The 113599-nt window shown below is 45.6% G+C and overlaps 2 protein-coding genes across 3 annotated transcripts; one reads left to right on the top strand and one right to left on the bottom strand.

The window, feature by feature from the left end:
- Positions 1-61310: 61310 nt before the first annotated feature.
- On the bottom strand, positions 61311-103103 carry CDC42 (cell division cycle 42). 2 transcript variants are annotated; one of them, XM_040428615.1, is made up of 6 exons: positions 102969-103103; positions 75833-75984; positions 74801-74873; positions 72471-72580; positions 71612-71809; positions 61311-61780 (listed from the first exon to the last, which is right to left on the bottom strand). In XM_040428615.1, the coding sequence occupies exons 2-6, from the start codon at positions 75935-75937 to the stop codon at positions 61691-61693; spliced, it is 576 nt and encodes a 191-aa protein (XP_040284549.1). In that variant the 5' UTR covers positions 75938-75984; positions 102969-103103; the 3' UTR covers positions 61311-61690. The 2 variants fall into 2 exon arrangements, with proteins under 2 accessions (XP_040284549.1, XP_040284557.1); XM_040428623.1 differs by lacking the exon at positions 102969-103103 and adding an exon at positions 80967-80991.
- Positions 103104-103356: 253 nt separating this feature from the next.
- On the top strand, positions 103357-110943 carry AP5B1 (adaptor related protein complex 5 subunit beta 1). The gene is made up of 3 exons (XM_040428633.1): positions 103357-103473; positions 103566-103761; positions 108126-110943. The coding sequence occupies exons 2-3, from the start codon at positions 103612-103614 to the stop codon at positions 110739-110741; spliced, it is 2766 nt and encodes a 921-aa protein (XP_040284567.1). The 5' UTR covers positions 103357-103473; positions 103566-103611; the 3' UTR covers positions 110742-110943.
- Positions 110944-113599: the final 2656 nt, after the last annotated feature.

Consider the following 113599-nt stretch of genomic DNA (forward strand, 5'->3'; position numbering starts at 1 on the left):
CAGCTCTCCTGTGTGGTGTAGTATAGAGGATCTGTCCTGTGTAGTGTAGTATAGAGGATCTGTCAGCTCTCCTGTGTTGTGTAGTATAGAGGATCTGTCAGCTCTCCTGTGTGGTGTAGTATAGAGGATCTGTTAGCTCTTCTGTGTGGTGTAGTAGAGAGGATCTATCAGCTCTCCTGTGTGGTATAGTATAGAGGATCTGTCAGCTCCCCTGTGTTGTATAGTATAGAGGATCTGTCCACTGTCCTGTGTAGTGTAGTATAGAGGATCTGTCAGCTCTCCTGTGTAGTGTAGTATAGAGGATCTGTCAGCTCTCCTGTGTGGTGTAGTATAGAGGATCTGTCGGCTCTCCTGTGTAGTGTAGTATAGAGGATCTGTCAGCTCTCCTGTGTGGTGTAGTATAGAGGATCTGTCGGTTCTCCTGTGTGGTGTAGTATAGAGGATATGTTGGCTCTCCTGTGTAGTTTAGTATAGAGGATCTGTCAGCTGTACTGTGTGTTGTAGTATAGAGGATCTGTCAGCTCTCCTGTGTAGTGTAGTATAGAGGATCTGTCAGCTGTACTGTGTGGTGTAGTATAGAGGATCTGTCCACTGTCCTGTGTAGTGTAGTATAGAGGATCTGTCAGCTCTCCTGTGTTGTGTAGTATAGAGGATCTGTCAGCTCTCCTGTGTTGTGTAGTATAGAGGATCTGTCAGCTCTCCTGTGTGGTGTAGTATAGAGGATCTGTCAGCTCCCCTGTGTTGTATAGTATAGAGGATCTGTCCACTGTCCTGTGTAGTGTAGTATAGAGGATCTGTCAGCTCTCCTGTGTAGTGTAGTATAGAGGATCTGTCAGCTCTCCTGTGTGGTGTAGTATAGAGGATATGTTGGCTCTCCTGTGTAGTTTAGTATAGAGGATCTGTCAGCTCTCCTGTGTGGTGTAGTATAGAGGATCTGGCAGCTCTCCTGTGTGGTGTAGTATAGAGGATCTGTCAGCTATCCTGTGTGGTGTAGTATAGAGGATCTGGCAGCTCTCCTGTGTGGTGTAGTATAGAGGATCTGTCAGCTCTCCTGTGTGGTGTAGTATAGAGGATCTGTTAGCTCTTCTGTGTGGTGTAGTAGAGAGGATCTATCAGCTCTCCTGTGTGGTATAGTATAGAGGATCTGTCAGCTCCCCTGTGTTGTATAGTATAGAGGATCTGTCCACTGTCCTGTGTAGTGTAGTATAGAGGATCTGTCAGCTCTCCTGTGTGGTGTAGTATAGAGGATCTGTCCACTGTCCTGTGTAGTATAGAGGATCTGTCAGCTCTCCTGTGTTGTGTAGTATAGAGGATCTGTCAGCTGTACTGTGTGGTGTAGTATCGAGGATCTGTCCACTGTCCAGTGTAGTGTAGTGTAGTATAGAGGATCTGTCAGCTGTACTGTGTGGTGTAGTATAGAGGATCTGTCAGCTCCCCTGTGTTGTATAGTATAGAGGATCTGTCCACTGTCCTGTGTAGTGTAGTATAGAGGATCTGTCAGCTCTCCTGTGTAGTGTAGTATAGAGGATCTGTCAGCTCTCCTGTGTGGTGTAGTATAGAGGATCTGTCAGCTCTCCTGTGTTGTGTAGTATAGAGGATCTGTCGGCTCTCCTGTGTAGTGTAGTATAGAGGATCTGTCAGCTCTCCTGTGTGGTGTAGTATAGAGGATCTGTCGGTTCTCCTGTGTGGTGTAGTATAGAGGATATGTTGGCTCTCCTGTGTAGTTTAGTATAGAGGATCTGTCAGCTGTACTGTGTGTTGTAGTATAGAGGATCTGTCAGCTCTCCTGTGTAGTGTAGTATAGAGGATCTGTCAGCTGTACTGTGTGGTGTAGTATAGAGGATCTGTCCACTGTCCTGTGTAGTGTAGTATAGAGGATCTGTCAGCTCTCCAGTGTGGTGTAGTATAGAGGATCTGTCAGCTCTCCTGTGTTGTGTAGTATAGAGGATCTGTCAGCTCCCTTGTGTGGTGTAGTATAGAGGATCTGTCGGCTCTCCTGTGTGGTGTAGTATAGAGGATCTGTCAGCTCTCCTGTGTTGTGTAGTATAGAGGATCTGTCAGCTCTCCTGTGTGGTGTAGTATAGAGGATCTGTCAGCTCCCCTGTGTTGTATAGTATAGAGGATCTGTCAGCTCCCCTGTGTTGTATAGTATAGAGGATCTGTCAGCTCCCCTGTGTTGTATAGTATAGAGGATCTGTCCACTGTCCTGTGTAGTGTAGTATAGAGGATCTGTCAGCTCTGTGTAGTGTAGTATAGAGGATCTGTCGGCTCTCCTGTGTGGTGTAGTATAGAGGATCTGTCAGCTCTCCTGTGTAGTGTAGTATAGAGGATCTGTCAGCTCTCCTGTGTGGTGTAGTATAGAGGATATGTTGGCTCTCCTGTGTAGTTTAGTATAGAGGATCTGTCAGCTCTCCTGTGTGGTGTAGTATAGAGGATATGTTGGCTCTCCTGTGTAGTTTAGTATAGAGGATCTGTCAGCTCTCCTGTGTGGTGTAGTATAGAGGATATGTTGGCTCTCCTGTGTAGTTTAGTATAGAGGATATGTCGGCTCTCCTGTGTGGTGTAGTATAGAGGATCTGTCGGCTCTCCTGTGTGGTGTAGTATAGAGGATCTGTCAGCTCTCCTGTGTGGTGTAGTATAGAGGATCTGTCAGCTCTCCTGTGTGGTGTAGTATAGAGGATCTGTCAGCTCTCCTGTGTGGTGTAGTATAGAGGATCTGTCAGCTCTCCTGTGTAGTGTAGTATAGAGGATCTGTCAGCTCTCCTGTGTAGTGTAGTATAGAGGATCTGTCAGCTCTTCTGTGTGGTGTAGTATAGAGGATCTGTCAGCTGTACTGTATGGTGTAGTATAGAGGATCTGTCAGCTGTACTGTGTGGTGTAGTACAGAAAATGTGTCAGCTGGAAGGCCTGCAATTCCATTCCATTTCAAGTAATCAATCAGGTATATGTATAGGTTATTCTTGATTGTAATAGATTGCATCAAGTTTATTACTCCGTCTCACATAAGAACTAACAATATTTCAAATTTCAACATTTATTGGAATGAATATAAAATTGTAGTTCAAGAAATTATTGGGAACAAACCATTTGTTCCCGGTAATTTCCTGCTCATCATAGGAGGTGAAATCTGAATTAACATGCAGCAATCACCTGTGCTGTAAGAGAACAAGTAATTGCTTCTGAGGTCACTAATTCCGAAAGAAAATCATTGTTTCTGGGAAAAAGTTCACTGTTTATACAACATGATCTGCTGCCCAGAGAAGATGATTTTGGCGTCAACATGATGCTTTCATCGGGTGATTGGTGGGACCTTCACTCAGGGCAATTATCAGGAACAAATGTTTCTTGGAACATTACTTCCCAATAACTGCCCAGATCATCGGCCCACGGTAAACAGGTCTTAACATTTTAGCAGATAACAAGTTTGCTAAGTAGGACTGCTCAGTTAAAGGGATTCAATGTCCAATCATGGTGTCAACCTCTGTATAATAATTGATAATTTGAGCTACATAGAATTAATGGTCAATATTAATAATCCCTATCATTATTCGGAAGTATTAGATTTAAAAATAGCTCACATCCCTCCATATTTACAGGACACAGCTATATACTTGCTTATATGCTTATTATTCTCCCAAAATTAACAATAGGGTCAAGTAGGGGCACCTAAAGGACACCGTACAGATCTCATCACTGGAGAAAGGTTTCTCAATTATTCTTAAAGCCTCCGAATCCTTAGAAAATGAAAAATTTGATTTGAAAAATTTTGGAAAAGCCTTTTATAAACGGTACGCCCGCAGCACTGCTGAGCCTGCTGCATAAAACATGAGTGTCTTCATTTCATGTGCATGCAGCTGCCACAGCAAAATGCTTGCAAGCTCATCGTTGTGGGAAGATTTCAGGAAGTCTTCAAGGCGCTAGACAAGGTTCATCAAGGAGTTGGATAATGACCGAGAGCAGAAATGGCTATATTTTTAAACCAGAACAAAGCAGAGAGACAGTTATCAAGTATACAGCCATCATTATATTACTTACAATTGCCTGTATAAACCTTGGCATTTGCAAATTTGCACCCATACCTCCCAAAGGCCAGGGGTGCAGAATTCATGTGCCAAGGTGGGAACTCTGCCTTTTAGGGGTATTCCAATCCAAGATTTTAATATCCTCAGGATAGATCATCAATATCCAACCGGCAGGGGCTTGACACCCTGAACCCCCCCGCCAAGCGGCTGTTCGGGAGTGGCCTAGCGATGGAAATAGTACACAGCCTCATCCACTGTATAGTTTATGGAGCTGGTTACTCTAGCACTGCTCCCATTGAAGTGAATGGGAGCGGGACTGCTAGTTACCAGCTCTGACCACTACACATTGGACGGAGGTGAGGAAGTACCAGCTCATCTGAGGGGAAGGGGGGGCAGATCCACTCAGGTCAGATATTGATGACATTTCCTGAGGATAGGCCATTAATATTAAAATCCTGAACAACCCCTTTTAGGTCCCATACACATTATACTATTATGGACTGAACACGAATGAACAGGACATGTTGGGTGTTATAGTTTCTCAAAAGCTAGAGAGCCACAAGTTAAAGACCACTGACTACCACATTAGTGAATGAGCTACTGGAGCTGAGCATGTTATAGGCCCCTTTACATATTCAAGCTATGGAGGGGTCCTCCTTATATGCCATTATATTGAGTATTTGTCCACCAATCTACAAGATGGCTGCCCCTTCTCTCCTCATGTTTCTGCCCCCCCCCCCCCCCCCATAATGCAGTTCTCTGTTTTTTATTGGTGCTGTGTGTATAGGGTCTTGTGTGGCGATGAAAGGGTTAAATCGAGGGGCTCATCTGCTGTGTTTTTCTTAGTATCCTTAAATCCCCTCTTTCTCCTTAAATAGATCTCGCTGTCCTTTGAACTTATTTATGGCATTTCCTTCATTAAACAGCTAACGTTTTCAATCTGCTTTCCACTCGGCCTGGTCTTTGCTCCCAGCTTTGCCGTTTATGTCAGCGGACAGAACATCTTTTTCTGTTATCTTTAGATTACAAAGACCTTTCATGGTTTTGAATGTGTGTATCAAAGAGCGCCGGCTGCTTCATCTTTAAGACGGGAATTATGTGCGGCTGCAGGGAATCTCAACGGCAAGAGACTTCACATGTCACAGCCTTCATGTGACTCATTAACATGTGGAACGATTACACGTGAGCACAGTCCACCTAATGCACTTGGCTGCACTGGTGACTGAGCGTGTCGCGAGATCTGGATTAGTTACAGTCAAATAATCAAGTGTCACAGAGCAATCCTCCCTTAAAGGGATTTAAGGGGGAGAGGGGCTTCTTCCAAAACAGATGATCGCTAACGAGCGTTCATATCATCTTGCAGTGTAATACTGCCGCTGATTGCCCAATGAACGAGCAAATCCAAATCTTTTGACATGTTAAAAAATTATCGTTTGCAGGCGGCAGATCGTGGTGGCTAACAGCAACCTGCCACTGGCAAACCACTAAACAGCATGGGGACGACCGATGGCATAGTGAGTGCTCCTCCTCATGCTGCGGAGGAGATTACTGCATGCAATAGCAGCAGTTTCCTCCGCTAGCTAGGGAAGCAGTCCAATCGCTTGCTCAATTAGCCTTTGTAATACAGGTTTTAGAGTGGCTTAGGCTACTTTCATACTAGCGGCACGGACCTGCGGCAGGCTGTTCCGTCGGGTGAACAGCCTGTCGGATCCGTCCTGCCGCTAGTGACCGTGTGCCCCCGGACTACCGCTCCGTCCCCATTGACTATAATGGGGGTGGGGGCGGAGTCCTGGCGAAGGCACGGCAGCGCACGGCGAGAGGCTGCCGGAATAAATGTCGGACATGTCGTAGTTTTATTCCGGCAGCCTCTCGCCGTGCCTCCGCCGGAACTCCGCCCCCACCCCCATTATAGTCAATGGGGACAGAGCGGCAGTCCGGGGGCACACGGTCACTAGCGGCAAGACGGATCCGACAGGCTGTTCACCCGACGGAATAGCCTGCCAGAGGTCCGTGTCGCTAGTGTGAAAGTAGCCTTAGAGTGGTACAAAAAAAAAAATATAAGAGTTATGCCCACTGTAAAGTACATATTCTGCATCTTCAATGGATGGTTTCTAATAAAATTTTAAGCATGTTTTCAAAATTTTCCATTCTGGATGCCAACTCAGCAAATCAGGGGCAGGTTACCTCTGCGGCAAGTGATTGGCTGCGCAGGCATTTCCTGCCTGTTGAGCCAGAACCAGGGAGTAGAAACCAGCAGGGACCTGCTAAGAGTAGGGATGGGAGTGGTGGGAAATCGGTGAGGGTATGCTGAAATCATGACATATGCCCTCACTTCTTGATTGGTGGGATACATCTACCAGGACCCCAGATGATCCTCAAAATAAAGGGGCTTCATAACGAGGTGTTAAGCACTTTGGCTACGTTACAGCTTTGCCCTGCACAGAATCAATCCTGGCCAGTGGCTGTGCACACATCCCCAATGCACTCAAATGGACAGGAACATCACTATGCAGGGTATACGTATAGGGAGTGCAGAGGTAGCAGTTGCACCAGGGACCATGAACCTAAGCGGGCCCAAAAAGTCCAACTGCCCTACAAGAATACAGCAATATTATAAATGGCACAGGATGGAGAGAGCCCTTCTATAAATTTAGCATTTGGGCCCTGGAGTTTGAAGTTAGGCTACTTTCACACTAGCGTTCTGCTGTCCGCTCGTGAGCTCCGTTTGAAGGGGCTCACGAGCGGAGCAGAACGCTTCCGTCCAGCCCTGATGCAGTCTGAATGGATGCGAATCCGCTCAGACTGCATCAGTCTGGCGGCGTTCAGCCTCCGCTCCGCTCGCCTCCGCACGGCCAGGCGGACAGCTGAACGCTGCTTGCAGCGTTCGGGTGTCCGCCTGGCCGTGCGGAGGCGTGCGGATCCGTCCAGACTTACAATGTAAGTCAATGGGAACGGATCCGCTTGAAGATGACACCATATGGCTCAATCTTCAAGCGGATCCGTCCCCCATTGACTTTACATTGAAAGTCTGAACGGATCCGCTCAGGCTACTTTCTCACTTAGAAATTTTTCTAAGTTATTAATGCAGACGGATCCGTACTGAACGGAGCCTCCGTCTGCATTAATATGATCGGATCCGTTCAGAACGGATCCGATCAAGCGCTAGTGTGAAAGTAGCCTTACGCTGCCGAAGTGATCCTTTCCCTGGATCAGGTGAGGGTCTCAGACGTCAATAATATGTGACATGTCCTATCTATATGCTCTAGAGCTATAAAATGGGAATACCCCTTTAGCAAGGTTTCTCACTATGGGGGGTTATCAAGTACTGTACTCCAAAATTCTGGCTTCAAAAAGTTGTAAAGTGGATTTTGCTACTTTTTGGGCTTATTTGTACAAACATTCCGTAGCATTTAGCATTTTTACATCCCTCAATCCAGTTTTAAATTCAGGCGGGGAAGTGGACGTGGTTAGCTGTCTTAATTAGTTTTACTCCAGATTTATCAACTGAGGCTTTTTAAAAAGTCACAAAAATTGCTGCAATCTTCCTCCAGTAAAAGTGCAGAAAGTAGAGTAACATCTCAAGACAAAAGTGACTTAAAGATACTGTGTGACATTTCATAAATTTGGGCCAAATTACAGCAAAACAGACTTAAAAATTTAATAGATGCTGGAAAATATCTAATTGTGTGAACATACTCTATGGGGTTTTCCCATCTGTAAAAATAATGGTTATGTCGATAGGATATGACATGACTTACTGATCGTTAGGTGTCTGACCTTCAGAAACAAGGGGCTGTCTCGACCTTAGTGCTCTGGCATAAAGTTTGCCTGCCATCAGTTGTGCGGAGGACTGCAGCGGAGCTCCTCTTAAATGAGTTTATTTCTTGTTTTTTTATGTGAAAGTAAGGGTATGGCCAGATGTTCAGGTTTCTGGATGCAGTTTTGTAAAGAAAGGAGTAAAGAAAGTAAAGGAGAACAAGAAAGAAGTATATGCTACTTCTCTCTTTTTTGAATTCACTCCTGGTTTTGGCTTCCAAAACTGCATATGTAAACGGTAATACGCGGCCGTACCATATAGAGCAGTTCTTATGCTACTGACACTGCCTCTTTTTCAGTGGTTCTATGAAGTCTTACAAATAGATTGGCGAAGAACTGTGCCTACATCGCAGCAAAGAGGACGATACCAGGTTTTCCATTAGCTTTTGCTTCCCTCTGCTGGCAACTTTGGCATATTACATCAATCAGCAAACAAAAAAATCCAGTCTCATTAATAGGGTATAAATATTAATCCATCAGAATAACAAAATAACAAAAAATAATACAATCACTTATAATAAAGGACACTTCAGTGGATTTTCCTAGTCATTGTGTATAATCTTGTACAGCTAATGATGGATGCATAGGAGACAGTTATCAAGCCATTTATACAAAAAAACTGGCATCAAAAAGTTGCAAAGTTTGGCAGATGCCCCGCTTGTGCAGCGTCCCATGCTACGGCAGTGGTCTACTGCTTAAAGGGGTTGTCTCACTTCAGCAAATGGCATTTATGATGTCGACATAGTTAATACAAGGCACTTACTAATGTATTGTGATTGTCTATATTGCTTCCTTTGCTGACTTGATTAATTTCTCCATGTCCTTATTACACTGCTTGTATCCATGGGGTTACAGCCACTGCTGCAAGGCAGATATTTACATTAATATTCACATGAAGTTGACAGACGTCACCACCCTCCACATGACATAATATTGACGCGTTTCAGGCTGCAGGTAAGGAGAAAGAAGGTCCCGGAGACAAATAGAGTTCCTCTATCAGCTTTTCTTTAATATTCACATGAAGTTGACAGACGTCACCACCCTCCACATGACATAATATTGACGCGTTTCGGGTAAGCACCTTCTTTCTCCTTACCTGCAGCCTGCCACGGGAACACTCCCCTAGGGCCTCTGGAGCCGGGACCATATACTCTACTACGGAGGTGAGCTGGATCATATGTTTATCCAGATATTTACATGCATGCCTATACATGTTTCCATGGTCTCGGCCACCAGAGAGGGCAGCACATTTTCCTATAGTATGCAAGCACGACCACCACTTCTGGATTGCAGGGAAGTCATAACCCCTGGATACGAGCAATATAATTTGATGGAAAAATAAGTCAAGCCACCAAAGAAAAGAGGCAATATGGACAATCACAATACATTAGTAAGTGCCTTGTATTAACTTTCTCTACATGGTAAATGCCATTTGCTGAAGTGAGACATCCCCTTTAAGGGGTTAAAAAATGTGTTTTGTATGCTATAGAAGGATTTAACAGGCCATAGTTGCCTTTGCTAGGTGGGACTGTTCCACCTTACCCATAGGGAGGAGTAGGTCAGAACAGAGCAAGACAGTGAAGTGTAAGGAAGCAAAGACCAGTCTTGAGAAAGATCTAGCCAGAGAGAGTCAAAAATATGTAAAGAAAAAGCTTTAAAACCAGCTTAAGAGGAGAAAAAAAGAAGAAAAGAGACATCTTGGAGCATACCATTGTTGAGAGGAGGTGTGAGAATAAAACACTGTGGAGATTATTTGTTTGACAGACTTATGGACTCCACAGCTAATTTGTCCAGGAGATGAAAGGCTTCAGAAGCCTGGACATGCTTTAGATGCAGACTGAGGATCTCCTAAGGTCCACATCCCACAGAGGACATTGTAGATCCACTTGTGAGTAAATAGCAAAGTGAGAGACAGTGAGATAGTGCAGAAAGTTGCAAGTGAAGTGCGCACCCCTATTTCTAGATGCTTGTATTTGAGCTAAAGAGAAGAGGTGCAGTGTGAAGAAGATTGCTCCAGAGAAGGAAAATTGGCCTATAAACTACTATTGCAGCTGTTGAGAACTGTAAGATCATTGGAAAGTGCAAGTCTTTCTAAGAACTGCCAGTCCATGATGCTGAGAACTGTCACTGCTGTATATGAACTTTATCTGCACGTAAAGAACTGTTCATCTGCTAAACCTGCCTCATCATTGCCTCACACCCTGCCTTGCACCTCAAAATGAATTACCACCAAGGGCACTTCGAACTACCACCAGGCAGGAGAGCCACAAAAACAGGGTATGCCCTGAAGGGGAGAAAACGTGCACCCTTCTCATCACTGCACAGCCCAGGGGAGCTACAGAGAGAGGACTACTACCATACCTACTACCCCTACATTTGCTACTACCACTTCTATCCTCTCCACTCAGGCAAATTTGGTTTTTTTCCCAAAAAGTGGTAATGAGGGGCCAGGCACATTTGCTACAATCTACGCCAGTAAACTAATGTAGATTATACTTCAAATCTACACCAGCTGCCTTGTTGGTGAACATTTTAGTTATGGCATACACAAATGTACAGATGCACCAAAATTATTTACACATGTGCCTCTTAATAATTGGGGTTTATCTGACACCAGCAGGGGATAGATTAACCTTTTCCATACCGCCACTTGATTATATATGTTGACAGTAGGGACTTTAAATATGGCGCCCAATGCGGAGCAGGAGCCATAGACATTGGGTGCCTGCTGTTTCACACAGCAGACACCTGAGGCTAATGTCTCAGATGCTGTGGTTAAATGTGCCAATGGCATCTGAGAGGTGAAAAACCCGGGGTTGGACCAGCTGCCTCGGGCGGCGATCGGGGTATCATTTGGTTGAAACTGAAAGCCTTGGTCTCACTGGAAAAAACAGGGATTTCAGAGTTATAGTTCCTATGGAGCTCTGCAGGTAGCAGGGCACCATAAGAACATAGTAATAGAGCATTAAATTGATTTACCAATTCAATGTAGTCAATTGCAGAAGCAATTTAATGATTGTTTATTATAGTCACCTACGTTACTTAAAAAAGGTTAAGAAATAAATCAAAGAAGGTTTTAAAAATATAAAAAATATTTTTAAAAAATTATCCCCCTTTCCTCAGAATAAAAATAAACAATCAAAAAAATAAGCATCATAGACATCATCACATCCAAAAACACCCATACTATTAAAATATGGAAATATTTATCCCATATGGCGAATGGTGAATGTAAGACACTGATCTTAATAAATGCCCCCCTGTAAAAAGGGTTATCCAGAGCATAATTATTTTTCAAAAAGGATAATTAAAAAAATATTAAAAAATAAAAATACTAGTGCCGCCAATTCAATGGTCTCTTCAGGTCTCTGTATACAGGCCTGCAGTCAATTACTCACTATCTAACCATGCAACTACTGCAGCCAATACTGGCCTTGTTTGCACATGAGTGTTTTTGGAGACCAAACAGTTCCATAGAAGTCTATGGGTCAGTGAATACGATGGACAAAACACAGAAGGCACATGTGTTCTGTCTGTTTTTCTCTAATCCATTGCATAGTAAAATATTTTAATTTTTTTTTTTTTAAAATGCCTTTTTTGCCCTTAGGGCAGGCTACACAAACATTTTTTTTTGTAAGATTTTTCCAGTTTTAAGATTCAAGCTACTGCTGTTGTCCACAGGAACATATTAAGTTGTGTGCACCCTAATGCACTTCTTGTGGACTGCAGATGTTGCCTGAGATAATAAAAAATCTTGGGCAAGTCCTAAAATGGTTTAAAGGGACACTGACAGGGCCAATAAGCATATTGAGGTATATATATGGCAGTACAGGTCTTATAATGGGTATTACAATCATCTAAGTATCCCCCCTGTCCACATTATACATACAGTAAACTTAAGTTTTATAACCTGCTCCAACGGTCTTCAATCTGCCCAAGGGGCGGCGTTTCACCTCTCTTGCGCCCAGCCAGCCTCCCCCAACTGCCGCTTTGAAGCGCCGCCCAGCTCATGAATATTCAGTTTGCTGGGCGGCTTCTGCGGTCCCCGCTCTGAAGCGCTGCGCTTAACAGTGCCCGGCGCATGCGCCGGATCTTGTGAAGTCCGGTACAGTAAGCGCCGCCCAGCTCATCAATATTCACTTCGCTGGGCGGCGCTTACTGTCCCCGACTTTACAAGATCCGGCGCATGCGCAGGGCACTGTTAAGCGCAGCGCTTCAGAGCGGGGACCGCAGAAGCCGCCCAGCAAACTGAATATTCATGAGCTGGACGGCGCTTCAAAGCGGCAGTTGGGGGAGGCTGGCTGGGGGCAAGAGAGGTGAAACGCCGCCCCTTGGGCAGATTGAAGACCGTTGGAGCAGGTTATAAAACTTAAGTTTACTGTATGTATAATGTGGACAGGGGGGATACTTAGATGATTGTAATACCCATTATAAGACCTGTACTGCCATATATATACCTCAATATGCTTATTGGCCCTGTCAGTGTCCCTTTAAAATAAAAAATCATTATACGATAAAAAAGGATCCCCAACACCATTCTGTTATCTCGGCATGTAAGTTTAGTAAAATTTGGGGAGCAGAATGCATGACCCCGCTATCACCCCTGCTCTAAAGGACATAGTTAAGAACTATAAGCTGACCCTGAATTCTTTAGTCTACAGAGATGAGAATCAAGTGCAATGCTGCCCTCTGGTGACAGAAGCAGGGTACTATTACTGACAGCAGAAGTGCCTTGAAAATACTGGGTAATTATATATGTACTGCAAAAATGTTGCTTCATTGCCTCTGTGTTCACGCCTATACCATGTGTTTAAGGCTACTTTCACACTTGCGGCAGAGTGATCCGGCAAGCAGTTCCGTCGCCTCAGGATAGGTCATCAATAACAGATCGGTGGGGGCCTAACTCCCGGCACCCCCGCCGATCAGGTGGTTGAAGAGTGCTGTGTTCTCTTCTCTGTTTACCAGCTCGCCGTCGCAACTGCAACAGCAAGCAGTGTAATTACACCTATGGCTTCCCTATTCACTTCAATGGGACACCTCCCCGTCTATTCAAGTGAAGCAAATGGCAACGCCATAGTTGTAACTACACTGCTTGGCAAGCAGGTAAAAAGATAAGGCAATGCTTGCACAATCGTTGGTTGATTTTCAGAGCTGATCGTCGGAGGTGCTTGGAGTCGCCCCCCCTGAGTGCTGGCCTAGTGAGAAGCAGGAGAAGTGGTGCAGACATCTTTCATCCCTACTAAATTCATAGAAATATATAGCTATATCCCTCTCTAGACAGTGGAGAAGGAAATTGTGGGGGTATTATATATGAAATGTATCTCTGGGGCTCTATGTGAGGGACTATTTTAAATGTAAGGGAGGAATGAGTTAACAAGAGATGGAGATGCAGCTGCTTGATAACCCCCAGGGATAACCCCTTTAACCCATTCCCGCATAATCACGTACATGTATGTGAGGGAATGCAGTCTCTTGCAGCATCCTCACGTGCATGTACCCGATGTGATCGGGGCCGGCTGTTAATGATACGCATAGAGCGATGCGATGCCAGCGGATTAACCCTTTCACATGCCATGGTCAGTGCTGACCGCAGCACGTGCAGGGTTTACAAAAAGAGGGGGCTCTGACTCCATTGGCCCCCACGCGCTGCGCTGACATGGGGCCGATGGTTGCCATGGCAGTTCCGATGCCTTGCACAGGCATCGGAGCCTGCCAGCTACGGAAGCCCATGAGATCCAACCTGAGAGCTGGGTCTCCTAGGCAACTATCAGCATCCTACTGTGTAAGATGCTGACAGTTCAATTACTGAATTGAAACAGGGATCAAACCCTGAAAAGGTGAAGTCCCACAGTGGGACAAAAATAAAAAGTAAAAAAAAGTTAAAAAAAATATATTTTTGTTAAAATAATAAACAAAATTAAAGTTTCAAGTAAAGAAAAAAAAAGCTCCCTCACCATAAAATCGTGTTTAACCACCTCCCGTCCGCCCATAGACTAAAAACGTCCGGGAGGTGGTTCTCTATCTCTGAATGGACGTTCCTGAACGTCCATTCAGAGACTGCAGCTGCACGCTAATCGTGCAGCTGCAGATTGGGTTGCCCGGCAACCCTTAGAGAAGGCAGGGACAGTGCCCAGTGTCCCTGCCTTCTAGATCGCTGTATACACAACACTCACCGAGCGCTGTGTCTGCAGAGAAGGAAGCGCTATGCGCTTCCTGTTCCAGCCCGGCGGTCATGTGACCACCGGAGCCGGGTGAGTGCAGGAGCTGTAAGGTCTTCTACAGACCTCGATCAGCCCTGCACTGAGGCTGTACAGCGCTGTGTAGTGCTGTACAGCCTCTCTGGGGGGTGCATTTCTCCTGTAACTGGGGCTACTATGTCAGCCCCAGTTACAGAAGAAATCAACAGTGAAAAAAAAAAAGTTAAATGTCCCCCAGAGGTCTTGTATGACCTTATAGGGGACGAAAAGTGTAAAATAAAAAAACAAAAAATAAAGTGTTAAAAAAAAAATTTTTAAATAAGGTTTCACATGCAAAAAATTAATTCCCCAAGTAAGGAATAAAAAAAAAAAATGTTAAATATAGAAAAAATAAAATAAAATAGACATATTTGGTATTGCCGCGTCCATGACGGTCGGCTCTATAAATATATCACATGATCGACCCAGTCCGATAAACACCATAAAAAAATAAAAACTGTGTCAAAAAAAGCAATTTTTGTCACCTTACATCACAAAAAGTGCAACACCAGGTGATCAAAAAGGCGTATGTCCCACAAAATGGTACCAATAAAACCGTCACCTCATTCTGCAAAAAATAATCCTTTACATGAGAAAATCACTCAAAAAATTAAAAAAACTATAGCTCTCAGAACATGGAGACACTAAGGCCTCTTTCACACGAGCGTGGAGTGTGAGGGCCCGATAAGATGCGGGTGCGTTGCGGTAAAATGTGCGATTTTTCCACGCGAGTGCAAAGCGTTTTAATGCGGTACCCAGACCCAAACCCGGACTTCATCACTGAAGTTCAGGTTTGGGTTAGGTGTTGTGTAGATTTTATTATTTTCCCTTATAACATGGTTATAAGGGAAGATAATAGCATTCTTAATACAGAATGCAAAGTAAATTAGGGATGGAGGGGTTAAAAAATAAAAAAAAAGTTAACTTACCTGCTCCATAGCTGCCGGTCTCTGTTCTATCTTCAGGACCTGGCAAAAGACCTGTGGTGACATCACTGTGCTCATCACATGGTCCAATCACATGGTTCATCACCATGGTGAGGGACCATGTGATTGGACCATGTGATGTGACGTCACCACAGGTCCTTAGCCGGCAGCTCAACATTACAGAAGAAGACAGAGATCCGTAACTACACGATCAAATGGACTCGGTGAGTTAATTTCTTTTATTTTTAACCTCTCCATCACTATTTTACTTTGCATTCTGTATTCAGAATGCTATTATTTTCCCTTATAACCATGTTATAAGGGAAAATAATACAGATCGGGTCCCCAGCCCGATCGTCACCTAGCAACCATGCGTGAAAATCGCACCGCATCCGCACTTGCTTGCGATTTTCACGTGGCCTCATTCACTGTGAAAAACACAGAATATAGAGCATGCTGCGATTTTCACTCGACGCACAAGTGATGCGTGAAAATCACAGCTCATGTGCACAGCCCCATAGAAATTAATGGGTCCGGATTCAGTGCGGGTGTAATGCGTTCACATCACGCATCGCACCCGCACGGAATACACGCCCGTGTGAAAGGGGCCTAAAACATCATTTTTTTGGTTTAAAAAATGCTATCATTGTGTTAAAGTAAAATAAATAAATGAAAAGCATACATATTAGGTATCGCCGCGTCCGTAATAACCAGTTATATGAAAATATCACATGACCTAACCCCTTGGGTGAACACCGTAAAAAATAAAAATAAAATTAAAAAAAAGACATTTTTGTCATCTTACATCACAAAAAGTGCAACACCAAGTGATCAAAAAGGCGTATATCCCACAAAATGGTACCAATAAAACAATCACCTCATCCCGCAAAAAATGAGCCCCTACATAAGAAAATCATTTAAAAAAAAAAAATAGCTTTCAGAACATGGACACATTAAAACATATTTTTTTTTGTTTCAAAAATGCTATTATTGTGTAAAACTTAGATAAATAAGAAAAAGTATACATATTAGGTATCACCACATCCGTAACGATCTGCTCTATAAAAATGTCACTTGACCGAACCCCTCAGGTGAACGCTGTAAAAATAAATAAATAAAAACTGGGCTAAAACTAAAAAAATTTTGGTCACCTTGCCCCATAAAGTGTTATAATGAATGATCAAAAAATCATATGTACCCAAAAATAGTACCAATAAAACTGACCAAAATGGGGTCATCAGGGGGACTTCAAATGGGACATGGCATCTAAAAACCATGTGGTGCTCCTTTTCTTCTGTGGGGAATGTTAAGTAATAAATATTTTATCAGGTATTACTTTCTGTTTTAAAAGAAAAGAAATAGAAATTTTTAAAATTGCTAATTTTTCCAAATTTTGGGTAAATTTTGGATTTTTTCATAAATAAAGGTGAAATAAATTGACTCAAATTTATGACTAGCATGAAGTACAATGTGTCACGAGAAAACAATCTCTGAATGGCTTGGCTAAGTAAAAGCGTTCCAAAGTTATTACCACATAAAGTGACATATGTCAGATTAGCAAAATTAGGCCTGGTCAGGAAGGGGGCAAATGGCCCAGATGTAAAGTGGTTAAAAAAAAAAAAACTACATATTAGGTATCGCCACGTCCGTAAAGACCTGCACTATAAAAATATCCCATAATCTACCATCTCAGGTGAACGCCGTGAAAAAATAAAAACTGAACAAAAAATGCAATTTTTTGTCACTTTACATCACAAAAAGTGCAATTCCAAGCGATCAAAAAGACATATATACCCCAAAACCGTCATCTCTTCCAGCAAGAAATGAGCCTCTACATAGGACAATTGCCCAAAAGATAAAAAATATGGCTTTCAGAAAATGGAGACACTAAAACATGATTTATTTTTTTTCTTAAAAAATGCTTTTATAGTGTAAAACAGAAAAACAAAAAAGTTGACATATTAGGTATTGCCGCATCCATAACGACCTGCTCTATAAAAATATCATATGATCTACCCCCTCAGGTGTACACCATAAATAAAAATAAATAAAAATGCCAAAAATGCTATTTTTTAATCACCTTCATCACATAAAGTGCAATTCCAAGCAATCAAAAAGTCATACACAGCCCAAAATAGTACCAATCAAACCATCATCTCTTCCCGCAAAAAATGAGCCCCATAAGACAATCACCCAAACAATATGACTTTCAGAATATGGAGACACTAAAATATGACTTTCAGAATATGGAGACACTAAAACATGATTTTTTTTCTTCAAGAGTGCTTTTTTAGTGTAAAACTTAAATAAATTTTAAAAAGTAGACATATTAGGTATCGCCGCATCCGTAATGAGCTGCTCTATAAAAATATCACATGACCTAACCCCTCAGATGAACACCATAAAAAAATTAAAACTGCACCAAAAATGCCATTGTTTGTCACCTTTCATCACAAAAAGTGTAGTACCAAGCGATCAAAAAGTCATATGTACCCCAAAATAGTACCAAACGTCATCTCTTCCTGCAAAAAATGAGCCCCTACATAAGACAATAGCCTAAAAAATTTAAAAAATATATGGCTTTAAGAAAATGGAGATACTAAAACATTTTTTTTTTCAAAAATGCTTTTATTGTGTAAAACTGAAATAGACATATTAGGTATCACCGTGTATGTAACAACCTGCTGTATAAAAATATCACATGATCTAACCCCTAAGGTGAATTCCAAAAAAAACCTGACAAAACTACCAATTTTTGGTCATTTTGCCACATAAAGGGTAATATTAAATGATCAAAAAAATCATATGTACCCAAAAATGGTACCTATAAAAAAACGTCAACTCATTCAGCAAAAAATTAGCCCCTACACAAGACGATCGGCAGAAAAATAAAAGAAATGTAGCTTTCAGAAAATGAATTAATAAACAAAAACTCCAGCGTGATTTGCAAGTAGTGTTACTTTTATTGGAATTGCGGCTTCAGCGTAACGTTTCGGCCTATTGGCCTTCTTCAGACTGCCGTAAAGTATAAGATATATTGTTACAGTATATATTACATACCATCGGGAGAACATATACATCATATTTACATGTACAGGAATATATATATATCATAGAATTTCATCTATAAATTATACATGTGGGTCAAAAGTTCATCTCAATAATCAAGGGGGAATCTCAAATCCAAGAGACCCCGTATCATGTATCACCATGGTTACCATGATGAGGGTTAGTCGATCAATATCACAGATCAGTCCTTGCAGAATGGATAAAGTGGTCCTGGTAACGCAATATATGAAGCCTGTTATCAGCATATCATAACCATCACCTTAGCTAAAACATATCACTTAGGGAAAATGACATGGACATCGCATAATTGATATAGTCAAACTATCACTATCACTGTCACTGCAAACAAGGTATCATGGATAAAGAATAACTCTGGTACAGATAGCATATAGCTATGGTATGTAGTCCTGGGGTCTGTATGACCTACCGGCGTCCGGAACACACTTACCTAATGCCGCTGGTGATGGTGAGAAGAAATTGGCGCTCTGTGGCAGTGTAATGCGGAAGTACCGCTGGGGAGAGTGGCGCTAGTACAAGAAGGAGTCAAGTGATATTTAAAGGCAGCCCGCGTCTCTGCCTCATGGACCTCACTTCCGGTATCGGCCGTGAAACCGGAAGTGAGGTAATGGTGGAACGCATGTGGAACGCAAGGAACTTCCGGTTTCGGCCAGCGAAACCGGAAGTAAGCAAGGCAGAGCAGTGCGATCACATGGCTTATGACATGCAGTCATGTGATCCCTGGTAGCGATCCTCATGCAAACTAAACTAGATGAGAAACGATATATATTCTATACAGTTTGTATAGAATATATATCGTTTCTCATCTAGTTTAGTTTGCATGAGGATCGCTACCAGGGATCACATGACTGCATGTCATAAGCCATGTGATCGCACTGCTCTGCCTTGCTTACTTCCGGTTTCGCTGGCCGAAACCGGAAGTTCCTTGCGTTCCACATGCGTTCCACCATTACCTCACTTCCGGTTTCACGGCCGATACCGGAAGTGAGGTCCATGAGGCAGAGACGCGGGCTGCCTTTAAATATCACTTGACTCCTTCTTGTACTAGCGCCACTCTCACCAGCGGTACTTCCGCATTACACTGCCACAGAGCGCCAATTTCTTCTCACCATCACCAGCGGCATTAGGTAAGTGTGTTCCGGACGCCGGTAGGTCATACAGACCCCAGGACTACATACCATAGCTATATGCTATCTGTACCAGAGTTATTCTTTATCCATGATACCTTGTTTGCAGTGACAGTGATAGTGATAGTTTGACTATACCAATTATGCGATGTCCATGTCATTTTCCTTAAGTGATATGTTTTAGCTAAGGTGATGGTTATGATATGCTGATAACAGGCTTCATATATTGCGTTACCAGGACCACTTTATCCATTCTGCAAGGACTGATCTGTGATATTGATCGACTAACCCTCATCATGGTAACCATGGTGATACATGATACGGGGTCTCTTGGATTTGAGATTCCCCCTTGATTATTGAGATGAACTTTTGACCCACATGTATAATTTATAGATGAAATTCTATGATATATATATATTCCTGTACATGTAAATATGATGTATATGTTCTCCCGATGGTATGTAATATATACTGTAACAATATATCTTATACTTTACGGCAGTCTGAAGAAGGCCAATAGGCCGAAACATTACGCTGAAGCCGCAATTCCAATAAAAGTAACACTACTTGCAAATCACGCTGGAGTTTTTGTTTATTAATGCTTAATTGGGGCGGGAACCCTACTCCAAGCCACAACAGAGTGCGACAAGGTTACAACCAAGATTGATCTTCCCTAACTTGGACCTAGCACCTGTCAGAAGAGAACATGTCGAGTGAATCTCTCTCATTTCAAGATGAAGAAGTAAACACCATCCTGTCAAAAGTAACTCTCTCAAGCGAGTTTCTCCAGACTCCTAGCTCTGAGTTCAAAACAAGGGACCTAGAACGTGAGTCCAGAAAACTACTTAACTACGAGTTACACTGTGTGACGATGGCAGAATACTTAAAAGTAAAACGGATCCCACGGGGTCTACGGATACGAACCAGACCAACTTTCTTTAAAGATGACAAAGAATATTGCAGTAAATTCGAGCAAATCCTTAATAAATGCTCCTTCGATATTATGACATTAACTCTGACTTTTCTTCAAAAAGCGATAACGGACACACAGGATCTCATCAAAACCACAGAGAACCAACTACAAGTGATCCTGACGCCGGAGGAATATTCAAAAACACAAGACAAGATCAACGCCACACTGGCACAACATCGAAAAGACGTGGAAGGTATGAAACGCAGTAAATTTCTACGAGATACAGAAGACTACCGCCTGAATAGGGTATATCGATGGCCAGACACATCATTTCGTCCACAAAACATGCGATGGCGTTCCTCATCGGCTGATTCATCTAATTCAGGATCAGGTATAGATCCCCAGCGTGGCTCAAGACCACCAGAATATCGCCAGACCCGAACGACGCGAAGAGGCAACAGAGGGGGGCCTCCCTCTGGACCCAACATGGCACCTATGACGACTAGATCTCAGGTAACGCAATCACTTGTTATCAATATATCATCCCAATCACTAAGCCCCACTCATATGTCTTTACTAGAAAAAGGTTTATCTTTTTGTCCGGCATACACTCTGAACACATTTCAGTTAGAACTAGACCTACAACGGTTATTTAGGAATCTCAGGTTAAAGGTACATTTTGACACTATACCAATTCCCAAAAAAATCCCCACAGAAGCTCCAACAGCACTTATCTCTCTAAACGACCTAAAATTGCGCAAAAAAAGTACCTACATGCCACCAAAGAATTATCCACCCGTTGAAACATTTATCAAATTAGTTCAGAGAGACGTAGATCACTTCAGGAAGGATATAGAACAAGGTAACCTCAAATTCAACAATAATCTTTCAAACACAGACAGACAAACATTGAGGAACATATCAGACTTGAAAGGAGTGGTATTTAAACCAGCTGACAAAGGAGGAGCATTGGTTGTGATGGACAAAGAGAAATATATATCTGAGATCATGCGCCAACTAGGCGACACTGAGGTTTACCAACAATTATCTAACAATCCCACTCCATCTATTGCCAATAGAATCCACACCATGCTCCAGCAATATAGGGAAGATAAGACAATAGACGAAAATATTGTTAATTTTCTGACAAACCATCATCCGATTATCCCTGTGTTTTACATTTTACCCAAAATCCATAAAGATCTACATAACCCACCAGGGCGTCCGATAGTTGCTTCCACTGACTCCATCCTATCACCTATATCCATCTTCCTAGAGAAAATTCTAACACCCGAAATTAAAAAAACCAAATCCTTCCTGTTGGATACCACCTCCTTTTTGGACATCATCCGTAACTTAGATCCCCTCCCCAGTAATACACTCTTTGTCACCTGGGACGTTGCCAGCTTATACACATCAATACATCACACAAAGGGATTATCATCAGTAAGAAAAATACTAACAAAGGCAGAGAAACACCCAAAAATAATAGCACTATGTATGGACCTCTTAGACATCATTTTACATAACAATTTTTTCATTTTCCAAGATCATTTTTACCTTCAAAAACAAGGAACGGCCATGGGATCAAATGTAGCCCCACCATATGCCAATGCCTACATGGCAGATTTCGAGGAGACACATCTATACCATGATGTATGTTTCAATTTACACGTCATCCTATGGAAAAGGTACATAGATGACATTTTCTGTATCTGGAAGGGCACGACAGACACTCTACTTGATTTTCACAACTACATTAATTCAATCACCCCGGAATTACAATTTACCATGAATTATGACCCAATATCTATCAATTTTCTAGACACAATCGTGCAGAAAAACGAGGTTGGGATGATTTCAACTGATTTATATAGAAAACCCACAGATAGAAACAATCTTTTACATTTTACCAGTTTTCATCCTACCAGTACAAAGAAATCTCTCCCCACCTCTCAATTCCATAGGATACAAAGAATAGTACAAACCAATCCCCTGGCGACAAAAAGGATACAAGAAATGCGAGACCGCTTTCTAGAGAGAGGATACCCACCGAAATTTCTCCAACCCATCGTGCGTGAAAGTCGACCCACACCTGCCCCCTCAAAAAGAATTCCGTTTGTTCACACATTTCACCCATGTGCCCGCAAAGTACAAAATATTATACAAGGTCATTGGCATCTCCTCAAAAAAGCATATCCCAAGATAGAAGAGTTTAACAATCCCATCTTAATGTGCAATAGACGTCCGAGAAATCTAAAAGACATACTAGTAAGGGCAGACATAGGTTCCATAACACGTGTTCCAAGACAATTGTTCCTCCGAACCCAAAAGAAAGGCACCTTCCCGTGCCTTCATTGTACCCAATGCTCCCACGCACTGAAGGGGGCAAATATTCAGCATCCGCAATCAGGCAAATTAATTCCAATTAACGATTTTTTCAGCTGCGACTCAGATTTCGTCATCTATCTTCTAAAATGCCCGTGTGGCCTCGTATACGTGGGAGAAACTACACAAACCATCAGAAACAGAATCTGTCAGCACAAATCCAACATCAGAAAACAGAACCTCTTACTTCCAGTCCCTTGGCATTTCCATCAGGCAACACATAACATCTCCCAATTAAAATTTCAAGTCATCGAACACGTTCCTGCATCCAGACGTGGGGGGGATAGAGTAAAGCGTCTGAAATTAAGAGAAGCATATTGGATTCACAGACTGGAAAGTCTAGAACCCAAAGGTTTGAATAGAGAGTACGAAATTCAGAGTCTATTATAATCCTTTATATAGAAAACCGTACTTATAATAATAATAATTCCTTTTTCTCTTCCCTTCACAGGCTTATTGACGATCCGGGACCCCTCCTAATGCCGCATAGTATCCTTTGACACTGGTTCATATTGCTCCCCGTCTCTCCCCCCTTCTCTCTGCCCTTCTTTTCCTTTTTTTCTTCTTCTGCTTTCTCTTGCTTTCCCCTCTTTTCCCTGTTTCCTTGTCTTTTAACTTCAATCCCATTTTTCTGGTCTCCTCCTGTACTTTTTTTCCTGTTTTGCTGACTGTCTATTATCCCTCTCACACTATACTCTATTTGTACCATATTCATGTCCCCCTTTTTCCATATCCTTCTTTAGCCCCTCCTTTATCAATATAGTCTGAATAGAATATAGTTTGTATAGAATATATATCGTTTCTCATCTAGTTTAGTTTGCATGAGGATCGCTACCAGGGATCACATGACTGCATGTCATAAGCCATGTGATCGCACTGCTCTGCCTTGCTTACTTCCGGTTTCGCTGGCCGAAACCGGAAGTTCCTTGCGTTCCACATGCGTTCCACCATTACCTCACTTCCGGTTTCACGGCCGATACCGGAAGTGAGGTCCATGAGGCAGAGACGCGGGCTGCCTTTAAATATCACTTGACTCCTTCTTGTACTAGCGCCACTCTCACCAGCGGTACTTCCGCATTACACTGCCACAGAGCGCCAATTTCTTCTCACCATCACCAGCGGCATTAGGTAAGTGTGTTCCCGACGCCGGTAGGTCATACAGACCCCAGGACTACATACCATAGCTATATGCTATCTGTACCAGAGTTATTCTTTATCCATGATACCTTGTTTGCAGTGACAGTGATAGTGATAGTTTGACTATACCAATTATGCGATGTCCATGTCATTTTCCTTAAGTGATATGTTTTAGCTAAGGTGATGGTTATGATATGCTGATAACAGGCTTCATATATTGCGTTACCAGGACCACTTTATCCATTCTGCAAGGACTGATCTGTGATATTGATCGACTAACCCTCATCATGGTAACCATGGTGATACATGATACGGGGTCTCTTGGATTTGAGATTCCCCCTTGATTATTGAGATGAACTTTTGACCCACATGTATAATTTATAGATGAAATTCTATGATATATATATATTCCTGTACATGTAAATATGATGTATATGTTCTCCCGATGGTATGTAATATATACTGTAACAATATATCTTATACTTTACGGCAGTCTGAAGAAGGCCAATAGGCCGAAACGTTACGCTGAAGCCGCAATTCCAATAAAAGTAACACTACTTGCAAATCACGCTGGAGTTTTTGTTTATTAATGCTTAATTGGGGCGGGAACCCTACTCCAAGCCACAACAGAGTGCGACAAGGTTACAACCAAGATTTCAGAAAATGAAGACACTAAAACATTATTTTTGTTTCCAAAAATGCTTTATTATGTAAAACTAAAACAACAAAAAATACACATATTTGGTATTGTCACGTCTGTATTAGGCCTCATGCGCACGACCGTGGTGTGTTTTGCGGTCCGCAAATCACGGATCCTCAAAACACGGATGGTGCCCGTGCATATTCCGCAATTTGCAGAACGGCACGGACAGCCTTTAATATAAATGCCTATTCTTGTCCGCAAAGCGCGGACAACAATAGGACATGTTATATTTTTTTAGCAGGGCCACGGAACTGAGCAACGGACAGCACACGGAGTGCTGTCTGCATCTTTTGCGGCCCCATTGAAGTGAATAGGTCCGCATCCGAGCCACCAAAACGGTGGCTCGGATGCGGACCAAAACAATGGCGGTGTGCATGAGGCTCTATAAAAACAACACACGATCTAACCTGTCAGGAGAACTTCATAAAAAAACTAAAAATAAAAACTGTGCCACACAAAAAGAGTAATATCGAGCAATCAAAAATCATATGTACCCCAAAATGGTACCAATAAAACTGTCACCTCATCCCGTAGCTTACAAAATGGGGTAACTTTTTGGGAGTTTCTACTCTAGGGGTGCATCAGGGGGTCTTCAAATGTGACATGGCAACTTAAAATTATCCCAGCGACATCTGTCCCCCAAAAACCATATGGCGCTCCTTTCCTTCTCCACCCTGCTGTGCGCCCATATGACAGTTTACGACCTCATATGTGGTGTTTCTGTAAACTGAAGAATTAGGCTACATGCACACGACCATGGTGGGTTTTGCGGTCCGCAAATCGCGGATCCGCAAAACACGGATAGCATCCGTGCACGTTCCGCAATTTGTGGAACGGCACAGACAGCCTTTAATATAACTGCCTATTCTTGTCCGCAAAGCACGGACAAGAATAGGACATGTTATTTTTTTTGCGAGGCCACGGAACGGAGCAACGGATGCGGACAGCACACGGAGTGCTGTCCGCATCTTTTGCAGCCCTATTAAAGTGAATAGGTCCGCATACGAGCCGCAGTTTTTGCGGCTCGGATGCGGACCAAAACAACGTCCGTGTGCATGAGGCCTTAGGGTAATAAATGTTGAGTTTTCTTTGGCTGTTAACCGTTGCTGTGTTACAGAAAAAATAGATTAAAATGGAAAATCTGCAAAATAAAAGTTACATTTTACCTCCATTTTCCTTTCATTCTTGTGGAACACCTAATGGGTTAACAATGTTTATAAAATCAGTTTTGAATAACTTGAGGGGTCTAGTTTCTAAAATGGAGTCATTTATGGGTGGTTTCTACTATGTAAGCCCCACAAAGCGACTTCATAACTTAACTGGTCCTTAAAAAGTGGATTTTGGAAATGATCTTAAACATTTTTAAAATTGCCTTCTAACTTCCTGAAAAATAAAATGACATTTTCAAAATGATGTCAACATGAAGTAGACATCTTGGAAACGTACAGTAACAACTATTTTATGAGATATCACAATCTGCTTTAAAAGCAGAAACATTCAAATTTAAAAAATGAGAATTTTTCCAAATTTTCGGTAAACTTTGGATTATTTTTTTTTATAAATATAGGTGAAACCTATTGACTAAAATTTACCACTAACATGAAGTACAATGTGTCACGAGAAAACAATCTCAGAATTGCTTGGATAATTAAAAGTGTTCCAGAGTTATTACCACATAAAGCGACACATGTCAGATTTGCAAAATGTGGCTTGGTCCTTATGGTGAAAACTGGCTTGGTCTTGAAAGGGTTAGGCCTCATGCACACGACCATTGTGTGCATCCATGGCCATTGTGCCGTTTTCCGTGATTTTCTGCGGACGCATTGACTTTCAATAGGTCCGTTGAAAACTCGGGAAATGCACCGTTGTTCATCCGTGGCCGTGATCCGTGTTTTCCTGCAGTAGCGTCCTGGTTGCCATGGTTACCGATCGGAGTCCCAGCGATTAAACTGGGACTCTGATCGGAACTCTCCGCTGCCACCAATGATGGGGGTCGGTCATTTTAATTAGGGGGGAGGGGAGGGAGGGGGGGGGGGCGGCCGCACTGGCCACCAATGTGTTAAATACAAGGGAGGGAGGGGGGGCCGGCCGCACTGGCCACCAATGTGTTAAATACAAGGGAGGGGGGGGCCGGCCGCACTGGCCACCAATGTGTTAAATACAAGGGAGGGAGGGGGGGCCGGCCGCACTGGTCACCAATGTGTTAAATAAAATGGAGGGAGGGGGGGCCGGCCGCACTGGCCACCAATGAGTTAAATACAGGGTGGAAAGGGAGGGGGGGGGTCTGCCCCCTGCTGCCTGCCAGCACCTGCCAGGCAGCAGGGGGCAGTCATGTACACAGTTCTTTTAGTATATTCTAACCTGAAGCGTCCCCATCACCATGGGAACGCCTCTGTGTTAGAATATACTGTCGGATCTGAGTTTCACGATCTAACTCAAATCCGATGGTATATTCTAACATAGAGGCGTTCCCATGGTGATGGGGACGCTTCAAGTTAAAATATACCATCGGACTGGAGAAAACGCAGATCCGATGGTATAATAGGGACTCCTGACTTTACATTGAAAGTCAATGGGGACGGATCCGTTTGCAATTGCACCATATTGTGTCAACGTCAAACGGATCCGTCCCCATTGACTTGCATTGTAAGTCAGGACGGATTCGTTTGGCTCTGCACAGCAAGGCGGACACCAAAACGACTTTTTTTTCATGTCCGTGGATCCTCCAAAAATCAAGGAAGACCCACGGATGAAAAAACGGTCACGGATCACGGAACAACGGAAATCCGTTTTGCGGACAGCTAAAAAAAACGTTCGTGTGCATGAGGCCTTAAGAAGATGGTGAAAGTGCTTTCTAGCCCTCAGGCCCAGTGATACTACATGGTGCTTCTGTGTTGATGGCAGCACTTGGGTACCACATGATAGTAGCACAACCAGGAAACTGGCAATTATAACACCAAAGACATAAACAGAAGTAAAGATTTATATAAAGTAGGGTGATTTATCATAAGGGGAATATTTGAAGTCAGTTGCTTGAGTCTGTGTTGGCGTCCTTATCAAATGTCTCATGTTTGATAAATTTGTGTTATTGTTAGTTTTCCTACTCCAACCTCCTATTGGAGTGAGACTGACTTTTTTTGCAACTTTAAAAAAAAAAATCTCAATGATAAATCTGGAGTTAAAGTCATTGACATAACCACACTCACATTTCAAAACTGAAGTGAGTGGTGTAAAAATGCAAAAAGTTGCAAAATTATTGCACAAATGAGTGCATAATGTTAGAAAAGCACTATTTTGTGACTTTTTGAAGCCAGAATTCAGGAGTGAAGGCGTGATAAATCAGGGCCATACAGTATAATCCCTTTACTCTACTGTAGAATTAATGGCATCTGACAGACATCAGATTCTGAAAACAATCTGACTAATTTCTCTAATTCAGTATGCAAATGATCACAGGCAAAGATCCTGCAGGAAGAAGGGCCCATACATAAAATACATTAGCCACATCTGCTAAGTTTCTTAAAGGCTTATGTACAACTTCAGAGGCAATTTTTGTTTATAACTGCATTTTACTCATTTTTGGATAAAAATCTTCTTTTCAATTGGCCTTTATTAAAAATATTGAGCCATTCTGTCACAAAGAGTTAACAGTTTTTCTAACTGTGTGCATCCTACTTTTACTTTGGTAATTTAATAACCCTTATCTCTAAACTACTAAGAGGTCATAAAACACTTATTGAAGCCACATACTTATCAGTAAGGGATATGAGTGTTTATTTCAGACAGCAGAGATAAGGAAGCCCGTCAGCTCCCTAACTGACAGAAAATCCAAAGGCTGCTACTACAGCATCTCAGGTATGTACAGAAAAAAGGACTCTATATTCTTAATAAAGACCAATTGAAAAAAAAATAATTTAGCTCAAAATGAGTACAATGCAGTAATTAAAAAAAATTGCTCCAAATGTGCACATAGCCTTTAAAGGGCATCTGTCAGCAGTTTTGTACCTATGAAACTGGCTGACCTGTTGCATGTGAGTTTGGCAGCTGAAGGCATTTGTGTTGGTCCCATATTCATATGTGCCCGCATTGCTGAGAAAAAAGAAGTTTTAATATATGCAAATGAGCTTCTAGGAGCAATGGAGTTACTGTTACACCTAGTGGCTCTGCTCTCTCTGCAAATACCACGCCCTCTGCACTTTGATTGACAGGGCCAGACAGTGTAAATGTGATTACTCCTGGCCCTGTCGATCAAAGGGCAAAGCAGATACAGAGAGAGCAGAACCTCTAGGAGTAATGGTAACGTCCTCGTTGCTCCTAGAGGCTCATTTGCATATATTAAAACATCATTTTTCTCAGCCATGCGGGCACATATGAACACGGGACCAACACAGATGTCTTCAGCTGCCAAGCGCACATGGAACAGGTCAGCCAGTGTCATAGGAACAAATCTGCTGACAGATGCACTTTAGGCCTTAGGGTCCTATTACACCTGCAGATGGAAGCTTTGACTAGTTAGCAGAGGAGACCGCTGCTATTACATGCCATCGCTCGTCCCCATAATAAATCACTCATTGCCGACAGCAGATTGGGATTTCACAGCACAATCTGCCACTGACAAAGGATGTTTGTAGGATAACCCCCTTGTGAGTTCTCCTGATAACACTGGCCCAGTCCAGAGGTGGATCTCCAACCCTTTTCACAGGCAGTGTGCAGATAACCACTTACCTCTGTATATCGCTCCTCCGCATCACATTTTAAGAAGCAGTTATTAATATGACCTACAGCAATATTCTGGAGGTCCAAATGACGAGAGACAGTAGTGGAGGGAGAAGAAAGGTCCCCTAAATAATAGAAGGACATAGTTCTGCCCTCACCCCTCTAAAGGGAACATGTCACAAGGAAATTCAGTGATAAACCGGGCACAGTAGGGGAGATTTATCAAACTGGTGTAAAGTACAACTGGTTTAGTCGCCCATAGCAACCAATCAGATTCCACCTTTCATTTTCCAAAGCAGCTATAAAAACTCTGAAAGGTGGAATCTGATTGGTTGCTATGGGCAACTAAACCAGTTCTACTTTACACCAGTTCTAGCTCGGCTGAATGTAATGATACTGTCACGATCTCTAACGTGGCAGCTGTCAGAAGATCTAAGGCCTCTTTTACACAAGCGTCGCGTGTGAGGGCCGGATAGGATGCGGGTGCGTTGTGGGAAAATGCGTGATTTTTCAGCGCGAGTGCAAAGCATTTTAATGCGTTTTGCAAGCACGTGAGAAAAATCGGAATGTTTGATACCCGACCCGAACCCCGACTTCTTCACAGAAGTGCGGGTTTGGGTTAGGTATTCTGTAGATATTATTTTCCCTTATAACATGGTTATAAGGGAAAATAATAGCATTCTTAACCTCTTGCCGTCACACTAACGCCGATAGGCGTCAGTGCGACGGCGCTCTCAGGTCTCAATGACGCCTATTGGCGTCATCTCGTGAGACCCGAGATTTCACGTGAACGCGCGAGCGCATGCGCGCGAGTTCACAGCGGCGCGCTGCTTGGAAGTTATACTACAGCCTGCCAGCGCTGATCATTCGCTGGCAGGCTGTAGATGTTAAAAAAATCGCATCAGAAAGGTATATTAGATGCTGTTTTGTTAACAGCGTCTGATATACCTGCTACCTGCTCCTCTGGTGGTCCCTTTTGCTTGGATCGACCACCAAAGGACACAGGCAGCTCTGTAAGTAGCACCAAGCACCACACTACACTACATCCCCCCCCCCCCTGTCACTTATTAACCCTTTATTAACCCCTGATCACCCCATATAAACTCCCTGAGCAAATGCGGACAAGAATAGGACATGTTCTATATTTTTGTGGAACGGAAGTGCGGACCCGGAAGTGCAGATCCGCAATTCTGGATCCGATCGGGAGAAAGTCTGTCCCCATAGAAATGAATGGGTCCGCAATTCCGTTCCACAAAATGCGGAACAGAATTGCGGACGTGTGAATAGGGCCTAAGGGTCACTTATCACCGCCAGTTAGTTAGCTACTTGTTAGGCCTCTTTCACACGGCCGGGTTTTTTTTTCCGTTTTGCGGGCCGTTTTTTGCGGTCCGTATACAGTCCGTATACGGAACCATTCATTTCAATGGTTACGCAAAAAAAACGGAATGTGTTCTGTATGCATTCCGTTTCCGTATTTCCGTTTTTCCGTTCCGTTTAAAGATAGAACATGTCCTATATTTGGCCGCAAATCACGTTCCGTTGCTCCATTAAAGTCTATGGGCCAGATATATCATTAGGCTAAGTCACTTTTATGGAGTCAAAAAGTCGCAAAAAAATGCGCAAATCAAAATTTTGCGACTTTTTTGCGACTTTTTGAAGGCAAGCGCTAAGCACTCCAGTTTTGAGAAAATGGGCGTTTTGCCTTATGCAAATGATTGGCAAGACAAATTTACTATTGCGACTTTTTTAAAAAGTCGCAAAAAAGTCGCAAAAAAGTCCCAATTTCACTCCAGCGAGGACCATGCTTATCTTATGAGACTTTTTAATAGAACATGCGACTTTTTCATAAAAACGTGCGACTTTTTCATCAAGATGTGCGACTTTTGTAAAGCTGCTTACTGACGGATAAACTGCTACCGTCAAACCACATTTATTATAGTCTTAAAGGGCCGATCATAAATCTGACTTGGCTAAAACTGACTTTAGCCATATGTTAAAGTGGAGTGAGCTGTCAGAGGAATGATAAATCTGGCCCTATGGGTCCGCAAAAAAACAGAATGCATACGGAAATGCATCCGTATGTCTTCCGTATCCGTTCAGTTTTTTGCGTAACCATCTATTGAAAATGTTATGCCCAGCCCAATTTTTTCTATGAAATTACTGTACACTGTATATGCCATACGGAAAAACGGAACGGAAACGGAAACACAACGGAAACAAAAAACAGAACAACGGATCCGTTTAAAACGGACCGCAAAACACTGAAAAAGACATACTGTCGTGTGAAAGAGGCCTTAGGTAGTTAGCGCCCACCGCACCGCAGTCACTGATTAGTCGCTGATTAGCGTCATCACTGTCGCTAATCAGCACTAGTACTATACAGTATCTGTAAGTGATCAAGACTGATCGCAATCAGATCTATATCAGTACATTAGGGTCACCTTAGGCTCTACAAAAAACGCAGTGTTCGCCCGATCAGGCCTGATCTTGTGCGCACACTTGCGTTCAGTTTGCCCCACCGCAGTGACAGAATTATATTTTTTTCCGATCACTGCAAAAAACCCGTAAAATCGCTGCGGCGCTATAAAGATCACTTTTGAGGGGCATGGCGAGTTCATAGAAGATTTTTTTTTTTGCCACAAGTTAGAGGAAATTTATTTTTTTTTGTTGTTTTTTTTGTTTTTTCTTACAAAGTCTCATATTCCACTAACTTGTGACAAAAAATAAAATCTTACATGAACTCACCATACCCCTCACGGAATCCAAATGCGTAAAAATGCCCTGTGAAATCCTAAAGGTACTCATTGGAATTTGGGCCCCTTAGCGCATCTTGGCTGCAAAAAAGTGTCACACATGTGGTATCGCCGTACTCAGGAGAAGGAGGGCAATTTGTTTTGGGGTGTATTTTTACATATACCCATGCTGGGTGAGAGAAATATCTCTGTAAATTGACAACTTTGTATAAAAAAATGGAAAAAGTTGTCATTTACAGAGATATTTCTCACACACAGTATGGGTATATGTAAAAATACACCCCAAAACACATTGCCCTACTTCTCCTGAGTACGGCGATACCACATGTGTGGCACTTTTTTGCACCCTAGGTGCGCAAAGGGGCCCAAATTCCAATGAGTACCTTTTAGGAGGGCATTTTTAGACATTTGGATTCCAGACTTCTTCTCACGCTTTAGGGCCCCTAAAATGCCAGGGCAGTATAAATACCCCACAAGTGACCCCATTTTGGAAAGAAGACACCCCAAGGTATTCCGTGAGGGGCATGGCGAGTTCATGTAAAATTTTATTTTTTGTCACAAGTTAGTGGAATATGAGACTTTGTAAGAAAAAAAAAAAACATTTTCCGCTAACTTGTGCCAAAAAAAAATACTTCTATGAACTCGCCATGCCCCTTACAAAATACCTTGGGGTGTCTTCTTTCCAAAATGGGGTCACTTGTGGGGTATTTATACTGCCCTGGCATTTTAGGGGCCCTAAAGCGTGAGAAGTAGTTTGGAATCCAAATGCGTAAAAATGCCCTGTGAAATCCTAAAGGTACTCATTGGAATTTGGGCCCCGTTGCTCACCTAGGCTGCAAAAAAGTCACACATGTGGTATCGCCGTACTCAGAAGAAGTAGGGAAATGTGTTTTGGGGTGTATTTTTACATATACCCATACTGCGTGTGAGAAATATCTCTGTAAATAACAACTTTTTAAAATTTTATACAAAGTTGTCAATTTACAGAGATATTTCTCTCACCCAGCATGGGTATATGTAAAAATATATTATGTAGTATGAGACTGGCACTCCCTCGCATGGAAATAGAGCAATAGTAATAGTGTTGTTACACAATATTTAATCGGCAAAATATATTAAAATACAACATTACAATACAATATTAAAATAACAATCGCTGCAGCGGAAATAATATCAATCCCTAAAAATACCTAAAATCTAAAACTTCAATAAAAACTCAAAAAAAGTCCAAAAAGAAGGGGACCATACGTCCTGAATGTGCAAAAATATCGCAAGCCAAAAGTGTCAGTCTATTCCTGATAATAGTATTGGCATTCCTTTCTTATATGCAATGTAACATACAAAATCCATGCAAGGCACCTTTTCAAATATTCGGAATTGTCCGATATAAATATTCGATAAAATATCCAATCGGACACCAAGTTTTTACTCACAGGTGAATGTCGATTATCCTGCAGTCCCAATATTCGATCCTTTTGATTTTTACTCACGGTATTTATTCATGTGGTTCTCAGTGATTGGCGTCCCACCTGGTTCGTTCGTCACTGGTCTCTCTCGATCGTTATCCACAAATCTCAGATCCGGTTATACGATCAGGGTGTAATATCGCGAGAGGTGAACTTATACTTGTACTGACCAGTTTGAATGGCTGAAATTCTGGGTCTTTATCTTTGGAGCGCTCCAATTTCTTTGTGTATCTCTGGATATTAATAGACGAACTTCCAGTGGGGGTCTCTTGTTGGGGATGTCTTTGAAAGTGGTGCCGGAGGTAAAAGGATTTTTGAAAGGATTTTTGGCCGGAGGTAAAAATACAACATGCTACGTTTTTCTGAAAAGCCTGATCAGTCAAAAAGACTGAACTGAAGACATCCTGATGCATCCTGAATGGATTACTCTCCATTCAGAATGCATTAGGATAAAACTGATCAGTTATTTTCCGGATTTGAGCCCCTAGGACGGAACTCAGCGCCGGAAAAGAAAAACGCTAGTGTGAAAGTACCCTTACTTGTGAAAAAAAATTAAATCGTACATGAACTCACCATGCCCCTCCGCAAATACTTTGGGGTGTCTTCTTTCTAAAATGGGGTCATTTGGGGGGTATTTATACTATCCTGGCATTCTAGCATCTCAAGAAACATGACAGGTGCTCAGAAAGTCAGAGCTGCTTCAAAATGCGGAAATTCACATTTTTGTACCATAGTTTGTAAACGCTATAACTTTTGCGCAAACCAATAAATATACACTTATTGGATTTTTTTTTTATCAAAGACATGTAGCACAATAAATTCTGACACAAACTTATATAGAAATGTAATTATATTTGAACAATTTTACCAGAAAAAGTAAAAAATACACTTTTTAAAAAAAAAATTGCGGTCTATTTTGATTAATATCAGAAAAACGAAAAATCTCAGCAGCAATCAAATACCACCAAAAGAAAGCTGTATTTGTGAGAAGAAAAGGAGGTAAAATTCATTTGGGTGCCAAGTTGCATGACCGAGCAATAAACCGTTAAAGTTGTGAAGTGCCGATTTGTAAAAAAGGGCCTGGTCACTAGGGGGGTATAAGCCTGTGGTCCTTAAGTGGTTAATACAGAATGCAAAGTAAATTAGGGATGGAGGGGTTAAAAAAATAAAAATAAATTAAACTCACCTCATCCACTTGTCCATCACCATGGTGATGGATCATGTGATGGACCATGTGATGAGCGCAGTGACGTCATCCAAGGTCCTTTTCTCTCAGGTCCTCAAAGAAGAAGAAAGAAGACACGACGGGCTGCGCGAAGTGGATGAGGGGACTTTAATTTTATTTTATTTTTTTTAACCCCTCCATCCCTAATTTACTTTGCATCCTGTATTAAGAATGCTTCTATTTTCCCTTATAACCATGTTATAAGGGAAAATAATAAAGATCGGGTCTCCATGTCCTCCGGTATGTTTGGGGACTTGGTTATAGTAGGCGGAGTCTGCCCTTGTTGGTTATAGTAGGCGGAGTCCGCCCCTCGCAGCGCAGAGCTCACAGCCTGGGAGAAAAAAACCTCCCAGGCTGTGAGCTCTGCGGTGCGATTGGCCAGCGCTACAGCCTAGGAGAAGGAGACGCCCGCAGAACAAGGGCAGACTCCGCCTACTATAACCAAACATACCGGAGGACATAACGGGAGAACAGAGCGGCGCCCAGGGATAATAGTAAGTGCAGTGAGATCCCTGGGCGCCGCTGTATATGTCATGATACTTAGTTCACAATGTCAGGATCGATGAAAGGTCCTCTTTAAGTTCCCCGAGGACGAGAGTAAGCCACCCTCACTCTTCTGTCAGCTCCTCCTCAATTGAACAGGAACCAGGCCCTGTCAATCAGGGTGCATAGTTGCTTGAGGTCACCCTCAGTGCACTTAAAGGGGTTGTCCCATGACTAATGTAAAAAATTAAAATCAGACATCATATAGTCCATGACAATCTCTTTCTAACAAAGCTAGAGAGGCGGGTGAGGGAGTCCATTGGGTCCCCGCGCTGCTGAGGCGGGGACCCGATGGGTGAGAAGGCAGCCTGATGGCGTGCAGAGGCTGCCCAATGCCTTGCACGGCATCGGGACCTGCCTTCTATGGGTGCCCAGGAGATCCAGCTGGGTCTCCTAGGCAATCTGTTAGTGTACTCACTGTAGTACATGAACAGGCAATGCATTACAGATGTATTGTAATGCATTGCAGAGGGGATCAGACCCACAAAAGTAAAGTCCCAGAGAGGGACAGAAATAAAGTTTAAAAGAAAAAGTAAAAAAAAAAATTTTAATAAAAAAAATATTATGTTTCAAGTAAAAATAATAAAAAACGCCCCTTTCCCCTGATTTTATATAAAAAAAATTAATAAATAAGAAAACACACATATTAGGTATCGCCGCGTCCGCAATGATTGGCTCTATAAATATGTTACATGATTCACCCCGTCCGATAAACACCGCAAATAAAATTAAAATAAAACCTGTTTTAAAAAAGCCATTTTGTCACCTTACATCACAAAAAGTGCAACACCAAACGATCAAAAAGGCGTATGCCCCCCAAAATAGTACCAATCAAATCGTCACCTCATCCTGCAAAAAAATGAGATCCTACCTAAGACAATCGCCCAAAAAATAAAAAAAAACTATGACTCTCAGACATTGGATAAATAAAAGCGTTCCAAAGTTTTTATCGCATAAAGTGACACATGTCAGATTTGCAAAAAAATGGCCTGGGCAGGAGGGTGAAAACTGGCCCGGGGTAGAAGGGGTTAAAATTGTAGTGGCTACCCTCCAACAAAACAATTCAGGCTGAGTGCAATGGGGTAGTGACTATTAGTATAAATATCCAGCCACTATCCCGTTAGTCACTAATGAGTAAAAAGGTCTGTGTGTGGTGCTAGAGATACAATGTTGCCTCCACAGTTCCACCACACACACGGATACACTGTATTCACTCGATGTGTATCTGTTACTCAAACAGGTCATTCAGAGCTAAGGACAGGGGGTCTAATTTGCACATGTAGCCACCAATCATACCCCAACTTCACTGTCAAGCCCTATGTCGAATCCCAGACACATCTTTCCCTCTCCTGAGGACGGCAATACAAATGGTTCGTAAATGCCGGCCCCGCTGGTGTCACCCCCATCAATGGTGTCACCCGGTGCGGTCCGCACCCCCCTTGCAACGCCACTGCTATGACCTATATGTGTGCATAATACATAGATCCCAGCCTAATGTAGTGTCCACTCTACTCGTTTCTGCTACCCTATTCAGGGGAGCCTTTCCTCAGGAGGAGAGTTGTCATCACCCAGATACAGATCGCCCATACACTTGGCGTTTCCTGTATACTGGGAAGAACAGGGAGCAGTGCTGCACGTTGGAGACGCCACGCGTGCAGCACAGAGTAGCACAGCCTCCGGCTCTATGACGGCAGTAGCCCGGCCGCCGAGAGCTCTCCTTTCTTAGATGGAGCCACACCCACTGGACGGAGCTACGGGCAGCAAGGACAGACTAAGAGGCATGGTAAGACCTCCCCACAAATCCGCCCATCATACTGAGCAAAGCGCTCAAGTGGGCTCACAGACTCACTGGCATAACTAGCCAACTTGTAACACAGGGAATATTAGTCCAGTATATTAACTGAACTGAAGGCAATACCAAAAGGATGTCTCAGAGAGAGACGCAAAGCCATAAATATGGATGGAAAAATATAGCATGAGAGTGACTCCTAGCGGGTCTTTTAGAAGAAGAGGAGAGACATCCAAGCCAGGGCCCGTTCACTAATAGAGCCGGAGGCTGTGCTACTGTGTGCTGCTCCCTGTTCTTCCCAGTATACAGGAAACGCCAAGTGTATGGGCGATCTGTATCTGGGTAATGACAACTCTGCTCCTGATGGAAGGCTGCCCTGAATAGGGTAGCATAGAAACGTGTCGAGTGGACGCTACATTAGGCTGGGATCTATGTATTATGCACACATATACAGTCAGGTTCATAAATATTGGGACATCGACACAATTCTAACATTTTTTGGCTCTATACACCACCACAATGGATTTGAAATGAAACAAACAAGATGTGCTTTACCTGCAGACTGTCAGCTTTAATTTGAGGGTATTTACATCCAAATCAGGTGAACGGTGTAGGATTTACAACAGTTTGCATATGTGCCTCCCACTTGTTAAGGGACCAAAAGTAATGGGACAGAATAATAATCATAAATCAAACTTTCACTTTTTAATACTTGGTTGCAAATCCTTTGCAGTCAATTACAGCCTGAAGTCTGGAACGCATAGACAGCACCAGACGCTGGGTTTCATCCCTGGTGATGCTCTGCCAGGCCTCTACTGCAACTGTCTTCAGTTCCTGCTTGTTCTTGGGGCATTTTCCCTTCAGTTTTGTCTTCAGCAAATGAAATGCATGCTCAGTCGGATTCAGGTCAGGTGATTGACTTGGCCATTGCATAACATTCCACTTCTTTCCCTTAAAAAACTCTTTGGTTGCTTTTGCAGTATGCTTTGGGTCATTGTCCATCTGCACTGTGAAGCGCCGTCCAATGAGTTCTGAAGCATTTGGCTGAATATGAGCAGATAATATTGCCCGAAACACTTCAGAAATCATCCTGCTGCTTTTGTCAGCAGTCACATCATCAATAAATACAAGAGAACCAGTTCCATTGGCAGCCATACATGCCCAAGCCATGACACTACCACCACCATGCTTCACTGATAAGGTGGTATGCTTAGGATCATGAGCAGTTCCTTTCCTTCTCCATACTCTTCTCTTCCCATCACTCTGGTACAAGTTGATCTTGGTCTCCTCTGTCCATAGGATGTTGTTCCAGAACTGTGAAGGCTTTTTTAGATGTCGTTTGGCAAACTCTAATCTGGCCTTCCTGTTTTTGAGGCTCACCAATGGTTTACATCTTGTGGTGAACCCTCTGTATTCACTCTGAAGTCTTCTCTTGATTGTTGACTTTGACACGCATACACCTACCTCCTGGAGAGTGTTCTTGATCTGGCCAACTGTTGTGAAGGGGGTTTTCTTCACCAGGGAAAGAATTCTTCGCTCATCCACCACAGTTGTTTTCCGTGGTCTTCCAGGTCTTTTGGTGTTGCTGAGCTCACCGGTGCGTTCCTGCTTTTTAAGAATGTTCCAAACAGTTGTTTTGGCCAGGCCTGATGTTTTTTCTATCTCTCTGATGGGTTTGTTGTGTTTTTTCAGCCTAATGATGGCTTGCGTCACTGATAGTGACAGCTCTTTGGATCTCATCTTGACAGATTCCAAATACAAATAGCACACTTGAAATGAACTCTGGACCTTTTATCTGCTCATTGTAATTGGGATAATGAGGGAATAACACACACCTGGCCATGGAACAGCTGAGAAGCCAATTGTCCGATTACTTTTGGCCCCTTAACAAGTGGGAGGCACATATGCAAACTGTTGTAATTCCTACACCGTTCACCTGATTTGGATGTAAATACCCTCAAATGAAAGCTGACAGTCTGCAGGTAAAGCGCATCTTGTTTGTTTCATTTCACATCCATTGTGGTGGTGTATAGAGCCAGAAATGTTACAATTGTGTCCATGTCCCAATATTTATGAACCTGACTGTAGGTCATAGGGCTTGACAGTGAAGTTGGGGTATGATTGGTGGCTACATGTGCAAATTAGACCCCCTGTCCTTAGCTCTGAATGACGGGATAGTGGCTGGATATTTATACTAATAGTCACTACCCCATTGCACTCAGCCTGAATTGTTTTGTTGGCGGGTAGCCACTACAATTTTAATATTATGACAATAATTATTTATTTATTTTCTCAGGCAGTAAACCACATATCTATTGTTAAGGGTCCATTCAGACGTCGGTAGTGCATTGCGGATCCACGATACACCCGGCCGGTACCCCCATAGAACTGCCTATTCTTGTCCGCAATTGCAGACAAAAATAGGACATGTTCTATTTTTTTCCGGAGCCGCGGACCGGAAGATCGGGGGCGCTCTCCGGAAATGCAGATGCGGAGAGCAAATGGTGTGCTCTCCGCATCCATTCCGTCCCCATAGAGAATAAATGGGTCCGCACCCATTTTTTAATTTGCGGAACGGATGCGGACCCATTATACGGATGTGTGAATGGAGCCTTAAAGTACGAAAACCAGTATTTACTTAATCAAATGTGAAAGTAGCCTTAGGCTACCTCTTCCAGATCTCAATACCGGAAAAAAACATTTAAGTTTAGTCCTCATGCATTCTGAATGGAAAGAGATCCGTTCAGGATGCATCAGGATGTCCTCCGTTCCGCAGCTGCAAGCTGAGGTTTTGGGTCCGGTCATAAAAATGGAAAAAAACGGATCCGGCACTGAAAACAATGTAAGGGCTCATGCACACGACCATATGTATTTTGTGGTCGACAAATTGCGGATCCGCAAAACACGGATACCGGCCGTGTGCGTTCCGCAATTTGCAGACCGCACATGGCCAGCGCTATATAGAAAATGCTTAAGCTTGTCCGTGGTTGCGGACAAGAATAGGACATGCTCTATCTTTTTTGCGGGGCCATGCAACGGAACAACGGATGTAGACAGCACACGGAACGGACACCAAAAGAAAATACGTTCGTGTGCATAAGCCCTAAGTCAATGGTGACGGATCAGTTTTTTAGTAGCCTAAAAAAACTGATCCGTCACCCATTGACTTTGGCCTCATGCACACGACTGTTCCGTTTTCTGCGGTCCGCAAATTGCGGATCCGCAAAACACGGAAGCCGCCCGTGTGTCTTCCGCAATTTGCGGAACGGAATAGGCGGCCCATTGTAGAAATGTCTACTCTTGTCCGCAAAACGGACAAGAATAGGACATGTTATTTTTTTTTTTGCGGGGCTACATAACAGAGCAACGGAGTGCTGTCCGCATCTTTTGCGGCCCCATTGAAGTGAATGGTTCCGCACCCGAGCCGAAAAAACTGCGGCTCGGATGCAGACCAGAACAACGGTCCTGTGCATGAGGCCTTTCAATGTATTTAGTGACAGATCCATTTTAATTTCACACAACCGCATCCTAAGGCCTCTTGCACACGACCGTATGTATTTTGCGGTCCGCAAAAAACGTGTCCGCAAGAAATATGGATGACATCCGTGTGCATTCCGTATTTTGTGGAACGGAACAGCTGGCCCCTAATAGAACAGTACTATCCTTGTCTGTAATGCGGACAATAATAGGACATGTTCTATTTTTTTGTGGAATGGAAACACAGACATACGGAAATGGAATCCACATGGGGTACCTTCCATTTTATTTCCGGACCCATTGAAGTGAATGGTTCCGTATACGGTCCGCAAAAAAACCCGAACGGACATGTTAAGAAAATACGTTTGTGTGCAAGGGGCCTAAAGGAATGGATGCATCCTGATTTGCAAAATCAAAACGGATCCGTTTAATTCCAGCATTGAGATCCTCTGTCAGATCTCAAAAGCGGAATTAACAATGCAAGTGTGAAAGTAGCCTTAGAATGTGTTCACTTAAATGGTTTATCCAACAAAAATTATTTATCCCCCTATCCACAGGATGTGAGATAAATATAACAATCACCGGGGCCCCATAATCCCGAGGGGATCAAGAGTCCCCTCTCTGAATAGAGCGGTAGTGTCTGTTGGTCTATCATTCCATTCACTCCTATGGGGCCTCACACAGAGAAGCACTCTATCGGTGTCACGGACGTTCCAGCGACAGGTGGCAGGAGATATGTGAGACTGGCAACACGTGGTTTGATCTGACATGTTTTCCTTTTGGATCAAATTACGTCTGTGTTGTTTCTGATGCTTGCCACACCTTCTTTGCCCAGGTGTGGCTATTGTGGTCATTTAACCTTTACTATTTATTGTTGTTTCTCGTACTATGCTATGCGGTTTATAGCTTCTGTTGGACTTGTGGTTAGCTTGTGTTTGGTTCTCGGCTGAGTTCCTGGTGCTACTAAAGCTTCATTGAACATAAGTGTTTCCTTTCCCTTTTGTATTTTGTTTATATATACAGTACAGACCAAAAGTTTGGACACACCTTCTCATTCAGAGAGTTTTCTTTATTTTCATGACTATGAACATTATAGATTCACACTGAAGGCATCAAAACTATGAATTAACACATGTGGAATTATTTTCATAACAAACAAGTGTGAAACAACTGAAAATATGTCATATTCTAGGTTCTTCAAAGTAGCCACCTTTTGCTTTGATTACTGCTTTGCACACTCTTGGCATTCTCTTGATGAGCTTCAAGAGGTAGTCCCCTAAAATGGTTTTCACTTCACAGGTGTGCCCTGTCAGGTTTAATAAGTGGGATTTCTTGCCTTATAAATGGGGTTGGGACCCTCAGTTGCATTGAGGAGAAGTCAGGTGGATACACAGCTGATAGTCCTACTGAATAGACTGTTAGAATTTGTATTATGGCAAGAAAAAAGCAGCTAAGTAAAGAAAAACGAGTGGCCATCATTACTTTAAGAAATGAAGGCAGTCAGTCAGCCGAAAAATTGGGAAAACTTTGAAAGTAAGGGCTATTTGACCATGAAGGAGAGTGATGGGGTGCTGCGCCAGATGACCTGGCCTCCACAGTCACTGGACCTGAACCCAATCGAGATGGTTTGGGGTGAGCTCAGGGGTCAAGTCCTGGGAAAAAAAGTGTGGGAACTCACCCCCCGTCAGTGCCTCTCATCAGCCCCCTCCCGTCAGTGCCTCTCATCAGCCCCCCCCGTCAGTGCCTCTCATCAGCCCTACCGTCAGTGCCTCTCATCAGCCCCCCCGTCAGTGCCTCTCATCAGCCCCCCCCCCATCAGTGCCTCTCATCAGCCCCCCCGTCAGTGCCTCTCATCAGCCCCCCCGTCAGTGCCTCTCATCAGCCCCCCCCCCGTCAGTGCCTCTCATCAGCCCCCCCGTCAGTGCCTCTCATCAGCCCCCCCCCGTCAGTGCCTCTCATCAGCCCCCCCCCCCCGTCAGTGCCTCTCATCAGCCCCCCCCGTCAGTGCCTCTCATCAGCCCCCCCCATCAGTGCCTCTCATCAGCCCCCCCGTCAGTGCCTCTCATCAGCCCCACCGTCAGTGCCTCTCATCAGCCCCCCCCCCCCGTCAGTGCCTCTCATCAGCCCCCCCCGTCAGTGCCTCTCATCAGCCCCCCCCCCCGTCAGTGCCTCTCATCAGCCCCCCCCCGTCAGTGCCTCTCATCAGCCCCCCCGTCAGTGCCTCTCATCAGCCCCCCCGTCAGTGCCTCTCATCAGCCCCCCCGTCAGTGCCTCTCATCAGCCCCCCCCCGTCAGTGCCTCTCATCAGCCCCCCCCCGTCAGTGCCTCTCATCAGCCCCCCCGTCAGTGCCTCTCATCAGCCCCCCCGTCAGTGCCTCTCATCAGCCCCCCCGTCAGTGCCTCTCATCAGCCCCCCCGTCAGTGCCTCTCATCAGCCCCCCCCATCAGTGCCTCTCATCAGCCCCCCCCCCGTCAGTGCCTCTCATCAGCCCCCCCGTCAGTGCCTCTCATCAGCCCCCCCGTCAGTGCCTCTCATCAGCCCCCCCGTCAGTGCCTCTCATCAGCCCCCCCCGTCAGTGCCTCTCATCAGCCCCCCCGTCAGTGCCTCTCACCGTCCCCCCCCCCCCCCCCGTCAGTGCCTCTCATCAGCGCCTTTCATCAGCGCCTATAGTATAAATAAAATATGAAAAAAACAAACACTTACACTTACCTCTCCTGCTCCTGGACGCAGACGCTCCTCTTCTACTGCTGTAGGCTGCGTACGGCGTGACGTCACAGAGCGACTCACTCGGCTCCTGTGCGCAGCCCTCACAGCCGACAGCCGAGGACCAGGAAGGCGGCGGTGAGTACAAAGCCTTCACCGCTTCCTCCTGGTCCTTTTGCCCTGAAAGGGAACGGTGTTCCTGCCATGAAAAAAGTGCAGGAACGCCGTTCCCACGCATTCCCCCTCGACTCGACCCCTGGGTGAGCTGGACCGCAGAGTGAAGGCAAAAGGGCCAACAAGTGCTAAGCATCTCTGGGAACTCCTTCAAGACTGTTGGAAACCATTTCAGGGGACTACCTCTTGAAGCTCATCAAGAGAATGCCAAGAGTGTGCAAAGCAGTAATCAAAGCAAAAGGTGGCTACTTTGAAGAACCTAGAATATGACATATTTTCAGTTGTTTCACACTTGTTTGTTATGTATATAATTCCACATGTGTTAATTCATAGTTTTGATGCCTTCATAGTCATGAAAATAAAGAAAACTCTTTGAATGAGAAGGTGTGTCCAAACTTTTGGTCTGTACTGTATGTCCATGCATTCAGTCTCAAAAAGTAAAAAAAAAGGGGGCGTTTAATTCCCATCTGACTCTCGGAGGGGTGGGAGGGGAGTCAGAAAATGTGCATTTGTCTTTGCCTGGTAGTACCCGATTTCTCCTGACTTCTGAGGTGGCACTAGAGTCCAAGACTGTGGAGATTGAGGTGTTTATTGACAGTGGGGCAGGGGTGAACCTATTTGATGCTCAGTTCATCCGTATGCACGGATTGTCTACAAGTGCATTAGAGAAAAACATTTCTATGTTTGCTATTGATTCTGCACCTCTAACTCAGAAGTGTTTATCTCAGATGGTGCATGACATCCGATTAAGAGTGGGTGACTTTCGTCAGGCATTCATCTCGTGTTTTGTGTTGGAGGGTCTGGGTTTACCGTAGTTAAGCAAGCACAATCCAACCATCGATTGGCAAGCTAGACAGATTCTGGATTGGGGTGATTATTGCATTGACTATTGTCTGAATGCATCTTTTTATCTGGAATATGTCTGGAATATGAATTTGTCCTATCAACCTTCCCGGAGCTAAATTGCCCAATTCTAGGTTGTATAACCTTTCTGAACCGGAAAGAACGGCCATGAGAGAGTATATTACCGAGAGTTTGGCTAAAGGACACATAAGACCTAACAAATCTCCAGTGGCAGCAGGGTTTTTCTTTGTTAAAAAAAAAGGACAGAACTCTTAGGCCATGTCTGGATTTCCGTGAGCTCAATCGGATTACTGTCCGTCATCCTTACCCCCTTCCTTTGATTCCTGATTTGTTTAACCAGATTGTTGATGCCAAGGTGTTCTCCAAGTTGGGTTTAAGGGGGGCATATAATCTGGTCAGAATCAAGGAAGGGGATTAATGAAAAACGGCTTTTAATACCCCAGGGGGTTACTTTAAGAACCTGGTCATGCCTTTTGGGTTGACCAATGGTCCTGCGGTTTTCCAGCATTTTGTGAATAACATTTTTCATCACCTGGTGGGGAGGTTTGTTGTCGTGTATTTGGATGACATACTAATTTATTCTCCAGACGTGGAGACTCATTAGGATCATGTTAGACAGGTGTTACAGATTCTAAGAGATAATAAATTGTACGCAAAATTAGAGAAGTGTGTTTTTGCTGTACATGAGGTGAAATTCTTGGGCTACCTGCTGTCATCTTCAGATTTTCGAATGGATCCAGAGAAAGTTCGTGCTGTATTGGACTGTGATCGACCCGAAAATCTGAAGGCTCTTATTCGGTTTTTGGGGTTCACCAACTATTACCGAAAATTTATTCAGAACTATTTGACAGTGGGGAAACCCTTAACTGACATGACTAAGAAAGGACGGATGTCTCAGTGTGGTCTGGCGTTGCGATCCTTTTCTGCGGTTAAGGAGTGCTTCTCTTCTGCCCCCATATTGGTGCAGCCGGATGTATCACAACATTTCATTGTGGAAGTTGATGCGTCCGAGGTGGGGGTAGGAGCAGTTTTATCGCAGGGCCTGTCACCTGGTAAATGGCGCCCATGTGTATTTTTCTCAAAAAATTACGAAGTGGGTAACAGAGAGTTGCTGGCTATTAAGTTGGCTTTTGAGGAGTGGCGTCATTGGTTGGAAGGTGCGATTCATCCGATTACGGTGTTCACAGATCACAAAAATCTGGCTTACCTGGAGTCGGCTAAATGACTGAACCCGAGGCAGGCCAGATGGTCTTTGTTTTTCACCAGATTAAATTTCATTGTCACTTATCATCCTGGAGTTAAGAATGTCAAGGCAGATGCCTTGTCACGTAGTTTTCCTGGATGTGATAATTTTGAAAATCCAAGTCCGATACTGTCGGAAGGGGTGGTGATATCCGCTCTATACCCTGACCTAGAGGTGAAGGTGTTAGAGGCTCAGGGAGACGCACCAGAGTCTTTCACCTCTGGGAAATTGTTTGTTCCATCAGAATTGCATCATAAGGTGTTTGACAAACATCACTGTATGGTTCTTACGGGACACCCTGGGAGTAGATCCGCTGCCGACCTCATCTCTCATAGATTCTGGTGGCCGGGTTGCGTAAGTGTGTTAAGGACTATGTGTCGGCCTGTAGTATCTGTGCACACGCTAAGGTGACACATACTTGACCTTCTGTATCTCTACTTCCATTGCCCATCCTGTCCAGACCATGGACTCACTTGTCTATGGATTTTATTACTGATCTGCCTAATTCGCCTGGAAAGACAGTTATTCTGGTGGTAGTTGATCGTTTTAGTAAAATGGTGCACTTTATAGCATTGCCTGGACTACCTAATGCTAAAACACTTGCGCAAGTGTTTGTTAACAACATTGTGAAACTTCATGGCATTCCCTCTGATGTGGTCTCGGATTGTGGGACTCAGTTTGTGTCCAGATTCTGAAAGGCGTTCTGTACTCGGCTGGGGGTACAACTGTCTTTTTCTTCTGCTTTTCATCCTCAGACGAATGGACAGACGGAGCGCACTAATCAGAGTCTGGAGACTTACTTAAAGGGACACTGACAGGCCTTCTGAGCATAGTTAGCTCTTTATATGCCCCCCTAGGTCTTATAATAAGTTCCCAATTCATATAAGTATTATCCCTGTGCGCATTATAAAACGTTAAAAATAATCTTTATAATCACCTCTCCTTTCTGCCCAAGGGGCGTTCTTTGCGGCGCATTTGTGCCCAGCCGCGTCCCAACTGCCGGGTCCTTAGACACGCCCATCTCATTAGTATTCACTTCGCTGGGCGGTATTTCTCAGTCCCCGACATTCGGAGATCATGCGCATGCGCCCGGCACCCTCGCTCGCCGGGATCACATTGCGCCAAGTGAATACTAATGAGATGGGCGTGTCTAAGGACCCGGCAGTTGGGACGCGGCTGGGCACAAATGCGCCACAAAGAACGCCCCTTGGGCAGAAAGGAGAGGTGATTATAAAGATTATTTTTAACGTTTTATAATGCGCACAGGGATAATACTTATATGAATTGGGAACTTATTATAAGACCTAGGGGGGCATATAAAGAGCTACCTATGCTCAGAAGGCCTGTCAGTGTCCCTTTAAGTTGTTTTGTCTCTGAGAAACAGGAGGAATGGTCCTCGTTTTTGTCTTTGGCAGAGTTTGCCACAAACAAACGTAGACAGGAGTCCACTGGTAAGTCGCCATTTTTTGGGGCATATGGGTTTCACCCGCAATTTGGCACATTCTCTGGTTCGGATACTTCCGGTATCCCTGAGGAGGAACGCTTTCGTCATCATTGTCTTCTATATGGCGGAAATTCAAAATAACATGATAAATATGGGCAACAAGTATAAACATGTGGCTGACAGGAAACGTATGAATGGACCTAAGTGTGGATGACTTTGTGTCCACAAGAAATATTAAGTTGAAGGTTCCTTCTTGGGGGTTGGGCCCAAGGTTTATTGGTCCATATAAGATCACTGCCATTATTAATCCTCTAGCTTTTCGTCTTGAACTTCCTCAGGCTCTGAAAATTCATAATGTGTTTCACAAATCTTTGTTGGAGAGATATGTTCAGGGCCGACGCCACCACCCGGCAAACCCGGGCAAATGCTGGGGCCCCCTGCTCCTGGGGGGGCCCACTGTGCCCGCTCACTTCTGCAGCTGTGTCCTGCCTGTTCTGAGTTCTGGGGCAGCTTACCCCAGCAATGCAGACAATTTTCGCCATGTGAACTGCTGGGGTGGGCGGCCCCAGGACTCAGAACAGGGTAGATGGAGTTGTTTCGGTAGATGATCGATCCTATGCTAGAATGTAGTTGTTAGAAGAAGTTCTGTGACATCACTGGTCACATGCTCCTTCATGGTCACATGACAAACCCTGACGGCAGCAGCAGCTTGTTGAAGGAGGAGGGGCTGTGCCTGCAAGATGCAGAGTGAGGTAGGATGTGCTGCTGGAGAACCAGAACTTGTGAGGGGCAGCATATGGAGCTCATATATGAGGGGGCAGGTGGAGCTGAGATATGAGGGGGGCAGGTGGAGCTGAGATATGAGGGGGGCAGGTGGAGCTGAGATATGAGGGGGCAGGTAGAGCTGAGATATGAGGGGGGCAGGTGGAGCTGAGATATGAGGGGGCAGGTGGAGCTGAGATATGAGGGGGGCAGGTGGAGCTGAGATATGAGGGGGGCAGGTGGAGCTGAGATATGAGGGGGGCAGGTGGAGCTGAGATATGAGGGGGGCAGGTAGAGCTGAGATATGAGGGGGGCAGGGGGAGCTGAGATATGAGGGGGCAGGTGGAGCTGAGATATGAGGGGGCAGGTGGAGCTGAGATATGAGGGGGCAGGTGGAGCTGAGATATGAGGGGGGCAGGTGGAGCTGGGATATGAGGGGGGCAGGTGGAGCTGAGATATGAGGGGGGCAGGGGGAGCTGAGATATGAGGGGGGCAGGTGGAGCTGAGATATGAGGGGGGCAGGTGGAGCTGAGATATGAGGGGGGCAGGTAGAGCTGAGATATGAGGGGGGCAGGTAGAGCTGAGATATGAGGGGGCAGGTGGAGCTGAGATATGAGGGGGGCAGGTGGAGCTGAGATATGAGGGGGGCAGGTGGAGCTGAGATATGAGGGGGGCAGGTGGAGCTGAGATATGAGGGGGGCAGGTGGAGCTGAGATATGAGGGGGGCAGGGGGAGCTGAGATATGAGGGGGCAGGTGGAGCTGAGATATGAGGGGGCAGGTGGAGCTGAGATATGAGGGGGCAGGTGGAGCTGAGATATGAGGGGGGCAGGTGGAGCTGGGATATGAGGGGGGCAGGTGGAGCTGAGATATGAGGGGGGCAGGGGGAGCTGAGATATGAGGGGGGCAGGTGGAGCTGAGATATGAGGGGGGCAGGTGGAGCTGAGATATGAGGGGGGCAGGTAGAGCTGAGATATGAGGGGGGCAGGGGGAGCTGAGATATGAGGGGGCAGGTGGAGCTGAGATATGAGGGGGCAGGTGGAGCTGAGATATGAGGGGGCAGGTGGAGCTGAGATATGAGGGGGGCAGGTGGAGCTGGGATATGAGGGGGGCAGGTGGAGCTGAGATATGAGGGGGGCAGGGGGAGCTGAGATATGAGGGGGGCAGGTGGAGCTGAGATATGAGGGGGGCAGGTGGAGCACTCAGGGGCAGTGGGGTTCAAGTGGAGTGGAATCTGGTGCAATTAAGGGGGTTTATCATACAGATCCAGGTGTATTCTGAGGGCCATGATGTGTGTGTCAGTCTGTCCCTGTGTGTGTGTGTGTGTGTGTGTGTCAGTCTGTCCCTGTGTGTGTGTGTCAGTCTGTCCCTGTGTGTGTGTGTGTGTGTGTGTGTGTGTGTCTGTACCTGTGTGTCTGTCTGTCCCTGTGTGTGTGTGTGTGTCTGTCCCTGTGTGTGTGTGTGTGTCTGTCCCTGTGTGTGTGTGTGTGTCTGTGTGTGTGTGTCTGTCTGTCTGTCCCTGTGTGTGTGTCTGTCCCTGTGTGTGTGTGTCTGTCCCTGTGTGTGTGTGTGTGTCTGTCCCTGTGTGTGTGTGTGTCTGTCCCTGTGTGTGTCTGTCTGTCCCTGTGTGTGTGTCTGTCTGTGTCTGTCTGTCCCTGTGTGTGTGTGTGTGTGTGTCTGTCCCTGTGTGTGTCTGTCCCTGTGTGTGTCTGTCTGTCCCTGTGTGTGTGTGTGTGTGTGTGTGTGTGTGTGTGTCTGTCCCTGTGTGTGTGTGTGTGTGTGTCTGTCTGTCCCTGTGTGTGTGCGCGTGTGTCTGTCCCTGTGTCTGTGTCACCATCACCATGCCCACAGTGTTCCCTTTGTCTTGACACAGCCGCATCAGGACATTCTGTGCGGGGCAAGATGAAGATGGAAGAGGAGGCAGCACCGCCAGCATGGAGTCTGTGGTAGAGGCACACTAAGGACGCAGGTAACACTACTACATGATCTACACTAGTGTTATCTGTGGTTTACATAGGACTACAGGTAACACTATCACATTATCAGCACTAGTGTTATCTGTGGTTTTACATAGGACTGCAGGTAACACTACTACATTTTCTGTACTCAGATAGCCATGACTGTGTTATCTATGCTGTTACATAGGACTGCAGGTGATATCTACTGTATTATCTGTACTCAGAGAGTTACCACTGTGTAAGGGGGCCCACTGAGACTTTATCGCCCAAGGGCCCACATGATCCTGGAGCCGGCCCTGGATATGTTGAACCTTTGGCGTCGTCCCCCTTGCCACCCGCTCCTGTCATGGTGGAAGGCAGTTTGAAATTTCAAATCGCAAAGATTATTGACTCTCGAGCTGTCAGTAGATCTCTTCAGTATCTTGTTCACTGGAAGGGTTATGGACCAGAGGAGAGGATGTAGGTACCAGCATCTAACGTGAATGTCAGTCGTTTGGTGAAAGCCTTTCACAGGTTTCATCCGGATAAGGTTGGTCCTGGGGGCCTGAAGGTCACCCGTAGAAGGGACGTTCCTGCGACAGGTGGCAGGAGATCTGTGAGACTGGCAATACGTGGTTTTATCTGACATGTACGTAAAACGGACAATAGGGCATGTTCTACTTTTTGTGGGGCCGCAGAACGGACATAGGGATGAAGGGGTCCCCATCTGACCCGCAAAAAAATGCGGATCGTATGAGGACCAAAAGTGCATGAGACCTTAGGTCCAGACTGTATTGTAGTGCAGCTTTAAGCACTGACAGTGGGGGAATCGGGGGCAGTAGAAAAATAAAAAATAGTGATCTGGACTCATCTGCAGTACAACCCTCTCTTCCACCATGGTTAAATGAGGCCTAAGAATGTAAGATCTCAAGTGCTCAACTAAGGGTCCATTCACACATCCGCAAAACATGGACACTGGCCATGTGCATTCCGCATTCCGTGGCTCCAAATGAATGGATCTCGCCATAATGATGTGACACAGCATTCCTGAGGTGCTGTATGAGCGACGGGTAGGGTGATTCTGGTATATGTGGCGACGTGACTGTTACTAGGGTGGCGCTTACAGGGGCTGGTCATGTGATCGGGATACGTCCATCCACCTGACCCGGAAGACATGTGATCGGAAATACAACATTGTGCGAGGATCCATGCGCCTCAATGAATACGGAAGTAATCTCGCGCAGGCACACTCGTTTCTATACCACGCCAGCATCTCATGTGAATCATGGATCCCACCCAGGCCACCAGTGTTCAATGTAGAGTTGTTGCGATACCAAATTTTTGATTCGGTTTCGATACCATGAAAAAGTATTGCGATACTCGATACCATTCGATACCACGCGAAAAAAATAAACAAAAAAAGCCACGTGCATTCCTCATTTTTAAAAATGGCGAATCGCGCAGTTTTTATTTTATTTTTTCTGTTCCGGCATTCACCACCTAGATTTTTTTTTTATATTTTAATAGTTTGGACTTTTCTGACGTGGCGATGTAATATGTTTATTTATATATTTTATATGTGAAATTGGGAAAAGGGGGGTGATTTATACTTCATATTTTAGTGTTTTTTTTTTTTTCACTTTTTATTTAATAACTATTTCCCCCCTTAGGGGCTAGAACCTGGGATCTTTCATCCCTTTTCCTATTCACCCTGATAGATCTCTATCAGGGTGAATAGGACTCCACACTGTCCCTGCTGCTCTGTGCTTTGTGCACACAGCATCAGGGATGTTACCATGGCAACCAGGGCTTCCTGGCTGCCATGGTAACCGATCGGAGCCCCAGGCTTACACAGCTGGGGCTCCGATCAGAAGCTGCCACTGCACCACCAATGAGGGGGAGTGGAGAGGTCCCTGTGGCCACTGCCACCAATGATTTTAATACTGGAGGGTTGAGAGGGGCCGGCGCACTGTGCCACCAATGATTTTAATGGGATGGGGGGATTGAGGGGGGGGGGCACACTGCACCACCAATGATTTTACCCCTTTATACAGGAGGCGGGTACTAGCAGATCAGCGGCAGTTAACTGACGCTGATCGCAGCTCCCTGTCAGGGGCAGGGTGCCGGCAATGCGATTCTGCTGCCGGCACCCGCCTCCTGTATGTGTTAAAGACTGACTACTGTATATGAGTCCAGACTTTCACTATTAGGCCACACAGAGCGGCGCCCAGCGATGTCTCAGCACTCACCATTTAGTCCTGGGCGCCGCTCCATTCGCCCGCAGTGCCCCATTACTGTCTCCTCTCCTGCTCCACATGCTGCTGATTACTATCGGAGCGATGGGAGGAGACATCAGCTTCACTAGTGGGCGTTCCTTCTCCCTGGCTGTAGCGCTGTCCAATCGCAGCGCAGGGAAAAGGAACGCCCACTAGTGAAGCTGATGTCTCCTCCCATCGCTCCGATAGTAATCCTATCATTGGGGGCGCAGTGCGCCCGCCCCTCTCTTCTCATTGCCGCCCCTCCTCCGCCCCTCTCTTCTCATTGCCGCCCCTCCTCCGCCCCTCTCTTCTCATTGGTGGCAGCGGCAGCAGCACAGGGGGGAGGGAGGACAGCTTCCTTCTCCCCGTGCTGCTGAGAGAGAACATGAGCGCGCCGATAGCAGCGCGCTCATGTTCAGAGATACTAGACTGCGCAGAAGCGCAGCCCAGTATCGAAAAAACGGAAATCCCGGTATCGTATCGATACCGGGACAAAAGTATCGATTGGGTATCGAAATTTCGATACCCGCAACAACCCTAGTTCAATGTATGATTTTAATTATTGTTTTATCGCCACACTTGTACACTATTTATGAACTTATCTACACTTTAATATGATGTTTGGTGCCGTGGATATTTTTGATTGTTTATCTTAGAGGAGAGGATCGCTCCATCGGCCGCTGGCACCCATCTCTACATTTCTGCATTGCAATTCACTTATTTGGGACTTTGCTATATATATATATATATATCAATATAGGGAAGCAGATTTGGAATCTATGTGAGAGCAGTCAGAGAAAAACCGCCGGCGCACACCACCGGCCGTCCTGCGCTTTTCAAACTGCTCCTGCCCCCTCCCCCAAGAAGGCCAGCGTGTCTGGAACGCAAATCCAGCCACATGTTCAAACCGGAAGTGCGTCACGTGGAACACACGCTCTGCAGGAAGGGACGTCCACCTGAACACTCACGCTTTCTCCATGTTTGGACTGCACGCTGAGGGGAGGCTCCGGAAGACATGTTCCCCCATGGATCCGGGCCGCATGCGGTGGAACGCAACACCCCCTCCTGGGGCTGCTTCCTTTGATGCTTCAACTACGGACATCGCGTGGCCTCACTCCCCTGGAGGAGCACGCACACCTGCCGCAACAACCAATTGGAAGCCCCGGACAGCCCATCCTCTGGGCGATAGACCCCAGCAGGTATACTACCACCTAGTGCTCTAGAACAGGCATCCTCAAACTGCGGCCCTCCAGCTGTTGCAAAACTACAACTCCCAGCATGCCCGAACAGCCTACAGGTATCAGCCTACAGCAGGGCATTGTGGGAGTTGTAGTTTTACAACAGCTGGAGGGCCGCTGTTTGAGGATGCCTGCTCTAGAACATATCTGGGACTTCCAGACTAGCGGTACGGACCTGAAAAATAAAACTGCAAGTCTCTCACTCCAGGGACAGGAAACCACTGAGGTTGGAGAGAGGCTCCACCTTTTTATTCTGCAGGTTTCCTGTCCCTGGAGGCAGATCCACTCTCTCTCTGTGATGCTGTCGTGGGGGGAAGTAAAAAACACTAAATTGAATAAAACCACAGCTTATCGTGGGAATCTGTGAGTTTGATCTGTTTTGTAAGTAAGTGTTAAAGGGGCCACTTTCCGGTTAGTCTTGACCAATATGTTTGTAAGATGGTTATATTTACTAATAGAACTTTTGTAGAACGTCTGTGCCATTTTCTATATTTCATAAGGTATGCCCCTTTGTTTGCCAAGTCTTTTGTGCTGCCCATGCAGAGGTCTGCTGATGGTCGTGTGACCAGGCAAATCACCTCCATGTGATGTCTCCTCCATTCAAACACACTGCACCTGCCTCTGTACTAGCACTGTTGGGAGTTTAGTGCAGGTCCAGTGTGTTAGAATGAGGCCGAGTTATGTCTGGTCACATGACCCTCCATCAGCAGCCATCTTATGGACAGGATCTCTATGCAGACAGCACAGATGATTTGTCTAACAAGGGGACATGGCTTATGATATGTAGAAAATGGCACAGAATTTCTCCAAAGGCTATATTAGTGTAATTATAATCATCTTACCTACACATTGGTAACACGTAACCAGAAAGTGGCCAACCCCTTTAAGTGTTAGAGGGTATTCCTTTGGCAGTGATATCTTTTTTACATTCCTCTCATGTCCATTGCTTATTCTGTGATCGTCTATGGAATATAAAACCTCTATAATATTGTGATCTGTGCTGGGCTTCAATTTCCACTGCAGAAAGTGTGGGCCAGACATTTCATCTTCAGGCTTTTCTTACAAGTCTGACTGAAGTTTTGCACAAGCATCACTAATGCCTACTTGACATCGTGTGATGCTTTGCGCAGACTAGAACCAGGCTTACGGTGCCTTCACACGCTGCAGATTTTGTTGCAGAATTTTCCGCAAATCAGTTCCTTTACTTTGAATGAGGTGGAAAGTAAATGGATTTCTGCAGGCCCCTTTAAGGTAAGGCCGAATGCACACGGCTGTGAGCGGTCCGTGGTATCCCGGCCTGGCACCCTGCTGACGGCAGGAGCGCACGGCGTCATTGGTTGCTATGACGCCGTGCGCTTCATACCGCCGCTGCACTACAGTAATACACTCGTATAGATCATACGAGTGTATTACTGTAGTGCGGCGGCATAAAGCGCACGGCGTCATAGCAACCAATGACGCCGTGCGCGCCTGCCGTCAGCAGGGTGACAGGCCGGGATACCACGGACCGCTCACATCCGTGTTCCACGGCCGTGTGCATTCGGCCTAACTGGAACAAATTTTTAGGTCGCAGAAAATTCTGAAACAAAATCCACAGCATATGAAAGCACCCATACAGACATAGTGAGGACAACAGATGAATCAAGGCCAGGACAGGTGTGTCCCTTTTAGAGAAAGCATATTAGATATAAAAGGGGTTGCCCCACGAAAAATATTGTACAGTTTTTAAACCAGCACCTAGATCTGAATACTTTTGTAATTGCATGTAATTAAAATTTTTGTATAGCCACTGAGTTATTCAATAAAATATATCTGTATGGCGCCACCTGCTGTTTATTCTTTTTCTTATTAATTTGTCCAGCTCACTGAGATGGCCACACATACTTGACACCGCTTCATCCTTCAACTTCCTCCTGAGTTGTGATTGGGAGAGCATTGACACACCCCCTTAGCTCAAGCAGAAAAAGACACGCCCCTTAAGCTGCAGACTTTATATAAATCTAGCAGAGCAATGAAAGGTACAGGGCTGGTTCTAGCTTTGTCAGAAAGATTGTCATGTACTATGTGTGTCTGATCATTATTTACATTAGTCATGGGACAACCCCTTTAACCACCTCCGGACCGCCTAACGCAGGATCGCGTTCCGGAGGTGGCAGCGCTGCGCACAGTCACGCATATACGCGTCATCTCGCGAGACGCGAGACTTCCTGTGAACGCGCGCACACAGGCGCGCGCGCTCACAGGAACGGAAGGTAAGAGAGTTGATCTCCAGCCTGCCAGCGGCGATCGTTCGCTGGCAGGCTGGAGATGTGTTTTTTTTAACCCCTAACAGGTATATTAGACGCTGTTTTGATAACAGCGTCTAATATACCTGCTACCTGGTCCTCTGGTGGTCCCCTTTGTTTAGATCGACCACCAGAGGACACAGGTAGCTCAGTAAAGTAGCACCAAGCACCACTACACTACACTACACCCCCCCCCCCCCGTCACTTATTAACCCCTTATTAGCCCCTGATCACCCCATATAGACTCCCTGATCACCCCCCTGTCATTGATCAACCCCCTGTAAAGCTCCATTCAGACGTCCGCATGATTTTTACGGATCCACTGATAGATGGATCGGATCCGCAAAACGCATCCGGACGTCTGAATGAAGCCTTACAGGGGCGTGATCAATGACTGTGGTGATCACCCCATATAGACTCCCTGATTACCCCCCTGTCAAGCTCCATTCAGATGTCCGCATGATTTTTACGGATGCACTGATAGATGGATCGGATCCGCAAAACGCATCCGGACGTCTGAATGAAGCCTTACACGGGCGTGATCAATGACTGTGGTTATCACCCCATATAGACTCCCTGATCACCCCCCTGTCATTGATCACCCCCCTGTCATTGATCACCCCCCTGTCATTGATCACCCCTCTGTAAGGCTCCATTCAGACATTTTTTTGGCCCAAGTTAGCAGAATTTTATTTTTTTTTCTTACAAAGTCTCATATTCCACTAACTTGTGTCAAAAAATAAAATCTCACATGAACTCACCATACCCCTCACGGAATCCAAATGCGTAAAATTTTTTAGACATTTATATTCCAGACTTCTTCTCACGCTTTAGGGCCCCTAGAATGCCAGGGCAGTATAAATACCCCACATGTGACCCCATTTCGGAAAGAAGACACCCCCAGGTATTCCGTGAGGGGCATATTGAGTCCATGAAAGATTGAAATTTTTGTCCCAAGTTAGCGGAACGGGAGACTTTGTGAGAAAAAAATTAAAAATATCAATTTCCGCTAACTTGTGCCAAAAAAAAAAAATTTCTATGAACTCGCCATGCCCCTCATTGAATACCTTGGGGTGTCTTCTTTCCAAAATGGGGTCACATGTGGGGTATTTATACTGCCCTGGCATTCTAGGGGCCCCAAAGCGTGAGAAGAAGTCTGGTATCCAAATGTCTAAAAATGCCCTCCTAAAAGGAATTTGGGCACCTTTGCGCATCTAGGCTGCAAAAAAGTGTCACACATCTGGTATCGCCGTACTCAGGAGAAGTTGGGGAATGTGTTTTGGGGTGTCATTTTACATATACCCATGCTGGGTGAGATAAATATCTTGGTCAAATGCCAACTTTGTATAAAAAAATGGGAAAAGTTGTCTTTTGCCAATATATTTCTCTCACCCAGCATGGGTATATGTAAAATGACACCCCAAAACACATTCCCCAACTTCTCCTGAATACGGCGATACCACATGTGTGACACTTTTTTGCAGCCTAGGTGGGCAAAGGGGCCCATATTCCAAAGAGCACCTTTAGGATTTCACAGGTCATTTACCTACTTACCACACATTAGGGCCCCTGGAAAATGCCAGGGCAGTATAACTACCCCACAAGTGACCCCATTTTGGAAAGAAGACACCCCAAGGTATTCCGTGAGGGGCATGGCGAGTTCCTAGAATTTTTTATTTTTTGTAACAAGTTAGTGGAAAATGCTTTTTTTTTTTTTTTTTTTTTTTTTCATACAAAGTCTCATATTCCACTAACTTGTGACAAAAAATAAAAACTTCCATGAACTCACTATGCCCATCAGCGAATACCTTGGGGTCTCTTCTTTCCAAAATGGGGTCACTTGTGGGGTAGTTATACTGCCCTGGCATTCTAGGGGCCCAAATGTGTGGTAAGGAGTTTGAAATCAAATTCTGTAAAAAATGACCTGTGAAATCCGAAAGGTGCTCTTTTGAATATGGGCCCCTTTGCCCACCTCGGCTGCAAAACAGTGTCCCACATCTGGTATCTCCGTAATCGGGAGAAGTTGGGGAATGTGTTTTGGGGTGTCATTTTACATATACCCATGCTGGGTGAGAGAAATATCTTGGCAAAAGACAACTTTTCCCATTTTTTTATACAAAGTTGGCATTTGACCAAGATATTTATCTCACCCAGCATGGGTATATGTAAAAAGACACCCCAAAACACATTCCTCAACTTCTCCTGAGTACGGCGATACCAGATGTGTGACACTTTTTTGCAGCCTAGGTGGGCAAAGGGGCCCACATTCCAAAGAGCACCTTTCGGATTTCACAGGTCATTTACCTACTTACCACACATTTGGGCCCCTAGAATGCCAGGGCAGTATAACTACCCCACAAGTGACCCCATTTTGGAAAGAAGAGACCCCAAGGTATTCGCTGATGGGCATAGTGAGTTCATGGAAGTTTTTATTTTTTGTCACAAGTTTGTGGAATATGAGACTTTGTAAGAAAAAAAAAAAAAAAAAAAAAAATCATCTTTTTCCGCTAACTTGTGACAAAAAATAAAAAGTTCTATGAACTCACTATGCCCATCAGCGAATACCTTAGGGTGTGTACTTTCAGAAATGGGGTCATTTGTGGGGTGTTTGTACTGTCTGGTCATTGTAGAACCTCAGGAAACATGACAGGTGCTCAGAAAGTCAGAGCTGCTTCAAAAAGCGGAAATTCACATTTTTGTACCATAGTTTGTAAACGCTATAACTTTTACCCAAACCATTTTTTTTTTACCCAAACATTTTTTTTTTATCAAAGACATGTAGAACTATAAATTTAGAGCAAAATTTCTATATGGATGTCGTTTTTTTTTGCAAAATTTTACAACTGAAAGTGAAAAATGTCATTTTTTTGCAAAAAAAATCGTTAAATTTCGATTAATAACAAAAAAAGTAAAAATGTCAGCAGCAATGAAATACCACCAAATGAAAGCTCTATTAGTGAGAAGAAAAGGAGGTAAAATTCATTTGGGTGGTAAGTTGCATGACCGAGCAATAAACGGTGAAAGTAGTGTAGGTCAGAAGTGTAAAAAGTGGCCTGGTCTTTCAGGGTGTTTAAGCACTGGGGGCTGAGGTGGTTAAATGGGTTGTCTTAAGATTTAAACTGATCACCTATCCACAGGATGGGGACAAGTGCCTGATCAATGGGGTGGTCTTACTGCTAGAACCAAACTAAGAATGAGGGTCTCATGTTCCACCTCCATGAGTGGAATAACAGTCAGTCATGTGCGCTGTCACACCGTTTATCTGTATGGGACTAATGAATAGAAGCACTCCGCTATCGCCATCAGTGCTATAGAGAGGAACGAGATACAGGGCACATGCTACATGGCTCCTCCATTTATGCGTAGTGGAAGACACTGGTCCAATGTTCTCATGATGAGGGGAATCCTAGCAGTCATGCCTTCTCGGCTCAGACACATATCTTGGGACAACCACTTTAAGCCCAGCAGATACAGCAAAATTAAGCATTTGCTGGACATGTCAGTATGTTTTGATTAGGGCCAGTCTTGAGTGGGACTCGCAGACTCCTCCCTCCTCCCATTGCTAGCATGGTTCCATGCTGGAGGTAACTGGTGTTGTCCGAGTCGGACCTTTACGCTCCTGGTATTGCCCATATGGCTCAGGTAGGTGAGTGTTAGGACCCAAGCTACTTGAGAAACCTTGGCGCGGTGCTCGGTCTTACACATGTCCTCCTAGTAGGATATGTTGGCTAATCTCTCATCAGTTTAAAGTCTGCAGAGTGCACCGGTCTTTGCTATTATTATATTACCTTTTAAGACACCATGTGCCATAGACACAATGGACAGGAGGGGACCCCACTGACTTCTATGTCAGTTTTCTAGACATGCTCTCAGATCTGAACAGAGGTGTCGGAGAGGAGTAGATAAGCTGTGATATCGCCTATTGTAAACAGTGGTGGATCTTTCGTGTTATCTATGAAGAGGTGTTACTTGTCATTCTGCCAGTTGTAATAATGGCTACTGAAAAGTTACCTGTAAACAGAAAATCATAGTGGCCAACGCAAAAATTGCAGGATTAACTTTTTTTTTTATATATATATATATATATATATATATAAAGAAGTGATTTTAAGTCATTTTTTGACAACATATTGCCTACCAGGTTATATGTTTCGGATTAAAAGAAGCCTAGGTTAGCTAGCCTTCGCTATGGTTAAAAGGGGTTGGCCACTTTCTGGTAAGTGTTTACTAATGTGTTTGTGAGATGATTATATGGCACTTACTAAGGCCTATTGCACACGACCGTATGGCTTTTTCAGTGTTTTGCGATCCGTTTTTCACGGATCCGTTGTTCCGTTTTTTGTTTCCGTTGTGTTTCCGTTTCTGTTCCGTTTTTCCGTATGGCATATACAGTATACAGTAATTACATAGATAAAATTGGGCAGGGCATAACATTTTCAATAGATGGTTCAGCAAAAAACGGAACGGAAACGGAAGACATACGGATGCATTTCCGTATGTGTTCCGTTTTTTTGCGGACCCATTGACTTGAATAGAGCCACGGACTGTGATTTGCGGGCAATAATAGGACATGTTCTATGTTAAAACGGAACGGAAAAACGGAAACGGAATGCATACGGAGTACATTCCGTTTTTTTTGCAGACCCATTGAAATGAATGGTTCCGTATACGGACCGTTTTTGGTCTTGTCCAAAAAATGGCTGCTGATGGAGGGTCATGTGACTGAGCAAATCACCTCCATGTGATGCCAGCGGACATCTTATAGACAAGACCTCTGTGTGGACTGCACAAAAAAGACTTTGCAAACAAGGGGCCACAGCTTATTAAATCTAGAAAATGGTGCAGAATTTCAGTAAAAATCTATATTAGTAAGTACCATATAATCATCTTACAAACAAATTCGTCAATAACTAGAAAGTGGGCAATCCCTTTAAGGATGGTTTTAATCCAAAACATGTAAAATATATTGTGACAAGCTGGGAGTTTTTAAACTTTTTATTTGGATCCTTCTTGACCTGCTGGACCTTATTGACATTGGATAGTTTTACCCAGGCCTTTCGTGCACCAAGATTTATTTTCATGTGTAGGCAAGCTGGGATTTGTTGTACTTCTTTATAGCTCTGCACATACAGCACCCGAATGAGCATGCTATGGCAACACGCACGCTATGCTTCTTACGTCATGTGTCCTTGGTTCATACAATAGACGTATCTAGCGAATAAGAGTCGGGAGAGCGGATGTGTGAAGGTATTTTATGTTTAATACATCTGAAAAGTATGCATATACAAAGAACTGAAACACAGAACAAAGCATTGGTTCAATACTAATGAGTCTACAAGTTATTCAATTTGGGAAGATGGAATATATTCCTTACATATTAAAAAGAACTCTGGACAAAAAAAATAAAAAAATTATATAGTGGGTGCTTGGTAAAATCCTTATTAACACTGGTGTCTACCTGTTTATATTCAGCCTGGAATCCTACCCTGAGGACTCGGGGTAATATCTGCATGCAAAATGTACATTAAATGGGCAATGTCCTGACTGGTCCCATAAGAGTAAGTAGGAAGGGGAAAAACAAATAAAGGATACATGGTACGCCACATTTTCTGCAAATTCTCAGGGACGAGGCTAGAGGTGATTAGGGTTAGTCATGGCGAAAAAAGAGGAATATCTACCCGCTTGTGAAGACGACGCCAGTGACAGACATTTGTGGGTAGTAGATTATTAAAATATCAAACTGGTCATTAGTAAATTCAGTTGAATGGGAGAAATAAGTGACCCTTTGGGCCTTAAAGGGGCATTCCAGGCAAACCTGATAAATGGTTACTCATACTGCAGGACCTGAGGTGGAGCATGACATACGGGTTTAATGAAACCAAGTGGATGCGTGTGTCAGTCTCCGCCTCTTAGGCAAAACCGTACCAGTGTCCCTGGAATGTTCCTTTAAGAGTTCATCATGGTAACGGGGAAGGGCCTGGCATAGAACATAGAGGCAATGCCCCCTTCCTGACAATTTTATTACCAGTATGAAGAGAAATGAGCCGAATAGATTTAAAAAAAATATATAATTAGTCTGTTACCTATAAAGCATGCCTTGCTCTTAATATAAGACATTAGAAACCGTAAATACATAAAATAAAGACCAAAAAAAAAAAAAAAAAACAGCAATGATCAGCATTTACTTTTTCTCTCCTGTATACACACACAACTAATCTTTAAAGGAAGTTCGGGTGGCTGGGCGTGTATTTCAAACATGACCACTTGCTTCGAGTGGCGATGAATTGCAGGGCCTTTGTCATCATTGCAAGGGGGGGAAAAAAAACAATTAAAAAGTTTATATTTAATCTTTAGTTTGATTTAAACTTTTTTTTGCTTTTTTTGTCGTTTTTATTTTTAGTTTGACGCTGACACTAGCTTTGGAGGAGGATAGGGGGATGGGAGCCGCTGAAGGGTTTTTCATAGCAGCACACACTTGCGTTTCTTCTTGGGCTCCGGAGGCTCCAGTGCGGCCAATATCGCTTCATCAAATACATTCTTTAGGCCTTTCTGGAAGGGGTTAAAGAGAGAAAGGGCGGTCTCATTTTAGGATTTGTTTTGCAAAATTAAATATTAAGATCAAATAGAAATTCAAGGCAAAATGAATCCAAACATGGTCTTGGTAGCGCAACACATAGAACAGAAGAGTTTCTTTGCACAGAGTCAAAGGCCAAAAGGAATTTTGGCTCAATACGTGTAATTTTTGGAAAGCACAAGCAGTCAAAGTTCAAAGGAAGTAGCAAGAAGAATGGGGGCCACCGGTGAAGTAAGGACTCCGGCAGACTGGGGGACAGTCACATGAAGGAAATACTGGCACAATGGTCACTTCTCGTGTGCATCAATACAAAGTCCTGTGCTGTAACCAGGTCACAATTTGGAGAATCTTCCACCAAGTCCTTCATAGTTTTATAGATGAGCAAACCAGGGCAGGAGTACACAGCAGCCATTTAGACAAAGAGCAGCATACAAGATTAAAAACAAGATCATTCCAGACAATCCTACCAAAATGAACCCCACTTATGAGAACAGTCACCTGAGAAGGATTACACAGCATGTGTATGAAAGCCAAATTACTTTGAATTGTACCCACTAATGTGCACTCTTAGGCCCCTTTCAGACGAGCAAGTGTCACGCTCCAGACTCGCAGCCCGAGTATGCAGCCGCCCCTGTCCTGACCTCTCAGCACTGACTGGTCGCATGTATTATTGATTTATGAAGCTATGTAACCCTTACAGTTCTGAAATGTATTGGAGTGCGCTCCCTGGCACACACACTGCGAGAAAGTGGGTATACCCAGCTGGGACACTGATGGCATATTGATCAGACTCGCTCCCATCTCCAGAGCAGGCCCGTGAAGTGAAGGAGCCACCACTGTGCATGCTCTCCCACTGCACAGGTGCTATGAGAGTTCAGAAATATAGCTAAATGTGCTCAGCTATTTTTTAGAACTCCCGCAGCGGTGAAAGCAAGGGGGTCGCACGGTGTGCTCTGTCACGTCAGAGAGCAGGTTCTGGAGAAAGGCGCAGACCCGGAGTTAGGACCTGTACTGCCATTGATGGCATAGTCTAGTGATATGCTGTTAATATCCCAAGCGGGAATGCACCTTTGAAGGGGGGTGTCTGAGATAAAAAATCCTGGTCAAGTTCCTCATGTAATACTCGCCCCTTTCTTCAGTGCCGTTCTCTGCAGTGCTGGTCCAGTCCTCCTGCTGCTTCTTGTTCACAAACTGCAGTGGTCACGTGCCATACACCATGTTGGTGACATGCACAGTGAGGTGGATTTTCAATTTCCACCCCAGCCTGCGGCACCCGATACCCACTGCCCTGTTCTGGTATCTGGCTCTCTTCATGGGTTCTTTGGTCTCTAAACTTCCAAATGAACAGGGTAACGGATGTCCCAGCAGTTGCTTGAGGACACATCACTGCTGATGCCAGTCTGACTTCAGAAGTGCATGTGAGCCCATTCATTTGAAAATTAACAGACGGGAACCAGACAACCAGCGTGGAGAGACAGGGAGCTGAAATAGTGTTGGGGAGCAAATGACTGTGGGTTTTTCCACGGGTACGGCAGGCTGGGGTGGAAATTTGAAAAAGTTGGAAAACCCCTTTAAAGGGGTTCTGTCACCAGATTTTGACCGTATAGAGCGCTTACATAGCGCTCTAGCATAGCAGTCTATGATTCTAATGGTACCTTTGATGTTTTCTTGTGAAGTTCCCCCAAGGCAAAAACAGACTTATTCATATGTAAATTAGGGCTCGCAAGTGACCAGGGGCGGCGTTCACCTTGTTGGAGCCCAGGCTGTTCTGCCTCTTTTCATCATATCCCCGCCCCAGCCTCTTCCTCTGCGTCCTTCTCTGCAGTGAGATCCCGCACCTGCGCTTTCCATAGCTTTGCCGGGGCATGTGCACTGCACAATGGAGAGCGCAGGCGCGGGATCTCTCTGCAGAGAACTTGAGACTGAGGACGCAAAGGAAGAGCAGGGCGGGCAGACGAAGAGGCTGGGGCTGGGATATGACGAAAAAAGGCAGAACTGCCTGGGCACCAACAAGGTGAACGCCGCCCTGGGCACTTGTGAGCCCTAATTTACATATGAATAAAAGTCTGTTTTTGCCTTGGGGGAACTTCACAAGAAAACATCAAAAGGTACCATTAGAATCAGACTGCTATGCTAGAGCGCTATGTAAGCAGTCTATAAGGTCAAAATCTGGTGAAAGACTCCCTTTAAGTGCGATCAATGGCGCCAGAAGAAAAAAGCCCCGTCTCCTCCCAACTTCTAAAGCCTGTATTACACAGGCCAATGGAGCGCTTGTTGGGAGGGAAGCATTTCCTCCCGGTAATCGTCTGTTCGTTGGCGGAGAAGACTGCTGCTTTTACATGTAGCGATCTCCTCCGCAGCAAGGGGAGGAGCGATCACTCTGCCATCACTCGACCCCATACTGTCTAATCGCGATCTGTTGCCAGCAAAGCACTAGACAGCACGATCTGCCACCGGCAGGCGCTGATTTTTAAGCATTCTTAAAAATCGGAATTGCCCAAAGAACAAGTGTTTGCTTGTTCATCAGGCAACTGGCAGCAGTATTACACTGGCAGTATTTTCGGCCAAAAATAAATTAGTCCAGTGTAATACAGCCTAGAAAGAAAGCACTTGACCATTCACTCTAATGGAATGGAGCTGCAAAACCACACATTGCCCATGGGCAAGAGTGGCACTGTTTGCAGAAGGACCCATGTTTTTCTCTCATACAGCCTATAGTCTGGACATACAGGAGATAGCAGTAAGACAAATGGAAGCTCTGATGACAGTCAGTCAATTCTCCTAATTCCCCCTAAAGGAGCTGTTCACTTTTTATATTAAACCACAGGATAGGTCATCAATATCAGATTGGCGGGGACCAACTGCTGGCACCCCGCCGATCAGCTGTCTAAGCTAATGCAGAGCTGCTTTCCTGCTCGCCGTTGACATTGCAGCAGTGAGTCGTATAATTACAACTCCGTGGTATTCCTGTTTATGTAAATAGGATGGAGCTGTCCCATTGAAGTGAATGGGGACAGCTGAGCTGTAATTACACCTGCAATTGCAACGGCAAACAGGTAAACAGTGAAGAGAGCTTCAAGCATCTGAAGCCGGGCCCCAACAATCTGATATTGATGACTGCCAGATGAATTGAACATGGTGGACTCCTTGGATTACCTGCCATTAATCTAAAGTGTATGGGAGGCCTTCTACACAGCAACCTTCTAGCGTCTGACCTCCTGAATGTCACTTCAGAGGGAAATTTAGTGGGCAGAATTGCGCCATTTTAGTTAAAAAAAAATAAATAAAAAAATCCCTTTAAGAATATATGAGGGGGTCAACTGCCCTTGAAAATAAATGCCAAGGGTGGGGGGGGGGGCAACTCAAAACCCCCAGTGCATGCTAGAAAGGTGAAGTACACAATGCTCTGTCAAACAGCTTTCATTTTGTAGTATCAAAAAGAGAATGAGTTACAAGTCATCATAGTACCACAAAGTAACACGATTCATTACGACGCCCCACCTCGTGGGATGAAGGAGGCTTCCTTGAAATATTCACATGGATTTTAAAAGGCGCAAGCTCACATATAGATATAAAACTACATTGTACACATGTCGCTACTTACTCTTGAACAGATTTTGAGTTACAGCCTGTAAGTACAGTGCCAGAGCTGCATTCACAATTCTGCTCATTGCTACAGAAGCCAATAACACCCCTGACAACTCCGCAAGATTCCTATAAGGAGAATCTTCCAAAAGGTGAGCCTGGTCTAAAAGAATGCAATCACAAGTGCTGAACTGGTAGTGGCTGAGCACAAAACCTGCAGAATTCTGAATGCAGCTCTGGACGACACAGACACATGACTGAGGGTACATTCACGCGACTGTTAAACAGCCTTTAAGAATGGACAAACTGCTGGTTTTTCACTGCCGTTTAGCATCCATGTGTGCATCCAGATAAAAAAAATAAAAAAAAAGTTTTTAAACTACAACTCCTGCCGTGTGTGTGTGTGATTATATATATATATATATATATATATATATATATATATATATATATATATATATATATATAGCCCCCATAGTGCTCCCCTATACAAATAACACTCCTGTATAGTGGCCCCAGGACATAATGACCTATAGATATACAAAAAATAATGGAATTCAAAACGTAAGCTTTTAAGACGCATTCCGTTTTGATCCGTCATAAGTCTAGCAGATCCGTCTGGTTTCAGTTACGCAGGACGGAAAACAATGTCCTGTGTAACGGAAATCAGACGGATCCGTTATGCTTGGCCATAGACTTGTATTACGCAAGATCAAAACTGAGTACCTCTGAAAGGCTTCCGCTTTGCATTCAGTCTTTGAATTCTGTTATATTCTGAACTTATAACAGAACGCGGTGAGGTTTGGCTCCGCTCATCCCTATTCAGAGACCATTATTAAAACAGCCAAGTGAAGAGCCCCACAGACGATTAGGCATGTTTTCAGAATGAATCTGAAAACATGTGACAGACGTTTTTCACCATCGTGCGAATGTACCCTTAAAAGAGGTTGTTTGGGTGTTTAATAATGGTGATCTATCCTCAGCATAGCTCTTTAATATCATATTGGTGGGAGGTCTGGGTCTCAGCACCCTGCAGATCAGCTGTTTGAGGAGACCGTGGCGCTCCAGCATGCTTGCAGCTTACCAAGCACAGCACCACCTATTGGATAGCGGTTGGGCTTGGAATCACGCTCAGCACCATTCACTTGAAGGCCATGTGACCGATGAACATGACATCACAGGCCGCAGCACTCACCGATTTCTTTAAACAGCTGACTGCTGGGGGTGCCAGGAATTGGACACCTACCGATCAGAGATTGATAAACTATACTGTGGATAAGCCAACAATACCAAATCCCAGAAAACCCCTTAACCCCTGATCAGTACAAGAAAAGTAAAAGCATAGTAGTGAAACAATGTCTTATATGGGTTATATCTAGATGCCAAAGCCTACAGCAGGGATCAGCAACCTCCGGCACTCCAACTGTGCTGAAACTACAACTCCCAAAATGCTCCTTTCACCTTCAAGGGAGTTACAAGAACAGCCAAGCAAGTGTGTATGAAGGGAGTTACAGTTACACATCAGCTGGAGTGCTGAAGACTGCTGACCCCTGGCCTAAAGTATAAACATGCTGTAGCCTTGAAACCCCCTCCGACTCCAGCATGGCATGCTAGATGCTACTCACAATATCCAATTCATGATAGCAGCACAGTTAAGGTCATCTACACAATGGGTCAGTGGCCATTTTCTGGACTGCCCAAATTCTTAAAGCAAATGTCCAACCTTTAATTGATTCTGGCTACCTCAGGTCACCTCTAGAGGGAGCATACTGTTATACATTGACCTCAATAACACTATGTGGTAAGCTCCAGCTCCCTCTAGTGGTGACTGCAGGCAGCACAATTATCTCAATGTCTAGGCAGATTTGGAGCTCTGACTTAAGATATTGCACAAAATTAATCAGCTCAGAATTTTGAACTTAAAAATTACACTGAAAAAAGGTGGAGATTGACTTGAAGGAATAAGTATAGTTTTCCTTACTAGTTCTGCTATTACAAGGCCCACCTTTAAGACATGCATCCACTACTGCCTTCACAGATGGGTAAATCTAGAAGCTTAAATACAAGATGTGTAATAATCACCACTTTTTGCATAATACCTTTAATTTACGATAGAATATTTTAAAGATTGTTCAGCTTTTAAACAGTCAATACTTAGGCAACCCAAGAAACAGTTAAGAGAGTCCAATTTTTGCCTTGTGAGCAATAAAGCAGGAGACTAATGCAGGTAACAAAGGGGTTGGTAAGGAAAGACGCACAGGTTTTGCCAACATCTTGGTTTTATTACACTTTTTGCTTGCTGTTTTTGTTCTTATTAAATTCGATTTGCTACAGAAGATAAAACATAGTAAGCAGCATCGAGAGAGAGATGGAGGGGGAGGAAACGGTTAAAAATTTAGAATATACAGCACTTCCTTTTTGGCTGAGTTTCCGGAGGCTCGAGGGCAGCTAGGATAGCCTCATCAAACACATTCTTCAGACCTCTCTACAAGACAGAGGGAAGGAAAGAGAAGAGCAGCCAGGTTAGAGGATTAGGAAGAAATTAGCAGCAGATATTAAAGAGAAAAAATAAAAAGGGACAAAATGCTGATTTCACAGCAATTCCTAATTCCCAGAAAATAAACGATTAGAGACATCATGCTATTGTTAGTATGATTAGTGTAGAAGGCAGACAGCTGATGAGTATACCCCCCCCAATAATATCAAAGTCCCATAAAAAGAGACCCCAACGAATTCATGTAATGCACGTGCAGCCATCATGGAGCTGACCTTTGCAGCTCAAAAATAGGGACTTTAAACAGAGCCAATGGGAACCCCATCTAATTACCCATGCCCTGGGGTAAGGAGGCACTTCCAGCATAAAGTGTCTGAGCACGCACAACAGTTTTGATGTCATCGCAACAGATTAAAGGTTTTGATCGGTGGGGTCTGAGGGACGTCCGCTGATCACTAGAACGAGGAGAGAGAAGCGCTCACATCACTCTTCGCTGAAGGAGATGGGTCCATGGACTTATAGCCCGTCTTCTGCAGCAAGGAGAGAGAGTGACAGGTATGTATGCCATAAAGGCTGAAAATGGGAATACTCCTTTAAGAGGACACCGATTGGAAGGGGGATAATTAGAGGGAAGCTTCCCAAATAGCTTCGGCTCTGTTCTAGAAGTATTATTGGAAGCTCATATGCTGGATGTGCCTACCGTGATGGATACCAAACGTCAAAAAAAATGTGCAAATAAAACCCGACAATAACTAGGAAGAGCAGCAGAAAACAAACTGGTGCTAATGGTAAAAAAAAAAAAAAAAGCTAACAAAAGGAAAGTAAAGCAGAAATAAGATGGTCACAGCTCAGGATGAGGGTTTCAGGTAGTTTTCTGAGCATAAAAGCCAAAATAGGAAAGCCAAAATTAGAGAACATAAGGAAAGGCATGACATGTCTATGTAGAAGGTACTAACTGGACTCTCCTAAACTCAGTTCCAAGTGGGTGCCTTTGGCTTCTAAGAAATGATGCAACATCTACATTAGGATCAGTGAACGGCAATTTGGTTTCTCGGTTTTCCAACACATTTCTACAATGCATCACTCTTCTAGCAGTCAGATCTGCATCTTGCACAGCAAAGTATTATACATATATACATATTCAAAAAACATGATTAAAAGGACCTTACTCCCAGCATAACTGGATAGGTGATAAGTAACTGAACTGTGGGGGTTTGACCGTTTAGACCCCTTAAACACCAGAAAGAGGTAAAGGTGATAAGTTATGGTGGGGCAACCCCTTTAAAGGGGGATTTCCGGTAATAATGATCTTCAAGCAAGTGCCCACATGACACAAGGAATCAAACAAACCCCCCTGTGTCATGCTCCGCACTCAGTTTTGCCCAGAGTATTTAATGGTTCATTTACACAGTTCAGTTCTGCTAGATGTGTTTGTCCTTCGTTTATATGTTGACTTATTGCACAAGTACTTCTCAAAGTAGTAATTCCTGCAAGCATTTAGGAACCCCGACGTCACCTCTTAACCACTTCTGTTTTCATGTTTGCTGGTGCAGCAACCGGACGTCCGGAAGTTAGGAAACAACTATGGGACCCTGCATCAGCGACTACCCGGGGGTGGGAGGGTAACCATACAACAGGAAAGCTGTGATTCTCCAGCTGGTCAAAGTAATCTAAAGTGCTCAGATCTAAGTCAGCCCAGACCCATAGGTTCCAAATGGTGTTATTCCAGAAGTCCCACACAGTTGCTGGGATCTGGTAGTTGGAGAAAATGTTTTGCTCAATTTGCCTGTAAACGTCTATTAGCACACACAGAAGCCTCCGAGTTGGAAAATTTAGGTCACCTGCTAGGAACACCCCACCCCCACCATTCGTTAACCTTTAAGGGGGTTGACCAAGAGCTAAGGAAATGATATTAGCCATAGAAATAAATATTACTCACCTATTTTTTTGCTTTGGGTGTCTCCTCCAGTCTTAATTTAATTTTCCTAAATCGATGACTTGCCATATATCCACATGACCGCTGAAGCACATCACTGGCCAAAGCAGTAATGCTAGCATGTATGTATGTATGTATGTATGTATGTATGTATGTATGTATGTATGTATCCACCAAGACCAGTGATTGGCCACAGCAGTGATGGCGTTACAGCAGGTCATAGCTACAGGAAAATAAAGACCGCTGGAACAGTGTCGCTGGAATAGTCAGGAACAGTCCACATCTAGTCACATCAATTACCACATATAGCTTAAAGAAGTTTTCCATGTATTTGATATTGATGGGCTATCCTCAGAATAGTCTATCAATATCAGATTGGCACGGGTCAGACGATCAGCTGTCACTGGGGTCTCTTTACAGGTTACCAAGCACAGTGCCATACAAGGAATAGTGGTTGTGCTTGGTACTGCAGCTGAGCCCCATTCACTTGAATTGCAATGAGCTGCACCTAGGCCATGTTACTAGGGCTACATGCACACGACCGTTGTGTGTTTTGCGGTCCGCAAATTGCGGATTCGCAAAACACGGATGGCATCCGTGTGCTTTCCGCAATTTGCGGAACGCAGCCTTTAATATAACTGCCTATTCTTGTCCGCAACGCGCGGACAAGAATAGGACAGGTTATATTTTTTGGGCGGACCACGGAACAGAGCAACTGATGCGGACAATACACAGTGCTGTCCGCATCTTTTGCGGCCCCATTGAAGTGACCAAAACAACGGCCGTGTGCATGAGGCCTAATTTATAGGGACTTCACTGACCTAAAAACATAAGCGCTCACAGGTCACTGCAACCTCTTCGATCAGTGGGGGCCTCAGTAATCAGAACCCCTGCCAATCTGATATCGATTACCTATCCTGAGCAGCTGCAGAGCCAGAATCTAACAATGTGGGCACAGTGTCAACAACATCTGTAGCATGGAGAACCCTTTAAACAGGGAGACTTGTCTTAGGCTCCATTTACACGTCCGCAACGTGTTTTGCGGATACATGGAGCCGCAAAACATGGAAAGCGGCAATGTGCGTTCCCCATTTTGCCGGCACTAATAGAATATGCCTGTTCTATTTTTTTAGGACATGTTCTAATTTTTTTTGCGGAACGGAAGTGCGGATCCGCAATTACGTGTCCTGGCAGCACATCGTGCTGCCCCATAGAAATGAATGGGTCCGCAATTCCGTTCCGCAAAATGCAGAACGAAATTGCGGACGTGTGAATGGAGCCTAATGAACAACGGTTGCAAACCACTCTCAGAATATTTTCAGAAGACAGAGCGGCAATCCCACACACAGCCTATGGACAAGAGTGGCTGTTGACTGGACTATTGCAGAAGACATTCAAGAAAATCGAACAGATGATCCTAATTGAATTCCCCCAGGACGTTCACAGCTATCGTGTGCATGTATTAGGGATCTGTAACTGCAGAAGAGATGGCTCTCAAGAAGGCATATAACTATCACAGTACAGGTGTGCCCACACTGTCAGGTTTCCCGATGCCGTTTTGTAAGCCAAAACCAGGAGTGGATCATAAAGGGAGAGAAAGTACAAAGGCTACGTATGAGGTCTCCTTTTTTCCAGTTTTAGCTTTCAAAACTGCATGCAGAAACCTGATCATGTAGTTGTCCCCCAAGTCTTAGGATATGTGCACAGGAAAGAGGTTTGGGCAGTTTCTGCACATGAGAAGAGCAGAAGGTAATAGCGTCAGTATCCACATAATAGGTGAGGCCCCCTTACCTGTGTCAGTGCAGAACACTCCACGTATTTCACTGCCTTCAAGTCTCGGGCCAGCTTCTCAGCTGTCTCTGGAGTGATTGGCTTCTGTTTATTTTTTGCAAGTTTCTCGACTGTGGAGGGGTCATCTCTTAAGTCAATCTGTGTCCCGACGAGCAAGAATGGAGTCTTGGGACAATGATGAGTGATTTCAGGTACCCACTGTAAAACAAGAACTTCTGTCATATAAAGGACACTGTCCTAAGGTTGTATGTTTTACCAGCCGTGGTTCGTCCACGAACAGCAGCAGATAAATTACACATTGGCAGCTCCCAGCACAGGCCAAACAAATCTTAGACTGCAACATAGCACAAGCTACTCTGAGAATAGGACATGCGGGTTCAAGTAAGAACGCCCATGTGTGAATGACCCCAATGATTACAGTGGGCTTTGTGTGCCGTCTCAGTCTAGTCCTTGCAGACGTGAACAGCACATGAACCAGAGCCCTAATCTGTCAAAGCCCCAAAATCTAATGATCAGGGTGCTCATTATTTAGCTAGACATGCCCCAATATATCCCAACACAGGGATTAGCAACCTCCAGGACGCCAGCTATTCAGAAATTACAACTCACAGAATCTTCCTTTCACTTCTATAGGAGTTACAAAAACAGCTGAGTAAATGTCCATGCTGGGAGTAGTAGTTTCACAGCAGCTGGACTGCCCGAGGTTGCTGATCCCTGTCCTAACAGGACCAATTCACATGGGTCCTGTTAATGTTTATTACGGCACTGGGCACCAGGTGTTTTAGCAACTCTTTCCATGTTTGCCCAGTAGGAAAGTGGAATGTACATGAAGCAGATCCAAAATGAAATTGCACATCACCTTTTCTTTCACATTTTCAAATGAAGATGGAGAAACCACGGAGAAGCAGACGAGGAAGACATCTGTCTGTGGATAGCTAAGTGGTCGTAATCTATCGTAATCTTCCTGTCCTGTAAGCAGAGTTCAGCATTCGTTATTCACTGTAATTCATGGCACAGAAACATTTCAGTAGGTGTACAGGGATCGGCTCCATTTATATTTCCCGTAATGTCTACCTTGTAAAGTCTGACCATTGCTAGAGAAACATGCTACTGAGCTGTACCAGTTCTGGCACTGATAGTAAGAGCAGTAAATGTATTCATAGATTTCCAGGAGGGGGCGACAAAAGCAGAATTCTAAAAAGGTGGCTATAAACCTTAAAGGGGTTTTCTCATCTCAGACAATGGGGGCATATTGCTAGGATATGCCTCCATTGTCTTATAGGGGCGGGTCCCAGAACAGAGCCCCCGAAAGTAAAGGAGAGCGCACTGCGCATGTGCAGCCGCTCTCCATTCATTTCTATGGGGCCGCCGAAAATAGCCGAGCACTGACTCGGCTATTGCCGTCTGCCCCATAGAAATGAATGGTAGCATGGGCCGCGCATGCGCAGCACGCTCCCATTCAGTTTTATGGGAGAGGTGGGGATTAGCGCTTAGTGGTGGACGGACCCCGGGAAATCTGGGGTCCTCCAGCCACATCGCTCCCCGCTCTGTTCTCAATATAGGTGCAAGTCCCAGCGGTGGGACCCGCACCTATCAGACAATGGGGGCATATCCTAGCGCTATGCCCCCATTGTCTAAGATGGGAATACCCCTTTAAGCTATGTCCACGTCACGCTATGTGAACACATTTGGCGGGTGCTGCAGTAATGCTCTCTGCACATACACAGCCATAACCATACACCCAACAGAGGTCAAAAGGGTGTCTTTTCAGCATGCATCAAGGTGATATGCATCTCCTATATAGCAAAGCACAGCAGATAGATGGCTGTTTGTTGAACTTCACATTACTTTGTAGTTTTGCACTAGAAACAAATAAGACACCATAAAAGTGGGGACAAAAATAAAAAATGGCAGTGTGTCTTATGAAGCGAATACAGTACTAGTAACAGTTTTATTACAGAAGCGCTCACTGGAAGCTAGCAGGACTGGGGTGCTGTGAATACAATGCTCCTTGTGCTGCCTATACTCATTGATCCCAGGTCTAACGCCAGCGGCGCGTGCTGTGCCCTGAAGTCGCACTGTGTAAGCACACACTATGAACTGACGATGTGCATCGTCACGACACAGCACCAGTAGAAGAGTAGGGGGGTGGCGAGTGCAGGAAGAGAACTCTGGATCTTCAAGTGGCAACACTGTCCACAGCAGGAGAGGCAAGTTCATTTATTTATTTTATGTCTTAGGGTCCATTCAAACTTCCGTAGTGTATTGCGGATCCGCAATACACCCGGCTGGCACCCCCCCATAGAACTGCCTATTCTTGTCCGCAATCGCGGACAATCTGACATGTTCTATTTTTTTGCGGAGCCGCGGCCCGGAAGTTCAGGGGCCGTGCTCTGGAAATGTGGATGCGGAAAGCACATAGTGTGCTCTCTGCATCTCTTCCGGCCCCATAGAGAATGAATAGGTCCGCACTCGTTCCCGATATTGCGGAACGAATGCGGACCCATTTGCAGACGTGCGAATGGGCCCTTATCTGGGGGTCTGATGAGCAATAGAAGTCTAATGGAAAATGAAGGTCTGATCTAAAACAAGTGCATCTAATGGTGCAGGAAAAGATTATATAGACAGACACATATATAGCATAAACAATATTAGAGCGGTGGCAGAATCAAATGACATACATAAAACAATATACAAAAAGCTAGGCCTGTATCGCATACATACACACTAGGGATCGACAGATTATCGGTTTTACCGATATCGGCCAATATTTAGGATTTTGAACGTTATCGGTATCTATTTTGCTGATATACCGATAACGTATTGGGAACACGGATCACGCTGCTGACAGCGCTCTCCGTGTTCCCTCACCAGCACAGGGGAGAAGGAAGCAGTGTCTCCCTCCCCCCTGAGCTGCCACTGCTGCCGCCAATGAGAGGAGAGGGGACAAGAGGAGGGGCGGGGCTATGGCCACTGCGCCACCAATGAAGATAACTCATTAATTCATATACAGGAGGCGGGAGCTGGCTGCAGAATCACATAGCCGGCTCCCGACCTCTATGACAAGTAGCTGTGTAAATTATCGGCTATCGGCCTGAATGTTCACAGATTATCTGTATCTGTCGATCCCTAATACACACACTTATACTTTTGTTTTTACACATTCACTTGAGGGTCATCTGGGCTTACCTGCTGTGTCAAATAGTCCTAGGGTGTAAGGTTCTCCACCGATCATAACTGTGACAGCATAGTTGTCAAATACCTGTGAAGCAGATTGAAGTCATTACTGAACACTCCATAAGCAGCACGTACTGAATAGACCAGGGATCAGCAACCTTTGGAACTGCAGCTGTTCAGAAACTACAACTCCCAGAATCCTACTTTTACTTCAATGGGAGTCACAAGAACAGCCAAGTATGCATGCTGGAGTTGTACTTTCATAGCAGCTGGAGTGCAGAAGGTTGCTGATCCCTGGAATAGACAGTTCTGGTCTGTACAAATACTGCGGACTAATATTCTAACAGGGAGACAACTGCTTGGGGACAGCCAGAACCAGAGATCACTTTCCTGTTCTAGAAACCCTGTACTCTCCTTCCTTCTTCCAAATGCTAGATGCAGATGCGCCCATTTACAATAAGAGGAGCACAAAGTATCCTCCCGACCACACACTCACCAGGCTACCATCTATATCAGGGGGTCAGCAACCTTTGGCACGCCAGCTGTTGTGAAACTACAATTCCCAGCATGCTCCATTCATTGCTATGACAGTTCTGAGAAGAGCAGATGAAGTATGCATGATGGGAGTTGTAGTTTCACAACAGCTGGAGGTTGCCTACACCTGATCTATATTCTGTGCATACCTGGCAGTCAGGGTTTCATTTCCCTGAAGCACTTCGGCAGGAGAAGTTAAACATTACAGAGTGTGTATCAAATCGATGCGTTCTGTGTAATGCAGGACAGACACTCCAGCCAAGAGATGAGGATCGAGAACAGAGGACCCCCCTCTATTACTTCAGAATCCCATCAGATAAACGGATTACTGCATATGTTTTTTACTTTGTAATTATATTTTTTGTCTTGCGTGGTGAAAGAACAATGCTGGCGTGCCGAGGGTTTCTACTATTCAGTAGCAGCGGCCATTTTTGCACAACAGAAAGTTCAGCCATACTGGTCGTCAGCATGCGCAGTCGGGTGGGCTCACACAGCTCAGCCTGTACTTACCGTTGGTACATATTCTGAAGGGAACTTGTTTGTTGTGTATGAAATTAAGAGACATGTTTTACCAACGGCACCATCCCCAACGACCACACACTTAATAGTCTGCATGGCGGCAATCTTTTGTTGTCAGTCTCCACTGCTGGTTGGTTGCAGACCTGGAAGAGAAATAACGCACATTATTAGAGAAACCTACAGATGTGGACACACCGATGGAAGGTACGGGGGCCCGACACACACAGTACATCCACACTGGCATCACTAACCAGGCAAGTCACGCATTCGGACGCACCTGCTAACTATTCAGGAACTGGGTCAGTCATGAAAATACGTGCGGCAATGACTCCTGTGTCACCTGTTCGTACAAATATTTGCGCTCAGCCTGCTGCCAATAACCCTGTGTGCACAATGCACTGCCATAGCTAGGTGTATTATCCCCGAACACAACGACAGAGCCCAAGGGCATTCCCACAACAAGGAAACATTTTAGAAGTGTGCCGCCCAGAGGCTCCTCACCCCAGAATAACGACATCACAAGACCATGAGCCAAACCACCAATCCTTATGTACCCTATCAGGAGGTGCAACGGCGACATTCTGGGGGCCCAAATGAACGTGTGTAGCGCATCAGATCCATTTTAAAATCTTAAAAAGGGCAGATCACCCGACGAACGAGCAAACGCTTGTTCATCGGGCAATTAGACTCTTTCGTTTGTCGGTGCGGTGTAATATCGATCTGCTGCCGGCAAATAATGATTCAGTTGGGGGACGAGCAATGGCATTAGCCACCCCTCCTCCCTATACTGAGGAAGAGATCGCTGCAAGTAATAGCCGCGGTCTCCTCTGCTAACGAGCAGGCGAATGCCAGGAAGGAACGCTTCCCGACAATCGCTTGGATGATCTGCGCTTCTAATATAAGCTTATGATAGCATTGTTTGAATTCAAATCTAAGGCTACTTTCACACTGGCGTTTCTGGGTCCACCTGTGAGATCCGTTTCAGGGCTCTCACAAGCGTCCCAAAACGGATCAGTTCAGCCCCAATGCATTCTGAATGGATAAGGGTCCGTTCAGAATGCATCAATTTGGCTGTGTTTAGTCTCCGTTGCGTTTTTTAGACGGTCACTCAGCTTGCAGCGTTTGTGTCCGTCTGACTATGCGGAGCCAAACGGATCCGTCCTGACTTACAATGCAAGTCAATGGGGACGGATCAGTTTTTCACTGACATAATATGGTGCAATTGAAAACGGATCCGTCCCCCATTGACTTTCAATGTAATTCAAGACGGATCCGTTTTGACAGACTTTTTTTTTTTATGAATAATGCAAACAGATCCATTAACGGATACAAGCGTTAGCATTATCAGTGCGGATCCATCTGTGCAGATACAAGACGTATCCGCACCAAACGCAAGTGTGAAAGTAGCCCAACATGGTCCACCCTAACGCCTTCCCATCAGTGGACAGGTCAGGATGTCACACCCCCCACACACGTTAGCATCCAATAAAATAAAAAATCTGAATATGTGAAGTGGATCCGGATATGCTGCTGTTTTTAGATCTCACTGACCAATAAGTGCATGTGCACTGACAGAGGGATAGGTCGTCAGTATCTGATTGGTGCACAGCACAGTAGCACTGCAGCCTTCTCTCAGCTTATCAAGCACAGCACCGTACATTGTATAGTGGCTGTGCTTGGCATTACAGCTCAGCCCCATTCACTTCTGTGGGGCTGAACTTTATCTAGGCCACATGACCGATGAATGTGACCTCACATGGCCTAGGAAGAACAGAGAGAAGGCTGCAGTGCTACTGCTAGCGCTCATGTCTTCACAACCAGCTCTCAGCGGGGGTCCCGCGTGTCAGGCTCCCACCAGGCAGATACAGATGCCCAGAGGATAGGTCATCAGTAAAAAATCTCTTGGAAAACCCCTTTAATAAAAGCAGAATCGGAGTGTCAGCCTCGGATGTGCAGTCTGATAAGCTGCGGATGGGCATGAGGATTGGGGTCCATTCACACATCCGCAAAATGGGTCTGCATCCGTTCCGCAATTTTGCAGAACAGGTGCGGACACATTCATTTTCAATGGGGCTGGAATGTGCTGTCCGCATCTGCATTTGGGGAGCCGCAAAAAAAAAAAAAAATATATATATATAGAACATGTCCTATTCTTGGCCGCAATTGCATTTTCTATGCGAGTACTGGTGATGTGCGGTGCGCAAAATGCAGAACGCACATTGCCGGTGTCCATGTTTTGCGGATGCGTAACACACATATGGACCCTTAGGTGCATGCAAAATCCATGGGAATAAGTAGCAACTCTGACAACATCACCGCACAAGGTATTATTTTACAAGAATCAATGTATTGGAGGCAGTAGGTTGGCGAGTCTGAGGAGGATGCCAGCGGGGAAACAATCATCAAATGCTAAACATGTGAACCTACTATCTGACATACAGCACCACATATGACGGCAGAAAACATTGAAAATAACACTGCGGAGATATTCTTGTAGCACAGAGCGACCCAAATCAGATGAGAAAAACTCTACAACAGGGGGCGGTATTCTAGCAGTTTCCCTTATGTTACTGTGAGCACACAGAAGGATGATTTCCCATGTTCTCGCCCCACTCCCAGGTAACGCACACGTCGCCAGTGAACTTTGCGTGTTTACACGAGATCAAGAGTTCGGGCGTGACTTTAATTTTTGTCAGCAATCTCGTAAAATGAAGGGACAATGGGATAAAAGTCAAGTTGAAAGTCTTGTCTGGAGATCAATAAGGAGACTGGTGGAAAATAAAAGTCAGAGCGACATAGCCCAAGCCATAATTCCACCAACGATGGGTGTGATTGTTCAGTGGAAAACCACAAGACTGAAGTAAAAAATGTCAGCGACCAGGAAGAGGGGCCTATAGGGCCAGACGCATGACGTGGCAAAGCTTTAGAAGGGGCTTAACCACCACAGCTAGAGATGACAAATCCAGAATGAGAGAACACACAGAATGGATGCCACCCCCGTTCCCATACAGCCTGGTCTTCCTGGCGACCTACATTTAGATGCTGACATATGGGATGAATGTTCACGCTTCAGTGGATTTATTACCACCAAGAATGGCTGCATTCATCGGTATACTGGTGTACATACAGTATACACAAGTCCTGCCGCACCACCTCCCACCACACAGTCACTGCCAATCTGGGCATTCCCATTCAGTTCCTCATTTTCCTTCTCCATTTTACGCCAGGTTACAGCTCTAAATGCCGACAACATAAGGCTCTGATCACATTAAAGGGGGTTTCCAGCAGTTTAATATTGAATACCCCTCAGGATCAATATCGGATTGGTGCGGCTCCAACCCCAGGCACCCTGCCAATCAGCCGTCACAGCGCCATATTTTGTATAGTGGCTGTGCTCCGTACTGCAGCTCGATCCTTTCACGTGAATGGTACTGAGCTGCGCAAACACCATGTGACGTCACTGGCCACAACGCTCATCGGAGCACTGCAGCCCCTTCTAATACCCGATCAGAGGGGGTGCCAGGAGTCTGACCTCCACATATCAGACACTGAAGACTTAGGGCTCATGCAGTCTTGCCAGCCGTGCCCGTATATTGCGGACCCGCTGTTTGCTCGTGTGCATGAACCCTTATTCAGAGGACAGGCCATCAACATTTAATTCCTGGTATACCCCTTTAAGCTTTTTCATTGTACAAGAAAGTGCAGCATGCGTCTTTTCTGTAGAGTGGTCCGCTGCAAAAAAAGAAAGAGTATAACATCCACTGTATTATAAGATACATCGTGCCCGTGCTCCAAAAGGATAACATGAAATGCCATGCGAGTTCTCTATGGTTTTTCTTTGCCTCATTTTTAAGGGCCGACCTGTTGTCTTGGGCAAAGAGATGAAAGGAGGCCACTGTAGGCTTATAATGATACACAAGCTAAAAGAGGCGCCGTATGCGGCACTTATTACAGATTGCAGGACAGCACGCCGACCACATTTATACATAGAGGTCCAGAAACATTCCCAAATGAGGGTGCAATTAGACGGGCTGCGCCTGACCCTGTATTCTTCCCAACCTGCACCCACCCACAGCAAATATGCAGTTCAGTTTAAAGGGGTCATGCCGGGTATTGTAGCACTCTCTCGAATGGGGCTGAACTGCAATACCAGACACAGCCCGCAGACGAGAGTGGCACTGTTTTCTGGAAAAGGCAGACCCTTTTTTTCTAATCCTGGACAACCTCTTTAAGGAGAGCATTGCATGTGATTGTCAGGAATAATCATAATTAAGGGTCCTTTCACACATCAGTGTGTGTTTTGCAGATCCGCAAAACACGGACACAGGCAATGTGCGTTCAACATTTTGCGGAACGCACATCGCCGGCACCAATAGAATATGCCTATTCTTGTCCGCAATTGCGAACAAGAATAGGACATGTTCTATTTTTTTTTTCTCGGGAACGGAATTGCGCACCCGGAAGTGTGGGTCCGCAATTCCGTATCCGGGCAGCACATCCTGCTGCCCTGTAGAAATTAATGGGTCCGCCATTCCGTTCCACAAAATGCGGAACGAAATTGCGGACGTGTGAATGGGGCCCAAGACCAATCTTTGACTTCTGGTATCTACAATGCTGCTATTAAATGGAAATTTCTAGCACCTGAACAGCTTGGTGCCCAAAAATGTGCAAGGAGCATCCCAGGAAATGAAATCAATACGGCCTCAATCTAGTGACAGGACAAGGAAGATGTCCTCTAAATAGGCAGGAGCTGGAACCACCAGCCGAGGACAGCAGTGACTTTACTACAAGGGAATGGTGACATGGATGGAAAATGTCATCTAAAGTCCTCAATATCCCACCACACGTCACGCCATTCATGGACAGCTTTGGTGGCTTTAGTCTGAAGTCTCTGAAATTCACAGTACAATCCAGACACAGATCATGGATGAAGTAGGGAGACTGTGGCCTCTTACGGGATCCGCCACCTCACCAGGAAATCCCATACAGTCAGTGGAATTTCCTTCTCTCATATAGGAAGGGGGGTGGGGGAAATATTTCTATAAATGATCATCCTGAGGAGCATCCTGCAGATAGACCATGATACGCCAGTCAAGAGAAAAGAATGGGTTAAATGGGTTCTCACCTCCAGCAGAGGAAGCTGGATATTCTTCACCCGTGCACCCTCATGGCACTACAGGACAGACGTGCTGGCTCCCTCCTGTGGGGAGCAGACTGCAGAGCCTTGCTCCCTGCCCCTACACGCCCTGCAGGCTCCTCACATGACAGTCACAGGTCAGCAGACGCGGCCGGGGAACCTGCCTTCACTTGCTGCGATTACCTAATTGAAACGTACAGTGACGTGGGAGCCGGCTCACACATGAGTCACCCCAAGTGACAATCCCTTCCTGCACACGGCCGCGAGGGAGATTCTATGGGCTGGACCCGATCTCATGACGTCTCAGGGCTGCAATTGGTGCTGAAGAGTTAATGGGGACACTGTTCGGGTCTGTTCAGAAGATGCCGTTCTTACCATGTGGATCTAGGCAGTGCAGCAAGGTCTGCCCCATAGTTGCTCTGTCTGGACAAGGCCCCCTTCTTTACATGGGCCAGTGACCGGGGCAATTATCAGGAGATAATGCTCATAGGAACGCCGCTTCCCAATAACTGCCTCCTGTACGGCTAGTTTCACATTAAGGCTGTCCCAACTTCAAGGAACACTCCAGACAAATTATTCTTTTAGCAAAATCAGTTATATGTGTTCTCAAATGTTCATCCACCTGCTGCCCTGACCCTCCTCAGTCAGTGTAAGAATCGTATGCAGACAGCCGATTTACCCCCCCCCCAAGGACACGATGACTCCCCTGATGACTAGACTTGGATAAAGTTAAGATTACCTCAGGTTTATGTCTTTCAGGCTCCAAGAAGCATCATTTCTAACCCCAGATCCACATCTTCACCTTCGTTGTGTGCACCGCCCACCAACATGTACTGAGGGGTGACCGCTATACCACTGACTCACTGGCCTCGGAGTCATGGAGATAGCAGCCACCTGATGCTGCTATGTGGAAAATATGGGAGCAGAAATCCTGAACAATGTAAAAGGAAGACATCCCACACAAAGGCCTCATGCACACGACCGTTGTGTTCCGTTCCGCAAAATGGGGTTCCGTTGTCCCGTGATCCGTTTCCGTGTGTCTTCCTTTATTTTTGGAGGACCACCAGACATAAAGGAAGGTAAAAAAAAATGTCTAAGACAGGTTTGCCATGCAAATTATAGGAAAAAAAAAACAGACGCGGACGACAATCTTGTGTGCCTCCGTGTTTTTTAGCGGTCCCATTGACTTGAATGGAGCCACAAACCGTTTTCCGCAAAAAATAAAATAGGACAGGTTATATTTTTTGGACGGACTGGAACCACAGATCACGGACGCGGATGTCAAACGGTGCATTAGCCTAGTTTTCAACTGACCCATTGAAAAATCAATGGGTCCGCAGAAAATCGCGAAAAACTGCACAACGGACACGGAATAAAACAACGGTTGTGTGCATGAGGCCAAAGGCAGATTTTTCATTTTTGACCGGAGTACTCCTTTAAAAAAGGAACCTGTCACACTGACCATGATGTCTGAGCAGCAGGTTATAGAGCAGGAGGAGATGAGCAGACTGATCTATAGTTTTATGGGAAAAGATTCTGAATAACTTGCAATTTTTTTAAAATCTAAATTCCTGCTTATTCTGAGTTTTGAAGTCCATGCAGCGGTCCTATCAGTGATGGACAGCCTTCCCTCTATGACCGTGTATACACAGATAGCTGTCAGTCACTGATGGGACCGCCGCCTGGACGTCACAGCCCAGAATGAGCAGGGATTCAAAGGGAACCCGTCATCAACTTTATGCTGACCTCACTGAGTGCAGCATAAATTAGTGACAGAAATGCTGATTTCAGTAAGTGGTTGCTGAGAACCCGCATCAGGCCTTGAAAAGAGTCAAATCTACGAGAATCCTGATTATACATAATCTCCTGCTCTCCTCGCCCATCTGCTGATGACTGACAGTTCTCTCCTAGAGAGAGAGAGAAAGAGAGAGAACTAGGTATTAGACTGTCAGTCATAAGCAGGAGAGCAGGACTTCATGAATAACCAGGACTCTTCTCAGGTGGCCAGGACTCTTTTCCAGGCCCAGTCTGCAAGGATTGTGATGTTGGTTCTCGGCAACCACTTACCTTCAACGTATAAATGACAGACCGCTGAAATCAACTCACCTGTCTGTACTTTATACTGCTGTAGTATGGGCAGCATAAAGGTGATGACAGGTTCCCTTTAAAATGTATGAAATACAAGTTATAATGAATCTTTTCTCATAAGATTACTCACTCTGCTCAGCTCCTCCTGCTCTATAACATGCTGCCTGTAGCTTACATTACATTGTCATGATGAGATCACATTGGTAATGTATGCTTAGTGTGCCTGCCTGGAAAGCTCTGAACCTACACATGAAATGTGTCCATAGGGTTGGCCTCTAGCTGGGTATATGTCAGCAAAAACATAAGGCAGTGCATAGTGCAATAGGATCCAGAACAAAAAACCTTTACACATTAAAGGGCTTCTGTCACCCCACTAAAGTGATTTTTTTTTTTTTGGGGCTAGTTAAATTAGTTATATAGCGATATATGAAAATATAATTGTGTTCCTTACTTTGATCCAGCAGTTTATTCAAAAAACGAAGTTTTATCATATGCAAATTCGGTCTCTACCAGCAAGTAGGGCGGCTACTTGCTGGTAGCTGCTGCAGAAATCCACCCCCTCCTCTTGTTGATTGACAGGGGCAGCCGGGATCTCCTCCTCCGGCCAGCCCTGTCGGCGTTTCAAAAATCGCGCGCCTGTGTTGAATCGGCGCAGGCGCTCTGAGATGAGGAGGCTCGCCTCCTCAGAACTCCTGCGCCGATGACATCACCGAAATAGAAGACGTCATCGGCGCAGGCGCACTGAGGGAGTTCTGAGGAGACGAGCCTCCTCATCTCTGAGCGCCTGCGCAGATTCAACACAGGCGCGCGATTTTTGAAATGCCGACAGGGCTGGCCGGAGGAGGAGATCGCGGCTGGCCCTGTCAATCAACACGACGAGGGGGCGGATTTCTGCAGCAGCTACCAGCAAGTAGACGCCCTACTTGCTGGTAGAGACCTAATTTACATATTATAAAACTTCGTTTTTTGAATAAACTGCTGGATCAAAGTAAGGAACACAATTATATTTTCATATATTGCTATATAACTAATTTAACTAGCCCCAAAAAAAAAAAAAATCACTTTAGTGGGGTGACAGAAGCCCTTTAAATGTAAGCTGCTTCATCACAATAGAACCCTATGAGCGATGGATGCCACTGTACGGCCACAGCATCTATTTAATGTAGACATCACACTTAGGGCTCTTTCACACTTGCGTTGTCCGGATCCGTCGTGTACTCCATTTGCCGGAGGTGCCCACCGGATCCGTAACAACGCAAGTGAACTGAAAGCATTTGAAGACGGATCAGTCTTCAAAATGCGTTCAGTGTTACTATGGCAGCCAGGACGCTATTAAAGTCCTGGTTGCCATAGTAGTAGTGGGGAGCGGGGGAGCAGTATACTTACCGTCCGTGCGGCTCCCGGGGCGCTCCAGAATGACGTCAGAGCGCCCCATGCGCATGGATGACGTGATCCATGCGATTATGTCATCCATGCGCGTGGGGCGCCCTGACGTCACTCTGAAGCTCCCGGGAGCCGCACGGACGGTAAGTATACTGCTCCCCACTACACTTTACCATGGCAAACAGGACTTTAGTGTCCTGGCAGCCATGGTAACCATTCAGAAAAAGCTAAACGTCGGATCCGGTAATGCGCCGAAACAACGTTTAGCTTAAGGCCGGATCCGGATTAATGCCTTTCAATGGGCATTTATTCCGGATCCGGCCTTGCGGCAAGTGTTCAGGATTTTTGACCAGAGCAAAAAGCGCAGCATGCTGCGGTATTTTCTCCGGCCAAAAAACATTCCGGTCCGGAACTGAAGACATCCTGATGCATCCTGAACGGATTTCTCTCCATTCAGAATGCATGGGGATAATCCTGATCAGGATTCTTCCGGCATAGAGCCCCGACGACGGAACTCTATGCCGGAAGACAAGATCGCAAGTGTGAAAGAGCCCTAAAAGGAAACCATAAACAATGTAAAAAGAGTCTTGGGTTGATGGAGCCGCCATAGGTCCACCACTATATTCCAAGTGATCATCCATATTTGTTGCCCAGTCTCTATATGCAATGACCTGTGTGATAACGTGAGGTTACATAGCAGAGTCATTCAGTTCTCGCTTGAGAAAGTTCCCAAATAGCTGCACTTCACTGGGCGTCCACAGCTCAGGCGTTTCTTTGAGGTTCTTCAATCACATACACTACAGAACGCAGAGCGCTGCTTGTATAGGGGATGGACCTTCTCTAACAGAACTGCTCCAAGCAGCGGTGTGAAATCCTACCATCCACATAAAAGGGAAGAGGACGGAGCAGATAAGGGTTCCTGCCGTCCATTTCCTCTCCGAAGTTCCGAACCACCAATTGCATCATAGTTTCCCCTTTCACACCAGTGTCCTTTGACATCTCCATGATCTTATCTTTTATAAGCAGAAAGTCAATAAGACATTAAAAACTACCTAAATTAGGCACCAGGTCTCTAGGAGCATTGTCTGTCTGGATCTAGAAATTTCACCAAGCCCAGGGCGAACGTGAGGGAGAACTTGAAAGAAACAGGACAAGTTTCCACGTACTTTATTAGATTATATTGCATACAACTTTAGTATGACATCATGATATTCCACTACATTACCAAGAGTCTGTAGAAGAACTTCCTAGGTTTGCCTTATTGGAGAGACCCAGGGCTGCCGGGTCCAATCTTACAGCCATCAGACAAATCTTAGCGGAGGAATGGCTCATACAGAAGAGCTCTGCAGTCCTATCACGTCTGCCCTTCAGCACACTTCAATTCCGCTCACAGCCTTTATGGCTGTCATTTAGGGGTCAAAACGCCTCATGGTACAGGGACATGAAGGTGCAGTGTAATCAGTACGCTGGATGTGCCTTCATGGATACAACCCCTTCCACCATACATAGCTGGGGTTGCCTCACCAAAACATGAGACAAAGGAAATACATAAATCCTCAACTTCTAACATTTTACCCTTCTCAGATTGTCCTCGAGGTGTAACACAAGCAGAATTTAACTTCGGTCTAGAGAGAATTATAGCAGCAGAACCGGGAAGGGGCACGACATGGAGAGTCTACTCTGCAGCCACAGGACAACCCTTCAGATCAACCTTGGTATCAAGCAGAGCTCCATAACAGAGTTTCTGCTCCGAATTAAAAGGATTGTCTAGACTACAAATATTTATGGTCCAGCCTCAGGGTCATCAGATTGGTGAGGGTCCAACTCCCAACACTGCAAGCAGCGTTTTGGTGTCCGCCTCCAGAGCGCAATGGAGACTACCGGAGGCAAACTGATGCATTCTGAGCGGATCCTTATCCATTTACAATGCATTAGGGCAAAACAGATCCGTTTTGGACTGTCTGAGAGCCCTGAACGGATCTCACAAACGGAAACCAAAACGTCAGTGTGAAAGTAGCCTAACCTGCATACCATGTCCTTTGTGGCAGGGATGCCATGTACTCCTAACTCTTTGTCCCATTCAAGTGTACGGGAGGGGAAAAGTGTAATTACACTGCACCACCACAAGGGAGACGGTATGACGAGGACACAGCACTCGCACTGCGGCCCCTTTAAACAGAACTGCAGCGGCGAGACCCCCAGCGCCCCTGCCAATGAGAAATTGACGACGTATCCCAGGGATAAGGCTACTTTCACACTAGCGTTCGGAGCGGATCTGTCTGATGAAACATCAGACGGATCCGCTCCGATAATGCAGACGTTCGCATCCGTTCAGAACGGATCCGTCTGCATTAAAACTTAGAAAATTTTCTAAGTATGAAAGTAGCCTGAGCGGATCCGTTCAGACTTTACATTGTAAGTCAATGGGGAACGGATCCGCTTGAAGATTGAGCCATATGGTGTCATCTTCAAGCGGATCCGTCCCCATTGACTTACATTGTAAGTCTGGACGGATCCGCTCGCCTCCCCACGGCCAGGCGGACACCCGAACGCTGCAAGCAGCGTTCAGGTGTCCGCTCACTGAGCGGAGCGGAGGCTGAGCGCTGGCAGGCGGATGCATTCTCAGCGGATCCGCCTCCACTGAGAATGCATTGGGGCCAGACGGATGCGTTCGGGGCCGCTCGTGAGCCCCTTCAAACGGAGCGCACGAGCGGACACCCGAACGCTCGTGTGAAAGTAGCCTAAGCCATTAATATCTGTATCCCAGACCACTCACTTGTGTAATAGCGGGCTGGGATCAGCTATTCGCCTCCAGGGGGACTTGGTAAAAACATTTTTGGTGTGTACTTGAATCACTAGAGTGCCGTAAGCAGATTTCAACCAAAAGCTTGTTGCCGATCTCAGCAAGTCCAGGGGACCACCTAATGTGTAAGAGGGGCTTCTGACTTGCCCACTATAGCAGATGTGTGGGGGAGTGAGGATGGGGCTGGTGGATATTAATTTGTCCAGTCTTTGTTTTGGGGGAAATAACCTCTGGCAGGATCTTTCTCGCCTCTGGTGGAGGACACATACATGCTCGGCTAAGCCAAATGTGCATGTGTATAGAAAGATCAGGAGAGAAATGTTGGCCAAACAAGCTGACAATCTAATGTACATGGCCAGCCCAAGTGTTACGTTTTCCTGCCGCACCATCATTGAGACCGACCCCCCCCCCCCCAAGAGATAGGGATCCTTAACTGGATGTATATATGACAACAGGCTTTCTAAACTGGACAACCCTTTAAAGGATATGTCAGCAGTATCTGATATGTGGGAGTCCAAGACCCAGACATTGCCAGACATTGCAGGGACGTGCCCGGGCAGGGACGGACAAAATGCTATAGATGTCGGAAACCAGTCTGATGCAGAAGCCAAGGTAAGTGGTCCGGCAAGAAGAAAGTTCACAGCGATGACACTACAAAAAGCGAGGTGCTGGTAGCCGTCTGGGTGCACCGATTATTGCCGAGGCCTTGTATTCAGAGCAGCACCAGTTATCTAGAATAGGATCCTTGGCAGACAGGGTCACCGAAGGCCACAGAACTGCCCGCTCTTACCTCTCCTCCTCCTGGCAGCTATTTCAGAGGGGTGCACTTACAAGTTGAGCTTTCCCTTCAATATCCAATTCTGTTCTGACAACAAAAACATCAAGGGGTTTGACCACTCACCGATCGAAAACTGGTGACCATACACATTACACAGCTGCCCCCCATAAGAGGGGGATAAGCCAGACACTTCTGGGGACAGAGGATCTCCCTTATGAACCAATGATTGGGCAAATTAAAATCAACATGCCCCATCCTTCTTTAGCCCGACATCTGCTGTTGGTCATCAACTTCCAGCATTGCAATTGTCGTGAAACTACAACTCCCAGCATGCTGACATTCATCTAATACATACGACCAGCTTCAGAACTGCACAGCAATGCTACATGAACCCCTTTAAACCGGGTCACCAAGTAAACACATTAAAGGGAACCTGTCACCTCAAAATCGCATTACCTTATAGTAGCCCCCAGTCTGTTATTAATGAGGTGTTTGATCCGGTAATTTGATGCTCCATACATGACAAAAACAATGTTTTAATCGCCGTCAGCGCCATCTCACCGGTCAGTCTGAAGTCAAGGGGCAGCGGCCTCCTTGCTTCAAGTCAAGATCAGCACGTCCCCTAACCGTCCCCTCTTCTGTGCGATTGACATCCTGCAGTGCAGCCTGGGATCGCGTTAGTCCGACCGTCTGACGCATGCGCTGTGCGCTCCTTGTTACTGTACGATCCCTGCTCCCGCAGTTAGCTGGGTTTCATCAGCAAACCGCGCATGCGCGAGACTAACGCAATCCCAGGCTGCAGGATGTCAATCGGGCAGGACCTTGTGGAGCCCGTGAAATGGACAGAACAGCTGGTCAGAACTGTGTACCGCCGCTCACTTCATTTCTACCTACAAAACACAGGCTTGTCCCCAGAAACTATCTAGGGCTGTCGGCAGTTTAGCATGGTCCCTTTAAGGAGAATCTATGACCATGAAATTCACTGTCCACCTGGCACACTGCCGGACTAGCTCAGGAATGGAATGATAGCCTTCATTAAAGGGAAGTTGTCACCCTGATTTTGAACCATTATCTACAGTAATACATTAGTACTGCAGATAAGGAGTTTAGCTTACTTACTTATTTTTCCACTGCCCCTGGTTCACCCACTGTCAGCGCTCAGAGCTGCACTGAAATACATTGTCAGGACTGCTGCGCATGCGAGTCCTCTCCATTATGTTAGCACAGCAGTCCAGACTGTATTTCAGTGCAGCGAAAAGTGATCTGGACTTCATAGTCCAAAATTGGGATGACAGCTTCCCTTTAAGTGATCCATTGCTTCATTATGAAGAAAAAGTACTTTCAAACCATATGCAAACGAGCAGCTAAAAGGGTATAACCACCCGACATTTAAGTCACAGCCATAGGATATGACAAATGGACGAGTCACATCGCTCGGCTATTTCTGGAAGTGCTATTGAAGTGAATGGAGCTGAATCTCCTTAGACTAGTACTGTATGGAGACTTACTGGAAGTACTCCATGGAGCGGAGACTTATCGGTAATACCCTAAGGAAAATATGCAAAGAGGTATCTCCCAAAGAAGAGAAGCATCTCGCTAGTGCCACCTCGTGAAGTGGCTCCCTAGTCCCTATGAACCAAAACCTGACTTTCCAACAAGCCTTGATATTTAACGAGGAGAAAGCCATGCCTGCGGAGCCACCTCTCCATTCCAGGCTGTGCGTGACCAGGAGGCTTTCTGGAGACAAGAGCTGGTCCTAGTGGTGGGACCCGCACCATCAGACACTTACAGCAGGCCTTGCGGAAAGGCCATAAATGTGTGGATGGGACAACTGCTCATTTTCCTACTTTTTCTCCAGAATGAAGCAATGGATTAAGTGAAAGGCGTCATTACATTCAGCTGAGCTAGATCTACAACGCTTAATTGAGAATTAGGGATGAGCGAATCGATTTGCATAAAACTTCGTTAGACTACTGTATGGAGCGAGCGCTCTGTACAGTTTTAGAATGTATTGGCTCCTACTGTTAAGAACCTTTTACAGAACCAGGGTTCGGTTCCAATTTTGCGGAACAGAACAGTCCTATCCTTGTCCGTGATGCAGACAATAGGAGGACATGTTCTATCCAATTGCGGAACGGACATACGGAAACGGAATGTACACGGAGTAACTTATTTTTTTATTTTACAATAGGTCCACAAAAAATAAAACTGGAGCAGATTCTCTTTAAAGGGGTTGTCTCTCCCTTCAGCAAACGGCATTTACCATGTAGAGAAAGTTAACACAAGGCACTTACTATACACTGCTCGTTTCCATGGTTACGACCACCCTGCAATCCAGCACAATTGGCCGTGCTTGCACGCTATAGGAAAAAATGCCAGCCTGTGTGGTGACCAGGACTGTGGGATCTCACATAGGGTGGTGTATTTTCCAATAGTGTGCAAGCACGGCCACTGAGGCTGGATTGCATGGTGGTCATAACCATGGATACGAGCAGTGTATAATGTGATAGAAAAGTGAATCCAGCCAAAGGAGGCAATATGAACAATCACAATACATTAGTAAGTGCCTTGTATTAACTTTCTCTACCTGGTAAATACCATTTGCTGAAGTGAGAGACAACCCCTTTAAGCTTGTCGTTAAAAGAGTCGATCCTAACAACTAGTAGCAGTTCCTTAACCCCTAAGGACGCCGTGTATTTGGCAAAACATATTGGGGGACCTTGTTGATTTATTTTAATAATCAGAAAGCACTTAGGTTTTTAGGATCAACAGGATGCACTGCAGGCGTCCCGGGTATATCGATCCAGGCAGGAACTGATGAATATAGGCAGAGTATATGACTTGAGACTGAAAAGTAACTAATAGTATTTAAAGTTTTTTTGTTCTTTGTATGTTTCTAACTAATCAAATGTAACAGCTTTAGGCTTCTTTCACACACTAGCGGCAGGACGGATCCGACAGGCTGTTCACCCTGTCGGATCAGTCCTGCGCTATTTTGCCGTGCCACGGATGTCCGACTTTTTAGTCCGGCGGCCTTTCGCCATGCTGCGAAATAGCGGCAGGAAGGATCCGACAGGGTGAACAGCCTGTCGGGTCCGTCCTGCCGCTAGTGTGAAAGTACCCTTACCATGCACTTACTCCATCTGTAGTTGCTCTTTTCTCAGATTTCACTGAGGGTCACGTGATCTGTGATGTCAGCTTCTCTCCCTGCTCTGATGTTTCCTGCACAAGCCTGAGAGAGCAGATGTGTTTGTACAGATGTCACAGTGCTGGCCACACACCCCTGCTCTGCCGTCTGCAGCTCTCTGCCCTGTGTCACCCTCCCACTGGATACTTCAGGAAAGATTAACCCCTTCAGGAGCACAGACTCAGGGCTGAAGGCTTACTGAGTAGATGCAGGCAGTGAGGAGACAAATGCTGGGCACAGGAGCTCACAGACTAGAGGAGTTCTTCACAAGAACAGGTAGGGAGAAGATCCTGTGTGCATCTGCAGTGTCATTGTACAGTTGGGACTTGTAGTCCTACACATGCAACATGCTGCTGACTCTCCCAGCAGGCAGACATGTCACTCAGGGCAGCACTTTTATTCACTCCCTTTGCAGGGGAGGGGCAGAGATTGCTGTTATTGCAGGTAAACAAAGGGCCAGAAGAGAACCAGGGAAATGAGGAAATAATTTTTTTACCTAAAACTTGCTTAGCTTAGTTATATATTGCTGACCATCAGATTTACAGTGCTATATTTTTTTCAAAACTTGGACAACCCCTTTAAGCTAATGGAGTATGGCTACTTTCACACTAGCGTTGTGAGGATTCGGCATCCGTAAATCCACATGCAAATGGATACCATTTGTTTCCGGATCTGGCTGACAAATGCATTGAAATACCGGATCAGTGTCTCCGGTGTGATCCGGAAAACCGGATCCGGTATAAAAAAAAATTTTCACACTTAAAAAAGTTGGTTATGTGCAGACCGGAAAACCGGTTCCGTCAACGCGGCATTTTCCTGACCACTTGGTACCGGATCCGGTAATAATACATTTCAATGCATGCTGCAGTATTTTCTCCGGCTAAATACCGCAAAAGGGACGGAACGGAAGACATCCTGATGCATACTGAACGGATTGCTTTCCATTCAGAATGCATTAGGACAAAACTGATGCCTAGGACGGAACTCAATACTGGAAAACTTTAACGTTAGTGTGAAAGTACCCTTAGGCCCCTTTCACACGGGCAAGAATTCCGTGCGGGTGCAATGCATGAGGTGACCCATTCACTTCAATGGGGCTGTGCAGATGAGCAGTGATTTTCACGCATCACTTGTGTGTTGCATGAAAATCATAGCATGTTCTCTATATTCTGCGTTTTTCACGCAACGCAGGCTCCAAAGAAATGAATGGGGCTGCATGAAAATCGCAAGCATCCGCAAGCAAGTGCGGATGCGGTGCCATTTTCACGCACGGTTGCTAGGAGATAATCGGAAAGAGCAACCCCATTAAGGAGGAAGGATCTATCTTCATTCAGCAGGACCTTTGATGATGTCACCACGCGGTGAGCGCGATTACGTCAAAGGTCCTTTTGCAGGTCCTGAAATAAGAAAGAAGACGATGCCGGCAGCGCGATCAATTGGATGAGGAGAGTTAATTTTTATAAATTTTTTAACCCCTTAATCCACATTTTAGTAATCATTCTGTATTAAGAATGCTATTTTCCCTTATAACCATGTTACAAGGGAGAATAATAAAAATTAACAGAACACCTAACCCAAACGCGAACTTCAGTGAAGAACTCCGGGTTTGGGTCTGGGTACCACATTCAGGTTTTTTCTCACGTGCGTGCAAAACGCATTGCACTTGCGCGGGGGGGGGGGGGGGGGGGGAATGGGAACGCAATCGCAGTCAAAACACATCTGGAGCAAATCCGGGACACCCGTGTGAAAGAGGCCTTAGGCTACGTTCACATCACCGTTCAGCCTTTCCGTTCTCCTTCTCCGTCTAGGAGCAGGAGAACGGAAAGGACGGAAAAGGCACAACTGCATGCAGGACTTTTGTCTCCACTTAAAAATCATCTTCTGAGCGGAAACATAACGGCCCCTATTATAATCTATGGGGTCCTAAGGGCTCCGTTTGACTCAGTTTGGCGTCAGTTATGTGCCTTTTCCGTCCTTTCCGTTCTCCTGCTCCTAGACGGAGAAGGAGAGCGGAAAGCCAGAAAGGTGATGTGAACGAAGCCTTAGGCAGTTAGTATCTGAACATCCACGGCAAATGTAGCTAACAATAGGGACTGAAAGAAGTCCATAGTTACAAAAGATACAATTATCCTGCCTTTTAAAACAACTAATGAAATAAGATACAAATAGCTACAAACTGAACTAGTGGAGACGGTATGAATATTAAAGCGAACCTCTCACCTGCATTTCACTTAATAAACTATCAAAAGTACCTTATAGATCATCCTCATTGTGTTATCATACAGTCTTGTCCCGCTTTTCTGCCATGTATATGCATGAAAAAAATCGCCTTATAAAGTACTCTTCTCCAGCTCCAGAAGTCACGTTAGAAGTCAAGGGGGTAGCCCTTCCCTCACTCCAGGCTGTAACTCCCCTGCCCTAACCCCGCCTCTATGCAGTCTAATTGACACCCGGCTCAGTCGCCGGGACCGCGCTTGTACAGGCGGCGCATGCTCCGTCGGACTCAAGCGCGATCCTGTACCTGAATCGCACATGCGCTGTGCCCGATTCCTGCCTGTCTTCTCTTCCGCGCGCGCAACGATCTTCACGCTCCATGCGCGATTCAGTTACAGGATCGCGCTTGAGTCCGACGGCGCATGCGCCGCCTGTACAAGCGCAGGGGAGTTACAGCCTGGAGTGAGGGAAGGGCTACCCCCTTGACTTCTACCGTGACTTGTGGAGCTGGAGAAGAGTACTTTATAAGGCGATTTTTTCATGCATATACATGGCAGAAAAGCGGGACAAGACCGTGTGCTAACACAATGAGGATGATCTATAAAGGTACTTTTTATAGTTTATTAAGTGAAATGCAGGTGAAAGGTTCGCTTTAACACCCTCACTATATCTGAGCAACAATCTCTAGTCTCATAACACTCCGAAGATATAATTATATAAAATATAACTAAGTGCAATCTGAGCTTTTTAATATCACAATGAGCACCTTTTTGTCCTATATTATTTTTAGAGATTCAATAATAAAAGTTAATTTTTATAAGTTAATAGGAAAGAAACAGAATTGTGTTAGCCTATGGCTATAGAAAATGAATAAGTTATACCCCATCTACAGTACCACTACCAGGACCCCCACCGATCACGAGAACGGGGGCCACATATCTACTGCAGCCCCCCTGAAGTGAACAGAATGGCCGGTCACACAAGCGTATGACGCTCCATTTATCTGAATGGGAGTTCCGGAGATAGCCACGTAACGAGCTCCGATATCTCCGGAATTGCCAGAGATGAATGGAGCGGTTGGTTGCATCCACACCCGACCAGTGTTTATTTCAGGGGGTACGGAACGCCCGTTCTCGTAATGGGTGGGCGATCGCATGGGTAGGACCCCCACTGATCTAATAGAAATCTCTTTTGCACAGGGTAGGGAATAACTACCAACTGGAATACCCATTTAACCCCCAGACAGGCCAGCATTAAAAAAAAAAAAAAAAAAAATTTTGTAGCAGTTTGACGATACACCGCTGGAGACCACGGTGGGTGTCAACTTAAGGTTTAGCTCCATTCACTGGGGTGAAAAGGCAAGTGGGTCAGTCATGAATTGAAAAACCCCAGCAGAAGGCCTCATGCACACGACCGTAGCAGGCCCGCAATATACAGGCACCGGCCGTGTGTGCGCCATATCGCAGATGCAGATCCAATTCACTTGAATGGGGCCGCAATCTGGAAGATATGGTGTGGAAACAAGGGATGGGTCGGAAGCACTACTGAGTCCTTCCATTGTTTTTTTTGCCCGTGGCGCCGCACCACAAAAAAGTAGAGCATGCACTACTTGTTTGAAGTGGGGTCTGTCAGATGCAGATCGCGGACCCTATCCAAGTGAATGGGGTTCTCGCCCGCAGTCGATCTGTGTCCGAACACTGCGAACCGCAATTTGCAGTCCACAGGCACAGCCGGCACATGAGGCTGAAATCCATAGCAGATAGCCCTCAGAAGATGTGGATTGTGCCAAAGGTAAAATCCACCATATGAACTGTAGCGCTAAAAAGAAGCGGAGTGAAGGGACCTTGGTGCAGACAACGCTATCAACACTTTGAAACCTAGTAGTCACCTTATTACAAGCCTCCCTCATTATCGCCGGTCACCTTCACGTGACGTATCAGATGCGCTGGGAATTACTTGTACAGTGAAGCATCAGGATATACAATCATTAGCTCTATGAGAATAACAGGAAAGGAGCCGTCAGCCGCACCAGCCCCCACCGCTTGGATTCATAGCTGTGCTAATATACAGGGAGATCAGAAACGAGTCACATTCATTGTCGCCATTTCCCAACGCCATCTTTCCTTCACACAATTCGCTCCAAAAGCCTAAAAAAATGGTTGAACCTTTCCTGATGCCATCAGCGACACCGGAGGTCAAATTAATGGAACAAATGTCAGCATGGTATCCAGAATTATATCAGACCTCACAGAGTAGCCGACCGCGGTGGAGATGATACCTACCTGGTCCCCATTGCTGTGTTTGGTCACTATCGCTCCCCGGACAGCTCTTCATCTTCCTAGTGAGCCGATGTCAAAATTCTGTTGCAGCAGTGACCCGATCCCCTTGTGTCACATGACCAGCGATTGGCTGCAGCGGTCATGTACCCCCTCCCCTTAACCCTTCAATAGGATGTTGATATCAGCGCACCAGGGAGAGAAAGTGTCGGCCAAGGAGCGAGACCGAAACCAGCAGTGGGGACCAGGCAAGTATCATCACCACCGCAGGTCAGCCACTGAGATCATTATATACAAGTCAGTATAAATACAGCGCAAGCCTATACCGTAGTGCGTGTAAAAGGGTTCTGAGACGCTGCAGCCCCAGACACAGAACATGGATGCGAGCGGCACTTTCTGTAAGACGGCAACTATTTTTTAAATCTATTACAATCCCTTTAAAGAGGGAATACTTTTGGCGGGGGAAGGGGGGAGATTCGTCCAACAAGTCACTTACCAAAACTGCGCAGATCTGAATGTAGTTGACAGTAGGCACTGGTTAGACCACTCCGAGAGCTAGTCTGACTTGTACTGAGGCCAGACAATAGGAGCTTTCAGTGATGTCTGACGAGAAGATTCTCAGGTTATACCTCCTGCCATTGTGAGGGTACGGGCTGTGGTAACGGTGGAAGCACTGCCTCATCCAAGCCTGGCCGAAGATTCAGCCGGCACCTCCCAGTGCGACAAGTCTGTCATAATAGGGACTTAAGGGGTATTCCCATCACATACAATGAGGACATATCGCTAGGATATGCCCCTAGTGTCTGATAGGTGCGGGTCCTAGAGGTGGGACCAGCACCTACAAGAACGGAGCGGGGAGAGCTGTGGCTGGAGGACCCCGAGTTTCCCGAGGTCCATCCACCACCATGCGCTGCTCCCATACAAGTGAATGAGACTCTGCTGCCATTCATTTCTATGGCACAGACGAAAATAGCAGAGCCAGCACTTGGCCATTTTCGACTGCCCCATTGAAACGAATGGAGGGCGGCTGCGCATGCACAGTGCGCCCTCCATTCATTAATTTCCCTGTCTTTGTTGTAGGTGCGGGTCCCAGAGGTGGGACCCACACCTATCAGACAATGGGGGCATATCCTAGCGATATGCCCCCATTGTATGTGATGGTAAAACCTGTTTAAAGGGGTTGTCCGAGATTTTCATACTGATGACCTGTCCTAATGACAAGGCATCAATAATGGACCGATGCAGGGGGGCACCCCCACCGATCAGCTGTCTGAAGAGGCCATGGCGATCCTCTTCCTAGGCCAGTGACATGTTTATCAGTCACATGACCTGCACACAACGCTTTCAAGTGAATGGGGTTGAGATGCAATACCAAGCACAGCCACTATCCAATGGACGGCACTGTCCTTCACAAGCTGTGAGGAGGCGAGAGTGCCGGGTGTCAGATATTAAACCCCTTGAAAGGGATTATCAAACTTCATAGTGAGGTTTTTTTTTTTTTTTTTTTTTTTTTTTTTTTTTTTAGAAACTCCCCCCACCCAGCAGACCCTGTCAAGGGTAGACTAATTACCTACTCCCTGATGCTCAGTTCCAGTTCTGTGGGTCCACAGTGTCTTCGCTGTGTTTCAGTCCCCCAGTGTAAACTTCCAGTATGGATGGGGTCACATACGCCACTGCAGCCAGTGCCTGGCTTCAGTAGTGACATGTTCCCAAGTAGCACTTCACATGACCCCACGCATGCCATAAGTTTACACCTGGGGAGCAGGGAAGCACAGTGAAGACAATGGTGGATTGATAAAACCTGAAGAGACCAACAGGGAGCAGGTAAGCATGGTTCCCCTGACAGGTCCTACTTCGTATAATTAAAAAGAATTATTCGAAGTTGGACAACCCCTTAAAAGCTATTCCCATATGCAAAAGGAGCAGTGCCCTTTCCTGCGCCACCAGGAAGGGAGAGGTGGCCACACTTGCATGGCCATCCCCAATCACATCTACACAACATCCGAAAGTAGCCAAGCGCCCATATCAGACATGAGATAAGGAGTGACTATGGGGGCAGTGACACGCCTGGACATCCTGATGGTCACCCTACTGAAGAACCCTACAGTCAGTTTCTGCCCAGCCTGATGTCACCGATAACAGGGAAACATGAACGCCATTCATCTACACAAACAGGAGGTATAAAAGCTCATTCCTAGTGTTGAGCGAACTTGTGTCAAGTTCGGGTTATCGAAGAACTGCTTTATGGATTCTAAATTCCGTTATGGTCCGTAGTAGCGGAATCTATAACAGGATTCTTTGATAACCCGAACTTTAGATGCCGAACTTAAAACACAAGTTCGCTCAACACTACTCATTCCCAATAATTACCCCATGTAAAATCAGCCACAAATGACTCAAACAAGCAAAGCAGTCATTTGTCGGGTGATCGGCTCCTTCATGCCGGACATAAAATCATCACTGGAAGGCAGGTAAAGAGAGGGCAATGATCAGGAACGAGTGGCTGGTTCCCATCATTGCCCACGTATCGACCCATGTAAACAGGCCCCATAAGTCACCCTCTCTGCTGTAGAACAGGAGGAAGTCAGGAGGCTAAGGAGTGACCCGTGACCAGGGAAGGGAGGGCACCGGCCCAAGACACAATAACTTATTTATAAGTCAGTAAACGAAAACCTTGTGTGCTCAAGGCAAGAAAAACTCCCAGCACTCTGCCGATAAATCACTGTCACAGAATAGGAATTACATCTGACATACAAGACATCAAGAAATGACATTTTCCATCCTGCCCAGTACTTTCAAAGGACGCCAGAGCCGACTGTGTGACCAAGAACAGGAAGGGAAGATGGAACAGCCGCCGCCCTCCGTGGTCACCAGGAGGAGGAGGACTGTATTGGGTCTGCCACCTGTGGTCCTTCAACTGTTATACTACAAGTCCCAGCAGGCCCTGGCAGGATGCAATTTACAATTTCATGTCCGTTTGATTCATTTGGCACAGCCACAACTAGTTCACATATAGCGGTAACCTGAATATCAGGACACAGTACGGAACCTCAGAGGACTGACCGCAAGCATCTGGACAGGATTTATGGGCAAAGCTTGCCTCAAAGAAAAAAAAAATGAAAAAATTTCCCCCAAAATAAATCTTCCTCTTTCACGTAGTTAAGAGGATTGCCCCCCTGTCTATAAGGGGCAGCGCGCTCACATTTGCACTGCAGTGGCTGCCCACAACTTGCCCCAAACGCCACACGTTAGAGAAGCCAGTGTTGCCACCATGACTTTGATCTGAGAAGAGATTGTCCAGTTCAATTGTTAAAGGGGTTATCCGAGACTAAAAAAAGAAAGTACCGCATAGCTCCCTGCGCTGCAGCTTCCCCCCGTGCACAGATGAAAACATCCGATGTCGGGCAGGGGGCTGCCCTAGCATCGCGGGTGACGCTAGGGAGGCTCATCCCCATCACCACCTGCTCCCCACTAGCAGACTGGTGTTTCATTTGCCAGTAATAGTAAAGTAAGTTGCGTATGATGTGATTTATCTTCTGGCTGCCCGTGCTCCAAGAAAAAAAATATAAACTCAAATCTATACCGGACATGAGCAGTCATAGACTTCAGCTACAATTTACGCCAGTTCCTGACCACGTACAGTAAATCCGTTGCTCCCCTCTAAGGCCTCTTTCACACTTGCGTTGTTGGGATCCGGCGTGTACTCCACTTGCCGGAGGTGCCCGCCGGATCCGGAAAAACGCAAGTGTACTGAAAGCATTTGAAGACGGAACCGTCTTCCAAATGCTTTCAGTGTTACTATGGCACCCAGGACGCTATTAAAGTCCTGGCTGCCATAGTAGTAGTGGGGAGCGGGGGAGCAGTATACTTACAGTCCGTGCGGCTCCTGGGGCGCTCCAGAATGACGTCAGAGCGCCCCATGCGCATGGATCACATGATCCATGCGATCACGTCATCCATGCGATCACGTGATCCATGCGCTTGGGGCGCCCTGACGTCACTCTGAAGCGCCCGGGGAGCCGCACGGACGGTAAGTATACTGCTCCCCCGCTCCCCGCTACACTTTACCATGGCTGCCAGGACTTTAGCGTCCTGGCAGCCATGGTAACCATTCAGAAAAAGCTAAATGTCGGCTCCGGCAATGCGCCGAAACGACGTTTAGCTTAAGGCCGGATCCGGATCAATGCCTTCCAATGGGCATTAATTCCGGATCCGGCCTTGCGGCAAGTGTTCCGGATTTTTGGCCGGAGCAAAAAGCACAGCATGCTGCGGTATTTTCTCCGGCCAAAAAACGTTCTGTTCCGGAACTGAAGGCATCCTGAACGGATTTCTCTCCATTCAGAATGCATGGGGATAAAACTGATCAGGATTCTTCCGGCATAGAGCCCCGACGACGGAACTCTATGCCGGAAGAAAAGAACGCAAGTGTGAAAGAGCCCTAAGCCCGGCCTACCTAAAGAGCGCCATCAAAACAGGCGTGCAGAAAATGGAGACCCCTGTGGTCGGGCAGAGCGTTTTTACTGTTGTAGTTTAAGTGCATTATGTCATTTTACGTTTTTTTTTTGTTTGTTTTTTTACACTGGACGTCGTCAGCACCATTTTTTCTATCTGCGATTAGATTGTCGCAGGTTTGTAAAAGTGAAGCGAGGCCGAGAGGATTATCTGGAGAACATACATCTTGAAGGTCTAGGTGGGACCATTACCAGCGAAGTGTGAACAGCTCCCAACATCCAGCGATTTAATGCCGTGCTATAAAAGGGTCTGTGATTTGCACCTTACTTGTTGGCGGTGAGCGATACAGGGGTCTACACAATAATGCAATAACCTCTCTTAATTTTACTAGAGAGCAGAGGGAGAGAAGAAAGACAGGGAAAGAGAAGAGAAGAAGAGGGAGAGATCGAGACGAGAAGAAGATCATTAGGATGTGGACTACATTTCAGACTCAGTTGGGCCAGATTTATCATTACTCTGACAGCTCACTCCACTTTCACATATGGCTAAAGTCAGTTTTAGCCAAGTCAGATTTATGATCGGCCCTTTATGACTGTAATAAATGTGGTTTGACGGTAGCAGTTTATCCGTCAGTAAGCAGCTTTACAAAAGTCACACGTTTTTATGAAAAAGTCGCATGTTCTATTAAAAAGTCTCATAAGATAAGCATGGTCCTCACTGGAGTGAAATTGCAACTTTTTGGCGACTTTTTAAAGGGACTCTGTCACCACTTTCTAACCCCCCCTTTTAAAAGTATTGTTCTCTCCATGGCGCCCTTATGATTACAAAGGTGTTGTTATAACATAAATTCGTCGTCTCGTTTTGATAAAAATACCTTTTATCTAACCTGTCAATCTTGTGGATAAGGTGCCCAGGGCGTTTCTGAAGGTCTGAAGCTGCCGCCCGCCGCCGTTGGTGCCCAGCTCCTCCCCTGATCCTTTCAGCGCCGCCTGAATGTAAAGAAATCCGCCTCCGGCTCTCGCTCAGTGCCCCCTCCTCCTTTTCAAAGATCCCGCGCGTGCGCACAGGCCTGTGCCTGATGCGCCCGTGCGGACATTTAGAATCAACCTCCTCATAAGACGAGCACTGCAGCCAGCCACTCAGAGCCTGCCAAGCGCTGTATGGAGCTGCAGGCTCTGAGTGGCTGGCTGCAGTGCTCGTCTTATGAGGAGGTTGAGCGAAGTGCGCGCATGCGCACTTCGCTCAATGAGGCTGATTCTAAATGTCCGCACGGTCGCATCAGGGACAGGCCTGTGCGCACGCGCGGGATCTTTGAAAAGGAGGAGGGGGCACTGAGCGAGAGCCGGAGGCGGATTTCTTTACATTCAGGCGGCGCTGAAAGGATCAGGGGAGGAGCTGGGCACCAACGGCGGCGGCGGGCAGCAGCTTCAGAAACGCCCTGGGCACCTTATCCACAAGATTGACAGGTTAGATAAAAGGTATTTTTATCAAAACGAGACGGCGAATTTATGTTAAAACAACACCTTTGTAATCACAAGAGCGCCATGGAGAGAACAATACTTTTAAAAGGGGGGTTAGAAAGTGGTGACAGAGTCCCTTTAAATAGTCCCAATAGTAAATCTGTCTAGAGATTCATTTACATAAGAAAACACGCCCACTTTCAGAAAACTGGCGAGCATAGTGCAGAGCAGAAAAAAAAAGTCGCAAATTTGTGCGCAGTTTTAGCGTTTGGGACTTTTTCACTCCATTATTCTGACCTGAGCTAATGATAAATCTGGCCCAGTAAGTTTTACATATAATCACTGGTCACTTCTTCGCTGATGTGACCATGACATGTCCACTCAATGGCACTTCAGCAGGCATGGACCAGACAGGTATCACTACTAGTAGGCACCCATGTGCCTACTTGTGTACAGACACAGAGCACATGGTGGTGACAGGTTGGCAGCGCCAGGCCCCATCAGCCTCACCAGACCTGTACCGCATCAGTGGCTGGATGCAGGGTGACATACAGCAGGCAGCTGCCCCTCCTTCCTCCCCCCCAGCCTCCTCCCTGCTGCATTTCCGCCCCGCACCCCATCCCCCTATTACCTCCATCATCCTCTGCCTGATCACATCATTGACAATCGCCAATAACAGACAGAAATAACAGAGTGCAGAGACAGTGCGGCCATTGTCTGCTCCCCCGAAATCAGCCAGACACCCTCCACCCCGAGACTGCCCACCCAGAACACCCCCAAATCAAGTGACCCCAGTTCAGTGCACCCCCATCATTACACAGCCAGAGCACCAAACATGAGCCCTGCTGCACCTAAAACAGATCCAATGGACCCCAATTCCCTGCTCAGTACATGGCAAGCCCCCTCTGAACAGGATGACATCAGCAGCCCAGGTCCGGATGTGAGGGGATCCTACACCCCAAAACTGCGGCAGACACACCCCATCCGTCCAGCCCCCCACAGAGAGAGGCGGCCTCAGCGCTGACATGTACCCCAACTTCTGCACCGCCCGACTCAAGAATTCCGGGTCACCACAAAGCAGAGCTGGGCGGCTGCCCGACACACAGAGCGCGGCCTAGACACACGGACACCCTGCGGCGGCACAGCACGGCTCTCTGGGTGAAGCAGGCGGCCCCGGGTCACTAACACCCGCTGCAGGGAGTCCTCTAAGCGACGCCCGGTTATCAGGTAGCGGCCACTCCCGCCCTTACACACACTCGGCTTCTCCGACACCCTCGACCCAGACCTTCCACGACGAAGACCACAGATTCCCCCTAAACCTAACCGGCCGGGTAACAGCGCCCACTTACCTCACTCTCTCCCCGTCTCACCAGCGGGCGTTGGCAGCTCTATACAGGGTTTCCTGGGCTAATGGGCAGGGGCAAGCTGAACGTCACTACGTCATCGCGTTCGACTGGGCTGAGACTGCAGTATATTTCAAAGGAAAAGGATCCTGGCCGCCATCTTTATTTTGGGAATCAATGGCCGTAGCAACGACCTAACGAGCATTATCGCACGGAACTTTTGACAATGTCCCTTTATCATAGATAGTTAAGTGAAAATGTCGAATTTGTCTGTGGTATGTGTTTCGAAAGAAGTACATACAACAATGAAAGCAAAAGGGACCGATATGCCCATGTCAAAGATGGCCACCGCTGCTCGTCGTTTCCGGTCATCTGTTTGCAGCTTCCTGTTTAGCTAGTTTCAGGCTGGCGTTTCAAGTGCAGCAGAGGCTGCGGTGGTCACAGGCATAGAGCGAGCTATGTGCACTGACACCTCGGCCATGAGCACTGCTGAATGGCTCTGATACAGCAGGTAGTAGATATGACATGCCACTGAAGCTGCTGTGGAACTACAGCTCCCAGCATGCCTTGACAGCATCCCTTTAAATTCTTAATTTCTTTCAGGATCTGATTCTTCTGGTTTTCTGATGTGATCCCCTCTTCAGCAGTCATGGCGGAGAGAAGTAACAGCAGCTGGCTGAGGAATCTGGTGTCCTTTTCTTCTGATCCTAAATCCTTCTTACTAAACGTAGCCGTGGAAGGCTTTGTGGACGATCTCTTAAAAGACCTTAATAGTGAAAGTCTGAATGAACAAACTAAGGTAAGACGCATCACAATATCGATTTCAAGATGTCTTCCGCAGTTATATATTGATAGTCAATTGTTTAGGGTAGTCCAGCTGCTGTGAAACTACAACTCCCAGCATACACACTTACTTGGCTGTTCTTGTAACTCTCATAGAACTGAAAGGAGGATTCTGGGAGTTGTAGTTTCAGAACAGCTGGTGTGCTGGAGGTTGCTGACCCCTGGGATAGTCAATCAGTGTAACCAGTGGGAGCGTGACCACCAGGGAACCCCCCTTTCCTGCAGGGATCTCCACCAATCAGGATACATCACTGTTCCTGACCAGACACTGTGGGGCAGATGTATTAAAGGGGTTGTCCCATTAGAAGAACTTACGCTCTGTCTGCAAGATATGGAATAAGTGTCTGATGGGGGTCTGACCACTGGGGCCCCGGCCAATCATGAAAAGGATTCCCTGCTACTCTGTGTGTTTTGAGCGAGTCAAACATGCTTATCTGCTGCTCCATTCAGCTCTCTGTGAGTGCCAGAGATACCCGAGCGCTTGTTCTCGCCCGTCTCTGGGGGACACGCATGCTTATCTGCCGCTCCATTCAGCTCTCTGTGAGTGCCAGAGATACCCGAGCGCTTGTTCTCGCCCGTCTCTGGGGGACACGCATGCTTGTCTGCCGCTCCATTCAGCTCTCTGTGAGTGCCAGAGATACCCGAGCGCTTGTTCTCGCCCATTTCTGGGGACACGCATGCTTGTCTACCGCTCCATTCAGCTCTCTGTGAGTGCCAGAGATACCCGAGCGCTTGTTCTCGCCCGTCTCTGGGGGACACGCATGCTTGTCTGCCGCTCCATTCAGCTCTCTGTGAGTGCCAGAGATACCCAAGCGCTTGTTCTCGCCCGTCTCTGGGCGACACGCATGCTTGTCTGCCGCTCCATTCAGCTCTCTGTGAGTGCCAGAGATACCCAAGCGCTTGTTCTCGCCCATTTCTGGGGACATGCATGCTTGTTTGCCGCTCTATTCAGCTCTCTGTGAGTGCCAGAGATACCTGAGCGCTTGTTCTCGCCCGTCTCTGGGGGACACGCATGCTTGTCTGCCGCTCCATTCAAGTAGGGGAACACGGGACCCCATTCTCATGATCATCAGGGGCTCCAGCAGGCTCCCGCCGATCAGATACTTATCCCCTGTCCTGTAAGACTGGTGTTTCATGAGTTTTCCCAGCTGGAGATTTATGACATATCGATGGGATATAAGTGTCCGGTAGGTGTGGGTCCCACCTCAGGGCAAGCTGCACATGCATCACTTTCCCCATTCACTTCTATGGCCAGCTATTTAGAAAGTCCATTCAGCTCTCTGTGAGTGCCAGAGATACCCGAGCGCTTGTTCTCACCCGTCTCTGGGGGACACGCATAGCAGTGAATGAAGTGGACGCTGTACACACTGCGCATGCTCTGTGATCACCTCAGGGCCCTGTTCCCAGAGGTGGGAGCTGCGAGCCTCTTAATAAATTTGGTGCATTTTGCGCAGGCATAGATTTGCACTAATATTTGTGCCAATTTCTGTCGTAATTAATAACCTGTCAGACTAGAGGTGGCCCCCACCAGCTCCCGGATAACCCTGCCCATGTTTCTCCCGAGTGGTGAGAGAAGTTGTAAATTTTAGCACAAACATAGCATGCGCCATCATTTGGGACTTTTTAACACCACAAAAGTGATGCGGACCACTTGGGGCTGTTTCACACGAGTCCATTGCGGGAATCCTGCTCCGTGTGTGAGCGTGATGCTCCGTTCTGCAGGAGTGCACTGCATTATACTGATTTATAATGCTCTGTGCCTCTACTTGAACTTACTGATACAGAATCATAGTGACAGCTTTATGTCAGTGTGATCCTGTAGCAGTAACGTCAAGCAGAGCCACATAGCATTATAAATCATGATGATGCCGTACGCTCCTGCAGAACGGAGGATCACGCTCGCACACGGAGCAGGATTCCCGCAATGGACTCGCTCGTGTGAAACAGCCCTAAGTGGTTTGCATCACTTTTGTGGTGTTAAAGTCCCACCAATCTGATATTGATGACCTATCCTGAGGATAGGTCATCAATATTACAAAAGCAGACAGCTCCTTTAACGCCATGCAGAATTTTATATTATCGCACACAATACTGATAAGGCAGCAAAGAGATGACATAAGAAAGAGAAAAATATCTAGGAAGATGCCCCAAATTATCATACGTGTGCACCCCATCATAAAATTAGTGTGATTTCTGCCTGTCCCAGTGGTCTAGTCTTACACTGTTTTACAATTTGGAACAGTATTAAAGGGAACCTGTCACCGGGATTTTGGGTATAGAGCTGAGGACATGGGTTGCTCGATGACCGCTAGCACATCCGCAATATCCAGTCCCCATAGCTCTGTGTGCTTTTATTGTGTATAAAAACCGATTTGATACATATGCAAATGAACCTGAGATGAGTCAGAGCTTGAAAATATGACTCTTCTCTGCTCACACAAGTAAGATATGACTCTAATGTTAATTTGCATATGTATCAAATCGGTTTTTTTACACAATAAAAGCACACAGAGCTATGGGGACTGGGTATTGCGAATGTGCTAGCGGCCATCTAGCAACCCATGTCCTCAGCTCTATACCCAAAATCCCGGTGACAGGTTCCCTTTAATACATTTCAGAGTTCTGTAGAGTGTGACTAGAGCAGCAGTGTGCACGCTCGACTGACACTCCATTCAAATGGGGATCCCCTTTCTCGTGATCAGTGGGGAATCTCAGCAGTCGGACCCACACTGATTAATTATCATCTGTCCTGTCGATAAGTAATACGTTTTCATTCTGACACAACCCCTTTAAAAGGGTTGTCCAGGATTTTGATATTGATTGCTAATCCCGAGTACAGATCGGCAGGGGGTCAGACTCCCGGCACCCTCGCCGATCAGCTGTTTGCGCTCAGTGAACCTCTGGTGTGCTCTGCTGTCTCTTTACACCTTACCAAGCACAGCGCCGTACATTATATAGTGGCTGTGCTTGGTATGGCAGCTCAGTCCCATTACTTGAATGGGACTGGGCTGCGCCAAGGACACGTGACCAATGTACAGTGACGTCACTGTCCTAAGAAAAAGCCTAAGCGTTCATGGAATGACGTGGCCTCTTTGAACATCTGATCAGGGGTCCCAGGAGTTAGACCACCACCAATCTGATATTGACGACCTATCCAGGAAAGGCCACCAATATCAAATTCCCAGATAACCCCTTTAAGCCAGAGGGTTGTAAGTATAAGGCCCCTATCACACGAGCGTGACGGATTAGGTCTGGATGCATTCAGGGTGCGTTCAGTGAAACTCGCACCAAGCAAGTTCAGTCAGTTTTGTCTGCAATTGCGTTCAGTTTTTTCCACGTGAGTGCAATGCGTTTTGATGCGTTTTTCACGCGCATGATAAAAAACTGAAGGTTCACAAACGACATCTCTTAGTAACCATCAGTGAAAAACGCATTGCATTCGTACTTTCTTCCGATGTAATGCGTTTTTCACTGAAGCCCCATTCACTTCTATGGAGCCAGGGCTGCGTGAAAAACTGAAGAATATAGAACATGCTGCGTTTTTCACGCAACGCAGAACTGAGGCGTGAAAAAAAACGCTCATGTACACAGACCCATTGAAATGAATTGGTCAGGATTCAGTGCGGGTGCTATGTGTTCACGCCACGCATTGCACCACCGTGGAAAACTCACTCGTGTGTCAGGTTTTCCTATGGGTTGGATGGATTCAATCTGAAATAGTTTTTTCTTAACTGGACAAACCCTTTAAAGTGGTTTTCCCATAAATCACTTATCCACAGGTTGAGGGAGAAACGTATGACAGCTCAAGGTCCAACTGCTGGGATCCCCACTAATCACAAGAATGGGGGTACCCTGTGTGAATCTGAGCGGTGGTGCCAATGCATGACCACCACTCTATTTCTATGGGACAGCCATGTTCAGCAAGCTGCTTTCTCCTTCAATCCCAAAGAAGTGAATGGAGCAGTGGTCGCCACTCCATGCATAAGGAGGACCCCGTTCTCGTGATCGGTGGGGTTCCCATTGATTATACTTTTACCACCTATCCTGTGGGGAGGAAAAACTTTTACCTACTATTGCCAACTTTGTATTGTCCCTATCACACGTAGATACAGGGACATTCAGGCCATACAGTTTGAAGACTTATCACAACAAACAGCTCCTTATACCTCAGCTGTCTTACTGTCTATCCATCCAACATGCAGTGGCTTCTGGTGGGTTTGTGCAAGAAGTACATCTACTACGTTATTGTGTCTGATTCAGATGGCACAGTCACCTCTCGTAATGTATATGTTTCTAATAAATCTATGGTTCATGTTTCAGGTTTCCATGCTGAATCTCTTTCTAGAATTTCCAACACTTCTGTGCCCGGACAAGACATCAGGCGAGGTCACCACAGAGATCCTGCTGAATATTTTACAACAGATGTCTCCATCATTGAAGGGTATAACCTTAAGATGCCACCTACTGCTAGCAATCGAGACCGTTTTGATTACCACTGATAACTTCAATGGGAATTGCAAAACCGCACAAGAGTTTGCCTCGCTGCTAATGCAGATCATATCGGACATCAATGACAAGAAGCAGGGGGCGGTCAACAGGCCTCTACGTACCGTGGCTTGTGAATGCCTGCGAGAATTGGAAAATTGCTACCCTGGGCTCCTTTCTCAGAGACTGGAGCAGTTATACGCCCTGCAACAGCAAGAGGTTACCAGTGCACATCAATCGTACACGATACTGTACAGCATAGCCTTAAAGAATGCCATACATCTCTTGGCGCAGAAAGATGGACCTTCTAATGGAGCCCTCAAGCAGATACTGATGAGCAATGACAGCTTCCTGTGGAATGCTACAAAAGACATGAAGGAATTACGACCAGCATCAGGTGAGCAACTGTTCCTGCTCCCCTCCAACAGCGAGACGAAAGAACTAAAATCCATGCTGGCTCTGTTATTAGAGGACTCCTATCTCCTGACCTCGGTGTGCCAAAACACCCTGTTCTGGCAAATCATACAGGTGGTGGCCATGGTTAGGACTATATCCCCTGCCATCTTTAAATCGCAGTTGGTACGACTATTTGGCACAAAGGACATATCGTGTTTTCACAGTATCTTGCAGATGAAGGCGGTGTTTACAGACAGTCTGTTCACAGCGGAGGATGAGCACTTCCTCCTTCAGAGGCTGGTGGGCATGACTCTGCACCCGTTGCTCTCTACTCCCGTCAAGTTATTCTATTTAGATTGCTTATTGCACTTTCCAGAGAACAGACCCCTCAATTCTAACCCTGGTGAGAATCTGCCTGTTCTGCTGACCGTCCAGATGACCGCATCCCTGTTCCCCAACATCTTCAATGATAGCCACACAATGCTCTGCAGACAGAACCTATTAAGCATGGTTTATCTTGAAAATGAAGGGTTTCATGCCGAGAGGGGCATAGGATACTTATTTGAACACCTCATGTCCCTGTACAGCATGGTGGACAAAAACGCCAGCAGGGAGACTACTGCCACTTTTTTCCGTGCAGCCTACCTATTCGTGCGATATTTTCATTTTTGCGAGAAGTACATGGAGAATCTGACTAGAAGCCTCTTAGACCTTTATGAGACCAATAGCACTTTAGCCCCTTATTTTATAAACTTGATAAATCAAACGCAAGTCCTGCTGGAATTTCAGGCTTGGCCAGTCTCCCTGGCCAGAGCTTTACAAAGGCAAATAGTGGAACTTCCTGTGGATCAGATGACCTTGAAGAACCTTCCATGGCATCTTAAGGTTCTTTCCAGAGTAGCTCAAGAGAATACAGTTCCACAGACATGTACAGTTATGTTCCTAAGGAAAGTGGTGACTCAGTCTGATCTGTGTCTTAAGGGAGTCTGGGGACTGGGTAACGCTCTGCTTTCTGTGTGCAAGCATGTTCTCCAGCATGAACATCTCAATAAGGTGTTCATGTCTTTGGCAGATCTGTTACAATATCTAATGCATCATTTTGAAGACATTGACATCCAAGACCGATCACGGTTGTATTACATTCTCCTTACCAATGTTTCCAGCGACAAGCTTGGGAAAATCCTCAACATGTCGCCTACTGGTGGCCAGACCAAAGCAAGATCCTTGTCTTCAATTATGACTGAAAGTGAGAACTTCTCCACCTTATTGACTATTCACAATACAGAGAAGACAATTCTCCAGCTAAGCCCAGTGGATGATCATACAAAGATTTTTCCATCTGATCCAGGAGCATCTTTCGAGGAGAATAAAGAGACCGAATACACCATCAAAGAACATTACCAACATCTTGCTGATCATCAAACTTCCTTACTTGCATTGAAGTATCACATGAGTATCAAAGCAAACATTGAAGAAAAGTACCAGAAATTATTCTGTATTATACTCCAATTTGACTTAACGGATGGTTTTTATGAACCAATAGGTGATATCATTGTTCCATGCCTCTACATGGGTCGAAAGGCACCTGTGGTCACGGTCAACTTGGTCCCGAAGGACCCCTATCCATCCTACTTAATTGTGAATGCCACATTTAGCACCCAAGATGGACTGACTTATCATACACGACTTGACCCACTACCCGTATCCTTTCCAGAACTATTTGTCCCATTCCCTTCTCCCGCATCTTGCCATCTGTTTTACACACTTTGGAATGCTTTAAAGTCAGATGACCTGAAGGACAACGAAGAAAGCATATTCTGCTACAAGATGTCAGAATCATCTCTTCATGACGTTGTGCTGTCTTATTTTTCCAAATTTGTTGTGTCCCATCAGGGTCATGAGTACAAAATTGGTCTAGTTCTTCCTCCGAGGTTCCACATATTGATGTGTGCCCAAGTTCAGGATGGCACTGCACAGTTTCATATTAGAACTGATAACTGGAAACTACTGCCACATATGAACGCTCACCTTCTGGATGTGTCCGCTAAGACGTGATCAGAGACATTGCTCCTTTGGTGAATTAAAATGTGTCTGTACGGCTGATGCTGGCTACTGCGTCCACCTCAGAGCTTGTACTTCTACAATAGATTTTCTATAGAGCAGAGATTTTATGTCATATAAAGAAATATATATCTAAAAAAAAAAATCAGTAAATTTTATATTTTTGGTAACGTGTACTAGTCACTGGATTTTAAATAGCAAGCTCCGTATCCTGAAGTAAGTAATGTATGAATGTGGTATGGTTCTTCATTTATTTTGTATTGCAGTTCCTTTAAATACAGAAGACCAGTACTTAAAGGGGTTGTGGCTTATTAGGGCGTATGGACATCACAGGAGGATATCCCCTGCTAGATTTTACAACCTACTTATTTATATGACTTACTTTTTTGACATCTTAAAGGTTTTATTGTGACCTTGGAAACTATTTTTATTTTTATGTCTGGGTAAGAAAATAATTGGTGACTACAGTGTACCCCATGTCACAGACAAGCAAATCACCTCTATACATAGAAGGGCGACATCCCCTGCTTCTAAGTGAAATGCATCAAGCTGTGCGGCAGAAGAGGAGAATAATATGGCTGAAAACTAGGGAAGCCCAAATATATCTGCTCCTTCACGGTTATGATTGTACAAAGAAGCCCAGCCATTATGCAAACTTTTTTTGAAAACTCAGGTATTCTTTAAGGTTTGAGAAATCTGTGTCTCACCCTATTAAAGTAACACTAAGTGCAAGCCAACAAACCATAAGGGCTTCCTCGCACATTGAGGTTATGTTGCATTTTTCTGAGACAATGACGCTATTAAACCCTTAAAGGCATATTCTGGTATATGAAGTTATCCCCCCTATTCACCGGAAGTGCGCACATGTGTTCGGGATCCATGCAGAAGAGCCCGTAGCCTGTGTGAGTGTGGTGGAGATGGCTGCAGGTTAGAAGAAAAAACTGTTTCTATTAAAAGCCCAGAGGACCTCTTAAAGGCTGCACTGCTCACAATGATTTTTGGTCTTGTGACAGCGCAGCCAGAGTTTCTGTGTAGCCCCAGCCTAAGCCCTAGTTCACATGTGATGTGGTCAGTGACTGTGAACCAAAACTAGGAGTGGAGCAATCTGCACCAGTTCTGTGTTTGAGACGCACCTGGCTGTGGCTCACAATCACTGATGTGTGAACTAGGTCTAAGGGCTCATGCACACAATCATGTGTGCCCCTGCTGCGGACTGCAAATAGCGGGTTCACAACTCATGGGCATTGTCCATGTGCACGCCATTTGCAGATGCGGAACCATTGACTTGAATGGGTCCGTGATCCGCAAGAGACGGTCCGCACTGCAAAAAAAAATAGGACATGTTCTATTTTTTTGCGGTTCGGAGGCACAGACCAAAATTCCAAGAAAGCGCTTCGTAGTGCTTCCAATCCGTGCCTCCACTGCTCACCGCTCAGTATCTTGAGGATTGTGGACCCATTCAAGTCAATATTGCGGACCCGCTGTTTGTGGTCCGCAATACAGGCATGGGGCACACGCTCATGTGCATGAGCCCCTAAGGTGAGGTTTTTGGTGCAGTTTGTTGAGCCAAAGCCAGAAGTGGACTCAGCAGTAAGCAGGTATAAGTCCTTCCTTTGTATTTCCTATTCCTTTTTAATCCACTCCTGGCTTTGAAGTCACTGAATCTATTAATATACCCTATATAAAACATAACATTTATTAATAATCATTAAAACTTCTATATCTATTCCCATAAAAATAATAAAGGAAGCGTGATAAATGTTTGGGATGATTACACACAATTAGGGCTCGTTCACACGAACATGTGATGCCCGTTGCCGTATTGCGGACCGCATTTTCGGATCCGCAATACACGGGCACCGTTACGTGTCCATTCCCCATCACGGATGCGGACCCGTTCATTTCAATGGGTCCGCAAATCCGGAGCGGAAGAACGTAACACTACGGAAGCACTACGGAGTGCTTCCTGGGATTCAGTTCCGTGCTTCCGCACCGCAAAAAGATAGAGCTTGCTCTATCTTTTTGCAGAACGGAAGGATCTCAGACCCATTCAAGTGAATGGGTCTGCGATCCCCATGCTCCTGCCCCACGGACGGTGTGAACGAGCCCATAGTCGAACAAAATGACCATCAAGATAGATATTACCACATTTGTGGTTACTCGCGGTCCTGAAGATTCGAATAGCAGGAAAAATGGCAGACCCCAGGTCCTTTTTTTCAGTCAAAACTTGATTGTCATGGGATTCATTGCTTTGGTGATTCTTTACTGGTTTGGTGTGGACCGGTGTTAGGGATTCCGGCTGGGTCACAGAGGCTGGAGGCAAAATATACTGTATCCGCTTTTAGGCATATGGGAATCTGTCCCTCAATCACTATCCTGTCCCTGCCTAAAATCAGAGTAATCGCCCTGAAAGGGGCGGCCCCACTTATCGGTCGATGTGCCCTATAACGGAGTCCCTGTCTGACCAATGTTCCCAGTATGTATACTGCCAAACAAATCAAGGTAAAAGTCCCAAGCAAAACAAAACAAAAAAGATAATAAAGAAAGGTCCCGACGCGTTTCCCCTAATTTGTTAGTAGGTTCATCAGGAGACCAAGTAGGGAAGCACAATGGCGTATATGTGTGATTCCAGCCAAAAGCATTCACAAAACACCTTCCCTCTATGCAAATATCCACTTTTTTTTCACCTCAAATCCAGTCTTCAGGGCCACCTGCCGGTCATGATTTGAGAATATTCCACAGAATGAATAACTGTGGTAAGGGCCCATTCACACGACCATCTATTTGTGCCCAGATTTTTGCGGATCGGATGCGGACCCATTCATTTCAATGGGGCCGCAAAAGATATATAC

This window comes from Bufo bufo, chromosome 1 (genome assembly GCF_905171765.1).
Source record: "Bufo bufo chromosome 1, aBufBuf1.1, whole genome shotgun sequence".
NCBI lineage: Eukaryota > Metazoa > Chordata > Amphibia > Anura > Bufonidae > Bufo > Bufo bufo.

What these genes read in the sequence shown, in the direction of transcription:
- CDC42 (XM_040428615.1), bottom strand. Translation starts at nt 75,937, where the DNA reads ATGCAGACTATTAAGTGTGTGGTCGTTGGGGATGGTGCCGTTGGTAAA. An exon ending in AGGACTATTTGACACAGCAG is followed by an intron (nt 72,581 to 74,800) that starts GTAAGCCCAGAT and finishes CTCTGCTTACAG; the next exon opens with GACAGGAAGATTACGATAGA. An exon ending in TTGAAAATGTGAAAGAAAAG is followed by an intron (nt 71,810 to 72,470) that starts GTGATGTGCAAT and finishes CTTGTTTTACAG; the next exon opens with TGGGTACCTGAAATCACTCA.
- AP5B1 (XM_040428633.1), top strand. Translation starts at nt 103,612, where the DNA reads ATGGCGGAGAGAAGTAACAGCAGCTGGCTGAGGAATCTGGTGTCCTTT. An exon ending in GTCTGAATGAACAAACTAAG is followed by an intron (nt 103,762 to 108,125) that starts GTAAGACGCATC and finishes TTCATGTTTCAG; the next exon opens with GTTTCCATGCTGAATCTCTT.